Below are 115953 nucleotides of genomic sequence, written 5' to 3'. Positions count from 1 at the left end.
GTGGAGAAGTATCTAGAGAAGGGAGAGAAAGTGTATGCTGCCTTCATGGACTTGGAGAAAGCTTGTGACAGAATAGATAGGCAAGGTATGTGGAAGGTATTAAGAATATATGGAGTGGAGGGGAAATTGTTGAGTGCTGTGAAGAGTATGTACGAAGGAGCTAGGGCTATGGTGCGAGTGGATGGTGAGCTGAGTGAGTTCTTTGATCTCAATGTGGGACTGAAACAGGGTTGTGTGATGTCTCCATGGCTGTTTAATATATACATGGATGGGGTTGTGAAGGAGGTGCAAGGTAGGGCAGTGGATGTGGGGGTGGCTCTGATGAATGAGGGTGAGATTTGGAAGATTCCGGTGTTGCTGTTTGCTGATGATACAGTATTGTTGAGTGAAGACAAATGGGAGTTGCAAGGTTTGGTGAATGAATTTGGGACAGTGTGTAGGAGGAGGAAGCTGAAAGTTAATGTAAACAAAAGTAAAGTTATGGTGTTTGAGAGGAATGAAGTCACAGAATGTACAGTGAGGTTGGATGGTGAGGATATGGAGAATGTGAGTGCATTCAAGTACTTGGGTAGTGTGATGAGTAAGGATGGAACTTTGGGGGATGAAGTGCGTGAAAGGGTACAGCAGGGAAGGAAGGTTGTTGGTTCACTGAAAGCAGTGATGAGGAATAGGGAGGTGAGTATGGAAGTTAAGAAGTCACTGCATGATAGTATTGTGATCCCTACCCTGACGTAAGGAAGCGAGGCGTGGACCCTGCAAGAGGAGAACAAGTCAAGAGTGAGAGCAGTTGAAATGAGTTACTTGAGAGGAGCATGTGGAATGACATGGAGGGACAGGTTGACAAATGAAGAAGTGAAGGAATGTTGTGGGGTGGATGTGGATGTGGTTGAGAAGATTAGAAGAAATACACTGAAGTGGTTCGGACATGTGGAGAGAATGGAAAATGAAAGACTGACTAAGAGGGTGTATGTAGGTGAGGTGGAGGGAGGGAGAGGGAGGGGTAGACCGAGGATGAGGTGGAGGGATGGAGTTGAGAGGTATATGAGGGAGGTGGGGTGAGTTGGGAGGAGGGTAGTCAAATGGTGGGTGACAGAGCGACTTGGAGGCGTTTTGTCTGTGGCCACCCTTTGCGGGATTAGGGCGTCGGGCTATAGATAGATAGATAGTATATGGAGAAATGAGCAAATTAAGATTGCTTGCATAAATATTTGGAGACAGGGCAGAGAATGGCTTTGAAAAGAATGAAGCAGATTTATAGGGTGGACATTGGAAATGAAGAATGTAGAGCCTATCAGAATTTTGGCCAATAATGTTTTGAAGCTGTGAGAGGGAAAGGACTGAGAGGACCATCAGTGGTGTATTGAAGAGAACAAATAATTGTTGGGATGAAGAAGTGAGGAAAGTAGAAATGACCCAAAATTGTGACTGGGAGAACTTGGTTAAGAGTTAATTTTCTCCAACTTTACAGCTTACATTGGGTGTTTGAGGCATGCCCTTTTTTTTTTTTTTTTTTTTTTTACCAGATAATGAAGGTGATGGAGAAAGTACTAGATGGTATGATAAGGGAAAGAGTGAATATTGATAAGATGCATTTTGGGTTTATGCCAGACAAAGGGACCACTATGCAATATTCATTGTCTGACAGCTTAAGGAAAAATATATCGGAAAAGGGAGCTGTACTTTTTTGTCGATTTGGAGAAGGGCTTTGACAGAGTCCCCACAGAGATAGTGAAATGGGTAGTGAGAAAGCTTGGGATCAAGGAGTGGCTGGTTAGAGTGGTTATGGCCATGTATGTGTGTGCTCACACCCAGGTGAGAGTGAGTGGAGATTTGGGTGATATGTTTTCCATGAATGTAGGCATGCATCAAGGGTCAGTCTTGAGCCCCTTATTGTCATGGTGCTTGGAGCTGTCTCACATGACTTCAGTAATGGACTTCCATGGGAAATGTTGAATGGTGATGACTTTGTGTTGATTGCAGAAAACGAAAAGGGAGGTAAGGGAAAGAATTAAGAAATGGAGGAATGGATATGGGGCACAATGGTTTGAGAGTAAATGGGGATAAAAGAAAAGTGGTGATATCTAGGGCTGGTGGTAGTACTGTCAAAGCAGAGAGAGTGTGGTCATGTGCAGTTTCCTACAAGGGTGTTGAAAGTAACTCCATCTTGTGCAGTGTTTGTGATAATTGAGTGCATGAGAGATGCAGTGGTATTGTATGTAGACTGCAAGATAATGTTGATTTTCCATGTGCAGTGTGTCGGAGAGAGCATGTAGAGATTGTCAGACATGAAAAGATTGATCTTGCTGGAGTCTCTTGATTGTGTAGAGGAATTTTGTTATTTTTTGTTCTTTAGGGAATGTGATATGTGCTGGGGCTAGCTCTGTGGCTAGGGTAGGGAGCGATTGGAGGAAGTTCAGGGAGCTGTGGCCTGTCCTAACATTGAGAGGAATCTACCCTCTGTACTGAGGGATCTTTGTATGCGGCATGTGTTTAAGTATAATGCAGTATGGTAATAAGACCTGGGTAGTAGTAGTAGTAGTAGTTGTTCCCTAGGCAGTCTGGCCGAACAGCCCCGAGTCCCTTAGGAAGGCCATGGCCAAGACCAGGCTTTCCCACAGCGCTCTCAATGAGTGTATGTTGTGTTGTTGACGCAGGTGATTGTGTGCAATGCAGTCTTCCATAATGTGCTTAATAGTATGGGGTGCTGTGTTGCATCCTGGACAGGCATCAGCAATGGAGTCATTCAGCCTCTTCTGGTAGCTTAAGAGGGCTGGATGGTGCCCACATCTCAGCCTGGCCAGGTGGACCCTGTCCTCATGAGAAAGATAGGATTCAGAAGGGTGGATGTCAGGAGGCCGTGCATGCAACTGTGTGGTGTCGTTAAGTGACTGAATGGACCGGCGAGTGATCTGAGTGTGGATATGCTTCTGGAAGCTGGTCTGAGGTGGGTGAGGGGGTAGAGATGACAGTATTTGTGTATTGTATCATGTGCTGGGTGTTGTTTTGATGTTCCTTGGTGTGGGTGGATGTGCTGCCATGTAGTGTAGTGGATGTTGTGGGTTTGTGGAGGCTGCAGCAAGAAACTGGGTGCCTCTCATGTCTAGGTGATCCTTGACTCTGAGGACTTTGGTTTCTTGATGTAGATGGTCTGCGGGTGTAGTAGCTGTGCAGCCTGTGATTATTTTTAGGCCCTTGTTCTGTATGGTCTGTAGAGTGTTGTAGTGTGGCTTGCATAATTCATCACTGAACGTATGTATTGTTTGTATACTGTGGTGGTGGTTTCTTTGTTGTGTCCGAATGTTGTATGGGCAAGTGACCTCAAAGCATTGAGTCTTGGTGTTATTTTTTTTTTAATGTTGTGATATGTTGTTTAAATGACATTGATGTATGTTACACCAAGGATTTTGTGTGTGTGTGTGTGTGGTAGGGGAGTGTTGTTTATGGTGAGGTGTGGGATGTGACTGTTTTGCTGTCCAGTTTGTGAGGAGTCACTGTAGATTTGGCTGGGGCTATTTTGAGCCTGTTTGTGGTGAACCATTCGTGTAGTGTGTTGAGGTAAGGTTGAATGATGTGTGCATCTGTGTTTGTGTTTTGGTGCGTACATGTAAGTGTTATATCATCTGCATAGGAAGCTATGTGTATCTGTGGTGTGTGGGGTGTGGGTATGTCTTGCATGTATAGGTTAAAGAGTGTAGGGGACAAAACAGATCCTTGGGGGACGCCGTTTGTGAAGTTTCTGATGTTCGAAGACTGACCGGCAAATGTTACGTGTGCACATCTGCCTGCTAAGTAGTTTGCCAGCCATCTTTTTGTGTTATTGTGCATGTTTGTGTTGAGTATTTTGTTTGTGAGGTTGTGGCAGGGGATGGCATCAAAAGCTTTGCTAATGTCTAGTGTGATTAGGAGTGTTCTGTGTGGTGGCCTAGCTGAATTCATGCCATCGAAAACTCTCTGTGTAAGGTCTGTAAGAAGGGTGTTTGTGGAGTGTAGTGGACTAAAACCATGTTGTGACTGGGCTAGGGGAATGTGAGGTGAGACTAGTCGTAGTTTTAGTCGTTCAGTGACTTTAGAGGGGGTGCAGAGGAGTGTGATGGGGCGATGAGAGGAGGGTAACGTGGGGTCTTTGTTGGGTTTAGGGATAGTGACGATATTGCCATGCTTCCAGATATTGGGTATTATGTTGTGTGAGTAGCTGTAGTTTAATAAGTTGGTGAGTGCTTGTATGCCTTGTGGTCCTAGGTGTTTAAGGTGAATGTTGCTTTGGTCCACAGGCAGATGAGTGCTTGAGGTTGTTAATGATGTGCTTCGTCTGGTTGTAGGTGAAAGGTGCGTAGACTGGGTCTGTGGGGAACTGTCTCTTATGTCAGATGATACGTCAGTCTTCAGGATGGGGGTTTAGATGGCTGACTTGTGAAAAGTGATTGATGAGAGTGTTTGTTTGAGGGTATGGTGTCTGTTGTTGTGATGGTGTGATTGTGTGGTGTTGCTGATGGAAAGTGTGATGCTGTTTAGTGTTTTATAGAGTTTGCTGATGTTTGTTTTGTGGTCAAGTGTTTGGAGGTAATTTTTCCAGTTTAGTGTTTGCTGTTCTGATATTTTATTGTTTATCTCGGTGTTGAGTTTTTGTATTTGTTGTATGGTGTCTTGTGAATGGGGTGTTGGGGAGTGTCGCAGTGTGTCCCGTTGTCTGATGAGATCTTGAATTTCTGGTGTGAAGTTGGGGTTGTGTCTCTTTCTGTTGTCTCTAGGGAAGTGTCTTTTGTCTGCGTTTTGTATAGTTGTATTGAAAATGTGCACAGTGGTTGACCTGGGTAGTAAAGGAAGAAGAAATTCGTAGGCTCAAATGTACAGAATTGACAGTGTTTAGATGGATGTGTAGTGTGTCCTTGAATGCAAGGCATAGAGGGCCTAGGACTGCAACTGAAGAGTTGAGAGGAAGGTTGGGACTGGAATGTATTGGTGTTGTAATGGGGAGGGGTAGAATGAGATTGGACATGTTGAGAGGATGGAGGATGACAGTTGAGTGTGGAAGGTGAGAAGTGTGAATGTCAGTGGTAGGGTATAAGAGGCAGACCAAAAAAGACATAGGAAGAGGTCATCGAGTGTGACATCAGGGATAAAGGACTGAATAGGTAGGCTGCCAGAGATTGAGCAGCATGGAGTGCCGCGATTAGGTAACCAAGGCCAATGCATGCAAGTATGTTGGAGCCTTTATAAATGTTACAAAATTATGATACCCAAGGAGGAGGAGGTTCAAACTGAAAGCCTTAACTGGCAACCTTTTTCAGAAACTTATGGCTAACTATGACGTTACTAGAGGTAACACTGGCACCCCTTTAGGGCCAACTATAATATTACAGTAGTGTACTTGCATTTTTTTTTTTTTTTTTTTTTTTTATGCGAGGAAGAAGGAACCAAAGGCCATGAGCCCGCAGTAACAGTTCCCTCCAAGAGAAAAACAAAATACAACAGAGAGCCAAATTCAAGATCCGATCATTTTGAGATGCCTGGACACACCGCGTTTGAAAGACTGGAGATCATAGGCAGGAGGAAATACAGACAGAGGGAGACAGTTCCAGAGCTGACCTGTTGCATGAATGAAAGACTGGGAGTAACGGTTAACTCTTGCATTAGAGAGTTGGACAGAAAAGGGATGAGAGTTTGCTGCCAGACGGGTGCTACGCGCCCGTCGTAGAGGTGGAGGAATGCAAGCAGACAGTTCAGAGGAGCAGTGACCATTAAAGTAGCGATAGAAAAGAGATAAAGATGCAACAGTGCGGCGAAGAGACAGAGGTTGAAGGGAGTCAGTAAGAGGAGGAGAGTTAATGAGACGAAAAGCCTTTGACTCCACCCTATTGAGAAGAGCTGTATGTGGGGAGCCTCCCCACACATGAGAGTTGTACTCACACAGGGGCGGATAAAACCCCTGTATAGAGTCAACAATTGTGCAGGGGTAAAGAAAGAGCGGAGTCGGCTTAGCACACCCAATCTCTTGGAAGCAGATTTTACAAGAGATGTAATAAGATCTTTCCAAGATAAGTCCCGAGTAAATGAAACCCCAAGCATGTTCAAGGATGATGCAGGATTAATCTGAATATTATTAAACATTAGTGGGTATACCTGTGGAAGATTTTGTCGGGTTGATAGGTGTAAGAACTGAGTCTTAGAAGTATTAAAGACAACCATATTATTTTTACCCCAGTCAGAGATATGAGCCAAGTCAGACATTAGGTGTGCCATAGCCTCATCCCTTGTTTCTTGAAGTAACTGTTGAGATGGGCGTTGCGGGAACCGAATGGAAAGGTGAAGGGTGGAGTCATCAGCGTATGAGTGGATAGGGTTAGATGTACAGCTTAGAAGATCATTGATGAATGAAAGGAAGAGAGTTGGTGATAGGACAGAGCCCTGAGGAACACCACTGTTGATAGATCTAGGAGAAGAACGATGGCCGTCTACGACAGCAGCTATAGAACGACCAGAAAGGAAGCTAGCGATGAAGGTACAGATAGAAGGATAGAAACCGTAGGAGGGCAGTTTGGAAATTAAAGATTTATGCCAGACTCGATCGAAAGCCTTTGAGATGTCAAGTGCAATGGCAAAGCTTTCGCCAAAGTCCCGAAAGGAGGATGACCAGGAGTCTGAAAGGTAGGTGAGAAGATCGCCAGTGGAGCCTCCCTGACGGAACCCATACTGACGATCGGAAAGAAGGTTGTGATAGGAAAGATGCCTTAAAAATTTTTTATTAAGAATTGACTCGAAAACTTTTGAAATACAGGACGTTAAAGCAATTGGACGATAGTTGGAGGGTTGGGAGTGGTCACCCTTCTTGGGACTGGCTGAATGAGAGCAAACTTCCAGCAAGAAGGAAAGGTACAAGTTGACAGACAAAGGCGAAAGAGTTTGCCTAGGCAGGGTGTAAGCACAGAAGCACAGTTTTTGAGAACAACAGGAGGGACCCCATCAGGCCCATATGCCTTGTTAGTACTGAGGCCAGTAATGGCAGAAAATACATCAACTGAAGAAATTTTAATGTCAGCCATGAGGAAGTCAGAGGGGGGAAGTGATGGAGGAACAGCACCGGAATCGTCTAAGGTGGAATTGGAAGAGAAAGTCTGTGCGAAGAGATCTGCTTTATCAGTAGAAGAAATAGCTACAGAACCATCAGAGTAGAAAAGAGGAGGGAAGGATGATGAGGTAAAGTTGTTAGAAAGATTTTTGGCAAGGTGCCAGAAGGAGCGGGAAGAATTCGAGTTGAGAGCATTTAGTATGGATGAAATTATTTTTAGTAGAGCGAAGAACAGACTTAGCACGATTCCGGGCAGAAACATAAAGATTATGTGATTCAGGGGTGGGTTGGCTCCGGTACCTTTTGTAGGCCTTCTCCTTGTTGCGGACAGCATTAGAACAAGCGTGATTAAACCAAGGCTTTCTTGCGTTAGTCAAAGGATATGAGAAAGGAATGTATGCTTCCATGCCCGAGAGAATAACCTCCGTAATGCGCAAGGCACACTCAGATGGCTCACGGCCATGGAAGCAATAATCATTCCAGGGAAAATCAAAGAAGTACTGCCTGAGGGCCTCCCAGTCCGCAGCTCCAAAATGCCAGAGACGACGTTTCCCTGGAGGGTCCGCAGGCCGTACTGGAGCGATAGGACAGGTTAAGGTAATAAGGTTGTGATCGGAGGAGCCCAACGGAGAGAAAAGATTAACAGAGTAAGCAGAAGGATTAGTTGTGAGGAAGAGGTCAAGTATGTTGGAGCTCTCTCCAAGGCGGTCAGGGATACGGGTAGGGTGCTGTACAAGCTGCTCTAGGTCATTTAGGATAGAAAAGATGTAGGCTTGTTCACCAGGTGGATCCGTGAAAGGAGAGGAGAGCCAAAGGTGGTGGTGAACATTGAAATCTCCAAGAATGGAGATTTCAGAGAAAGGAGAAATGGACAGAATGTGTTCCATCGTAGAAGTAAGATAGTCGAAGAATTTTTGATAGTCAGTAGAATTAGGGGATAAGTAAACAGCACAGATATATTTAGTCAGAGAATGACAGGAAAGCCGAAGCCATAGAGTTTTGTGCTGTAAAGTAGGGCTTTACAATTTTGCCTTAGTGCTTGTTACCATGAGGTCTCTGGTAAGCTACACAAATATTGCATATAGTTAAAAAGTTTTATTGGTATTGTAAAGATGGTTTACAAATTCCTCCGATCTACAGTACTAACAACATGGAAGAAGTTGTGATATTTTCGAACACATCTCCTATTCAAAATTAAGTGTCTTAATACAGTACTTAATAATAATGAGATGACAAAAAACGAAGTAAAACAAGTGAGGTTGGAAGGAAAGAGTGACAAACTGTGGGTGACGAATATGAATATTGTGGCTCCAGGTTCATCCGAATGAATGAATAATTCGCACCAATCCATAATATGGCTATATGGCACTGTAGGAGTAGAGGGAAATAAAGGCCGGAAGAAACACGGAAATACCAAGAAGAGAGGTAGGACGGAAGAGGACAGTAAGGAGTGAAAGACTGAAGAAAAAAGGCCCCTTTTACTGGCTTTTAATGACAAGCAGGGATATTGGAAAGTACCGGTATTTTTTCTCTCCCTCCCCATGGGAGAAGGTTCCTCTGAAATGTGAACCCTATGGACTGCAGGCAGAAGTTGCCCTGTAGTCCACTGGTGATAACAGTATTTATGGTATCTGTTATGCTGGATGTTTTTAGGTCGACCTCGTCCTAAAGACACAAGCGACTGAGCAGGGTCCTCTTTATAAATTGGAAATAGAACAATTACAAAGGAACAGGGCATAAAAACTCGGCAAGACACCTTAACACATATATTGCCATAATCCAACTTCCTTACAATATACATACAATGATACACTGAATGTGGAATGGGTATAGTGACAGGTTAGTGAACAATAATACATCACATCACATAGACACTGTGATTATACCTGTGTTATTGTACAAGAGAATATCACATAGTTATGGTGACACTGTTCATATGATCTGTCCCTTGGACACTGCGTAGTACACTGGTCTATTGCACTTAGGTATCGCCACACACTTGTATATTGCCCTAGTCCTGGGAACTTAGGCACTAACACAGTACACTGAATACGTGGGATTAGAGACACTTTACTGGTGGTGTTCCTGTCTCACTGTTTCTAGAATACACAGGACTGTCACTGTTAAGTCTCTAACACGACACTGGATTCTCACTGTGCCGTCACTGGGCTGCCAAGGTCTGGATTTAGTCAAGATGGCGCCTGGGAGTCGGAGGGAGCCCTACTGGTGAGCCCTCCTGCAGTAGGCACGGGACAGCTCTTGGGGGCATCACAGACCAGGCGTGTTTCTGGTCTGGGGTGCAGGGAGGCCCTTTCCTGTCAGGGCCTCGACCTGATGAGGGGCTCTTGGGGCTGGGGCCAAACAGCGTCAGGAGTCGGGCCTGCCGCTTCTTACTCCGGGTGGAGGGCCGACGGTGAGTGGGGCCAGGGCAGTCCCGCCCTGGGGTCCAAGGACTGGCCCTGGGAAGCCTAGGACTGTGGTCACCTGTAGGTTGGGGCGCCATCAGGGGTTGGCTGCAGCACCTCGCCGGCGGGGTGTTTGTCAGGACCCGGCGTCGTCCAGGGACAGGCTGAAGGGTGTGGATCCCACCTTCAGCGACCGGGCCTCGCCATCACTCCTGGAACGGCAGCATCTCTGGGGGATCACACCTGGAGGGAGAGACAGAGGGGCGTCCCGCACGGCTGCAGGGTGGAGAGTGCCGCGCAAGGGACCTTCTCCTCTGGGAGAACCCTCAGGACTACGGACGAACGGCATACAGTGGCCGTCCCATCCCCGACGCATACAGTAGCCATCGTCGCAGTTTCATAGGCCCTTGGGTTAGCAGCAGAAGGACGTACAGTGGCCGTTCCTTCCCTGGCACGTACAGTGGCCATTGCCGCGGTGCTGCTCCCAAAGGAGAAAGAGGCAGATGAGAGACGTACAGTGGCGATTCCCTCCCCAGCGCTTACAGTGGCTGTCGCCGCGGGTCTGCCTACCCGACAGGAAGTAGCTGAGGGACGTAAAGTGGCCGTTCCCTGCCCGGTACGTCCTGTGGCCGTTACTGGGTGCTACTCTCATAGGAGGAGGAGAAGGTGGATGAGGGACGTACAGTGGCCATTCCCTCCCCGACGCGTCCAGTGGCCGTCGTCGCGGTTCCAGTCCTCCTGCCTTTGCCTGTCAGTGTGTGTACAGTGGCCGTCACACCGAGGTGGGCTCCAGATATGGCTGCAGTAGAAGGATGTACAGTGGCCGTTTCTTCCCCGATGCATACAGTGACCATCGTCACGGGGCTGCAGGGGGATACAGCTGAGGGACGTACAGTGGCCGTTCCCTCCCTGGTATGTCCTGTGGCCGTTACCGCGGTGCTGCCTAGGACTGAATCTGGAGCAGTTCCACCCAGATCCTGACGAAGGCTGGTCCGGCCGAGAAGTAGTCTCGCATCCCTGCGACGTCATAGTTGGGCAGGTTGAAGGGAAGAGGGACACAAGGTCGGGGCGCACCTGAGCCCGTCTCGCTCTGGGCCAGCATCGCGCTCACCTGGGCCACTGTGGTGTCGTCCTTGGGTGGGGGTAGGGCTGCGGCTCCGTAGCGGGGTGGGGGGTCTGGTGGCGGGAGCGCGCATTTCAGTATCTCTACAGTCTATTATCCTCCTTTCGTGGAGTAAGCAGGATGCTGCCGCCCAGTTATATATGGTGCCACCACCGGAAGGCACCTCTTCAGCAGAATACGTAGTCTTTGCTCTTCAGCATGTCTACCAGAGCGTTTTCTATGACTGCAAGACAGAAAACGCTTTTATTGTGTGTCCTAAAAATAATCATAAGAATAATAATAGTGAGATGCATCAATAGTTTCCAAGGCCACGAGAATGACCCTTTCATAATTGAAGATATAAATACTTCGAAGAATGAAATTGCCCGAGTTTACTGAAGCGACTTTCACCTCATTGCTTTCACTCAATCCTCGCCAAGTAATACCATTTCGCCACTCATTTTTAACAATATCGTATTGCTCTCGTCCACCAAATTATCACCAAATCACATAAATGCGACTGACATATGTGCAATTCATTGCAGTGTATAATGGCTGAAGTGAACGGTAATCTGCCGAATTTTGCTTTAGGACGAAAAGTCGAAGTCCGACCGTTGTCATGCGGAGCCTGCGGAGGACGACTGGACGAGCATCCGGACTGCTTCATAACAGAGGTGAATTTATGTAAATCTCTTATTTCATCGTGTAATTGAGCTTTATTTACAATATATATTCTGCTTTTGTCAATGCAGTGCATAGAAATGTAGCGTTAATTGTGTACAAGGTGTAATGGCCAGATAGTAATGTTTTCAGTCAGTAGTTCGACTCTTATTAAAATATTGAATAATAACTTGAATTTATATAACAGCTTCTCAGGTTCACATGAAAGTGCAGCACATAAGAGTTCAGAGCCTGGCAGATGTCATGAACCTCGAGACACCAATATTGTGAGGGCAGTGAAGCCGGTGGAGTGAGAGGACAGGATGCTGGTGCCTGGTGGTGGGGTGGTAGGACGGGGGCTGAGGGGGTTGTGGCATGGTGGGGGGTGCAGGGGAGTCACCATCAGGCACCACCCTCACACATTTACAAGAGGACATGCCCATTCACATCAGCCCACCCCAGTTACTCCACCAGTAGCAAAAGGTATGAAGTTGAATGCCCTGAAAATAGTAAAAAAATGTGGTGCCAAATGTCCATTTTAGGTGGCACCCAACAGTCACATTACCAGTAGCAGGTTGCAGAAGTCTTGGTTTGTTATTCATTATATAACCTTCAGTTTTACCTACATACCAAGCCAACCTGGACCTAACCTAACCCTAAAAGCAACCTTCTTCTAACTGATCCTTTAGTTACCTCAACAGAACAAGGTTGTCATAAAGGAATTGCACCACCAGAAAACTTAACCCTTATCGGCTTTTCATCATCTGTGAGAGGTAGCTCAGGGACATAATTTCTCCAGTTTTGTGAAGAGGGTTTTTAACAATTATTGCTTCATAGTGGCACTTGTTACTAGCCTACCAAGTTATAGGTGATTTGTATCTCAGTCTAATCATTATAAGTGGTGTACATATTTTCATATTTAGTGAATATCATTGCTTTTTGAGCCAGTGTGATGTTAGAAAGTATTTTTCAGTTTTTTAGCAACATCCTAACTAGCCTGTTGAAACCAAGTGTGAAGATAAGCATAAATATTTCACACTGGTACTCACAGTTAGTCATGACCATATTACTAACACATGAAAGTTTGGGTTTATGCCAGGTAGGGGGACCACTGATGCCATATTCATTGTTCGACAGCTTCAGGAAAAATATATTGGTAGGAGAAGGGATCTTTATTTTGTTTTTGTTGATTTGGAAAAGGCCTTTGACAGAGTCCCTAGAGAGGTGGTGAAGTGGGCAATGAGAAAGCTTGGCTTGGAGGAGTGGCAGGTTAGGGTGGTTATGCCCATGTATGTGGGTGCTCACATCCAGGTGGGAGTGAATGGAGATTTGAGTGATGAGTTTTCCGTGAATGTTGGTGTGCATCAGGGGTCAGTCTTGAGTCCCTTGTTGTTTATCATGGTACTTGAAGCCCTTTCACGTGACTTTAGAAACGGACTCCCGTGGGAGTTGTTGTATGCTGATGATTTGGTGTTGATTGCAGAGAATGAAAGGGAGGCAGAGGAAGGGTTTAGGAAGTGGAGAGATGGTATGGGGCAAAAGGGTTTAAGGGTAAATGCAGATAAAACAAAAGTGATGATATCTAGGATTGGTGGCGGTACTGTCAAAGACGAGGGAGAGTGGCCAAGTGCAGTTTGCCACAAGGGCGTGGGAAGCAATTCCATCTTGTGTGCTGTGTGTGATAAATGGGTGCATAAGAGATGTAGTGGTATCAGAGGTAGACTGCGAGATAATGCTGATTTTATGTGTACGGCGTGCCGGGGTGAGCAGGTGGAGATCATCAGACGTGAAAGGATTGAACTTTCTGGTGAATCTCTTGAGTGTGTGGAAGAGTTTTGTTATTTGGGAGACATGTTGTGTGCTGGAGGTGGGGCTGGAGCTAGCTCTGTGGCTAGGGTGAGAAGTGGTTGGAAGAAGTTCAGGGAGCTCTTGCCTCTTCTGATATTGAGAGGGCTCTCCCTACGTGCTAAGGGGTCTTTGTATGCAGCATGTGTTAGGAGTGTAATGCTGTATGACAGTGAGACCTGGGCAGTGAAGGAGGAAGACATTCGCCGGCTCAGACGTACAGAAATGACAATGATTAGGTGGATGTGCAGTGCGTCCCTGCGTCCAAGGCCTGGAGGGGCTGGGTTTACAATGGAAGAGTTGAGAGGTAGCATGGGACTGGAGTGTATTGGTGTTGTGATGAGGAGAGGTAGATTGAGGTGGTTTGGACATGTGGAGAGGATGGGGGATGATAATTGGGTGAGGAAGGTGAGAAGTGTTAATATTGGGGGTGGGGTTATGAGGGGTAGACCAAGAAAGACATGGGACGAGGTCATTAAGTGTGACCTTAGGGTTAAGGGACTGAACAGGGAGGCTGCAATGGATCGTGCAGCGTGGAGAGCCGCCATTAGGTGACCGAGGCCGACACATGCAAGCGTGTTGGAGCCTTTAAAAACGAAAACGAAAACGTTGTCCTTCATGGTAGGGCAGCCCCCTATCTGCTATGCATGGCAGTACAAGCAGTAACAACAGGCCCAAAGACTAGTAGGCTGTTTAAATAGGCCTGCTTTAACCAGTTGTTATTAATGTGTGTGGAAGCTTGTAGTGGGCTGGGCGTGTGTATTGTATAGAGAATTTATAGGAAAGAATGTACTTTGTGTCACTGTACTAGTTTGTAGTAGTGTGGGATGTTTAGTGGGTTTTAGGTGAGGGAAGTGTAAGAAGGTAGAAGGTGGATTTGTTGTGATTTGAGGTTACCGGTACTCAGGTACAGTCATATAGAATGTTGGGTATGGTATTGATGAGGAGTCTCCTGAAGGCATTACAGTTGGGAGCAAGGACAACCTCTTTTGGGAGGGAGTTCCACAGATCTGCAACTCTGCAAGAAAAGAAGTGCCATCCCTTCCTGTTTCAAAAAATGTGTGTTGTATTTGTATCTTGTAATAGTGGCCCCTAGTACCTATTCTAGGTGCCTTGTGAAGAGGTTAGTTGGCTTGATTGGAGAGTTTCCATGAAAGATGTTGTAGGATGGCAGGAGGTGGTTTCTTGTTAGCCTTCCCTTGACGGAGAAGAGATTGAGCCTTTTTAGTCATTCTTCATAAGGGAGGTCCCAGGTTTCAAAACCTTGCTTTGTCCATCTTCATTGGACTGATTCTAACCTCTTCAGGTCCATAGAGCAACCAAGGTTCCAGACTGGGGATGCAAATTCAGTTATGGGGAGTATGTAGGTGTTCAGGAGACCCAGCATAAAGTCAGGAGAATGGCAACTCAACCTGCTTTATCAGGTATGTGTTGATGGTATTTTAGGTTTGTGGTGTCTCTGGCTCCCAGGTCTTTGTGGGATTTTGAAGGCATTATTGGGTCATTGTGGAGAAAGTACTGTAGATGGGACTTTCTTTGTGATGTGTAGTGGAGCATGAGACATGCAGAGAGTGCATTTTTCCCATGAAAACTCAAGCCCCCAGGAGGAGGCCATATCAGCAAGAATATTTGTTAAGTTGTAACTGTTCTTGGTCCTGTTGAAGTTTGGAGGTTTCTGGAGGGAGTTGTAAGAACAATTTGAGATCATCAGCTGTGGATTCTGAAGCCAATGTAATTGATATACAGCAGAAAAAGGAGTGAGGCCAAGACTTACCCATGTGGTACTCCACTCAGACCAGCTCTTGAGGTGCTTGTAGTCCTGTCCACATGGACTTTCATGGTTCAGCCACAAAGAAAGCTGGTAATCCAATTAAGCAAATTTCCAGAGATGCCGATGCATTTCAGATTGTCGAGTAGTACTTTGTGATGGACTCTTTCAGTAACAGTTTTATTAGGCTGACACATGAGTGTCATCCCTCTGGTATCATCCCTCCAAAAGTAAATGTATCCAAGAGTATAATGCAGTATATATATTATTTGCTGCACTGACATGGAATTATTGTCCTGGTAACCTTTTTATTTTATGGTATTATATCATCATCAGCATCCACAGTTCTGTTTTCAGATTTCTTGAGGCAAGCACATTGTTATGCAACTGTTACACAGAAGTTTTGCAAGCCAAACCTGGATGGAGTCCTCAGAAAATACAATGACTTGCATATTAGATCTTTGCGCAGGTGATAACACCTTAACAAATGTACAGCCATCCATTCTTCATCTTTTTTTTTTTTTTTTTTTTTTTTCCATGAGGAACATAGGAGCCCAGGGTTAGGCAGCTCATTTCCAACATTTAAAGTGCCCTAGATTGGCATTGTGTGAGCAGTAAACTCCTGCCATCTCTGGGATATAAACCCTTACAGGGTCAGTATGGTTGGCGTGGCTTAACCCACAATGCACAAGCTGTTCAAATGTATACCCAACCAAAAAAGTATCTTTACATTTTCCCATCTTTATGTTCTGATGGACAGACCGTTGGATCATGGTGGGATGGATAAAGAAGACTGGCCATACTTGCAAATTTCAGGTAATGCCGTGACAAGATGGAGCGTGTTGGTGATCCTGGTGGGGCGAAGTCGGCAGATGCAGGTGTTGGAGCATATGAGGGAGGTTACCCGGTGTGTGCTGAGGGTCATGTCTCGGCAGTGTAAGGTGCACACATCACAGAGGCTGCGACGCGCTATGCAGCTCTACTCAGTCTATTCTCGTATGTGGGGCGAGGAGGTTGGTATACATAATATGCACGTGTTTTTGTATAGCTAGTATTCTATAATGTATACAGGGTGAGGATGTCTCAGTCTGTGAGTATAGGTGTGAAAGTGGCTAAAGGATTAGGAAACGAATTAATGATATAGGATAGATGTTGATAATGCTAAGCTGACCCCACAACATATGAGAAATCACCCAGCAGAGCAGAAGTGGAGCATTATGGATATGCCACCCTGTACAGTAGCTATATCCAGTGTGTTAAAGTACAGGAGTTGCAAAGATAACCGTTCCTTACAAACAGTTGTTCTTTTTATCACAAATGTTGCCAGGGCCAAAAATTTGTTTGTTACCGCACCTACAGTAGAAAGCAGGATTCAGTCTTTTCCTGTCTGCTATGAGCCAGTGATGTAACAGTGGCAAAGAGTTGACAGATGTGCTTTAAATGATATATATAACTACAAGTTAATGACTGTTACAAAATACATTTCTTGCCTATCACAAACTAGCAGACTGGTACCATAAAGGGATGTTTGTAGTGAATTTCAGCTGTTGACTATACATCAGGTTACGGTAGCCTATCTTTGCACCTCTGCTGCGAAGTAATATCAGATTGACTGGTTATCATTACCAGTATTTTCAGTGTCATTGGTAGTTGTATCCAGTGTTGTAGCCTTAAGATATTTGTTGTATGGTATATTTGGCCTGTGAGGTGGAGTCTGGATTCTAGGGACTTGAATGATGAGTGAATGAGTGTGCGATCCATTTATGGAAATTGGGCAGACTCGTATCATATCTTATCATTTATAAAGGCTCCAGCACGCTTGCATGTTTTGGCCTTGGTCACCTGATGGTGGCTCTCCATGCTGCCCAATCTTTGGCATCCTCCCCATTCAGTCCCTTATCCCTAAGGTAACATTGAGTGACCTTGTCCCAAGTCTTCTTCAATCTGCCTCTCGCTACCCAACCCCTGATGTTCACATTTCGCACCTTCTGCACCTAGTTGTCATCCTCCATCCTCAGCATGCCCAGACCATCTCAATCAACCCCACCTTGTCATAACATCAATACACTCCAGTCCTATCCTTCCTCTCAACGCTCCAATATTAATCCTAGCTCCCCTTCCCCCCCCCCCCAGGCCTTGTACACAAGGACATGGTACATGTCCATCTAATCATTGTCATTTCCGTACATTTGAGCCCATTAATACCTTGTTCCTTTACTGCCCAGGTCTCACTACCATACAGCATTACACTCTTTAACACATGCCACAAAGATCCATTAGCATGGAGAGATAGCCATCTCAGTGTCAGAAGAGGCAACAGCTCCCTGAACATCCTCCAACCACTTCTTACCTTAGTCACAGAGCTAGTTCCAGCCCCACCTCCAGCACATAACTCTATCAATTTATTGCCAGATGTCTTAATCCTGTAAGGGGTGGCCACAAACAAATCGCCTCCATGTTGCCCTGTCCCTGCCATTTCACTGTCGTGCTCGTTGCTCACACCTCCCTCTCTCATATACCTCTCCACTCCATCCCTCCATCTCATCCTTGGCCTCCCCCTCCCTTCCCCCCTCCACCTCACTCACATACACTCTTCTCATCAGTCTCTCACTCTCCATCCTCTCCACATGGCCAAACCACAAAACAAGTCCCCCAAATATTAAAACTCTGGCACACACTTAACAGAAACACCAGCAAGATCAGTCGTTTCACGCCTGATAATCTCTACATGCTCTGCCCGAAACACAGGACTCTTCTTGCTTTCTGGACTCTGCCTCACTCCATCGTTAAGTGGGAAAAGAAGTTTGGATGTTGACAGTGATGATTTATGATACGGTAGTACACAGTAGGTCCTTTAATGTTGATACACCTTGGAATTCTGCTTAAGCTAAAACCAGAGTATTTTATTCAGTCATAGATATCATAGCAGCCTAAACTTATTTTGTCACTATGGGCAATTTTAATCTAGTATTAAAGGAGTTTCCCCCTTGTATCCTTTGACATATTTTGTAAACTTTATTATTTCATTCTGTTTCTGTGTGATCTTATCCAGCTTCAAGGACAACTTTTAGAAGATGAGAGGTTAGATATTGCCCATGTTTATCCCTTTGCATCAAAAGATCTCTCAAAAGGTGATTAAAATCATCCAGAAATGGAAAGAATAAATCCATAAAGCACCTCAGTGGTTTGAAGAGATTAACCCTTTCACCACAGCTTAGGTGGTGAAAGTGAGGCCCCTGTTGAGGCAATCCACCCAAAAGTTTCCCATTTTCTATTCAATAATTTTCATATCAATACACAAGATAAAATATATATACAGTCGACCCTCTGTCTTCGCGGGGGTTAGGGGCCTGAGACCCCTGCGAAGATCGAAAATCCTTGTAAAATTGGTGCCCCCCTAAAAACACCCCTAGCTCCATATTTCCTTCTTTAATGAAAGAAAACCCTTGTGTACATGTCAATAAACACTTTGTTTATAATTAAAGTATGAAAAAAATAGTTTCATTGCGTAGGTGGATGGCTGATCACACCGCTTGTCACAGCTACACTCTCACCCTTCACCACCGTTACCAGGATTTTCCCTCCTGTAACTTGTCCAGCAATTGTACCTTCTCCAGCAGGGTCTTTACCTTCTTCTGGCACTTTGGGGTGCCTTCAGGAGATGTCTTGGCTGCTCTCTTAGGGCCCATGGTAGATAAAATGATGGTGTCACGGAGAGATCAGCGAGTACAAGCACACACAAGCGTGGTCACAGTGAGAATGGGTGTCGGGACAATTCGCCATCAAGTCAGTTCGCAGTCACAACAATAACAAGTCAATTCGCCGTCAGGACTTTTCGCCGTCGGGACGATTCCCCGTCATTTATTTGCATACTATAATAGTCTTTTAAATACAGTATATGAGTTTTAAAAGTGGTGGTGGAGTCAATTCGCAGTCACAGCAATAACAAGACAATTCACCGTCAGGACGATTCCCCGTCATTTATTTACATACTACTGTATAATAGTCTTTTAAATATACGAATTTTAAAAGTGGTGGTGGTTTATTGTTTTTATAATAAATGTAGTGACATCTGTCGAGGCTCAGCCATATCTTTCCCCACGGTTTGCGTCCACTATGGCCGATCAGAATAACACGTTGGATATTGTCATTTGGGATGAATATATACTTGTACTTCTTCAGAGTCGTTTTAAAATATACCCAGGATGTTGTAGTACCAATGAAAATTAATGAAGACAGCTACGGGTGACGCCAGAATATAATTCAAAGTCGACTACAGCGAAGTAGAAACACATTAATTATTGGCTAAAAATGCAACTTATAAATGATATCCAAAGCCTACGCTATTGAATGAACATGGACTTTGATAGACCCCCCTGAAAATTAGTTATTAAAGTATTAATTATTCAAAAATAAGTATATTTATAGAATGACAGGGAATCGTCCAGGGTGCGAATTGTCCTGACGGGGAATCATCCATGTTTTGACGGCGATTTGACTTGACTGCGAATTATCTCGGAACCTGAGAATGAGAGAGCCTGCCGTGAGAGATTCAAAACAATGCGTGGGTGGCGCGGGTGGCGTTGTGGGCGGTATGCAGTGCTTGGCGAGTGATTTGAATGTGTTTCAGTTTTTCTCTGGACTTCAAAGAAGGTGATTTGGTTTCCCTGGTGACAAACTGTGAACAATCGAAACCGCAAACAGAGGAACCGCGAGGACAGAGGGTTGACTGTATATACATACTGTACTTGCATATGCACAAGAAAGCTAAACCCTTCTATTTACCAATGAGCACGTCAGTGAATGTCTGGATGCTCCTACACTGTCATAGACACAGTGGAAGCAACATCATTTTTGGTGTTTTTGTGCATTGCTGTAGCTATCTGTTGTCCTTAATGACCTCCACCATCGCCCACCACCCTTCACTTCGCCACCATGCACCACTATGGGCGTCACCTAGGTTTGCACTGTGGTGTATGTGTCACTTTGCACTTCAGTATCATTATTTTACAGACATTATAAAATAAAATAGTGTTATATTGAACAGTGGAAAACTAGTTAGTAATAGCAGATAATCCTAAACTCAGTGAAATACATTTATACAGCTTACACCAGACACTTTCATTTTCCAAATATTTTATTGACTTACACTTACAATTAGTTTCTTTCACTTTTTTACATTTTATGAGTCACTTTTCTAGAATTTGACAAGTGTGTGAAAGTCATGGTAGCAGTCTTCCAGACATAACCCAACCTGACACTCTGGACACCATGTTGTCACTTTCCATCGTACTTGCTCACACCTGCTGGTGTTCGTGCAGACATAGGAGAAAGCTAAAATGATTAACTAGCAACCCGCAAGCGTGAGGTGGATGAATACATGAAGTTCTTGGAACAGAATACAGGGTGCAACTTTTGAAATAGAATAATTGATTTTAAAAGGAACGCTGCAGTCTATTGACAGGTCCATTCAGAAGGAATTTAGCAGTTAAGGGGTTAATGAAGACTATCTGACATCCCCAGTTCTAAAGACTTTACAAATCTTGCAAGAACAAAATAAAGTCCCCAGAGTTGAGTGGTTAAGTATAAGTTCACAGGTGTCTTATGCCTCCTTTTGTTGACTGACAGGCAGCACGGTCAATGCTGGGTAGCCTCCGCCGCACGTTGGTGAGTCGTGGCCGCAGCGTGCTACTGTCTGCTCTCTGTCTTAATTGTGTTGACTGGGAGAAAGAGAAGATACCTGATGAGAGGCTGCAGAGGTATGTGGACATCAGTGTTACAGTGTTGTTCACTGAATAATTTTTATTCATTTAACCCATGCCGAGCTGCATACCTTATACTAGGCATAATGAAGGTCTGTACTGGCCAAGCTGCATGCCTCATATGGAGTACAGTTTACATTTGATATAAAACAGCAACTCAGGGGAGGTGCCTAATATGAGGCACACTTTCTAGGTCCCTCATAAGAGGCACAGTACACTTTACATTGATTATAAAACAGTGCCTCAGGGGAGGTAAACTACCTTACAAAGAATCAACCCAGCAGGGGTTAAGAGGTCTCTAAGGTATCACTCATGATGAGTTTAGATTTTTATATTGTCATCATTATGGGTAGGCAACTGAGAAGCAAGAGCCTTCAATTTCCATGCTTGTATATGTAAGGCTTGATTTATGATAGCAGCTCCTAACTTGGTACAGTTGCGAGCAGATGACTCGAGGCCACCTAGTCCACCAACATGTTTGATGTTTTGTCTGGTAACAGTGGTGGGTACGAACTTGACCGAGATTCAGTTGGCTGTTCTGGCGAAACAAACCCAGTGATAATTTGTCAGTGTGCAGTTCTAACTGGTCTCCAATCGATATCATGCAAGTAAACGTATTATATTGATAATGATTAACTTGTCGTGCACATGGAAGATATATTTATAACCATAATATTACAACATAGATGTCCAAATAGTGGTGCGTTCATTCATGCGAGACACATGGGTATCGGTAGTGATTTATTTTGTTCGTCTGTCGTCGTGAACCAAACAGCCTTTACCAGTTTTCAAGAGACATGCCGTAGGGTTATCAGCCTCCCTGCAACCTAGCATGATCACAAATATTTCGTGCTGCCCCTCTCCCCGTCTCGTCAACCTGAGACACATAAACCTGTTACCTGCGAATCTGATGCAACTGGGAGAGTTAAAGGTGCATACCACAGTTATTGTTCTAGGAGGGGAAGCAGGAGGTGGGACTGAGGAGGGTGGTGGGTTAGGAAGGTTGGGAGAAGGAGAAGGATGTGGGCGTGAAGAGAACGATGGGTGAGGAAGGGTGGGGAGGAGGAGGTGGAAGGTCTGGGAGTGAGGAGGAGAATGGGTGAGGAAGGGTAAGGTGGAGGTGGGAGATCTATTGTCAGGGCAGTAAGGTTGGCTATGCTGTATCAATTATTGGAAATACAGTTATATATATGTACTATATATATTGGCAAAGAGGAAACCAATGGCACCCCGCCACCCCTTCCATCAGACATCCCACCACGTCCCTCCCTTCCTCACCCACCATCCTCCTTATAACTCCCACATCCCCTTCCCCCTGTTCTGCCTACTGTGATGTGAACCTTTAACTCTCCCACCTGCTTCGGATTCAGAGATCGACGGAAGTGAGGTTCGCATTGAGGGATGACTGGCATGATGATATTTTTGTGATAATAATGTGAGGTTGGAGGGAAGCTGATAACCCTACGGCTTATCTCTTGAAAACTGGTAAGGGTCATTTGGTTCACGACGATAGACGAACAAAATAAATCACTACCAATACCCGTGTGTTTCACATGAATGAACTCACCACTACTTGGAAGCCTATGTTGTAATACTATGGTTATAAATATATCTACCATGTGTATGACACACAGTTGGCTCGAGGATTGTTGTGGGTAAGATTGAAAGTTGGAATACAAATGTGGCTGATCGTGTGCATGTATGCACCAACGCAAGATCGTGCAAGCAGAGTAAGAGAAGAGTTCTGGACAAATGTGGAAGTGTGCATGGAAAAGTTTGGAAGGAATGAGAGAGTTTGTGATTGGTGATATGAATGGTAAAGTAGGGAATGTGAAGGTGGATGGAATGGTTGATGAGAGGGGTGTGCCTGCTGAGATAGATGAGAATGGCAGTGCGTTAGTGGACATTTGTGTCGGGTGGGGGTTGGTGATAGCCAATACCCTTGTCAGGCACAAAATGATCCACAGGTATACATGGCGAGTGATGAGAAGGGTGGATGGTGAACTGAATGAAAGGAAGGCAATGATTGATTATGTGTGTGTGGATGAAAGGATGCGAAGATGTGTAATGGATGCAAGAGCTTATAGAGGTTGGGGGAGTGGACTTTCTGACCACTACTTGGTGGTGGCCAGAATCAAAACCCAAGTAAGATGGAGAAATAGAAGAAGGGAAGGACGGGAGGGAGTAGTTGCAAGGAGAGTGGAAAGGTTACAAGAGGATGACAAAATGGCAGAATATAATAGAGAAGTGGAGGAACAATTGGGTAAATATGAATTGGAGAAGATGGGGGACGTGGAAGGTGTGTGCAAGATACTCACAGAAGAAATATGTGCAGCATCTGATGTGGGTAGTGTGATGAGTAAGGATGGAGGTTTGGAAGGTGAAGTGCTTGAAAGGGTACAGCAGGGAAGAAAGGTTGCTGGTTCTTTGAAAGCAATGATAAGAAACAGGGAAGTGAGCATGGAAGTGAAAAAGTTACTACATGACAGTATGTGATACCAACTCAAACGTATGGAAGTGAAGCTTGGACGTTGTTGGAAGGACACAAGTCAAGAGTGAGAGCAGTGGAAATGAGTTATTTAAGAGGAGCCTGTGGAGTCACATGGAGAGACAGGCTGACGAAGGAAGATATAAAGGAGTGTTGTGGTGTGGATGTGGATGTGATAGGAAGCGTTATGAGGAACACACTGAGGTGGTTGGGCCATGTGGAGAGGATGGAGGGTGAAAGACTGAAGAAGAGAGTGTATGTGAGTGAGGTGGAGGGGGAAAGAGGGAGGGGGAGGCCGAGGATGAGATGGAGGGATGGGGTGGAGAGGTATATGAGAGAGGGGGGTGTGAGTTGGGAGCAGGGCAGTGAAATGGCGAGGGACAGGGCGACGTGGAGGCGATTTGTTTGTGGCCACCCCAAACGGGATTGAGGCGTCTGGCAATAGATAGATAGATAGATAGATCTGATGTGATGTGTGGGGTGAAGAGAAGACGGAAGGGGGTGCAAGGAACAGCATAGTGGAATGAAGAGGTGAGACAGGCTGTGGCACAAAAGAAGAAAGCATACAATGAATGGATGAGAAATAGGGGCATGGAAGAAGTTGAGAGGCGGAAGAGAGAGTTATATGTAGAAAGGAGGAGAGAGGTGAAAAGATTAGTAAGAGAGAGTAAGAAGAGAGTGGATGAGGAATTTGGAAGGAATTTGAGTTTAAAGTGGAGTGACTGTAAGAAAATGTTCTGGAAAGAGGTGAAGAGAGTAAGACAGGGTGGCAGTGAAGTTAGTAGGGGAGTGAAAGATAAAAATGGTAGATTACTAGTGGAGAAGGGAGAAAAAGTGAGCAGATGGAGAAAACACTTTAAGGAATTGTTGAACAATGAAAATGGAAGTAATACAAGTATAAGTGGCTGGGGAATGTCTGGGAGAAGGAGGGAGGTGAGAAGACAGGAAGATATTAGTAGGATAGAAGTTGTGGAAGCAATGAAGAAAGTCAAATTGGGGAAAGCCCCAGGAATTAATGGAATGTGTGGTGAAATGCTGAAGCATGGGGGAGAGATAGTAGTACAGTAGAGTGGATGTGGCAGATATGCAGATTGGCCTGGGAGGAAGGTAGAGTCCCGGAGGATTGGAAGTCAGGTATAATTATTCCCTTGTACAAAGGAAAAGGGGAAAAAGAAGTGTGTGGTAATCATAGGGGCATTTGTCATCTTAGTGTAATAGGAAAAGTGTATGGTAGGATACTTATTGACAGAGTTAGGGAAATAATAGAGGAATTAGTTGGAGAAGAACCGGGAGGCTTTAGGAAGGGAAGAGGTTGTGTAGATCAGATATTCATTCTTCGATCTTTCGTGGAAAAGTTTCTAGAGAAGGGAAAGAAGTTGTATGCGGCCTTCATGGATATGGAGAAAGCATATGACAGGGTGGATAGACAAGGACTCTGGAAAGTATTAAGAATATCTGGAGTAGATGGGAAGTTGTTGAATTCTGTGAAGAGTGTGTATTGTGGTGCTAAGGCTGCAGTGCATGTGGATGGTGAACTGAGTGAATTTTTCTCTTTGAAGGTTGGGTTGAAACAGGGATGTGTCATGTCTCCATGGTTGTTCAATCTGTACATGGATGGGGTAATAAAAGAGATGCAAGGTAGGGCAGTGGATGTTGGAGTGGCCCTAGTGAGAGAGGGTAGTGTTTGGAAACTCCCTGTACTGTTGTTTGCAGATGATACTGTGTTGTTAAGTGAAGACGAAGGGGAAGGCTTGGTGGATGAGTTTGGGAGAGTGCGTATGAAACGGAATCTAAAAGTGAATGTAGGGAAGAGTAAAGTGATGGTCTTTGAGAGAGGTGAAGTCAGTGAATGTACAGTGGGGTTGGATGGTGAGGAAATGGAAAATGTGAGTACGCTTAAGTTCTTGGGGAGTGTGGTGAGTAAGGATGTAAGTTTGGAGGGTGAAGTGGTTGAAAGGTGCAATAAGGAAGAAAGGTTGCTGGTTCCTTGAAGCAGTGATAAGAAACAGGGAAGTGAGTATGGAAGTGAAAAAGTTACTACATGATAGTATTGTGATACCAACTCTAACTTATGGAAGTGAAGCTTGGACGTTGTTGGAAGGACAGAGGTCAAGAGTGAGAGCAATGGAATGAGTTATTTAAGAGGAGCCTGTGGAGTCACATGGAGAGACAGGCTGACAAATGAGTATATAAAAGAGCATTGTGGTGTGGATGTGGATGTGATAGGAAGCGTTATGAGGAACACACTGAGGTGGTTTGGCCATGTGGAGAGGATGGAGGGTGAGAGACTGATGAGAAGAATGTGTGAGAGTGAGGTGGAGGTGGGGAGAGGGAGGAGGAGGCCGAGGATGAGGTGCAGGGATGGAGTGGAGAGGTATATGAGAGAGGGGTGTGTGAGTTGGGAGCAGGGCAGTGAAATGGCGGGGGACAGGGTGACGTGGAGGCGATTTGTTTGTGGCCACCCCATAAGGAATTAAGGCGTCTGGCAATAGATAGATAGTGTATGACATGTTAATAATTATCAGTATAATACGTTTACTTGCATTATACTGATTGGAGACCAGTTAGAACTGTACATTGACAAATTATTATTCTTTCTTTCTTTCTTTTTTTTTTTCTTTCACCCGGACAGCTGACTGAATCTCGGTCAAGTTGATACCCATCACTGTTACCAGATAAAACACCAACATGTTGGTGGACTAGGTGGCCTTGAGTCATCTGCTCGCAACTATATCTCCGTAGTTCAGCATCAAGTTTCAAGTTTGTTTCTTAGAGATCTTGGCCTTTGTCTTTTTATACTCTAATTCTTCCTCATTCCGTGTTCAGGCTGCAACACAAACAGATCTCTACACAGGTATTTTCCCTCAGTCTCTACATGTGTCTGTATAACTTAAGCATACCTTTACACAGGACCTTACTATATGATAAAATATGACGTAGTCTACCTCTCAACTCTGTACCAGTAGCAGTTAATACTGTATTATCTTCCGAAATGCAAGCTCATCATCACACTTAACTAATACAACCTTCTGTTCTGTCCTCTTTACTGTGGACAGTGAGTTGCAAAAACTAACTTCATGTATAATGAAAAAGCTTTGTACTGTACTGTATCTCTCGTGTACCCATTGGTTACAGTGTATACACAGTTTTGAATTAGTACCTAAACTTTTACAGAAATCTCCTTACCCACGGCCACTGACTAGCACCTTTGTTTTCTGAACATTCATTCAAAAGCCTCTTGCTTCCAATCTGTCCTTCCATGTAAGGTCTGTTCAGAAAGTATCTGACCTTAGGCTAAAAATAAATAAATAAATAAATGGCTAACCTGTTAAGCTTGGACACTAATCACCCTGAAAGTATTCCTCTTCTGGCTTGACACATGTAGGCCAGCATTCTTTCCACTGCCTGAAATATTGTACAAGTCGGTTTTCGGTATCCGGCAAGTACTTCATAGCATTTGTCATAATCTCGTATGAACGTTGTTTAAGATATGTTAGTGTGTGCAGATGGTGATCCAGACATTCTGAAGACTGTTATCACTGGAGATAAGACTTGGGTGTACGGATACGACCTAGAAACCAAAGCACATTCGTCCCAGTGGAAATATGCAGAGTCGCGCGGGTCGAAAAAACCATGACAGGTCCACAGCAAGATGAAATACACTCGCTGGTTGACAGTTTTTTTGGCTACCGTGGTGTTGTGCAACACGAATATGCACCAGAATCAGACTGTCAGCAGATATTACTACCACAACGTTATCCGTCATCTTCATGACACAGTTCGGTGGAAGAGACCAGACCTTTGGAAAGCAGCAGGTAGGAAGCTGCATCATGACGATGCCCCTGCTTATTCGTCTCAGCTGATTCAGGAATTTTTGGCCAAGCTTAGCATCCTACAGGTCTGGTAGGATCTCTGCTCACCAGATGTGGCTCTTTTTGACTTTTCGTTATTCCCCAAGCACAAAACTTCACTGAAGGGTTCCTGATTTGTGATGAGAGAAGAGATCACGACGAATGCAACAAAGTACCTGCAGAGATATTGAAAACCAACTTTGAAAAATGTTTCTGGCAGTGGAAGGAATGCTGGGCTATGTGTGTATCAAGTCAGAAAGGGCCTGCTTTGAGGAGGGACTAATGTCCTAGCTCATCAGGTTAGCTATTTACTGTATTTTTTAAGAGCCTAAGGTCGGATCCTTTCTGAACAGACCTCATACTTTGTATTTGCCTGCTAAAAGCATTAGGTCATTGGCATACTAGAGGGGTAAGTCATCTCTGAATGTTCATTAATGCTCAGCAGTTTTGCATTTTTTTTTCCTTTTAATTAAATTTCCATCAACCCATCTGTAAGACAGTAGGATTGTTATGATAATTTTCACCAGTTTGGTGATACAGTATTATGCAAAGAATTGATGTACTGGTACTGGTACTCATACTTCTGTTTAACCCTTTTTAATGAAATAGCTGTTGTAATAATTATTTCCTGTTGTTTAAAAGCTAATGTTTGTTTTATTTTGTGTGCATATGTAGGGGCAGCAATGACCTGGACAGTGTGGGTGAGCTGTGCCATGCCACCATCCAGTGTAACAACTGTGGCAAAAGACAGGTCATCGACCAACAGGTATGCTAGTGCATCAATCATTCCAAACAAATTTATGTTTTTTGTGCCTTTACCCTGTCACCGGTAACGTGGCCTGGAATTGGCAGCCCTTCTCAATGCTTATCTGTAACTAAGGATTAAAATTAGATTATGTTGCTATCAGATAGGTGTATGTGAAACTAATGAACATGGTGAAATTTTTTTGGCCTGTTTGATGAAGGCAGGATTTCAAGGGCTTGAATGATGAGTGAATGGAAGCATGGCCCATTGAACTGGGCAAACTTTGGCTGTCTGGACGTTGCTACTCCTCACCATGTCCTAGGGTGGGAAAGGAGGTGCAGATGATGATGATGATGATGATAATGATGCTACATACACACACACACACACACACACACACACACACATGTAATGGAAAGGATGTTGTCATAGTATTGTCTCATTCTCCTGTTAATCTGCTGTGTGAGAAATAAGATGCAAGATTATATAAATCTCTGCATAGGTAAGGTGAATGAGATATAATGGCACTGTTAAGCTGTAGTTTACTGATACTTTCTGATCAGGTAATTTCCTTTACGCATAATACATGTCGGCTAAGTACATACATACATACTGGATATCTTTGGTACTTTAGTATTGTAGGTGGTTGGCTACTGTTCATCTAGAGAGGTGCTGTAAGAGGAAAATGTGGGTACAAGCTCTGTAACCAATTGTGTGAATCATCACTCAGGCTGAGAACTTGACTGGATATCAGTTAGTGAGAACATGTTCTATCCTAGTGGATTATTTGGCCAGATTGTTTGTTCTTTATGCTGCTATCAGATGTCCACTACAATGCTCAGTCAAATGGTGCACCTTATTTATAATCAAATAACACTTGGCTTGCAATCCATTCATAACACTGCAATCAGTACTGCTAGCAGCAGGCTTTGACTATTTCCCACAGCTATATTATTAAAGCCGAAAAAATGAAAGTATAAGTAAGACCCTATTTTTTATGGTCATTTTTGGAGAGCCTGTAATTGTCAGATGTGATGAGCCTGCACATTGGTTGAGTACAGAGGTTAAGAGAACCCTGCATGTGAGTGTCTTACTGTCTGCACATTTGTGTGAAAGTGAAATCAGGACATTAAATGAGAGAGAGCTGTGTAGGTTTCAATGTTTTGAAATTGCATTTCATAGAACAGCTACAGGCATAGGGAGGATGGAGGGTATAAGAAATACTATAGTGAAGTTTATGGGCATTATGGAATGGAGGAAGTAGGTATAGGTTTGAGGTGTGCAGTTGTTGAGTTGATCTATCTATCTATTGCCAGACACCATAATCCCGTAAGGGGTGGTCGAAGAGGAATAAACTGAGATGGTATGGATGTATGTGGAATAACTGAAACAAAATGGAGAGGAGAAAGTGTGAGAGAATGGGAGTATGGATGGGGTATATGTGCAGGAGTAGGTGAGAATGAGAGGGCAAAGGAAGGGGTTTGTATAGTTGTGAGTAAAAGATGGAAGAGGAGCATAAGACAGTATGGATCAGTTGGATCAAGGATTGTGTGGGTAAAGTTGAAAGTTGGAATACAAATGTGGGCGATTGTGTGTGTGTATGCACCAACGCAAGATCGTGCTAGAAGAGTGAGAGAAGAGTTCTGGACAAATGTAGAAGTGTGCATGGAAAAGTTTGGAAGGAATGAGAGAGTGTTTTTGATTGGTGATATGAATGGTAAAGTTGGGAATGTGAAGGTGGATGGAATAGTTGGTGAGTGGGGTGTGCCTGCTGAGATAGATGAGAATGGCAGTGCGTTAGTGGACATTTGTGCTGGGAGGGGTTGGTGATAGCCAATACCCTCTTCAGGCATAAAATGATCCACAGGTATACATGGCGAGTGATGAGAAGGGTGGGTGGTGAACTGAATGAAAGGAAGGCAATGATTGATTATGTGTGTGTGGATGAAAGGATGCGAAGATGTATATTGGATGCAAGAGTTTATAGAGGTTGGGGGAGTGGACTTTCTGACCACTACTTGGTGGTGGCCAGAATTAAAGTTCAAGTAAGATGGAGGAACAGAAGAAGGGAAAGACGAGAGGAAGGAGTAGTTGCAAGGAGAGTGGAAAGGTTACAAGAGGATGAGAAAAAGGCAGAGTATAAGAGAGAAGTGGAGGAACGATTGGGCAAATATGAATTGGAGCAGATGGGAGACGTGGAAGGTGTGTGTAGAATATTTACAGAAGAAATATGTGCAGCATGTGATGTGGTGTGTGGAAGGAAGAGAAGACGGAGGGGGGTGCAAGGAACAGCGTGGTGGACTGAAGAGGTGAAACAGGCTGTGGCACAAAAGAAGAAAGCATACAATGAATGGATGAGGAATAGGGGTGTGGAAGAGGTTGAGAGGCGGAAGAGAGTGTTATATGTAGAAAGAAAGAGAGAGGTGAAAAGATTAGTAAGAGAGAGTAAGAAGAGAGTGGATGAGGAATTTGGAAGGAATTTGAGTGTAAAGTGGAGGGACTGTAAGAAAATGTTCTGGAGAGAGGTGAAAAGAGTAAGACAGGGTGGCAGTGAAGTTAGCAGGGGAGTGAAAGATAAAAATGGTAGATTACTAGTGGAGAAGGGAGAAAAAGTGAGCAGATGGAGAGAACACTTTAAGGAATTGTTGAACGTGGAGGATGGAAGTAACGTAGTATAAGTGGCTGGGGAATGGCTGGGAGAAGGAGGGAGGTGAGAAGACAGGAAGAAATCAGTAGGATAGAAGTTGTGGAAGCAATGAAGAAAGTTAAATCAGGGAAAGCCCCAGGAATTGATGGAGTGGGTGGTGAAATGCTGAAGCATGGGGGAGAGATAGTAGTAGAATGGATGTGGAAGATGTGCAGATTGGCCTGGGAGGAAGGTAGAGTCCCGGAGGATTGGAAGTCAGGTATAATTATTCCCTTGTACAAAGGAAAAGGGGAAAAAGAAGTGTGTGGTAATCATAGGGGCATTTGTCTTCTTAGTATAATAGGAAAAGTGTATGGTAGGATTCTTATTGACAGAGTTAGAGAAAGAACAGAGGAATTAGTTGGAGAAGAACAGGGAGGCTTTAGGAAGGGAAGAGGTTGTGTAGATCAGATATTCATTCTCAGATCTTTAGTGGAAAAGTTTCTAGAGAAGGGAAAGAAGTTGTATGCGGCTTTCATGGATTTGGAGAAAGCATATGACAGGGTGGATAGACTAGGATTGTGGAAAGTGTTAAGAATATATGGAATAGATGGGAAGTTGTTGAATGCTGTGAAGAGTATGTACGATGGTGCGAAGGCTGCAGTGTGTGTGGATGGTGAACTAAGTGAATTTTTCTCTTTGAAAGTTGGGTTGAAACAGGGATGTGTCATGTCTCCATGGTTGTTCAATCTGTACATGGATGGGGTAATAAAAGAGGTACAAGGTAGGGTAGTGGATGTTGGAGTGGCCCTGGTGAGAGAGGGTAGTGTTTGGAAACTCCCTGTGCTGTTGTTTGCAGATGATACTGTGTTGTTGAGTGAAGATGAAGGGGAGCTGCAAGGCTTGGTGGATGAGTTTGGGAGAGTGTGTAAGAAACGGAATCTAAAGGTGAATGTAGGGAAGAGTAAAGTGATGGTCTTTGAGAGAGGTGAAGTCAGTGAATGTACAGCGAGGTTGGATGGTGAGGAATTGGAAAATGTGAGTACGTTTAAGTACTTGGGTAGTGTGATGAGTAAGGATGGAGGTTTGGAGGGTGAAGTGTGTGAAAGGGTACAGCAGGGAAGAAAGGTTGCTGGTTCTTTGAAAGCAGTGATAAGAAACAGGGAAGTGAGCATGGAAGTGAAAAAGTTACTACATGACAGTATTGTGATACCAACTCTAACGTATGGAAGTGAACCGTGCACGTTGTTGGAAGGACACAAGTCAAGAGTGAGAGCAGTGGAAATGAGTTATTTAAGAGGAGCCTGTGGAGTCACGTGGAGAGACAGGCTGACGAATGAGGATATAAAGGAGCGTTGTGGTGTGGATGTTGATGTGATAGGAAGCGTTATGAGGAACACACTGAGGTGGTTTGGCCATGTGGAGAGGATGGAGGGTGAAAGACTGACGAAGAGAGTGTATGTGAGTGAGGTGGAGGGGGAAAGAGGGAGGGGGAGGCCGAGGATGAGATGGAGAGATGGGGTGGAGAGGTCTATGAGAGAGGGGGGTGTGAGTTGGGAGCAGGGGAGTGAAATGGCGGGGGACAGGGCGACTTGGAGGCGATTTGTTTGTGGCCACCCCAAACGGGATTGAGGCGTCTGGCAATAGATAGATAGATAGATAGTATGGATGTGTACAAAGAATGCACATAGATTGGATGCCAAAGAAAGTGTGGGAAGGTGATGCATTGGGCATTGTTGGTAGTGGCAGACCTTATGTGGTGTGGAAAAAGAGTGGAATAGTACATTAGAGAAAGAGTAGGAAGAAGAAGAGTGTTTGAATGAGTGAGAAAATTGTGTGAGGTTAAGGTAGCTTGGAGGTGCTTTTGTCACAGCCATGCCCTGTCTGGGGGTTCCCAGGAAGGACCAGAGCATCATCATCATCATCATCATCCCACATTACATAGTGTAGTTAATGATACAGAAAGATCAGTGGATCACCCTGGTTACATAAACATCACTCAGTCTCCTCTGTATCTCCTAAATGGAGAATGGTAGATTGCAGAAGGGCAGCTTATGCCTACAATCAACCGTTTTCACATTTGGACGAGCCACGTGGTATTGCACCTACTACTATTGTCCTACATGTTACCTGCACTCCAGATTAATTCCACACTGCTGGCTGAATTTTAAATGATGTCTCCCCAAATCATACATAATATTAACTACTTATTCCAGTGATGTGTTTCATTGATTTATTTTTGCTGTTTCAAGACAGTTTTATTTAGCCTTGGGGAGGTGTCGTGTAGTGAAGGGGTGAGTAAAGACCATAACCTCTTCAATTTGAAAAGATATCCAAGTGTACATTTGTCTGGAGCTAACAAGAATAAAATTTAAAAAAAAAAAAAAAAAAAAAATCATCAGGGTCTGTAGCCAAATTCCTTAATCCACTGACATCAATATGTCCTCTCATCAACATCCTCTCATCAACATTCTCTCTCTCTCTCTCTCTCTCTCTCTCTTTCATGTAGTTCTCTGCCCCATCTCTCCATTTCATCCTTGATATCCCTCTCCTCCCTCCACCTTGCTGATATCAGTCTCCCATTTTCCATGCTTTCCACATATGATAAACATCAATAGGACTTGTTAAATGATTTTACAGAACAACCAGAAGTTTTTTTTTTTTTCTTTATGTGTCCGACTCTGGGCATAGGCTTCACAGCCTGCTCTCAAGGCCTAGTAGTCCTCCATACCATACACCTCTCTACATGTCACCACTTCGGCACTAATACCCACCATCCATATTGAATACATGCTAGGGCTGTCTCATATAGGACTGGTGTAATAGTATTAGTGGGGATATTTTTATGACATGTCGGCGGGTCTTCTGGTAGATCAGTAAGATCTGATTTCATGAAATCCAAATCCTTAAACTGTTCCCAGCCCCAGCATGGATTTGAACCTGGGTCTGTTAGGACTGCAGGCCACCTGTCTACCGATTGGTATTGACTGAATAGTGACTAGTCTATAGAACTATTGCAATATGATTATGATTAAAAAAAAAGAAAAAGTGTATCATGGTAATATACTGTATGCATATAATTCCCCACTTTTTATAAGGACTGAATTAAAGTGTGATGTGTTTTGAAGATCTGGAGGACTTTTTGGCTCTTGGGTAGCAGCTTTACATACCCTTATTAATGTTTTTTTGCAGTGAGTGCATCCTTTAACGTGTTGAGCCAAATGATGTCCATTTTAACAAATTCTTTCTGTTGCCAGATAATTTTCTTAAATTTAGGAATGATCTCTAGTAATGTAGAGGTTACTTAAGATTGCACCTAACCCTGCTAATTTAGCAGATAATGTACAAGGTAAATAAAATTTTTGTAAATTATTTTCATCCCTAAGTATTCTCATTTTTTTTATATCAGATGAGTAATGTGGAGTACTGTGTGTGTGGTGGCAGCGTGGGTTACACCAGTGAGGATAGGGAGTATGAGTCCTGGCGACCCTTCATTGAGCGGGAGCATCACATAGTGTGGCGAAGGAGGCATCCCGTCCACCCTCACCTCTATGCCTACAAAGGTATATTTGCCCTTGTTAGTGGTAGGTGAGGGCCCTCACCATCCAATCACTCATTGTAGTGCTGCTCTCGTGTGACTGCCCTTGCCACTCTTCCTTCCGTTTTACCGTCCTTCCTCTTCTGTCCTTCTTTCCTTCATTCTTTCCTCTTCCTTCTGTCTACGGGTTACTCTACACTGAGTGACAAGCCAAATGGTTTCCTCCCCTACCAGGAAACCATTAACTATGCTGGGTGGTGACCATTTAACCAAATTGTGGCTCCTAGTGGTTTAGTGGGTATTAATAAGGCACTCCAATCAGATTGGGCCAGTGCAGGTTTATGTCCAAGAGGTGGTTTGGGTATATTGCTCATGTAATGCCATTCAGGGATGAGTGAGGCTGGTCACTTTCATCTTAACTGTCAGGACCAACTTGCCTAGCCCCGGGCACCTACGCTCCTCATGGAGCAACATAGGATTAGATGATGAATGAATGAATGAATGACACCAATTAATTGTTACTTATAGAATTTGAAACATCTCACTGGTGGTGGCTTAGAGGTGAAAAGCTTTGCCTTGAGCTGATAACTTGCCAAAAATAAAAACAGGAGAACACTGCAGTAAAGTATTTAACAATTTAAGAAGTTTAAGCAGAGACTCTGAGCAGTGTGACAATTCTTATTACATACCAGTGATTTTTTTTTTTTTTTTTCCCGGCTCTTTCTAGGAACTGTAGGGAAGAAACTAGCTGGTTTTGGCACTTGGTTAAGGTTCCAGTCCATAAATGCATCAGCTGCACCTTGGCCAACCTCAATATGGGGATTCCTTTAAGTGGAAGCTGGGTTCATTTATTTGGTTATGAATATGTAATGTTGCTGTCGGGTGTCTGCCCTTTCCTCTCCTCCATCCTTCTTTCCTTCCATCCTCTTCTGTCTTCCTTTCCTTCATTCTTTCCCTGTCCTTCTGCCTATGGCTAACTTTACACTCCCTCTTCTGTCTTTCATTCTTTCCTCTTCCTTCTGCCTGTGGGCGACTCTACACTGAGTGACAAGCCAAATGGTTTCCTGTACACAAGGAAGCCATTAACTACCCTGCGTGGTAACCATATAACCAAATTTTGGCACCGGGTGGTTTAGTGGGTAATTATTGTGCTCCAATGGGATTGAGTCAGTGAAGGTTTATATCCAAGGGGTGGTTGGGGTTGATTGCTTATGTAATGCCACTCAGGGATGAGTGAGGCTGGTCACTCTCATCTTAAATGTCAGGACCAGCTGCCTAGCCCAGGGCTCCTACGCTCCCCATGGGGCAATGTAGGATTGAATGATGGATGGATGGAATATATGTACAGCATATAAAGACGAACAGCTGTAATTGTAAGCAATAAAGCAGTTGAAATGGCAAGTAATACTGTAACATGATTGTTATGATATATAACCCTTTAAATCTGATATGTTTTATATTTTAGTCTTCATAATTCCAAATGATTAGTTTTCACTAATGATAGACATGTGATAGTAGGAGTAGTAGTTTGCAACTGCATGCTCATTTGCACTGGAACCTGGTGGACAGCAGGCAAAAGATGCAGTCCACCATCCTCCTCCTGGGTAACAGGGAGGAGATTGAGACTCATATGTGTAACCAGACATCTCCACTGCCCAGTCATATTGGTGCCACCACATGAAGGTGTCCCTCTCCAGCACCACATGTGATTATGAGTGGGCTAATAAACACTGTTATATTCCCCTGCAAAATCTCCCTTTAAAGCTGAATATAATCATCAGGAAACTGGGAGAATGTAAGGTATATGTTGATGACAATGTGAAGCTTTAATATATATGATGCGCTTGGAGGGAAAACCAGGTAAGCGCCACCCCGGCCAGAAATGGAGTTACATACAGTATACCACTTTATTCCCCAAATCCTCTTCTACCACTACGACAAGGGTTTAAGTGAAAAAGTTGTCCCTAAGATGGTTGAAAATTATGATTTTTAAAGGGCTGTGAACGACCGTACTGCTATTGATAGCCAACCACTCCATGACATTACCATTAGGTCCATTTTGGCTTAGTATTTTCTTCTCCCAAGTACTGCATCCTTGGTAACCAACATCATGTCCTGTTTTCCTACTTGAGTTAAGGCGATTTTATCATAATATTCATGTCAAAACACGCACTTATTGTAACCCGCATGTATGTGAGGCTAAGAGTGAGAGGGAAAACCAGGCAAGCGCCACACAGCAGGAGGTGGCTGCAAGACGCGCCAATCGAGTGGCTCGACGCATACCACCAAGCTTTTTTTTATGACACCACCATAAAGGCACATGTCCTTACTTACCTACTGACATATTTTCAGTCTCAATATCTTATAACTGACCTACAATAACACATATTATGGGTAAAAGTACTGCTACTTTGTCATCGATTGTTGTCTAACAAGAGGAGAAAGAAGATGTTATTGAATTTTTTCATTTAAAATACTGTACCACTAATTATCAGTGTCTGGGTATCATTACGGAAAAGTAGATGAATTAGGCTACATGGAAAAAAAAACAAGAGCAGAATATCTTCATTGGTTGAAAAGTTATGTCATTTAAAGTACACAAACTTTAACAGTGTTTTTTTCTGTTTTCTTTTTTTGGTGCTTACTTGGTTTTCCCTCTAATGGCCTCATATGTAGATGGCAGTGTCAAGCACAGCTGTAGAGATAAATATTTGTCATCATCATCATCATCATCATCATCATCCAGACCTCCTTTCCCACCCTAGGGCAGGGTGAGGAGTAGCAACATCCAGACTGCCCAAGTTTGCCCATTCCAATGGGCCACGCTTCCATTCACTCGTCATTCAAAACCCCGGAATCCTGGCTGTTTCTGATACACCAAAAACTTTCACCACAGTCTGTAGCTTCACATAAACATATCTGATAGAGTCAGTCCGAATGCTGGCATGGTATAAAGGGGTGCCAAATCCCTGATCATGCACTTCTTCTCACAACTTTCGTCCATCCAGCTCTATCTCTTGTCAGTCCCCTAGCCTCACTGACATCCTTCCTCACACACTCATCCACCTTCTCCTTTGCCTACCTCACCTCCTCCCTCCTTCAGATTCATTCAGATGTACCTTTTTCACCACTCTTTTGTTATCCAATCATTCCACATGACCATACCATCTCAGTACTTTGTCTTTGATTCTTATGTCCACAGACTTCCTCACTCCGCATCTTTAACGAATCACATTATTTCGTATCCTATCCACTCTCAGTACTCCACATACATTCCTCAGCAGTACCATCTCCACTGCTCTCACTCTTGACTTTTCATTTTCATGCCACACCGTAGTCTCACATCCATATGTTAAAGTTAGCACTATCACACCTTCATGAAAGCCTGGTGCTGCTGCAGCACTCATGCTTCTGTTTGTTATCAAGGTCATCACAGCACCAGCCACCTTCCTTCCTTGTGTCACTCTACTTTCCATTTGTTTTGCACATTTTCCTCTCTTTTCTGTCACTGTACCCAGGTATGCGAACTCTTACCAATTTGTCTCCCCATTCATTGTAACATCACACTGGGAGTCACCTTGTCTCTTGATTACCATCACTTTACTCTTTTCTACATTTACTTTCAAGGCATGACACTCACAGACTTCAGCAGAACTCAGCACTATAGCCTTCCTATTTTATGAAGGCAGTTTGGGTGGGGCCTCCTAAGACCTCACACCGCTAGCTCTGTTGCCACATCGCCGCCACACACGTGCTCCTCTCTCTCTCTCTCTCTCTCTCTCTCTCTCTCTCTCTCTTTCATATTAATATTAACTACTTGTAATTTTATTTTTATTTTTTTCTCTTGTTTTGACTTTTGAAGGGCAAGCTTCCGTGGCGGGAGACTGACCAAGTATGACCCGCACATGCATGGCTATCTCTCGTGTCACTGTACTTGACAACGTCGCAAAAGCAACGCTGACAAGTCTAATGGGATTTATAGTATACTATAGCTTTTTTTTTAATTACATCTATACAGAGTATTTAAAGTTCATTTATAAGTAGTTACTAACTTAAAATAGGAGAGAGAGAGAGAGAGAGAGAGAGGTGAGCAGGAGTAATTACATGTGTGTGGTGGTGGTGATGTGGCAACTGAGCTAGTGGTGTGAGGTCTTAGGCAGCCCCCCAAACTTCCTTCATAAAATAGAAAGCCTATAGTGTACCAAGTTCTTGTCCGGTATTTGCAAGGAGCACTGCATCATCAGCATACAGCGAATTTGGGATATTCCTTCCATCACCATTCATTACCATTGCCATCCCTCTCTCCATTACTTGTATTTTTACTTCTTTCATCACCCCATCCATATAGGTATTGAACAACCATGGGGACATCACACGACCTTGTCGCACGCCCACATTGATCTTGAACCATTCACTTAGATGCATATTTACCCATATGCATGCCTCACTACCATCATAAAAGCTCTTGATGGCACCTAGCAGCTTTCCATTTACACCGCACATGTGCAAAACCTTCCACAATCCTTCTCTGTCTAGTTTGTTGTATGCTTTTTCCAGATCCATAAGCGCCATAAACACCTTATAGTTCTCACAAGCCGTCTCCATTATATGTCTCACTGCAAATATTTGATCCACACATCCTCTGCCACTCCTAATGCCATCCTGTTCATCACACACTAGGACTTCTAATATCTCTCTCTTACTTTCTTTATAATAATTCTTCCATATACCTTCCCTACAACACTCAATAAACTTATGGCATGATGATTCTTGCACTCACTTCACTCACTTTTATTTTTGTACACGGGTACAGTCACAGCCTTTTTTTACTCTGCTGGCACAGTTTCACTCATCCATGGCTTCTTACATATCTCCAACAAGCACTTCATTCTGCTTTCTCCACAACACTTAATCATCTCTACATACACCTCATCAACCCCAGCTGCATTCCCATTTTTCAGCCGCTTCATGGCGTTCTTCACCAGTGCTTGTGTCACGTTTCCTGGTACTTCATTTCTTCTCTGCACACCCCCAAAGCCAATCATGTTTACAACTGCTCTGCTTTTCTATTCCCATTCATCAGGCTTTCAAAATAATATCTCCATCTGGTCCTTCATCCCCATGGCTTAATAATCTACCACTTACATCCTTCACACTTTCATATTTCTTTCTGCTGTCACTTGTACATTTCTGCACCTCTTTCCAGAATAACTTCCTATTTTCAGAGTAGTTTGCATTCATTTTTCCTCCTGGATCATCATTTACTTCATTCTTTTTCTTCTTCACTAGTCTCTTTACATGCTTCTTGCTCTCAGTATATTCAGTTCTTATTTCAGTTGAATCTCTGTTCTATAACCACTCTAGCCACTTCTTCCTCTCGTCCTCCACTGCTCTCTTAACCTCTACGTCCCACCATGCTGTACTTTTCTTCCTTGTTGTTACTCTTGCCACGCCACACACTGTTTTAACATTCCTAACGAAGCAATCCCTATATTCATTCCACTGGCTGTCCAGATCCATCTCATTCCAATTCACTGATTCCAACTCCTCCTCTACGTTGGTCCTGTATTCATCTGCCATTTCTTTGATCCTCAACTTCTCGACTTTCAGTCTTTCTCCCTGACTGCTCCTCTCCTGGTTCACCATACTCCTCACAGCTTGATCTTGCATACCACGATCTGACAGACCTCCACATTGTCCTCTCACGGCCTTCATATCAGCAACCATTCTCAGCATCGACCTCTCTGCGAGCACATAGTCAATCAGCCTCCTTTCAACCCGATCCCTGTTCCCTTTATACCATGTATATTTATGTGCATCTTTGTTTTTGAAATATGAGTTACAAATGCACTACCTCCTTTCCAGACACACATTCTTCGGTCACTTCCCATTATCATTTTCACTTGGTACTCCATTACAGCCCATTATGTCCATCCTCAGAACTAGTGCCTGCTCTTCCATTCATATCGCCCAATACGATCACTTTATAGCTCCTGGGCATTTCTCCCACTGCTTCATCCAGGTCATTCCAAAACCTCTCTCTCTCTCCTGTCATCACATGATGCATACACTACAATCACTTCCACTTTCACCATCTCAGACTTGAACTTGACATACATACATCTCGAGCTGACACATTTATAATCTCTCATTCTACTCTGCCACACCTCTTTCATCAACAGAGCAACTTCTTCCTTGCATCTTCGTCACCCATTCATGCCTGATCTTACACATTTCACACCCTCCCTCTTGTCCACTTCACGCCCTTTCATCTTTGTTTCACACAATGCCATCATGACATATCTCACACTCTTGAATGCATTCACCTCTTCCACCCTATTGGTCTCCTCATTCACACCTCTCACATTCCACATGGCCCTGTGAATCTGCCCATTTGGGGGGCCCTGGATAGGTATTGGGCCCTCCGAGGCTCTCCTGAACGTCTGCCATGATTAAGTGATTTTGGATAGGGGAATCTGGGAGACACTTAACCCTGCCAAAAACCCTGGTTATATGGTTACCACCCAGCATAGTAAATGGTTTCCTGGGTACAGGAAACCATTTGGGTTGTCACTCAGTGTAAATACCATAAAGCATCCCTACATTTAGAGACCATAAGGCATCCCTACATTGAGTGAGTGGATGATGGGTGCCCCCTATCTACCACTACGTAAATATTTGTACCCTACAAAAAAGAGATTTATGAGGGAGAGCCAAGATTCCAGGGGCTTGAATAATGTGTAAATAAGTGTATGGCCCATTTTACTGAACATACTGTTTACAGTTCTATCATGCTTTCACTTTCCTTGTTTCTGGACACTTCCTCACCACATCCATTGGTATGGGGGGGGGGGGAAGTAAAAATGACAATGATAACATACTGACAATGATGATGATGATGATGATAACATACAGGTACTCAAGATAAAAGGATTAAGATAAATGGTTTGTTTTCACCTTACAAATGTATCTAATCCTTGTGTAGTCAGTTAGTGGTCAATTGTAGTTTGATTTGTGGGTTGATTTGACTATACTCTTTTTATTTTAACTTGGCCCTAAAGCCTCATCATTCCATCATGAAAGCTGCATTGTAACAATTGCATAGCACAAAAATGTGACTGTAGTCATGAAGAGGTGCTGTGGAACAATTGTAGAGCCATATCATTGTCTTAGAATTAAGCTACAAAAGGATAGGAAAAGGTTGTGGTAACTTTGAAGACTCATGCTCACCTCATAACTGTGGCTTGTCAAATTTTATGTGATGTAGTATTCAAGTTGTAAGAGTAGCCTTGTTCCAGTAGATGAAAACAAACCAACTGTAGGGTGACATTCTCTTTGGTTGCAGTGTATGGTAGCTATGATGATGTAAGCTTGAGTGCCTTCATGGAGGTCCAGCTTAACTGCCACTATCGGACGGAATGGGATGACACTGCACTCCAGCTCAGAGTTCTTGGATCACATCCAGAATCAAATTCAGAACTAGTGTATTGGCTCGTCAAGTTTCCTGTGAGTACAGTGTAGACACAAATACATTTTTAACCTCTTGAATATGGTGCTGTCTTTTTATAATATACTTCTGCTGTTTCCACATGATTTTATTCAACTGAGGAAAGATCTTTGATGAAGTGGTTAATGAAGCAGTATCTAACCCTGCTAGTTAGGAAAGAGTCTCCTAAGCTGCATAAAATTATCTGAAGGTTGCTGAAGCATATGAGTAGGTCATCAGACTAAACAGATTAAAGCAAGTCAAGAAACTGTATCTGCATTCAGTTCCCAAGTGAACTGTAATTTTGATCTAAGTATTTCCATTAAGCTTTGTATTTTAGATTTTTTTTCTTTTCCCCCTATAAGGGAAAGCCTTAATTATTTAGTTTGTAGTGAGCAGTGACCTTACAATTGGTGGAACTATCTTTGAGCATAGAAAAATACATAAAACTACTGTACTTGGATTTCACCATGTGGTAAATATTGTAACCAGATTGACCACATTATAATTAGCAGAAGGCATAGGAGTTATTTGCAAGATGTTTGCGTAAGAAGGGGGGCAGATATAGGTAGTGATCATCAGCTTTTTGTGTCAAAGATTAAAATAAAACTTAAGAGAAACGTTAATGGTAATTGCACAGGAGGTAATCAACATGATTTTGATGAGCTGAGAATTGATGAGAACACGAAGGAAAAGTTTCAGCGGGAATGTAGGAACAGGTTTCTGGTCCTGCAGACTTTGATGGAATCTAAAGACAATGATATTAATCAGTTGTAGAGAGAGGTAAAAGAGGTTTAGCATGAGAGTGCTAAGGTTACTGTTAAGGAAAAGGGAAAAGCAAGAAGGAAGAAGTGGATGTCAGATGAAACATGGAATGCAGTTCAGAAAAGGAAAGAGGCGAAGTTAAGAAGTGAAGAACAACATGTTGATGGCCAGGTAGTTGAAGTACTTAGAGCAAAGTACTAGAGTTTACATTCTGAAGTAAAAAGACTCATTAGACATGATAAGAGGAGGCTATATGATGAAAAAGCAACAGAGATAGATAGAAATTAAGTAAAAATGACGGTCAGAGCACAAGAGCAGCGTATCAGGCAATAAAGGAGTTAACTGGGACTGAAAAGAGAAGGAAGGAAATACCTGTACGAGATAGAAATGGTAACTTGCTGACTAAAGATTTGGATATAAAAGGAAGGTGGAAAGCGCATTTTGAATCTGTTCTAAACAGACCAATCCCAGCTGAAGAGGTCATATTGCCAGCCAAGAGAGATTTGCAGGTACAAGCAGGGGCTATAACCTTGGAAGAGGTAGCAAAATCTATAAAGGAGTTAAAGAACTTTAAGGCCCTAGGGGAGGATGGAATAATTCCTAAAATGCTTAAGGTGGAAAATGATGAGTTGATGAATGTGCTTTTGAAACTTATTAATGTGGCTTGGGATAATGAGGGAGTTCCTGAAGAGCGGAAAAATGGAATGATTATAAAAATACCAAAAAAAGGAGATTTAAGTGTATGTGGAAGTTGGAGGGGGATAACTTTGACACCTGTAGTTGCAAAAGTATTTTCCAGAACCTTGTTAAACAGAAAAGAGCCAGTAATTGATAAAATTTTAAGAGAAGAACAAGCGGGATTTAGAAAGGGTTGAGGTTGTAATGATCAGATTTTTATTGTAAGCATCTAATGCAACAAGCTAATGAGAAGAAAATGCCACTTAGTATGTGTTTTGTGGATTTTGAAAAGGCATTTCATAGTGTTTCACATGGAGCTATATTGAAAATAATCAGATTTTATGGTATACCACAAAAGTTTGTAAGTATTATTAGAAACCTGCATGAAGGTACTTTTTGTAAGGCAATGGTGGATGATTCTTTGAGTGATCCATTTCAAGTTAGGTCAGGAGTGATTCAAGGAGGAGTTCTTTCACCTTTGCTGTTTTTTATCTATCTATCTATCTCTCTATCTATCTATCTATATATATATGTATGCTAGGAAGAAGGAACCAAAGGCCGCGAGCTCACAATAACTGTTCCTTCCAAGGGAAAAACATAATACAAGAGAGAGCCAAATTCAAGATCCAATCATTTCGAGATGCCAGGACACACTGCGTTTGAAAGACTGGAGATCATACTTAGTAGGAAATACAGACAGAGGGAGACAGTTCCAGAGTTGACCTGTTGCATAAATGAAGGACTGGGAGTAATGGTTAACGCTTGCATTAGAGAGTTGGACAGAAAAGGGATGAGAGTTTGCTGCTAGACGGGTGCTGCATGCCTGTCATAGAGGTGGAGGAATGCAAGCAGATGGTTCAGAGGAGCAGTGACCATTGAAGTAGCAATAGATAAGAGATAAAGATGCAACAGTGCAGCAAAGAGACAGAGGTTGAAGGGAACCAGCAAGAGGAGGAGAGTTAATGAGACGAAAAGCCTTTGACTCCACCCTATTGAGAAGAGCTGTATGTGGGGAGCCTCCCACACATGAGAGTTGTACTCCACACGGGCGGAAAAAAAAACGTGTATAGAGTCAACAATTGTGCAGGGGTAAAGAAGGAACGGAGTCAGCTTAGCACACCTAATCTCTTGGAAGCAGATTTTACAAGAGATGTAATATGATCATTCCAAGATAAGTCCCGAATAAATGAAACCCCAAGCATATTCAAGGATGATGCAGGATTAAGCTGAATATTATTAAACATTAGTGGGTACACCTGTGGAAGATTTTATCAGATTGATAGGTATAAAAATTGAGTTTTTGATATATTAAAAACAAGATTATTTTTACCCCAGTCAGAGATACAAACCAAGTCAGACATTAGGTGTGTCATAGCCTCATCTCTTGTTTGTTGACATAACTGCTGAGATGGATGTTGCGGGAACTGAATGGAAAGGTGAAGGGTGGAGTCATCAGCGTATGAGTGGATGGGGTTAGATGTACAGCTTGGAAGGTCATTGATGAATAAAAGGAAGAGAGTTGGTGGTAGGACAGAGCCCCGAGGAACACCACTGTTGATAGAGCTAGGAGAAGAGTGATGGCCATCTACAACAGCAGCTATAGAATGACCAGAAGGGACGCTATAGATGAAGGCTCAGATAGAACGATAGAAACCGTAAGAGGGCAGTTTGGAAAGTAAAGATTTATGCCAGACTTGATCGAAAACCTTTGAGATGTCAAGTGCAATGGCAGAGCTTTCACCAAAGTCCCGAAAGGAGGATGACCAGGAGTCTGAAAGGTAGGTGAGAAGATCGCCGGTGGAGTGTCCCTGACGGAACCCGTACTGACGATCAGATAGAAGGTTGTGATAGGAAAGATGCTTTAAAATTTTTCTATTAAGAATTGACTCAAAAACTTTTGAGATACAGGATGTTAAAGCGATTGGACGGTAGTTAGAGGGTTGGGAATGGACACCCTTCTTTGGGATTGGCTGAATGAGAGCAAACTTTGTGCAAGAAGGAAAGTACAAATTGAAAGGCGGAAGAGTTTGCCTAGGCAGGGTGTAAGCACAGAAACACAGTTCTTGAGGACAATAGGAGGGACTCCATCAGGGCCATATGCCTTGTTAGTATTGAGGCCTGTGATGGCAGAAAATACATCTGCTGAAGAAATTTTAATATCAGCCATGAGGAAGTCAGAGGGGGGGAAGTGATGGAGGAACAGCACCAGAATCGTCTAAGGTGGAATTGGAGGAGAAAGTTTGAACGAAGAGATCTGCTTTATCAGTAGAAGAGATAGCTACAGAACCATCTGAGTAGAAAAGAGGAGGTCACAGATTATATTATGAAAGAGGTTGTAAGGAGAACAGGTGCAGGAATTAACTGGAAAGAAAATAAGAGGCTGATGGAGTTGGACTATGCTGATAATATTGTACTGATTTGCAAAAGTATTTACAAGATGGAGAGGGTGCTTGATTGTCTGGTGGAGGAAGGAGAAATAGTGGGATTGGTAATAAATTGTGAAAATACTGAAATTATTAATATGAACATGGAGTACCAAATCGATTGTGTAGTTGGGAATAATGTGGTGAAAAATGTAGGAAATTTTAAATATCTAGGAATGATTGTATCATCTAATGGATCATTAAACAGTGAAAATGAGAAGATTAGACAGGCTTGGCAAGCTGTTGGAATGTTGAAATCTGTTTAGAATAATAATGTGCTTTCAGTACATACTAAACTGAAAATTTACAAGTCCATGGGTAGACCAGTTTTAATTTATGGGCATGAGTCATGGTACAGTACAATTGCAACAGATCAGAAAGTATTAGGATTTGAGATTAAAATACTGAGAAGGATTCTTGGGGAAAAGTGGCAAGACAGAGTTACAAATGAAAGAGTAAAGGATATTACGAGAGTGGCCAGTTGATGAATATGTGAGACTGTCTTGCTGGAAATGGCTGGGACACATATATAGAAAAGAAGATGGTTTAATACAGGATGTGCCAGAGTGGACTGCTAGAGGAAGAAGAGACAGAGGTTGGCTGAGGGAAACTTGGTTGAGGACAATGAAAAGAGAAACAGGAGAGGAGTGTTGGTGGGACCTGAAGGAGATGGCAAGAGACAAATATTGGTGGAGAGAGTTCATCAAAGCCTTTTGCTTCCTGTGGTGTGCCACAGGAAATAATTGATTGAGTGAGTGAGCAGTGTGGGCTTGGATCTGAAGTTCCAAGATTGATGTGGATACAATACTCAACTTTTTTGTCATTTACAGTACAGTGTGTTTATTTCATTTTTCTGTGTTTATGATTGAGAGTGGTGGTGCACAAAGGAGGAATGGAGTCTGTGAGATTATATCAGTTAGAGACTGAAAATGAAGCTATAAAAAAGCAAGAAATAATTGGAAGGCAGCAGGTGTTCATTAAGTATATGAAAAACTTATAAATTGAAGAATAGGGAGGAAAGAGATTTTGAGATGTATAGAAACAGTGGTAGGTGGGGGCACTCACCATCCACTCACTCGATGTAGTGCTGCTTTGGGTGTCTGCCCTCTCCTCATTTCTTTCCTTCCTCTTCTGTCTTTCTTTCCTCTTTCTTCTGACTTTACATTCCCTCTTCTGTCTTTCTTTCCTTCTTTCTTTTCTCTTCCTTCTCCCTATGATTGGCTTTACACTGAATGACAAGGTAAATGGTTTCCTGTACACCAGGAAACCATTTACTACACTGGGTGGTAACCATATAACCAAATTATGGTGCCTGGTGGTTTAGTGGGTAATTAAGGCTCTTCAGTCAGATTGAGCCGGTGCAGGTTTAAATCGAAGAAATGGTTGGGGTTTATTGCTCACATAATGCCACTCAGGGATGAGTGAGGCTGGTCACTCTCATCTTAAAAGTCAGGACCAACTTGCTTAGCCCCGGGCTCCTATGCTTCTCATGGGGCAACATAGGGTTGGATGATGGATGGATGTAGTAGAGAGAGCAGTGAGATACAGGATATGCCAGAAATCCTGCTTGAGCAGAGATTTACCACTGGAAGGAAACAGTGCTATGATGGCACCTTTTTACAAAAGTAAGGGTGACCAGAATTAGTGCAGAAATCTATGTGGAGTAAAGTCCTTTAATGTCTGGCTCAAATTTTTGTGGATGAATAATGGTGGAAATAGTAACAGTGACTGCTGTATGTTGAGTAGAGTGGTTTGGAGAGTGGTAAAGAATGTGTAAGTCAGATTTTTATGGTTATTGTTGTTGTTCAGCCACAGTCTGTTTGATCGAGCAGGCCCTTCAACTGCAATTAAGCAGCTGTACTTAAGGGTTTATCCCTTAGGTTCCCTACATCACTAATGTTGTGTCTGTGTGGCTTGAGCTTTGCAGTGCTCCATATGTGTTGCATTGTGTGGGCATATTCCATCTATCCCAAATCTAAGCTGTTAGCTGAGGAGGGATGAGTGATGCTGTGCTCCAAGCCTAGCTAGGTGAACCCAGTCCACTCTGTTTATGGACACTTATGATGGGTGGATATCAGGAGAGGGGCATTGGAGTATGGTGTTGTGTTCTAGGTGTTGTACTGCCCTGCATGTGAAATGAGTGTGTAGGTGTTTCTTCCTTGGTGGTGTTGGAATGTCTGGAGGTGACTGGTGTTGTAGAGGGTTTGATAATGTGTGTGTGGTGATTGTGTCGTGTGCCAAGGTGTGCTGTGTCTCATTCATTTAATGATAGATGTTGTTCTTTGTCACAGGCTGCTTCATAGAACTGTGTGCCCCTCATATCAAGGTAGTGTATGACAGGGAGGACTTTAGTTTCAGTGTGTAAGTAAGCTATGGGAGTGGTTTTGGTGCTGCCAGTGATGATTCATAAGGTGTTGTTTTGTGTGATTTGTGAGATGCTGCAGTGGATATTATATAGGATGGGAGTCCAAGCTGAGCCATAGGACATTGCTGATCTAAATGCATTCCTTGTAGAGTAAGGAGAACGTTTCCTTTTGTTGCCCACAATCTGACTCTGTAGTTGCCCTGAGTGCATTGAGTCTGGGGGTGCTTAACCTCTTGATGTCTTGTACATGGTCCTAGTAGGTGAGTCCAGTGTCATATGTCATTCCAAGGATCTTAGTGGAGGGTGTGTGTGGCACACATACATTGTTAAGTGCAGTGTGGGGTAGTTCCTGTCGTCATGTTTACTGCTGGTGATGAGTATAGTGGTGAATTTGGCTGGGGAAACTGTCAGCCTGTTGTCTTTGACCCAGTTGATATAGTCTTGCTACAGTATGCGGGCTGTTCGCAGTATGGTGTGTGGTTGTTGTGGTGATGTCATCTGAATATGAGGCAGTGCTTTTGAGTGATTGGGGTGTGAGAATATCATGCATGTACAGGTCGAAGATGGTGGGTGTGAGAACAGAGCCGTAAGGTACTCTGTTATGGTAATTTCGTGTTCATGATGACTTGCTCTGGATTGTAATGTGTACTTGTCTACCGGACAAATAGTTTGCAAGTAAGCCAGGGTTTTTTGGTGTCCTCCATGTTTGTATTGTATATCTTGGTGATAAGTTTGTGTTGGGGGATAGCACCAAAGGCTTTACTAATATCTATTCCTGTGAGAAGTGTGTATTGTGTGGGTGTCTCAGAGTTGATGCCATTCGATTCTTGTTGTTTGAGATTAGGCGTTAAGGTGTTTGTACAGTGCAATGCTTTGATTCTTTGTAGTGAAGAAGCAAGGGAGACATGGGGAGTGACTTTGTTGAGAATGAGGCACAGCTATTTTGGGTGGGGTACCAAGTAGTGTTATTGGTCAGTTTGAAGAAGGATGTGTTGAGTCTGTTTGGTTTATGTTTAGTAATGATTGTAGATATGTATGAGTGAAGCAGATACAGTATTGTGAAGTATGTGAGAAGGACTGCAAGATGTTTATGGCATATATGGATCTGGAAAAAACATGACTATAGTAGGACTCGCATAAATTTGCGGCTGTGGTGTGGCCCGCACCTGTGTACAGTGTTGCCACGTTTTCTATACCGTTATCTCTCTCTCTCTCCTGGCGGGAGATGTGAGCCACCCTGAGTACTTTTGATTCTTTTATAAGTTATTTATGATTGTGCTTTCATTTGTTAATTTGGTTTTGTTATATTTAGTGATATCATTTTTTGTATACGGCGACAGATGACCCGTTATTGCAGTACCATGATTGATTTTCATTCATTCATTCTCTTTCCCCTTCCTCCATCTCTCTCTCAGCCTGACAATGCCTCCACCACCACCACCCCCCGTCATGCCGACAATTCATTTAACCTTGCCCCTCTCCTGCCTCTCTCTCTCTTTTCTCTCTCTCTCTCTCTCTCTCATTGCAAGAGACATTTTGGATATTTTCTTTTACATCATATTATATATATTGTAAATCTGACATCATTTCCACACCACCCTTGAGGTCAAGGCCACCGACTGGGTGTGGAAGTGTTGCCGCTCGCGAGTGAATATTTTTTTTTTTTACTTCGGTATTGGCTTATGCCTACTATTTTGTCCTACATATTAGCTTATGATTATAAATGTGATTATTCCTCGCCCTTAAAATTACGGTAAAAACCAGTAAATGTGAGCATTTTTACCTAGCAACACCTGTACAAGCTATGCATGGGTCTATGGAGGGTACATACTTTACCTTAGGCCAGACTGGGTGTGTCAGTGTTGCCACTCACAAGAATTATATATATTGGGCAAATATGAGTTGGAGCAGATGGGGGACGTGGAAGATGTGTGTAGAATATTTACAGAAGAAATATGTGCAGCATGTGATGTGGTGTGTGGAAGGAAGAGAAGACGGAGGGGGGTGCAAGGAACAGCGTGGTGGACTGAAGAGGTGAAACGGGCTGTGGCACAAAAGAAGAAAGCATACAATGAATGGATGAGTAATAGGGGCGTGGAAGAAGTTGAGAGGCGGAAGAGAGAGTTATATGTAGAAAGAAAGAGAGAGGTGAAAAGATTAGTAAGAGAGAGTAAGAAGAGAGTGGATGAGGAATTTGGAAGGAATTTGAGTGTAAAGTGGAGGGACTGTAAGAAAATGTTCTGGAAAGAGGTGAAAAGAGTAAGACAGGGTGGAAGTGAAGTTAGCAGGGGAGTGAAAGATAAAAATGGTAGATTACTAGTGGAGAAGGGAGAAAAAGTGAGCAGATGGAGAGAACACTTTAAGGAATTGTTGAACGTGGAGGATGGAAGTAATGCGAGTATAAGTGGCTGGGGAATGGCTGGGAGAAGGAGGGAGGTGAGAAGACAGGAAGAAATCAGTAGGATAGAAGTTGTGGAAGCAATGAAGAAAGTTAAATCAGGGAAAGCCCCAGGAATTGATGGAGTGTGTGGTGAAATGCTGAAGCATGGGGGAGAGATAGTAGTAGAATGGATGTGGAAGATGTGCAGATTGGCCTGGGAGGAAGGTAGAGTCCCGGAGGATTGGAAGTCAGGTATAATTATTCCCTTGTACAAAGGAAAAGGGGAAAAAGAAGTGTGTGGTAATCATAGGGGCATTTGTCTTCTTAGTATAATAGGAAAAGTGTTTGGTAGGATACTTATTGACAGAGTTAGAGAAAGAACAGAGGAATTAGTTGGAGAAGAACAGGGAGGCTTTAGGAAGGGAAGAGGTTGTGTAGATCAGATATTCATTCTCAGATCTTTAGTGGAAAAGTTTCTAGAGAAGGGAAAGAAGTTGTATGTGGCTTTCATGGATTTGGAGAAAGCATATGACAGGGTGGATAGACTAGGATTGTGGAAAGTGTTAAGAATATATGGAGTAGATGGGAAGTTGTTGAATGCTGTGAAGAGTATGTACGATGGTGCGAAGGCTGCAGTGCGTGTGGATGGTGAACTAAGTGAATTTTTCTCTTTGAAAGTTGGGTTGAAACAGGGATGTGTCATGGCTCCATGGTTGTTCAATCTGAACATAGATGGGGTAATAAAAGAGGTACAAGGTAGGGTAGTGGATGTTGGAGTGGCCCTGGTGAGAGAGGATAGTGTTTGGAAACTCCCTGTACTGTTGTTTGCAGATGATACTGTGTTGTTGAGTGAAGACGAAGGGGAGCTGCAAGGCTTGGTGGACGAGTTTGAGAGAGTGTGTAAGAAACGGAATCTAAAGGTGAATGTAGGGAAGAGTAAAGTGATGGTCTTTGAGAGAGGTGAAGTCAGTGAATGTACAGCGAGGTTGGATGGTGAGGAATTGGAAAATGTGAGTATGTTTAAGTACTTGGGTAGTGTGATGAGTAAGGATTGAGATTTGGAGGGTGAAGTGCTTGAAAGGGTACAGCAGGGAAGAAAGGTTGCTGGTTCTTTGAAAGCAGTGATAAGAAACAGGGAAGTGAGCATGGAAGTGAAAAAGTTACTACATGACAGTATTATGATACCAACTCTAACGTACGGAAGTGAAGCTTGGACGTTGTTGGAAGGACACAAGTCAAGAGTGAGAGCCGTGGAAATGAGTTATTTAAGAGGAGCCTGTGGAGTCACATGGAGAGACAGGCTGACGAATGAGGATATAAAGGAGCGTTGTGGTGTTGATGTGGATGTGATAGGAAGCTTTATGAGGAACACACTGAGGTGGTTTGGCCATGTGGAGAGGATGGAGGGTGAAAGACTGACGAAGAGAGTGTATGTGAGTGAGGTGGAGGGGGAAAGAGGGAGAGGTATATGAGAGAGGTGGGTGTGAGTTGGGAGCAGGGCAGTGAAATGGTGGGGGACAGGGCGACTTGGAGGCGATTTGTTTGTGGCCACCCCAAACGGGATTGAGGCGTCTGGCAATAGATAGATAGATAGATTTCTTTTACTGTGGATATTGGCATATTTCTTCTTTTTTCAGGCTCATAATCGTTTATCCATAACTGTGATATTATTACCCACCCTAAAACTATGCTAAAAACCATTAAAAGTGACTACAATTTCCATTAGCAACATTGTACAATATGTATGCCATGTTTCTGTGTTACTGTATAAATATTTTATGCATAATAAGATTACTGTTGATTCATCCATCAAAATACACAATTGTAAGTTTTATTCATCTGAATTTATCGTATTTGTGATGCCTTGTACATAAATAGCTTCCGTTTCACATCGCAAGTTGGGGAAACGTGGCACCATTGTACATAGGTGCGGGCCACACCACAGCTGCAAATTTACGCGAGTTCTACTATAGGTGAACAGGGTGGCTCAAGGAAAATTAAATGTGACAGTGAGGGCCTTGATATGAAATGGAGTACTAAATACAGAGGCTGCAAAGGTGCTGCTTAAAGGAGCTTTGGTCCCCATATTTACATAATGTAATAGTTGCAGAGTGGCAAGGTGGGGGCGCACACCATCCACTAACTAGTGCTGCTCTTGGGTGACTGCCCTTTCCTCTCTTCCTTCCTTGTTTCCTTCGTTCCTCTTGTGTCGTTTTTTCCTTCATTCTTTTCTCTTCCTTCTGTCTGCGAGTGACTCTACCCTGAGTGACAAGCCAAATGGTTTCCTGTACACCAGGAAACCATTTACTATGCGAGGTGGTAACCATATAACCAAATTATGGGGCCTGGTGGATTAGTGGGTAATTAAGGCACTCCAGTTAGATTGGTTCCGTGCAGTTTTATATTTGAAGGGATGGTTGGGGTTTATTGCTCACGTAATGCCACTCAGGAATGAGTGAGGCTGGTCACTCTCATCTTAAATGTCAGGACCAACTTGCCCAGCCCCAGGCTCCTACCTTCCAGATGGTACAACACAGGATTAGGTGATGATGATGATGATGATGATGATGATGGTGATGAATAGCTCCAAACTCTCTTGTCAGATAAGTTTAGAATGAAAAATGGGAGAAGTGCAAATGGGACTTCAAGAATGCAGTATGTCCATTGTGTGTGTGTGTGTGTGCACATGCATAGATGCACATGTGCATATGTGCATCTACAGTGTGTGTGTGTGTGTGTGTGTGTGTGTGTGTGTGTGTGTGTGTGTGTGTGTGTGTGTGTGTGTGTTTTCAGGTTGGATAGGGTAAGAACTACATTACTGTGATCTGTGAAAAATGCAAGGAAACTTGTTGGTCAGCAGGTTGAAGGAGAATATTTAGATGGTACAGTATAAATACTATACTGAGAAATATAGTAAGGTGGTTTAAAAATTGCCATAGCTATATTGACTCTGAGGATGGGAGGAGACTTAGAAAGCCAAAAAGGTAGCTGGATATATGAAAGCTGAAGATGCAAATGAACTGATGAAAAAGTCACTCATAGAGGTGCTGGCTGAATGGTTAGAGAGGTCATTTGTTGTCTGAAATTATGCAAATTTGATCCCAGGTTGAAACAGGGAACATTTTTAATGGATTTCTTTAAAACAGATTATTCTTACCTTCCGTAAGATAAAAATATTCCCACTAATACCAGTACACTAGTCCTGAATAAGACAGCCTAAGTACGGTATGAATTCAGTACAAACTGTAGGTATTATTGTCAAATTGATGACATAATTTAATAAAGGTGTATGCTAGTGAGGGAGTGATCGCCCTCTACCTACACAGATCAAAAGCCCTCGGGAGCAGGGGGGTGGTTGCTTTCTCAGGCAGAGGAACTCCTTGAGAGTGAAATGGCTGGGAAGCATGCCGGCACGTGACTGGCTACAGCATAGCTGGGTCTTTCGGGTGTGGGCAATCAGGCAAGTTAGCTGCCTACTGTGACTGCAACACAATGGCGAGGTGTTCAGGAAGTTAGCCAAAGAAACCTTGATGGACTCTGAAAGAACAATAATGGCCCCCAGTCCCGTGCAGCCCTTAAATGGGCAGGGGGTGCTAAGAATCTCACGGTTGCCTCAGTTACAATCTAATTCCTTTGTCAATGCAAAAAATACAATTAAAATTGGTAACTGGAATGTGAGAACGCTAAATCATGACGGTAAAATCGATGAGTTAGTGAAGGTTTTTCAAAATTACGGACTTGATATTTGTGCTCTGACAGAAACTAGATTAACTGGAGTCGATAAGTTGGATTTGGAGGATGGTATACGTTTATTGATATCTGGCCGACAGGACGGAATGCATTATCAGGGAGTAGGATTGTTGCTGGGTTGTAAAGCAAATAAGGCTTTATGTGAGTGGGATCCTATAGATGAAGGCGATTGCTATACGCACGGTTTAAATCAAATCATGGCAACATCAGTCTGTTTGTGTGTTATGCACCTACTAATGATGCACTCGATGAAAGGAAAGACACATTTTATGAAAAGTTGCAAGAAGGAGTAGGAAGAGTACCTAGACATGATGTTTTGATCTGCGTTGGAGACTTTAATGCAGTAATGGGCTGTTCAAATGAGGGATTTGAGGCATGTATGGGTAAGATGGGAGTTGGTAGTAGGATGAGTGAAAACGGAGTGAGGTTTGGAAGCTTCTGTCTAGCAAATGACTTAGTCATCGGGGGCACACTCTTTCAGCATTGCAATATACACAAGACAACTTGGGTGTCGCCCTGTGGAAAATATAAAAATCAGATTGATCATATCGCTATCAGTAGGAGGCATAGAAGTTCTCTGCTAGATGTTCATGTTAAACGGGGAGCGGATATTGGTAGTGACCATCAACTCAGCATTGCAAAAATAAGGTTTAAACTTAAAAATCAGAAGAAGGAAAAATCTGGTGTTGGTAGATACGATATTGTTAAGCTTAGAAGAAGGAGAAGAAAAGGAGGAATTCAGATTAGAATGCAGAAATAGGTTTTTGGTGTTGGAAACGTTGGAAGAGGGGAGAGAAGTGTAGATGAGATGTGGGAGGATGTGAACAAAGTTTTGCATGAGACTGCTGAATGTACGATTGGAAGGAGACATAGATTCAGGAGAAAGAAATGGATATCAGAGGAAACGTGGGATATGATAAAAAAGAGAGATGCAATGCCTTGATGAACGAGAGATTGAATTAGCAAGAGCTGCGTACTGGAGTTTGAATTCAGAAGTAAGAAGGTTAGCTAGGAGAGATAAAAGAAGATGTGTGGATGAAAAGGTTGCAGAGACTGAAATCCTAATAAACAAAAATGATGGACAGAGTCAAAGAATAGCATATGAATCGATTAGAGAACTGAGTGGTAATGCAGGTAAACGCAAGGAAATACCAATTAGAGACAGGGAAGGAAATTTATTGACCAAAGATGGAGATATTAAAAATAGATGGAAAGAGCATTTTGAGACAGTTCTTAATAGACCAATACCACCAGAAGAGGATATACCGTCTGCTCAGGAAGATTTAAATATAGAAACAGGAGAGTTGAGGCTTGCAGAAGTGGAGAAAGCAGTAAAACAGTTAAAGAATAATAAGGCACCAGGGGAGGGGATAGATTAATAATGATCTTGATCAAGCTATTCAATAAGATATGGGTGACGGGGTTACTACCATCAGTTTGGAAGAATGGTGTAATTGTTAAAGTTCCGAAGAAAGGAGACCTGAGTGAATGTGGTAATTGGAGGGGAATCTCTTTGTCACCGATAGCTTTGAAAGTTTTCAGTAGAGTGTTGTTAAATAGGTTGGAGCCGGTGGTTGAGGGTATTCTGAGGGATGAACAGGCTGGTTTTAGAAAGGGACGTGGTTGCAATGATCAGATCTTTATAGTTAGGCATTTGATGCAGCAAGTTAATGAAATGAGAGTACCGTTAAGTCTTTGTTTTGTTGATTTTGAAAAAGGCTTTTGATAGTGTTTCGAGGAGTCTATGGGGAAGATCATGAGACATTATGGAATACCAGAGGAGTTTGTGAGGGTCATTATGAACATGCATGAGGACACATTTTGTAAAGTGATGGTTGATGGTTGTCTGAGTGATTCGTTTGAAGTCAAGTCCGGAGTAATTCAAGGTGGTGTTCTATCGCCTTTACTATTTATATTGGTCATTGATTACATTATGAAACGTGTTGGAACAGAAACCGGTGCAGGTATACTTTGGGGAGAGAACAGGAAACTTTTGGATTTAGATTATGCAGATGATATAGTTTTGATTTGTGATGGGCCAGAAGAGATGCAGAGAGTGTTGGACTGTTTGGTGAGTGAAGGTCGCAAAGGTGGGTTTGGTTATTAATTGTGGAAAAACTGAAATAATCAATATGAATATGGAAAATGCGCAGAATGTGTAATTGGAGGTATGGTTGTAAAGCAAGTTGATAGGTTTAAATATTTAGGTACTTATTTAGCCAAGGATGGTTCTTTGAACTTTGAATTCGAGGAAAGGTTAAAGAAGGCTAATCAGGCAATGGGAATGCTTAAAAATATTTGGAATAATAACAATTTCTCTGTGCATACAAAATCAAACTTTATAAGGTAATGGTTAGGAGTATCTTAATTTATGGACACGAGTCTTGGTACAGCACAGTGACTATGGAAAATAAATTCTTGGTGTTTGAAAATAAAGCACTTAGAAGAATATTAGGAGTTAAGTGGTGGGAAAGGATGCCAAATAGTAGAATTAGAGAAATAACGGGAGTGCAGCCGATCGATGAATATGTTAGATTCTCACGATGGAAGTGGCTAGGACATGTGTATAGGAGACAGGGAATAGTACGAGGTACACCAGGGTGGGTGTCACCTGGTAGGAGAGGTAGAGGAAGGCCAAAAGAGACGTGGGTGAGGACAATGAGACGGGAAGCTGGAGATGAGTGTTGGGGAGATCTTGAGGAGTTAGCACAAGATAGGATGTGGTGGTGTGAGTTCATCGAGGCCCTATGCATCCCCGAGGGTGCCACAGGAAATGATTGATTGATTGATTGTATGCATAGAGGAGGACTACTGGGTCTCAGGAAAGAGCTAAACCTATGCTGAGAGGATGCATAAAGGAATAAATGATGACTCAGTTAGTAAGCTGCTGCACTCACGCAGTTACAAGCGCTGGTTCGAATCCTCTTAGTGGTATGTGGTGGCGACCATCATCCACTCACTTGATGTAGTGCTGCCTACTTCTTCCTTAGCCTTTATCATTCTTTTTCTATGCCTGCCCTCCTGTCTTCCTATTTCTCCTATCTTTCCTGTCACTTCTTATTGCTTTTCTTTCCTTTACAGGTGGCTTTACATTGAGTGACAAGCCTAATGGTTTCCTGTAAGTCAAGAAACCATTTACAATGCTGGGTGGTAACCATATAACCAAACTATACGTGTTCCCTACATGTCTGCAAGTGGGTTGGTGGAGGGTTAGTGCCCCTCCTCTTAAAACAAGTGACTCAAAGTCAAATGGCCACCCCTTACGGGATATAGGCGTCTGGCAATAGATAGATAGATAGATAGATAGAATACATTTTGGCCTCCATCCTGGTAACAACAAAGCAAGATGTCTTTGTCTATTGTCTGACTAACTTTCCATCAGTTCATACATTATTTGTGACCTTTTTTCCAACTTCCCTTATGAACACTACCTTGCTCACAGTAAACCTTACTTGCGTTTCGTAATGAAAACCAGGCTGGCTCAGAACACTGACAGCAGTCCCTGTTTTTCTTTTTCATAGGCAGAGGTTGTAAGTATGTTTATATACCTGTATGCAACAGTTTAATTTGACCATGTTTTTTAACTTGAATTTTCTGAAGTCTTTATACTTTGGCTACAACTCTATAATAAATGAATGACTAAATACTGTTTATCCATGCCCTTTACTTCTCCCCTAACTGCTGACTATCCAGCATTGTTAATTGTTTTATTTTTGTGATAGAAAACAACCTTACCATCTCCCCTTTCTCTGAAATTTCAGTTTTAGAAGATTTTAGTTTTCACCACCAAACTGCCTTCGGCTGTCCTTTCCCTTTACTGATCCACCTGGTGAACAAGCCTACATCTTTCAGTCTGTAATCCTTAAATCTCAAGAAATGACTTATCTATTTAACTCTGGCAAACTCCAGATGATTTTGCTTACCACTGGAAAACCTCCTTGAGTCTGAGGGTTAGAAATTTATTTTAGTATAACCTAAGAAGACAGCTTGTTTGTTTATCTTAATCTAATATCCTTAATGTAGGGCTCCTCATTCCATGTAAAAGTGAGTAAATTGGGTTTGGATGGTGATCTTTGGTCTTAAACATTATGGTAGTTCTGTTTTTTGTGTGTTTTGCAGGCATTCTTTTCCAATCGGGATTATATCTTCAAGCGTCGGTTTGCAGTGAATGAAGCTAAGCGAGAGGTGGTAATCATGAGTGAAGCAGTTTCCCCGGACATGGTGGCAGAAGAGAAGGGTGTACATCGTGTTAATGAGTACTGGTCCACCATGGTTATCAGGGCACGACATGATGACATCAGCAAAGTGAGACTCAGTAGTGCTGTGTTTTGCATTAAGGTGGATGCTAGGTGCTATACTCTTTTTACCATAACTTGTCCCTGATTTTAGTCTTGCAGGTATTTCATGTGGCTCTGTGGCTGAAAAAGACTGGCTCTACATCCTTTCTATAGCAATTTTTCATCACCAGTATATTATTTTTTTTGCCAATGTTGGAAGAAGTTCAGGGAGCTCTTGCCTCTCCTGACATTGAGAGGACTTTCCTTACATGCTAAGGGGTCTTTGTATGCAGCATGTGTTAGGGGTGTAATGCTGAATGGTTGTGACACCTGGGCAGTGAAGGAGGAGGATATTCACCGGCTCAGACTTACAGAAATGACAATGATTAGGTGGATGTGTAGTGCGTCCCTGAGTCCAAGGTCTGGGGGGATTGGGTTCACGATAAAAGAGTTGAGAGGTAGGATGGGACTGGAGTGTATTGGTGGTGTGATGAGGAGAGGTAGATTGGGATGGTTTGGACATCTGGAGAGGATGGGGGATGATAATTGGGTGAGGAAGGTGAGAAGTGTTAATATTGGGGGTGGGGTTAAGAGGGGTAGACCGAGAAAGACATGGGACGAAGTCATTAAGTGTGACCCTAGGGTTAAGGGACTGAACAGGGAGGCTGCAATGAATCGTGCAGCATGGAGAGCCGCCATTAGGTGACCAAGGCCGACCCATGCAAGCATGTTGGAGCCTTTAAAAACGAAAACGAATGTACTGTTACGGTTCAGCATCCAAGAGGAGGAGGTGGTAATTTTAGGCCAAGTTGAACTAAAAAGAGTGTAGCAATGGAACTGTGCCTGGCCAGAGAAACAAATAACTCATGAAGTCATTTTTGTGTGTGTGTGTGTGTGTGCACGTGCGCACATGCATGTGTGCGTGCGTGCATGCCTGCGTGTGTTCATGTGTATGTCCAAGACAGACATTACTCATTGGACAACTTTGGCACACCATTATAACACAAGTATGTAGGGAGTAGACTGTAGCAGGGTGGTACTGTCAAGGTGGATGGCAAGCTGGTGACAGGGAATGCTGGAGCTCCCTTTTCACCAGCTCTCAGGACCATTCCTGACCGTCTCCCTTTGCTGAATCTTTTCAGTGTTTTCATTAATAGAGAGTAGGCCAGCGTATTCTCATAAACCTCTACCACTAACTGTTTATACCACACTACATGGACGTTAGATATCACACCTGGTATTTCCATCTCCCCTTATGTTTATGAATGGAGGACGCCTGTAACATGTTGGATGGATTGTTTTTGTAGTTAATTTGTTTTTCCTTCCTCTCTTCATCTTGTTGAAAAAAAAAAAAAATGTTGATGTACATGTATACTATTTCAGTACTCAACATAACTTAACCCCTCCATGGCCGAAGGCCCGGAATTTTCAGTGCACGCCGGGCTGATGCCGGGGCCATTTTTTGAAGTTTCGAAAATTGATTTTTTTTTTTCTTGCCATATTGAAGAGAAAGTTCAGATGCACCTAACAGTGCAAATCCCAGCTTCCTAGACGGATTTTGTGGCTTGCATTGGAGCGCTGAAGTTGCAGAAATATCGGCAACCGATATCCGCCGCCCAGGGGTGCTGCCACAACGTAACTGGGCAGGTGTTGTTGTTTTTTTTTTTTACCTCCCAAAACAATGCGAATGGTGCTGATTTGTGCATATATGAGGTATTATGATATCGAATGATTTCAGTACATAATCTGTTAGGAATGGCTGAAAAAAAAAAATGTTATGAATACATTTTCACCTTTTTGATATAAAATATGTTTATGGTAGTTTCGAGTTATTTTTAACGTTATTGTTGTGCTCATGTTTGGAAAAGGGAGCGAAAGAGTTGAATTTTCAGTCCTAAATGAAAAAATTGCACATCTTCCAAGGCTAGACTGCTGTGGAAGAATAAAGTGGAGGGTCAGATCTGATTAGCAATACGGAAGTTGAGTCGTAACTTTGAGCTCCCACACCACGAGCATGGCTAAAAATAGAATCGTAATGCAGTTTCAGACCTAAGAATAAGTCTAATTATTATGAATACAGATACAAAGCAGAAATAAATATGTTTACAGACGGGAGATAACGTCTTTTTTCCTTAATAACATGTCCATCTTTCTCTATCATTTTACGTTCATCTTTCTCATTTTACCTTCTTATTTTCGCAACATATATTGCTGTCTCGTAAACAGGGTGGTTGTGTGTGTTTTGCAAGGGAGGAAAAAGATTGTATTTTCTGTCTGGGTCGAGATAATGGGTGTAACTATATGTTTTTAGGCATGGCCACGAGCGAAAAAATCGTATATCCACTCGTCACAACAGCAGGTGGTGAACTGACAGATGATATGTGAAAGGGTGAAGTCAAGGTCAGTATCATGTCCCAGATTTTCATTCACTTCCCGAAGGTTTTCACAGTTTTCTACAAGTTGCATAGCATCTAATGATCCAAACCATTACAGCAAACCTGAGCAAGTAGGTAAAGATACCAAGACAAAAATGTACTTTTCACTTACCATGTCTTTTTTGTATGTGCCTGTATTAGTTCATAATTGTAAATAGGTGGTAGTGTGTGTTTTGCAAGAGAGGACAAAGATGATATGTTCTGCCTGGGTCGAGATAATGGGTGTAGTTGTGCATGTTTAGGCATGGCCAGGAGTGAAAAAATCGAAAATCCGCTCATCACAGCAGCAGGCTCTGAACTGTTTGATGAGGTGTATGGGAGTGTACCGTAGGTCAGTGTGAAGACGTTCAGAATGTTCGTTCATTTCCCAAAAATTTTTGCAGTTTTTTATAGGCCGCATTCAAACGACGCCGGCAGCCATTAATCGGCTAAACGTCATTCGACGCCGGCGGCCACTGAGGGGTTAAACTGATGTATACTTGTTGCTGACCTAAGAAATTTGTGCATGACTTATTCCATAATTGACATTTAAAGTTCCACTGGCATAAGGCTTCCAGTCTATGTGCTTTATTAACCCCTTAACCGCGGGGCGTCACTTTCGTGACGCTTGGGAGCAAGGGATCATACCGCGAGGCGTCGCTTTTGTGATTCTGTGTTATTTTGAATTCACCCGGGCTTCCAAGTGGGGGCTTGCATCATCTATCAGTACTGCCAATGTCCAACACTAGTCAGCACTCCTAATCTCATCTGTACTCCCATCCATTGTTGACAATTTAGCCATTTCTCCCCGTTCTTGACTCCCCTCCCTACCTCCCCTCCATTACCCTATCCTCTTGCCTGCCCGGCCGTGCTACGCTAAGTAAATCTTCCCTGGAATTTTTCACTGATTTCATCCATTGAAATAAGCCCTATGCCCTATTCTTATACCAAATAATATATACAAGAAAGAAATAAGGTAAGTGAGAGTGCCATACACCTGGAATTGGCTAATTATCACCTGACAACACCTCACGTGCACTCGTTCGCTAATTTTCGCTGTTTTTTTCCCCTTGAAATATGCCATATAATCTATTTTCGTAATAAATATACATATAAGGAGGGAAGGGAGAAGCCTAAGTGATATTTACATTCACCTGGAACTACCTAATTTATAATGTATTGTCTAGATTTCCTGCCAATCATTTCAGTGAAATACATAGCTGTTTCAAGAGCTACGTTGGTAGTACTGAATATCCCCTAAGTAGGCCTCTACCCGGGCCGGCCCTCCCTTATCAGTTCTCTCTCATCTTCCGAAGAGGAGGTACGGCTGTTCCTCTTGCTGACTTCAGGGCCTTTTTTCACCCCCATGCAAAGGGCCCTGTGACCTTTACCCCCTACTAAACCTCGTGTGGAAAGAGGTAAAAGGCTGACAATTGATAAAAGAGTGACTACGATCTTTCTATTGAGTAAAACAGTGCAAGTGGAATTGTAAATAATGTGTAAATAATGTGTAAACAGCAAGTGAAAGTAATGAATGTAAATATACGTGAACAGTGGAAAATAGTTTTATAAGTTACTTCAAGTGACAGTGCATAACACAGTGTAAATAAAATAGAAATGTAAATAACGTAAATAAAATAGAGAACGTAAATAGAAATGTAAATGAGTAGTATTATAAGAATACAAGTATATACCCTAGGAGTAATGAAAGTGAAAGTTTCACTCTAGCATGTCTGAATACTATGAGTTATGAGAGTGAAGATGAAAGTGACATTCATCTCAATGCTATGGTCCTTTCACTGCAAGAAGTCCATTCAAGGTGGGGCCCACCTGGTGAATCACCTCTAGCGATGCTGCCAAATCAACCGTAGTACATGCCTCTCTCTCTCTTATTTCCCATCTATGTGCTATTTGAAATTGTTTTTTATATTCTGTATATAGTAAAGGAAGCTATATAGTACATTGAGTATCACTTTTTAGAATTATAACAACGATTTGAATGAATTCTATGACACGTGGCAGGGCTTTTTTCCCATGTTGCCACGCTGTAGAGTTGCCAATTTGACCACCAATTATCGGATTATCACTCTCTCCCTACCTACCCCCATCCCACCTGTTTCTCTCTCCCTCTCTCTCTCTCTCTCTCTCTCTCTCTCTCGTCAATATAACAAAGTTCTGATGACGAAGAAGATTATGATTAAAGATCAGAGAGAGGATTAGGCCTACAGGGGAAACCTCTTAAAAATAAAATGTGCCTAGACTTTTACCTCATAAGTGGTGTGGAAAAAAAATTGAAAATAAATAATAAATATATACAATATATATATATATATATATATATATATATATAGAGAGAGAGAGAGAGAGAGAGAGAGAGAGAGAGAAACAGGTGTGATGGGGGTAGGTAGGGAGACAGAGTGATAATCCGATAATTGGTGGTCAAATTGGCAACGTCGCACTCGGGGGAATTCCAACTTCTGCCACACCCTGAACGGACTTCTTGCTGCGAAAGGACCATAGTATACAGGACGAGAAAGTGAATGCTACGTATTTTACTGAAAGAAATTGAATCCCTACAGTGACAATAAACTAATACTACTGAAGGAAACTTATGGATAAAGACTGTAGATATATACAAGTGTTATATAGTAATAGAAATATAAAGTGTGAGGGGTTTTATGAATAATAAATGACAGAGTACCAAGAGCGAACTAGCGCAAGTGCCGCGGTCAGACGCGCTCATAATTTTCATTGTTTTTACAGTGGGTTTTTTTTTGGAGTATGGATCCCAAACTACTTGAAAATCATAGAGTAGTGTTTATAGTGTTAATATCTGGCTGTGGTAATCATATTATGGGTTGTCAGGAAGTGTAAAGTGGAGACTTCGTTACCCAACTTCAGAGGTCTCCACAAGTCCTACGGTAACTGACGAAGGCTCAACAAACATTCCAGGAGAAACCTGAAGGTATGTGCCATAAGCATATATAATTTTAATATTCAAGGACTAATAACTGATTTTTGGCAAATATTTTTTGAGAGTCTGTCGGAGCCCGAATAACCCCGCGGCACACGCAAAACATCGGTAAAGATGCCCGCGGTGTAGGGGTTAAATATACAGTATTGCATTTTCAACTCCTATTGGGTAGATTTCATTATTTTACCCACCAGTTTAAAAAGGTACAACCCTTGTCATTTGCACCAATATATGTATATTTTGTCCATCTGTTTTTGTCCTTTGTCAGTTTCTTTGCTTCCTCAGTTCCATATCCAGCCAAAGTCTTGCTCATCCATATGGTACTTCCTCTTAACTCACAGACTGTCTCACATAAAGTATATTCACCATCTTTTTCGTATTTGTTTGTCTTTTATTACTTTAACATAAGCAGACTGTCTCCTGCCATTTGACTGATAAATTTCCATACTCCACATCTTTGATGGATGTATTTGTTCTTGCACTACTCAACCTACAAGTGTATTGTACAGTCAGAAGATTGAACATCAGGATAGAGATCATACAGTGCAGAAAATAGTGTGAAACTATGTGAAGCTTTTTCTTATCTTTTCTTTTCAGCTTTCCATTTAGAATTTTGTGTTGGTCATTTTTAATCCTAATGCAGCATTTTTTTTTTTTTTTAATGAAATTTGTTTGAGGCAGTTTTAGTGTAAAGAACCTTGGATGGAATTTTTGTTGCCTCAGTTTTCATTACTGGACTGGGGTAATGAGTTGAAGGTGAATGCTGCTATGTTTTTCCTGTGTTTATGGTGATCTTTAATAGATATTTATTGTTTTGCCTGCACAGCCTGGTTTGGAGTACACCCTCACCTACTTTGACAACCCTGGCACCAGCCTCCCACAGAGTATCACAAATTTCATTGCAGTAACTGGTAAGTCAAGCCAATAGGTACGGTAAATATACGAGTGAAATCACAACTGCAGATCAAGTAGTGGAATGATTTTACTTATATCTCACCATTTGGTTACACTCTTCTTATATGACACATCTGACACAACTAACTCCTTCTTTCCCATGAAATGTTTAATCCTCCCTCTCCCCCCCAGTCATTTGTGATGGAAGTGTCATTGAAGAAAAATGTTTGCACATGGTGATATATACAGTAAATAGAAAAGACTTCAAAGTATCTAATTAGTGTCCTCATCGTTTTCTGAGAGAAGGTTTGAATAATAAGTGCTCATAATTACTTTGCTGTAATCGATCAGTACTTCTGGCTTATTTTGGGTTGAAAGGGGAACTGTAGTTTGAACATTTACTGATCTGCATCCTCACGTCTTCAAGCAATATATAAAAAAAGTAAGACTTATCATCATCATCATCATCATCATCATCATCATCATCCAGACCTCCTTTCCCACCCAAGGGCAGGGTGAGGAGTAGCAATGTCCAGACAGCCCAAAATTGCTCAATCCAATGGGCCACGCTTCCATTCACTCATCATTCAAGCCCCCGGAATCCTGGCTCTATCGGATATGCCAAAAACATTCACCACGTTCTGTAGCTTCACATATCGTACCCGACAGAGTCAATCCAGACGCTGCCACATTAAAAAGGGGTGCCAAATATCCCTGATCATGCACATCTCCTCACAAAATTCATCCAGCCAGCTCGATCTCCTGTCAGTTCCCTAGCCTCACCGACTTCCAAACCTCTCACATTCATCCACCATATCGCTCCACCTTCTCCTTGGCCTACCTCGCCTCCTCCCTCCTTCGAATCCGCTCAGATATACCTTCTTCACCACTCTATTGTTATCCATTCTCTTCACATGACCATACCATCTCAGTACACTCTCTTCAATTCTGGTGTCCACCGACTTCCTCACTCCGCATCTTTCATGAATCACATTATTTCATATCCTATCCACGCTCTGTACACCACATACATTCCTCAGCAGTCCCATCTCCACTGCTCTTACTCTTGACTTTTCATTTTTACGCCACACCATAGTCTCACATCCATATGTTAAAGTTGGCACTAACACTCCTTCATGTAAGCCTCGTGCACCTGCAACACTCAAGCCTCTGTTTCTTATCAAGGCCTTCATTGCACCAGCTACTTTTCTTTCCTGTGTCGCTCTGCTTTCAACTTCTTTTGCACATTTTCCTGTCTTTTCTATCACTGTACCCAGGTATTTGAACTCTCTCACCATTTCCAGTCTCTCTCCATTCACTGTTACATTGCACTGGGAGTCACCTTCTCTCTCAGTAACCATCACTTTACTCATTTCTACATTTACTCTCAAGGAACGATGCTTACAGACATCAGCAAAACTCTGCACTAGCCTACCAAGTTCTTGTCCGGTACTTGCAAGCAGTACTGCATCATCAGCATACAACAAATTTGAGATATTCCATCCATCACCATTCATTACCAATGCAATCCCTCTCTCCATTACTCGTGTTTTCACTTCTCTCATCACCCCATCCATATATACATTAAACAACCATGGGGACATCACACAACCTTGTCGCACGCCCACACTGATTGTGAACCATTCACTTAGATGCCCATTAACCCTGACACATGCTTCACTACCATCATAGAAACTCTTGACGGCACCTAACAGCTTACCCTCTTCACCGTACATGCGCAAAACTTTCCACAATCCTTCTCTGTCCACTTTGTCATATGCTTTTTCCAGGTCCATGAATCCCATAAACACCTTATGGTCCTTCTCACAAGCCTTCTCTACTATCTGTCTCACTACAAATATTTGGTCTACACATCCTGTGCCACTCCTAAAGCCACCCTGTTCATCACTCGTTAGGACTTCTGATATCCCTCTTACTTTCTCTGTAATAATTCTTCCATATACCTTCCCTACCACACTCAGTAAGCTTATGCCACGATAATTCTTGCACTCACTTCGTTCACTTTTATTTTTGTACAGAGGTACAATCACAGCCTTTTTCTACTCTGGAGGCACAGTTTCACTCATCCATGCCTTCTTACATATCTCCAACAAGCACTTCATTCCATTCTCTCCACTACATTTTAGCATCTCTGCATACACCTCATCAACCCCAGCTGCTTTCCCATTTTTCAGCCGCTTCACAGCACTCTTCACCTGTGCAAGTGTCACGTCTCCTGGCACTGCATTCCTTCTCTGCACACCCCCAAAACCAATCATGTTTATAGCTGCTCTGCTTTCTCTATCCCCATTCATCAGGCTTTCAAAATATTCTTTCCATCTGGTCCTTACTTCATCTCCATGGGTTAATAATCTACCACCTGCATCCTTCACACCATCCCATTTCTTACCGCTTTCACTTCTACATTTCCGCACCTCTTTCCAGAATAACTTTCTATTTTCAGAGTAGTTCGCATTCATTTTTCTACCTAGATCCTCATTTACCTCCTTCTTTTTCCTCTTTACTAGTCTCTTTACATGCTTCTTGCTCTCAACATATTCAGTTCTTATTTCAACTGAACCCCTATCCTGTAACCACTTTAGCCACTTCTTCCTCTTTTCCTCCACTGCTCTCTTTACCTCCTCATCCCACCATCCCGTACCTTTCTTCTTTGTTGTTACTCTTGCCACACCACATGCCGTTTTAGCATTCCTAACTAAGCAGTCCCTATATGCATTCCACAGTCTGTCCAGATCCATTTCATTCCAATTCAGTAATTCTAACTCGTCCTCTACTTTGGTCCTGTATTCATCTGCCATTTCTTTGATCCTCAGCTTCTCAACTTTCAGTCTTTCTCCCTGACTGCTTCTCTCTCTCCTGATCCACCTCACTCCTTTCATCTTGATCTTCCATACCACAATCATATGATCTGACAGACCTCCACATCATCCTCTCACAGCCCTCGTATCAGCAGCCATTACCATCATCGACCTCTCTACGAGCACGTAATCAATCAGGCTTCTTTCAACACGATCCCCGTTCCCTCTATACCATGTATATTTATGTGCATCTCTGTGCTTGAAATACGAGTTACAAATGCACATCCTCCTCTCCTGACACATATCCCTTAGTCTCTTCCCACATCTATTTATTATCTATTTATTATTGTATTTACGGCAGTCCCTTTACAATATTGGCCAAATGTTGGTAGCTCAATTTGCTGTACTGTTAATTTATGGATAATAACATGTAGGATTAGTGGTAGGTGGTGGCAACCATCATCCACTCACTTGATGTAATGCTGTCTACTTCTTCCTTAGTTTATATCATTCTTTTTCTGTGCCTGCCCTCCTCTCTTCCTATTTCTCCCATCTTTCCTTTCACTTCTCATTGCTTTTCTTTTCTTTACGGGTGGTTTTACATTGAGTGACAAGTCAAATGTTTCCTGTAAGCCAAGAAACATTTACAGCACGGGATAGTAACCACATAACCAAACCATACGTGCTCCCTACGTGTCAGCAGGTGGGTTGGTGGAGGGTTAGTGCCCCTCCCCGTAAAACAATTAACTCAAAGTCAGATGGCCACCCCTTACGGGATTATGGTGTCAGGCAATAGATAGAACATGCTGGATAACATAGCCTTGAGGGCACAGTGAGTCTTCGAAATACGAAAACCCAAACTACAAATTTTCGATGGTATGAAAGTGATGAATATAGAACAAATTCCACAGTATGAAAATATCTGTCTCGATGATACGAAAATCGATACGAAAGGAAATATAGTAATCACTCTAATATCCGGACGCCCAATATCCGAACATCCCCACTATCCGGACATAAGAATGTTTCATACTGTACTTTTTTCCATACTATCCTTACCTCATTTCACTTTTTAATGTCCTTTATTGGTGTGAATAGGGTGTTAGGAGCTATGCATGTGCAGTAGGAAGGTGTTTTTCTGAGTTAGGCTTGGTTAGGGTCCATAAGTACCAGTCCAGGAGCCAGTCACCAGAATGTTTATTATTGTATGAACCTACTTCTAAACCCTCATTTTATGTTTCTTTTGCATTTATTTCAGTCATTTATGTGCCTTATTGGTGTGATTTGGGTCTTAAATAGGTGCTATGCATGTCCAGAGGGAGTTGTATAGGTGTTTCTCTGAGTTAGGGTCCATAAGTACAAGTCCATAAGCTGGGGCCCAATATCCGGACAGAACCAATATCCGGACCTACCTATGGCTCTATTACGTTGGATATTGGAGTGATTACTGTACAGATAGTCTGATTATCCAGACTATATGGTGTGAAGGGATGCCTGAATAGTCCGAAGTCACGTTTAATCTGGCGGAAACAAAACACAAGTACTGTTAGATTAATTTATTTACTGGTAAATGTACACTTGAAGCAGCAAAAAGACTTTATCAATTCAATTCATAATCCTCCAGCTTGTTTCTGTAATTTTCTGAAAACTTTGAGTTTGGCAAATTACTTTTTCTTGCTGAAAAATTTCCTCCGTGTTATTATCATCACTTTCCTCTACGATTGTTCCGAACGCAGTGGAAGAAACTCAACGCGCTCAAAGGTGGACATCTTTTCCCAGTTTCCCAACTGGAGGTTAGGTTGGGTTAAATTATTAGGTACAGATAAGCTTGGTTAGGCCAGGTTTAGTCAAACACTTAGGGACGAACAATCCTTTCCGCCATTATGTTAACGAAATAAACAAGAGTTGTCACACCAGAACAGCTAAAAACGACGGGGAAACAGATTTAACAAAAAACATTTATTTACCAACCCAGAAATAACCTGAAAAATATAACAGACTATCAGGAAGAACTGGTTTGGTAAGGTGCTTTTATTGCTTAAAGTAAAGCATATGTTTAGCTCCCTCAGTGTCTGTGGGTTGAAAAATTTATGTGCTCCCGTGGTCGGCCTCAGGACCATTTTTTCAAATTTCTAAAATCAGTTTCTTTTTCTTACATACGTGAAAAGACTCGTCTGGCACACCTGGCTTTTTCCTTTATTTTTTCCCCAAAACCCATCCTGTGATTTGCTATGGTTCATGAAAGAATTAATAAAACTAGGATGCATGCTACATTAGCATGTAAACATTTGCGAAAACATCTGGGATGAAGTAAACTGTGAATGCCTGACTGCTTGAGATGGTAGAGTAGGGTCGTGTTAACACACCAGTGACTTTCGTTCCCTTGCCATAATTGCTTGCCGTTTTTTACAGCTTGCCCTAACTCAATGTCGCTGACACCAATACAGTAAAGCATTGTTCAAGGCCGGCAGCTGTGAAAGCGATAATGGAATACATTACTGTTTGTATCAGTCCTCTCTCTTTCACACACACTGTACACATAAGAACGAACAAAAGAAGGAGCAGTAAATGTACACTAACTTTAAGGAGCAGAAATAACTGTGCTCAGTCGGTCCGAGATGTATTGGGAAGAACGATACCGAGCAAAGAATGTGGAACTGAATTCTAACCTACGAGAACATGTGGGACGAAAGAGTAATTTTTTTTTTTTTCTGATTAGCAAACTTTTTTGTTCCATATTGTCTCCTGAAATTGTGAAACCCATAATCTTTCGCATAATCATACAGCCTAAAGACCATACCACTTCAGTTCATATTCCTCTAGTTTGTCTTCTATATTTTTCTGACTATTTTGAGGGTGGTAAATTATGTTCTCTTGCTGAAAGGAACTTACTCAAAATTAGAGTGCATGTAACATAAGCATGTAAACATAGGCGAATACATCTGGACTGAAGTGAACACCTGACTGCTTGGGATGGTAGAGTACGGATGTGTAAACACACCAGTGACCTTCGTTTCCTTCCCATAATTGTTCGCAGTTTTTTATAGGACGCCCTAACTCAACATCACTGACACCGAAACAGTAAAGTGTTGTTCAAGGCCGGCAGCTATGAAGGGGTTAATGGAATACTGTACGAAAAATTCAAAATGGGCGTGGTGCACAGCGCCGCGCTCACTGCCTGAGAGAAAACAAACTAACCCTTCTCTGGTAAACAAATTTTCGCGCACTTTTCATTTGAGTCCACGTCCCTCCTCTCCTCACAGCTTCGCTGTACGTGAGGATATTTTTGGAGCTCTTCACCTTTTCTTATTGTTTTGCCATGCCTCCCAAGCACCCTTCATCATCTCCAGCATCGGGGGAGCCCGCTGCAAAGAAGCAGCAGCACCATACCCTAACTCTGGAAAGGAAATTGGAAATTATAAGACGCCACAAGGAGGGGCAGGAAGTCTCGGAGATTGGGTGTGCTTTAGGCCGTGCAGCTTCCACTGTTGGGACTGTGACGAAGAGAAAGTAAATGTACAAGAAAATGACCACCTCCTTCTCTACAATTGTACACAGGTATTGCTTACTTCAAAATGGTGGGGGGGGTAAAGTTTAGGTGGGGGATTCGAGGGGGTCCTGGGATGCATCCCCCCATTTCTATGTATATTTCAGTGGGGAAAATCGTTCTGATATACGAAATTTCGAATTACAAGAGTTTTTTTTGGTCCCTATCCCTTTCGTATATCGAAGACTGACTGTACCCAGTAGATTTCCATATGTCTGAGAATGTTTTCAGTTGTTGCAAAATTATTGGTGCTTGTAGTAACATAGTTGTGATATACAGGTTTTGAATTACACTTACGTTTTCCTGTCTCTATATCTGCTGTACAGTTGCCTAATCTGTTTTTAAACACGTGGATGTTATTTTTCTCACACTACCTCCACTCCAGATTTTTGGAAAAATCTATTCTTGTTTGGGAAACTAAACTTTTTTTCATCATTCAGACATCTGTTCTGCATCATCTACATCCTAAGATGAAATAAGAAGTTCTTTATTCTCAGTCAAACTGTTACTTATGGTAGTTTATCAGCTTTGGTGCATTAGTTTTCTCTAGAACATAATACTGTACTGTAAGATTGTCTTATGTTAACTAAAATGAAGTGCAGAGTGTGTAGTTCACAGTCAGAGGATTGAAATTATTAGCATGTTTTTGCTGATTATAGTGCAGTACTTAGCAGAAGAGTTTAAAAAAACTCTGTCTCAGGAAGGTTAGTGGCAAAAGTTGTGACGGTGGTTGTGGCAGCAGAGGAACCCAGATTACCTTCCCCAGCCCAGTACTGTAGTGTTAGAAAAAAAAAAAAAATAGGCAATAGGAATACAGTGCTCGGTTAGGTTAGGTTAGCAAACAGGTAAGCGAGGTTTAGTAGTTGAGCAGTTTGGTAATAGTGAGTAGTAGAGGTTAGGTTTTTAGTTCGTTTAGTTTCAGTGTCAGATACAAATTGTATTTTGCACATCAGCTCCTGAATTTAAGAATATGTAGAATTAAATACAGTTTTCCAAATAAAAAATGTTCATTGTGCCAAAATGTCCTTCGCTAAATGGGCTGGCACCAAACTGGGTTTGGCACCCAAACAGCTGCCTGAAAACCATGGTTGCTCAACAACAGCAGCAGCAGCTGGTGCTTGCCTGTACATGGTGTCACTGATATTACCATGTAGGTGCCGCCCAGTTCTATAAACCTCTTTCATCTCCCTCCCTGCCCTCTGAAGGGATGATTGTGGGCTGCAGAAGGGCATCTGCAGCCTCCAGTCCATTGGGTTCATGCCCAGATAAACCTGGGACCACAGCAACAACACCCTCTTCACGTTACCAGAGGTCTGTCTTAAGTTGAATAAAATTACTTCTTGGTAGCCGAGATATAAAGATAAATCATTGGATTGAGTGATTTAGCTGATAATGAAACTTCATCATTGAAGTTTGTATTTGGCCTAACAGGTTGTATCTACTGTATTTCAGGTTTTCCCAACTTTCTGAAAAAGCTGCATCAAGCTGCCCTGAGCCTACAGTCAGTTTATGAACAGGGGCAGGATGTGTATGTCAGTCTTCCTCCAGATCTAAGACACCCCAGGCTGAAGAGGAGAATTACAGTGTTAGAGGAGTTAGAAGAACCAACTGACGATAGATTTGGTGAGGTGGCAATCTCATCACTTGGTAATGGAGAATTTGAAGCAAAAGCTGGGAGTCATGATAATGGCAAGTCTTCAAGAAGTGGTGATGTAAAATTGTCAGAAGCTGTATCTGAAATAAAACTGGAAACAAAAACTGAGAGTGAAGACAGATTTTTGCATGACAGTGAAGTGACCTCAGCTGTAAGCAAAGAACTCGCTGATGACATTTCTGAAAATAGAATCTCTGGGAAGCACAAGAAAGTAGTGCAGAAACTGCCAGATGGCAGAATGGTTGACCGAGAGGAGGAAAAAGATAAAATCTCTGAAGATCAGCTGGTTCATGACAGAGAAGCACCTTGTGAGTTCGTAAAACACAAGGCTTCATCTTCAGTTGACATGGCTGTTAATGTTGGCAGCAAAAAAGTTGCTGTTGACCTGTTGGAAGCTATGGAAGTTGTTGCCCCAGAATTTGAAGGTAGGGCACTGCTTCTAAGTAAGATTGAAAAATTGACAGGGATTAAGCTTGATGATCCAGATAAACAGAGTGTAATTGTTGAGAAGCTGGAAAAGTTGAAGAATAAATTGAAGTCATTCCAGGAAAGAGCAGCTTTGAAAAAAGAAAGATCTCTGAAGAAAATGGAAGAACTGGCAAACAGAGACCATTATGATCACCTAATTGCTGATGAAAAGACTCTTGTGCAACTTGAGCTGCTCTTCCAGGCAATGAGAGATGTTCTGCAGGCTGACAGGGACATGAGAACTGGTAAAGGTTTGATGGACCCTGTTGACAAGGCAAGCACAGGGGTCCATGGTAACGCAGGAAGCAGTAAATATTCAGCCGTCTCACAGTCAGATTCTTCCACAGGTTTTGAAGGCGAGAAAACAAAGGTGGATTCAAATTTGCCAGAGGAGGAGAACCTAAAGAACAGCCTCAGGAAAAGAAAAGGTGACACAAGGAAAAACTCAAACCCTCCAGAAGACCCCCCTCCACCTAGCTCAAACACAGACCCCTCATACTTGCAATCCCCATCAGTTGGAAAGAAGAGTTCAAGTGATGCTGGGACTGGAGATGGTCAGAGCACAGACAGGAGTGACATTCTAGGGGAAAGTGACTCCGGTGCTGACCAAAGCTCGTCCTGGCTCCATCTTCCTTACATTTCCGCCTGGTGGGATTCTGATAACAAGAAGCATGAAAGTAATCAGTCCGGTTCTGCCTTTAATAACCTGAATGGTACTGTCACAGATGAAAAAAGAGATACAGAATTGAAGGAGGAAGTTTCCAGATCATTTGCTGCACAAATTTGGCATATTGTTACCCTGGGATGGATTTTTACTAGTGAGAACAAAAATGATGGGAGCTGCATTCAAGAAAAACTTAATTTACAAGACAAAGATGAACACTCTGTAAATAAAAGCAACCATGGTGAAGAAAGCTCAAAATGGTATTGGTATCCTATCAGCGGAGTTTATCGGGCTTATGCTTGGGTGTTCAGTGCCTCCGGTGAAAGTGCTTAGTAAGTTAATTTTTTAATGTATAGAATATCTTATTCATACATGTTTTTGTATGTGGGTTTTCACTGGAAATCAATTGTGGAATATGGAAATACTGTATTGCACAGAATAGGCTTGGAATTTGAAAATTTTATATTACTGTTGAAGCATCGGGAACCCCTTGAATTCAGATGTGTTCGTTGTTGTTTATTCATGCTGCCACCAGACTTTTTAAGTTTGGGAAATGTCTCATGAAATGAAGGGGTTTACAAAGGCAGTGGCTAACCCTGCCAGTTCTAAGAGTCTTAACTAAGCTGAATAAAATAATCCGGAGATGGCAAGAATTAAGCAAATGTCCTGGGCTTATTAGGTTAAAGAATTTTACATTGGTGACAACTACCATTTGGTTATGATCATCATCGTACTGCCCCATTTTCAAAAGGGAAAGGTAAGATTCAGAGACAAGGAAGGAGAAAGCATATGAAGCTGGGAAGGTTACCAAGAACATTCACAGTGAAATTGGCCATAATCGTCCACATATTATTAAGGCCTCAGGAATCTTGGCCACATTTACACTTGTGTAGAGATTTAATTAAATTTTTTTCTTTATGTAGCACAAAATTACCTTTCATCATTTATGCAGAGCGTGATGTGTAGCAGAGAATGTAGTTATACTTAGTACTAATTAATAATGAGGATGACTTTTACATCCATTAAAATTTGGCTTGCCATGCAGTAAGTAAAAACATTTTCCCAATTGATATATCTTGTCTTGCCATTTTTTAAGAACTGTACTTCTGTACTGGTACATTGTGGCTTTATTGTAAATAAACACTTTGTAGGTAAATGTGTTTTACATTCATTAAAGATACACTCAGTCAAAAAACTATATGGGTGGTAAGTGATTTCACAATGAGCACAGTTTCTGATTGTGTTTGTTGTATAGCCAAATACTTTATTCCAGAATGGAATGTTTATTTCATATGTTATAAGTTCTTGCTTTATGCACTATTGGTAAAACAGAAGCAATACACAACCATGAGTACATGTATTTACTGGAGAGTATTTTTAAGTGATTTGTTCACTTTCAAAATATAGCAAAAAAATTGTAAAGACATTTTTTGATTGAGTGTACATAAGCCAGGGAGATTTTATGCATTTTTGCTGTTTAAAGTAAAGTGATGGCTTGGTGAATTGTTTGCAAATTGTGCTGTGCTTCAGTACCAACACAAATGACAACTCATGAACAACCAGCTATGCTCACTGTAATGTAATCCCCACACCACAAAACATACTCACCCCATGCACTTCACTCTCTCACAACACAGACAATCTTCAGCATAACCTCAGCAAAAGATCTGTAGGAGTGTCCAAACGAAGTGGCCACTTTGCGGCAGTCTAAGTGAGTCTGGGACCATAGCAAGAAAGACAAGTAAGGGGCCGCTTTAATCCTAGATGTTGTTGTTGTTCAACTATGGTCCATCTGATCAAGCAGATATATTGACTGCAGGTAAGCAACTGCCCTGCTGGGTTGTCCCATAGGTTCCTTACATCACTGATGCTGTGTCTGTATCTTAGTGTGACATGTCTGTGCTATACTCCACTGTATGTGTTATGTTGCATGGGCTCATTCTGTAGGCAGGGTATGTTTCATCTGTGATTCTATCTAACCCGTATCTATTGTAAGCTGGTAGCCGAGGACTGTTTGATGTCATGATCTAAACCTAGCAAGGTAAACTTCATCATCTCCATTTAACCCCTTAAACGCGGCCGTGCACAGTCGTTCCTCCCCGAGTGGCGGGGTTGTATCGCGGTCTGAGTACCTGTAGGAAAATATTCGCCAAAAATCAGAGATTAACCCTAGAACATTATACAGTGCTCGTCAGAAGTATGGGGCGCCCTGCGTCCCTCCTGAGAAACAAACCTTTCAACATTGAAAAAACATATAAATAATGAATTTTATTTACCTTTAGTGCTTCGTAGGGTAGCCTTTACGTTTCTTCACGGACCTGAGACGTCTTGGAAGTGAAAGGGCGAGGCTCCTGAGGTGCTGGAGGGGTATTTTGTCCCAGGAGTCACGAATGGCGGCTTCCAGCTTAGGCAGAGAGCTCACGTCCTTCCCTTGGAGACTCTTCTTTACGAGGTACCAGAGGTTTTCAATCGGGTTGAGGTCTGGGCTATTTCCTGGCCAGTCTGTCATGAATGATACCTCGCAGTCACGAAGCCAATTGGTGACCGATTTGGCCTTGTGAACAGGTGCACCGTCCTGCTGAAACACTCGTGCATCTGTTAGCTCGAAGGAGTCTGGTAAATGATCACACAGAAGCTCCAGGTAAACATCCTGATTCACTCTGAGGTTCTTGGGAAGTACAACAAGCTTCCCCAAACCCTTCCCTGAAAAACAACCCCATACCATGAGTGAATCAGGATGTTTAACTGTGCTTTCTACATACCGTGGGTCAAGTGGGTCACTACCTTTGCATGCTTCTCTCTTACAGGTAACACTAAACATTGCCTCATCAGACCACAACACTGACAACCATTGCTCCTCACCCCAATTTAGATATTTATTAGCAAAGGCAAGCCTACGAATTCTCTGGCTGCTAGAGAGAAGAGGCCTTTTCACAGGCCTGTGACTTGTGTAACCAAGCTCATGCACCCTACGAGACACTGTTCTCACTGACACCTCACCAAACACTTCCGGGTTGCTCTCCTTAATTTTCCTTGCACTCACACAAGGATTAAACTCCACTGCACGTTTTAAAACATTAACAGACCTTGGGGAAGTTTTCCTAGGCCTACCAGACCTTGGTTTCTTTGTGGGAACTTCACCACTGTTTTCCTCCCGAAACCGCGCACACCAACGACGCACTGTCGATCGTGCCACACCAACCAATTCACTAATTTCCTTTGTCTGGTGGCCTGCCTCCTTTAGAGCAATGATCTGGGATATGATTTCACTCGATAGTTCACGGGTAGGTGCTATAACAAAGTTTTGAAGGCCAAAACACTGCGGGACACTCGGTAAAAAATGGCGCAATTTGAGAGGGACACTCGGCGGAGTTCCTCTCTCTCAGGCAGCCCGTGGGCGACTGAGGCGGGAACCAACCAGCGCATCAGAAGGCCTCAGGCTACCGTGACGTCATGCTCGGAGCTCAAACTTGTGGCTCAATTCTTACCCCCAAAAATGGGTGATTCTTTTTGGGCCATAAGTATTGCGCGCCCGGCGGACAACGCTGAATACTTCTGACGAGCACTGTACTTGGTATGGCAGATAGTACTTACATTCAGCTTTCTCCAGAGACAGGCGTTGAGCCTTCGTGGACTACCCAAGGACTTGTGGAGACTTGCAAAGTTGGGTAACCAAATCTTCACTTTCACACCTCCAGCAACCCGGTTTCTCCTCTACCACAGCCTCATTCTGTCACAGTAAACTTTATACTACAACGTAAAGGTAGTTAGGATTCTGTATTTGTACAATAAGCACTGAAACTGAAAATAAGGCTAAAATCAACGGAGCGTACGGCCGACATGCACTGTGGCGGCGGTCTTCCCGTCACTCAACAAACATTTCCATTTTCACAGCTAAAAACATGTATACTACATTATTTTCAATCATATTACTTCCCAAAAGATCACCACGGCGCGCTTTTTATTCTGCCTTACGCCCGCCACTTTATTCTCGTTCCTGTCGGCTGCTTGCACTGACTGGGAAGAGCTAGAACTCGCCATAATGTCACTTTGAAAGCCTGCAGTAAACTGACGCGAAACAGGGGCAAACCGTGCGAAAAAAAGCTAGTGTTACAACTGGGGAAACAAGCGTTTCCTAGTAGCATAAACTGCTTGTGAGAGGAGAGCGCAGATTTACAGTTCTGAGTGCTCAGAGCGCTGCCATGTATCACAGCCAGGCTGGCCGGGCCGTGGTGGGGGGGGGACGGGGGGAAAACGCGATACTTGGCAACAACTGAGGTCAGTAGTACAAAGGTAAAGTATGCTAGTTGTAGCTTGAGGGTGGTGGTACTGATAGACAATACCAGCTGGAGCCTGCTTGCCCGCGGTTATTCAAAATTTACTAGAATCGCAAACGCGACGACCCGCCATTATGTCCTTTTCGCCGAGCGTCGCAAACGCGACGATCCGCGTTTAAGGGGTTAATGACACTTCCAGTGGGTGGATGTCAGTAGGGAGGCTTGTAATATTTTGTTTTGATTGAGGTGTTGTATTGCCTTGCATGTGAAGTGATTAAGTAGATGCTTCTTCATTGCTAATGCAGTAATGTCTGGTGGTGGAATGTTGTAGAGAGTTTGATAATGTTTGTGTGGTAATCTTTTTATGTGCTTAGATGTGGTGTGTGTCTCTTTCATGTAATGATGGATGTTATGTATTAACTTAGACAGCTGAATAGAAATGTGTGCCTCTTGTATCAAGACTAGACTTAACTTTCAGAGTGTAAGTGAGCTGTAGGAGTGGTTTCAGTGCAGCCAGTGGTGATGTGTAGGGTGTTGATCTATGTAGTTTGCATGATGTTGTAGTGAATACAGTATTAGGCAGGATGGAAGTCTGCGCTAGGGGGGCAGAGGACATCATTGATCTATTGTTTGTAGAGTAAGGAGGGTGTTTGTTTTGTTGCATGAAGCTTGCCCCTAGAATTGCCATGAATGCATTTAGTCTTGGGGTGCGCTGCCTCTTGCTGTTCTGTACATGGTCCTTGAAGGTGAGTCCGCCGTCATATATCTCTCAAGGGATCTTAATGGAGGTTGTGTGGCACAGGTACATTGTTAAGTGTGGAGGTCGCTTGTAGTGGTAGTAGTTGTACTATTAATACCTGTAACCCCAGGTTTATCTTCATCATGAATATGGTGGACTGAAGTTGCACCCCTGCTACAGTCTACCATTCTCCCTTTATTTGGAGGACAGGAAGGAAGTTGGATGTTTGTACAATCAGGCAGTAGAACAGTTCTGTCATATTCGTGCCTCCATATGAAAGTATCCCTCTCCAGCACCAACTTGAACCTCAGTACTTCATTATATATGCAACTAATGTGTTACAGTTGGTTGCCTTATTGAAAATAATATGTTCCGTATGTGCTCATTAGATGATGAAGTTGTTGTAAGGATATTTGACTCTTGCTAAGTATGACTGAAGATCTCTTTTAATACTTTTGCTCTTAATTGTACACCATAGATTATAACTTGTCATTACTAACATTCTAACTCTATGCAGTATTTCACATCACTGTATGATAAGTGAGGATAGGTAGAAAGATTAGGAAACAGATGAATGGAAGTGAAGCTTGGACGTTGTTGGAAGGACATAAGTCAAGAGTGAGAGCAGTGGAAATGAGTTAATTAAGAGGAGCCTGTGGAGTCACATGGAGAGACAGGCTAACAAATGAGGATATAAAGGGGCATTGTGATGTGGATGTGGATGTGGATGTGATAGGAAGCATTAGGAGGAACACATTGAGGTGGTTTGGCCGTGTGGAGAGGATGGAGGGTGAGAGACTGATGAGGAGAGTGTATGTGAGTGAGGTTGAGGAGGGGGAGAGGGAGGGGGAGGCCGAGGATGGAGAGGTATATGAGAGAGGGGGGTGTGAGTTGGGAGCAGGGCAGTGAAATGGCGGGGGACAGAGCGACGTGGAGGCAGTTTGTTTGTGGTCACCTCGTACAGGATTAAGGCATCTGGCAATAGATAGATAGATAGATAGACAATGATTGTTAACATGATTGGGTTTTATCTTGCACAAAAAATAAAAGAGTGTGCATGAGAATGTGGTAGTGACAGAAGTGAAGAATACTTTGAAGAGACTAAAGAATGAGAAGGTAATGACTGTTGAGATATGCAATGAAATGGTAATATATGGTGGAAGGAGTGCAATGAACTTGTATGGAATATACCATATGCCAGAAAACCTGAATGTGTGAAGTGTCACAGGAGTGGGAAAGGGATGCAATAAAACTTTTGTACAAAGATAAAGGCTCCCAAAGTTAATGTCAGTTTTAATCATGGAATAAGCCTGCTATATGTTGTAAGGGTACTAGAAAGAGACACCTTCATATGGTTAGTATTTATCACGAGATGTGAATCCCATAAGGGGTGGGCACAAACTAATCGCCTCCATGTCTTCCTCTTTGCCTGCAGTTCTGCATGGATATACAAACATCCCTTATCTCTCCCTGTCCCCATGAAAGATGGTAGACTACAGGAGAAGGGCAACTTCAACCTGCAGTTCCAATGGGTCTACAATGTGTAGGAAAAGTGTACATGAATATAAATAAAAGGTCATCATCAACATTATCAGTCATCATCATCATCAGTTATCCTCCTCCTCATCATCATCATCATCATCAGTCATCATGAAATCATCATCAATCATCGTCAGTCATTATCATCATCAGTCATCATCATCAGTCATCATCATCATCATCATCATCATGACCATCAATCATCACCATCATCATCAGTCATCATCATCATCATCATCAGTCATCATCATCAACAGTCATGTTCATTATCAATCATATTGGTCATCATTATCATCATCATCCAAGCCTCCTTTCCTACCCTAGGATGGTATGAAAATTAGAAAAGGTAAGGCATATAATAGAATATCTGGTGAGTAAATAGGATGGTTTTCAGAGTGTTAGATGTGTGGATCAAATGTTTGCACTACTACAATAAGGCAGAGAGTGGAGACAGCATAATTATGAAAAGAACTTCCAGGTACAGTGTTTATGTACATCTCAAGAACCTTTATTGCAGAGTGAACTGGGAAGGATTATGGAGTGTGTTAGTATGTACGTTATGTGGATGTATAAAGTTTTTCTCCTCATGGGACGATGTAGGATTGGATGATGGATGAATGAGTCATGTGTAGGAACAGACTGATACTTGTGTGAATGGCTTATGATCTGTAGCTGTTAGAGTGAGGCAGATACGGTATGTGGTTTGGAGAGATAATAAAGTTAAGAACATTCAAGGGTCACAGCCTTATAGGGGTCTGTCTGGTTAACCAGGTACTCTGTCCAACCCACTGATTTAAATCAGCAGCCAGAAGATTTATACTGCACTTGTTTGGCGCTAGTGTCATGTTAGTACCACACTGTCTGTGCTTGCTTCCATTCTTTTCTTTGGAAACCATGCTAGTATGTACAATACTTGTGTGGTCATAAGTTTTATCTTGTTTTTAATTACCATTATCCTGTTTTTTCAGTGTTTTGAGAATTTTCATATTTTGCTTTTTGCTGCTCTGCACAGTTTGACTGTGCTGGTGATTTTATTGAGATTCCACTACTCTTTCCTTGGGAATCTTTTAGAGCCCTTACATTGCATAGATCATGTTTATTACTGGCTGTAACATGGGTTTTATGTTGGGCATATTGGCACTTGCCAGGCATGAGCATTCTTTTTTTCAGCTAACTTCAAGTTGGTAGTGGTACACCATGCATGCCATCCCCTCTCACGGAGAAGCTAAACTGGATATTTTCCTGAGCTTAGGGCCTTTATTTGGCTATTTTCCTCTTATTGTTGTGATGTATCTGTCATATTATTATTATTATTGTTATTATTATTATCATTATTATTATTTATTATTATTATTATTATATCATTTATAAGGACTCCAATATGTTTGCATGCATTGGTCCTTGGTCACTTAATGATGTTTCTTCTTGCTGATCGATCTCTGGTAACCTACCTATTCGTCCCTTATCCCTGATGTCACACTGTATGACCTCATCCCTATTGCAGGGCAATAGGCAGGCTGCAGGAAGGGAAGGCAGCAGGTGTGTCTGGGTTGACTGCTGAAATGTTGAAAACCTCAGGAGATATAGGAGTGAGGTTGGTCACTGACCTGATAAATATGATTTTATGTGTTGTTCCGGATGATTGGCTGAAGAGTGTAATTTGAAATGTGTATAAGGGGAATGGTGATGCCTTGGAAAGAGGAAGTTATAGTGGCATTGAACTTTCAGACCAGATAATGAAGGTAATGGAGAGAGTTCTAGAAGGTATGATTAGAGAAAGAGTGAGTATTGATGAGGTGCAGTTTGGGTTTATTCCAGGCAAATGGACCATTGATGCCAAATTCATTGTTCAACAGCCTCAGGAAAAATACATAGGAAAGAAAAGGGAGCTGTACTTTTTGTTTGTTGATTTGGAGAAGGCCTTTGACAGAATCCGTAGAGAGGTGATGAAGTGGGCAATAAGAAAGTTTGGGATCAAAGAGTAGCTGGTTAGGGTGGTTATGGCCATGTATGTGGGTGCTCGCAGCCAAGCAAGGGTGAATGGCAGTTGGTGAGTTTTCCGTGAATGTTGGTGTGCACCAGGGGTCAGTTTTGAGCCCCATGTAGTAGTAGTAGTTGTTCCCTAGGCGGTCTGGTTGAACAGCCCCTAGTCCCTAAGGAAGGCCATGGTCGAACCTGGGCTATCCCACAGAGCTCTCAAGGATTGCATGTTATGTTGTTGGTGTAGGTGATGGTGTGCAATGCAGTTTTCCATAATATGCTTAATAGTATGGGGTGCTGTGTTACATCCTGGACAGGCATCTGCAATGGAGTCATCCAGCCTCTTCTGGTAACTTAAGAGGGCTGGATGCTGCCCACATCTCAGCCTGGCCAGGTGGACCCTGTCCTCACGAGGGAGATAGGATTCATGAGGGTGGATATCAGGAGGCCGTGCGTGTAGCTGTGTGTTGTCTTTAAGTGACTGAATGGAGTGGCAACTGATTTGAGTATGGATATGCTTCTGGAAGCCCGTCTGAGGGGGGAGAGATGGCGGTATTTGTGTATGATATCGTGTGCTGGGTGTTGTTTTGATGTTCCTTGGTGTGTGTGGATGTGCTGCCATGTAGTGTAGTGGATGTTGTGGGTTTGTGGAGGCTGCAGCAAGAATTTGGGTGCCTCTCATATCTAGGTAATCCTTGACTTTGAGGACTTTGGTTTCTTGATGTAGATGGTCTGTGGGTGTAGTAGCTGTGCAGCCTGTGATTATTTTTAGGGCCTTGTTCTGTATGGTCTGTAGAGTGTTGTAGTGTGTTTTAGTTAGGTTAGGAGCCCAAACAGGGCTTGCATAATTCATCACTGAACATATATATTGTTTGTATACTGTGGTGGTGGTTTATTTGTTGTGTCAGATGTTGTATGGGCAAGTGACCTCAAGGCATTGAGTCTTGGTGTTATTTTATTTTAGATTTTTTTTTTTTTTTTTTTTTTTTATGCGAGGAAGAAGGAACCAAAGGCCATGAGCCCGCAGTAACAGTTCCCTCCAAGAGAAAAACAAAATACAATATAGAGCCAAATTCAAGATCCGATCATTTTGAGATGCCTGGACACACTGCGTTTGAAAGACTGGAGATCATAGGCAGCAGGAAATACAGACAGAGGGAGACAGTTCCAGAGTTGACCTGTTGCATAAATGAAAGACTGGGAGTAACGGTTAACTCTTGCATTAGAGTTGGACAGAAAAAGGATGAGAGTTTGCTGCCAGATGGGTGCTACACGCCCGACGTAGAGGTGGAGGAATGCAAGCAGAGAGTTCAGAGGAGCAGTGACCATTAAAGTAGCAATAGAAAAGAGATAAAGATGCAACAGTGCGGCGAAGAGACAGAGGTTGAAGGGAGTCAGTAAGAGGAGGAGAGTTAATGAGACGAAAAGCCTTTGCCTCCACCCTATTGAGAAGATCTGTATGTGGGGAACCTCCCCACACATGAGAGTTGTACTCCACACAGGGGCGGATAAAACCCCTGTATAGAGTCAACAATTGTGCAGGGGTGAAGAAAGTGCGGAGTCGGCTTAGCACACCCAATCTCTTGGAAGTAGATTTTACAAGAGATGTAATATGATATTTCCAAGATAAGTCCCGAGTAAATGAAACCCCAAGCATGTTCAAGGATGATGCAGGATTAAGCTGAATATTATTAAACATTAGTGGGTATACCTGTGGAAGATTTTGTCGGGTTGATAGGTGTAAGAACTGAGTCTTAGATGCATTAAAGACAACCATATTATTTTTACCCCAGTCAGAGATACGAGCCAAATCAGACATTAGGTGTGCCACAGCCTCATCCCTTGCTTGTTGAAGTAACTGTTGAGATGGGCGTTGCAGGAACCGAATGGAAAGGTGAAGGGTGGAGTCGTCAGCGTATGAGTGGATAGGGTTAGATGTACAGCTTAGAAGATCATTGATGAATAAAAGGAAGAGAGTTGGTGATAGGACAGAGCCCTGAGGAACACCACTGTTGATAGATCTAGGAGAAGAACGATGGCCGTCTACAACAGCGGCTATAGAACGACCAGAAAGGAAGCTAGCGATGAAGGCACAGATAGAAGGATAGAAACCGTAGGAGGGCAGTTTGGAAATTAAAGATTTATGCCAGACTCGATTGAAAGCCTTTGAGATGTCAAGTGCAGTGGCAAAGCTTTCGCCAAAGTCCCGAAAGGAGGATGACCAGGAGTCTGAAAGGTAGGTGAGAAGATCGCCAGTGGAGCGTCCCTGACGGAACCCATACTGACGATCGGAAAGAAGGTTGTGATAGGAAAGATGCCTTAAAATTTTTCTATTAAGAATTGACTCGAAAACTTTTGAAATACAGGACGTTAAAGCAATTGGACGATAGTTGGAGGGTTGGGAGTGGTCACCCTTCTTTGGGACTGGCTGAATGAGAGCAAACTTCCAGCAAGAAGGAAAGGTACAAGTTGACAGACAAAGGCGAAAGAGTTTGCCTAGGCAGGGTGTAAGCACAGAAGCACAGTTCTTGAGAACAACAGGAGGGACCCCATCAGGCCCATATGCCTTGTTAGTACTGAGGCCAGTGATGGCAGAAAGTACATCAACTGAAGAAATTTTAATGTCAGCCATGAGGAAGTCAGAGGGGGGAAGTGATGGAGGAACAGCACCGGAATCGTCTAAGGTAGAATTGGAGGAGAAAGTCTGTGTGAAGAGATCTGCTTTATCAGTAGAAGAAATAGCTACAGAACCATCAGAGTAGAAAAGAGGAGGGAAGGATGATGAGGTAAAGTTGTTAGAAAGATTTTTGGCAAGATGCCAGAAGGAGCGGGAAGAATTCGAGTCGGAGAGTTGAGAGCATTTAGTATGGATGAAATTATTTTTAGTAGAGCGAAGAACAGACTTAGCACGATTCCGGGCAGAAACGTAAAGATGGTGTGATTCAGGGGTGGGTTGGCTCCGGTACCTTTTGTAGGCCCTCTCCTTGTTGTGGACAGCATTAGAACAAGCGTGATTAAACCAAGGCTTTCTTGCATTAGTCAAAGGATATGAGAAAGGAATGTATGCTTCCATACCCGAGAGAATAACCTCCGTAATGCGCAAGGCACACTCAGATGGCTCACGGCCATGGAAGCAATAATCATTCCAGGGAAAATCAAAGAAGTACTGCCTGAGGGCCTCCCAGTCCGCGGCTCCAAAATGCCACAGACGACGTTTCACTGGAGGGTCCACAGGCCGTACCGGAGTGATAGGACAGGTTAAGGTAATAAGGTTGTGATCGGAGGAGCCCAACGGAGAGAAAAGATTAACAGAGTAAGCAGAAGGATTAGTTGTGAGGAAGAGGTCAAGTATGTTGGAGCTCTCTCCAAGGCGGTCAGGGATACGGGTAGGGTGCTGTACAAGCTGCTCTAGGTCATTAAGGATAGAAAAGATGTAGGCTTGTTCACCAGGTGGATCCGTGAAAGGAGAGGAGAGCCAAAGGTGGTGGTGAACATTGAAATCTCCAAGAATGGAGATTTCAGAGAAAGGAGAAATGGATAGAATGTGTTCCATCGTAGAAGTAAGATAGTCAAAGAATTTTGATAGTCAGTAGAATTAGGGGATAAGTAAACAGCACAGATATATTTAGTCAGAGAATGACAGGAAAGCCGAAGCCAGAGTGTGGAGAATTCAGAAGAATCAAGTTCAGGAACACGAGAGCAAGATAAGTCGTTGCGTATATATACACAACAGCCACCTTTGGCTTTGAAATGAGTATAGAGAAAGTAGGAGGATACAGAAAAGGGTTTGCTGTCAGTTGCCTCAGACAGCTGAGTCTCCGTTAGAAAAAGAAGGTGAGGTTTAGAGGAGGAGAGGTGGTGCTCAACAGAGCGAAAGTTAGAGGAAAGGCTGCGAATGTTGCAGAAATGAAGAAGAAGAGAGTCAGACCGTGGTTCCAGGCACCTTGAGTCGTCACCGGGAGATGGGCAGATGGTGGGGGCATTTATGGTCCCCCCCCCCCCTGGGGACTCCGAAGCTTGATAAGACGACGCCATTTTGGTAAATTTTGAATAGGAAGCGTAGTGTGTACACTGCATGTAGTTTGGTGTAGATAGAGAAATTTGTACTGGAGAGCATGCTGGCCTACTCTTTGTGTAACTGAGACACTGAAAAAGTTCAGCAAAGGGGGATGGTCAGGAACTAGTCCTGAGTGCTGATGAAACGGGAGCTCCAGCACTCCCTGTCATCAGCTTTCCATCCACCTCGGGAGTACTGCCTTGCTCGACTGGTGCTACAGTCTACTCCCATGTGTTGTTTACATGACACTGATGTATTGCATGTTACACCAAGGATTGTGTGTGTGTGTGTGTGTGGTAGGGGAGTGTTGTTTATGGTGAGGTGTGGAATGTGACTATGTTCTGCTGTCCAGTTTGTGAGAAGGGTCACTGTAGATTTGGCTGGGGCTATTTTGAGCCTGTTCGTGGTGAACCATTCGTGTGGTGTGTTGAGGTAAGGTTGGAGCATGTGTGCAGCTGTGTTTGCATTTTGGTGGGTACATGTAAGCGTTAATATCATCTGCATAGGAAGCTATGTGTATCTGTGGTGTGTGGGGTGTGGGTATGTCATGCATGTATAGGTTAAAGAGTGTAGGGGACAAAACAGATCCTTGGAGGACGCCATTTGTGAAGTTTCTGATGTTCGAAGACTGACCAGCAAATGTTACATGTGCACATCTGCCTGCTAAGCAGTTTGCCAACCATCATTTTCTGTTATTGTGCATGTTTGTGGTGAGTATTTTGTTTATGAGGTTGTGGCAAGAGATGGCATCAAAAGCTTTGCTAATGTCTAGTGTGACTAGGAGTGTTCTGTGTGGTGGCCTAGCTGAATTCATGCCATCAAAAACTCTCTGTGTAAAGTCTGTAAGAAGAGTGGTTGTGGAGTGTAGTTGTCTAAAGCCATGCTGTGATTGGGCCAGGGGGGTGTGAGGTGTACCTAGTTGTAGTACCAGTCATTCAGTGACTTTAGAGGGGGTGCAGAGGAGTGTGATGGGGCAGTGTGAGGAAGGTAACGTGGGGTCTTTCTTAGGTTTAGGGATAGTGATGATAATGCCATGCTTCCAGATGTTGGGCAATATGTTGTGTGAGTTGCTGTAGTTAGATATGTTGGTGAGTGCTTGTATGCCTTGTGGTCCTAGGTGTTTAAGGTGAATGTTGCTTATGTTGTCTGGTCCATAGACAGATGAGTGCTTAAGGTTGCTAATGATGTCCTTCGTGAAAGGTGTGTAGTCTGGGTCTGTGGGGAACTGTCTCTTACGTCAGTTGATACATCGGTCATCGCGATGGGGGTTTAGATGGCTGACATGTGAAAAGTGATTGATGAGAGTGTTTGCTTGTTTGTTTGAAGGTATGGTGTCTGTTGTTGTGATGGCAGCATGTGATTGTGTAGTGTTGCTGTTGGAGAGTGTGATGCTGTTTAGTGTTTTGTAGAGTTTACTGGTGTTTGTTTTGTGGTCAAGTGTTTGGAGATAATTATTCCAAAGTAGTGTTTGCTGTTCTGATATTTTATTGCTTATTTGAGTATTAAGTTCTTGTATATATTGTACGGTGTCTTGTGTATGGGGTGTTGGGGAGTGTTGCAGTGTGTCCCGTTGATTGCTGAGGCCTTGAATTTCTTGTGTGAAGTTGGGATTGTGTCTCTTTCTGTTGCCTCTAGGGATGTGTCTGTTGTTTGCATTTTGTATAATTGTATTGAAAGTGTGCACAGCGGGTGTTGATGTTTGTGATGGGTGTACTGTTTAGTGTTTCGAAATGGTGTTCTGTTTCAGTTGTGAAGGCCTCCTAGTTGGCTGTCTTATAATTAGTGTATGTGTGTCTGTGACCAGCTGGGGTGATTCTGGTTTTGGTAGTGGTGATGATTGGGAGGTGATCAGATCCAAGGGTTTTGACCACTCTCCAGGATGTAGCGGGGGTGCTGGGAAGCCGAAGGTGATGTCTGGGGATGATGGGAGGAAGAGGGCTTGGTGTGGGATGTGAGTATGTTGATGGAGATTGTTCAGTATGGAAAGATGATCTGTCTGGGATTGTAGTACCAGCCCTTTGTCTGTGTCAGGGTTGTTGACATGCTAGGCCGACACCTTGGCATTGAAATCACCACCCAGGATGATGTTGGGTTTATCATGGTACTTGAAGCCCTTTCATGTGACATCAGAAATGGACTCCTGTGTAAGATGTCATATGCTGATGATTTTGTGTTGATGCAGAGAATGAATGGGAGGCAGAGGAAGGATTTAGGAAGTAGAGAGATGATATGGGGCACAAGGGCAGAGTAAATGCAGATAACACAAAAATGATGGTATCTAAGGGTGGTGGCAGTACTGTTAAAGAAGAGGGGAAGTGGCCATGTGTGTTTTGTCTCAAGGGCGTGGGAAGTAATTCCATCTTATGTAGTGTCTGTGATAAGAGGGTGCATAAGAGATGCAGTGGTATTAGAGGTAGACTGTGAGATAATGCTGATTTCATGTGTGCAACATGTCAGCGAAAGCAGATGGAGATTGTCAGGCATGAAAGGTTTGAACCTAGTCTCTTAGTCTCTTGAGTGTGTGGAAGAGTTTTTTTCTATTTGAGAGACATGTTATGTGCTGGAGGTGGGGCCAGATCTAGCTCTGTGACTAGAGTGAGGAATAATTGGAAGAAGTACAGGGAGCTGTTGCCTCTCCTGACATTGAGAGGGCTCTCCCTCCGTGCAAAGGGATCTTTGTGTGCAGCATGAGTTAGGAGTGTAATGCTGTATGGTGGTAAGACCTGGGCAGTAAAGGAAGAGGATATTCACAGGCTCAGACATACAAAAATGATAATGATTAGGTAGATGTGCAGTGCATCCCTGAGTGTGAGACCTAGGGGTGCTAGGTTTATGATGAAAGAGTTGAGGGGTAGGATGGGACTGGAGTGCATTGGTTTTGTGATGAGAGGTAGATTGAGGTGGTTTGGGCATGTGGAGAGGATGGGGGATGATAATTGGGTGCAGCAAGTGAGAAGTGTTAATGCTGGGGCTAGAGTTGCGAGAGGTAGGCTGAAAAAGACCTGGGATGAGGTCATTGAGTGTAACCTCAGGGATAAGGGGACTGAATAGGGAAGCTGCCAAGATCAAGCTGCATGGAGAGCCGCCATTAGGTGACCAAGGCCAATACATGCAGACATGTTGGAGCCTTCAAAAACGAAACGTTTTTCATCACCATCGCCATCATCTAAACCTGTGTTGCCCCATAAGGAGCATTGGAGCCAGGGGCTAGGCAAGTTGGTCCTCACATTTAAGATGAGAATGACCAGCCTCATTCATCCCAGAGTGGCATTACGTGGGCAATAAACCCCAACCATCCCGTGGATATAAACCTGCCCAGGCTTAATCCGGCTGAAGCTCCTCAATTACCCACCAAACCACCAGGTGCCATAATCTGGTTATATGGTTACCACCCAGCATAGTATAGGTAAATGGTTTCCTGGTGTGCAGGAAACCATTTGGCTTGTCACTTAGTGTAGAGTTACCCATAGACAGAAGGAAGAGGAAAAAAATGAAGGAAAGACTGAAGAAGAAGAACGGAAAAGGAAGGAAGAGAGGAATGGGTAGCCACCTGAGCACCGCACTACATTGAATGAGTGAATGGTGAGCATCCCCACCTACCACTATTATTATTATTATTATTATTATGAGATGGAGGGGTATATGAGTGAGAAGGTGTAAGTTTGAGTAAGGGCAACCTGATGGCAGAAGACAGGGAGACATGAAGGCAATTTATCTGTTTCCACCCCTTCTGGAAGTAAGGCATCTGGCTCTAGACATGTTTGTTATTATTACTGTATTATTAGTCTCCTACCGGTCAAACCTGCTGGGGACTATAGGTTTAGGCCGTTCTGTCAGTACATCAGTGCGTCCTCAGTTTTGTATCTGCTCAGTAACTTCCACATGCATGGACAGATTCTGATATAACTTTACATAATTCTTCTCCATACCATGATACACAATTGTTCCCCGTACTACGATGGTGTGTCACGCGCAACAACCGGCCATCTACTCCCAAGGTCAAGGTCACATTTAGGGCTCAGACAAGGTCGGATGCTGTCGTACCCACATTGTATTCACAGTATGTATGGTTATCGTCCAGTAGGGGACTTTGTATTGCATGGTGATACTTAATTGACTTGTTATTCATTCATCTATCATTAATTTCAGTACAGTACTTCTCTCAGGTCCATAGGCGGTCTAGGGCTAGATCATGCTATCCAGCAGTTTAAGGGGACTGTAACTAGTTGGCCTTCCCAGAGCAGCATTAAATGAACAATAAACCCCAATCACCCCACAGAATTAGACCCTTGTGGGTCACATCCAGGTGGAGCACCTTAACTCTTTCAGCCATGTTCAGCCAACTTCTGTGTATTCCCATAGGGACACAAATTCCACGACGAGCTATACGAGGGAAGTGAAGGGATTTGAGTCTTATACTGACAGCAAACATTTCAGGTTTCAAACTTGCCTAATTTACAGTGTTACCATCACAGACAACCCAAAACAGCTTACAAGTCAGAGTTGCAGTATTGCAAGCGCTGCACATTTTACTCTTGAATGCAGACAGCGATTCTACACACACACACACACACAGGGATTCAATCGAGGTGGACGTGCGACATCGGCACTCCATACCGAACCAACACGGCCAGTGGCATTACCTAAATTAGTATCTTTGTATGAGTCACGCTCTGTACCAGGTTAGACTAAATGATTTTTCATTATTAAAAGGAAAAAAATAATAAGTTTAAACAAGACTTGTTCAAACAGGAAAGAGAACCAAGACCAAAGAATACGCTGAGTCATCTGAGGTTTGTTTAGACTACAAGTACATACTGGGCACTTTTAGTATTGCAAAATGGATACATACTTTAGTAAAGCAAATTTGGAAAAGAAAAGGGATAAAGGTAAAAGGCAAAATGATGATTTCTACCAAGAACTGGTTGAAGTGGAGACTCACAATAGACTGGTTGAACGTGTAAACAAACTAGAAATGGCTTTCAAAAATGAAATTGATGAAATAAAGAAGCAGATGCACTTGCAAAAGGAAGAAATAGAAAAACTTGGAAGGGAGGCCAATAAGAAAGACACAACCATCAGTGAACTAACAGTGGAATTGAGTACACTTAGGAAGAAAATGAGTGAAATGGCAAGTACAGTAGTCAGTCACGAGAGTGTTATGGAAGAGTTCAAAAATGACACAGAGACAATTAGGCAAGTAAGCAGTCTTATTGGCCAGAGCAGTGATATTGAGGAGAAAATAACACAGGTGAATGAAGCTGTGCAAAGCTACAAAAATGATGTGGAAACCACGTATGCTGAAATCGTGAAAGTAAAGAAAGACTTAGGAACAAGGATGGAGGAAAAAAGCTTTAAAAAGGAAGTGAAAAGAATAATCCAACACAATCCGAAGTTAGTCAGAGGTTCAGTAGATATAAATAAATCTATAGTAATCACTGGTATAGAAGAGGAAGAAGTAAAAAACAAGATCACAAGAGACAAAAAGGAGATGGCAAATGTAATGAGCATACTGAAGAAGTATCGGAGGAAATCTGTAGTAAAGACATAGAGGAACACAAAAGGTTAGGGAAATATGAGAAAAACAAGACAAGACATCTAAAGGTGACTTTCCAGAGTGTAAACACTGTGGAAGAGATACTAAAAAATGCAAAGAATCTTATGGAAAAAGAGGAGTTCAAAAATGTATGGATAAAAAGATGCCTAACACAAGAGGAACTGGAATTACTGAAAGAAAAAAGGGAGGAAGCAGAAACAAAAAATGAGGGAAGATCAGAAGAGGAGAAGAAATTTTTTTACAAAGTAATAAAATTACAGGTACGAAAGTGGTACACAAACAGGATGGAATAAAAAGGAGGAAGGTAGTAGAACCATGTCATGACAAGTATATAAACAAGATGATAAAGTTGATGTACTCAAATGTGGATGGAATGGTATCTAAATTACTAGAGATAAATGATTATGTCAGAGAAAATGAACCTCAACTAATATGCCTAACTGAAACAAAATTAACACCAAGGATATCCATTGACATACTAAACTTAGAGGAATACAATATATGGAGAAGAGACAGAAATTTATAAAAAGGAGGAGGAATTATAATATTAACTAAGAAAAATCTAAAAGTCAATGAAATAAAACTAGATATACCATCACAAGTAGAACTGATTGCAGTAGAGATCAACACATCTGAAGGTAAAGTAATTGTAGCCAATTTGTACATGCCACCCAGATCAAACACATGGGAAAGAGATGAATATGAGGACCTGGCAGAGAGTACAATTCAGAGTTTAAGATTATTACTACATAAAATGGAAGAGAAATCAGAAAGAATTATACTAACTGGGGATTTCAATACAAATATAAATTGGAATACTCTAGATATAAATAGCCAAGAAAGCTGTTGGGACCAAAAGCTCCTGGATCTCGTACAAGAGTTCTTCCTAACGCAACCTGTGAGGGAAACCACCAGAAAAAGAGGACTTGATGTACCTTCAGTGCTAGATCTAATACTTACTAGGCAAGAAAATGATATTGACAGTTTAATATATCACCCTCCACTCGGCAAAAGCGATCATGCAGTACTAAATTATAACTTCATGACAGCATATGACATAGTAAACAGCAATGACAGTTACAAAAAGAGCCTAAACTATAAAAAGGAAAATTATCAAGACCTAAAGAAGTATTTCTTAGAAGTTGATTGGGAAAATGAGCTTAGAGGACAAGATTTAAATGCTGTATATAAAAAATTTTGTGAATTTTATGAAATAGGAGTCCAGAAGTACATCCCACAGCACAAAGAAGCAGATAAGAAAATACAGAAATGGTTCAATACAGAATGTAAAAAATCAAAAGAAAGAAGAGATTTGTTATGGAATAGATACAGAAGACATAATAGTGAAAGGGCGTATAATAATTACAGACAGGCAAGAAACGATTATACAAGAATAAGGAGGGAAGCCCAAAAACAGTTTGAGGAGGATATAATAAATAAAAGTAGTGATCAACCAAAGCTGTTGTACAGCTATATCAGAAGCAAAACCAAAGTCAAAGATATAATACAATCCATTACGGACGAGGGAATCACTTATACACAAGAGAAAGATATTTGTGAAGTACTAAATAAGAATTTCCAATTAGTTTTTACAGAAGAAAAAAATTTTGAGAGGGACTATGTGGAACATGCATGTCCACACATACTACCAGATATACAAATAGCAGAAAAAGCAATACAGGAGGAGTTAAGTAGATTAGACAGAGGAAAAGCAAGTGGTCCTGATGAAATTTCATGTTGGGTACTACGAGAATGTGCAAAGGAGTTAAGTAAACCATTATTTTTAATTTTCAAGAAATCCTTGAGTCAAGGTAAACTACCTGATATTTGGAAAAAACAAATATTGTCCCCTTATTCAAGAAAGGAAATAGACAAAATCCACTCAACTACCGACCAGTATCACTGACCAGTGTTGTAAGCAAGGTATTAGAAAAGCTTATAAGAAAAGCTTGAGTAAATCATCTAGAAGAACACAGTATGATAACAGAAAGACAGTTTGGTTTCAGAAAAGGAAAATCATGTGTTACTAATCTGTTGAGCTACTATGACAGAGTAACAAACACAATACAGGAAAGGGAAGGATGGGTGGACAGTATCTATTTAGATTTCAAGAAAGCTTTTGACACAGTACCACACCAAAGACTTTTATGGAAACTATACCATCAAGGAGGAATTCGAGGCAAACTGTTTTGTTGGATGCAAGACTTTCTCATAAAAAGAGAAATGAGAACAGTACTAAGAGGAAACTACTCATCATGGAAAGAAGTGACTAGTAGAGTACCACAGGGTTCAGTGCTGGCACCAATCATGTTTTTAGTGTATATAAATGATATAAACAGTAACACTGGAAATGAGAGCTATCTGAATATGTTTCCAGATGATGCAAAAATACAAAGGAGAATTACTAACACAGACTTTTGTAAAGAGCTACAAGAAGAATTAAATAAACTTCATGAATGGAGTAGTATATGGCAAATGGAATTCAATGTGGACAAGTGTCATGTAATCAAGTTTGGTAAAAGTGGAAAAAGACCTGATTGGGATTATAAGTTAGGAAATAAAACCCTATACACATCAGAAAGAGAGAAAGACCTAGGTGTGATTATCAATAACAGACTATCTCTGGCTGACCACATCAGCGAGAAGGTACGGAACATGTATACACTGCTTGCAAATATGAGAATAGCATTCACATACATAAATGAAGACATGCTAAGAAGGATAATAACATCATTCATTAGACCAACCCTGGAATATGCATCAGTAGTCTGGAGTCCTCATCTCAAAAAGCACATAGACAAGATTGAAAAAATTCAAAGGGCGGCTACAAGATGGATACCAAGCTTAAGGGACCTAAGCTACGAAGAAAGACTAAATAAACTGAATCTACCAACACTACAGGAGAGAAGAAAAGAGGTGACATGATAATGCTATATAAGTGCATATCAGGGAAGGAGAAAATAGATATAAATGATTACTTAACATATGGAGAAGCATCAGCAAGAGGACACTGCAAAAAACTGCATAAGAAGAGAGGTGATAAAGACGTAAGGAAATTCAGTTTCCCAAACAGAGCAATTGATCAATGGAATGCACTACCGCATGAAATAGTGTGTGCCAAAACAATTCACAAATTTAAGGATATGTGCAATAAATATGGTTTAAGACACGGGACAGTACGAGCTTGACTCATTCCTGTAAAGATACAATTAGGTACAATTAGGTAAGAACACACACACACACACACATGTATGTAAGTTCGTAAAATGCAGTATAATGCCACAGAGGGCGACCTAACACCCTCAGAAAGAGCCCACAGAGGAGCACCGACAGCACGCCGGGACTCAGGGCGACAACGACATAAGTCCTCCTGGGCCGCACGCCCCTATGACCCGGAGCTCACCTGCCACCATCATAGCAGGAATACAGTACTACCTTCCGGGCGAGCCATCCCCAACCAACATCAGGGTGGAGCTGTTACTTCAGCTCCAATCAGCACCCCTGAGGCGGCCGGTAGCCGCTCAACCCTCCTACAGGAGACGGTCTGCAGCCGCTCTGGAGGAAAACAGGAGACGGCCTGTAGCCGCTCCCGCCTTCATCAGGAGATGGTCTGTAGCCGCTCCCGCCTTCGTCAGGAGATGGTCTGTAGCCGCTCTGAAGGTGTCCCTAACGAGACGACCTGTAGCCGCTCTACCCTCCTGCAGGAGACGGCCTGTAGCCGCTCTGAAGGTGTCCCTAACAAGATGGCCTGTAGCCACTCTAGCCTCCTGCAGGAGACGGCCTGTAGCCGCTCCCACCTTCGTCAGGAGATGGCCTGTAGCCGCTCTGAAGGTGCCCCTGAGTTGGCCTGTAGCCACTCCTCTCCCCAGGCCACAGCCAGTAGCCGGGCCTTAGCGACGCCTACAGCCACGCCCCCAGAAGGCCACGGCCAGTAGCCGGGCCCTACGGCAGGAGACGGCCGGTAGCCGCTCCTCCATCAGGTGCTGACTCCTGCTCATCAACCTACGACCCAGAGGGAGCTCCCAGCCTAGAGGAGTGCTGGAGAGGCCCCGTGACTTCCACCGGGCTCTTCTCCCTGCAGCTGGATCCAGAGAGGACCCACCTGATGGACCCCGAAGTAGGCCGACGCCGCAGCCCCCTCCTGACGACATCTCCAAACACCGGGGACTACATCTCTTGGGACCTCCAGACCGCCCCCAGGACCCCCAGGCAGGACCTCCCTACACCCAGACGCCGGAGATCTTCGTCCTCTGTCAGGCGCCTGAGCAAGAAGTTTAGGCAGTTATTTGGCCTCAGCCTCAAGGGCTGTACTCCTGCCGCAAGCCCCGAAAGCACGGGGCCCTTCACCACTCGCAGCACCGGACAAGAGAGGACGCCCCTACGTGTGATCCCGTGGCCCCTGAACACAGAGGCCCCCGGCGGTACCCAACCCCATCAGTAGGGAGACTGGGCCACTTCCGCTACCCTTGTACCTGACCGCCACGACGCCCAGACCCGAAAGGAGTGACAGTGAAAGCACAGTGTCCGTGACTTTGTGACATGAAGGCAGAGCAGTGAATTAACCATATAAAGGTAGTCAGTGCGAGAAAACACCAGTGATAATATTAAAGTGATGGAGTAAATACAAACAACAGTGAAACCGTAAACACGGCCAAACAGTGAAATACAGGTCGATTACAGTGAATACGCTACCATCTAGTAATGCTGTTTCATGCTGATACCCAGACCCTAGTGTTAAAGTAATAGTTACCAACAGTGAGATAGTGCCACCCACTCCACAAATATCTAACCTGGACTTCCTGCAATAATAATATACAAACCTCTGCCCTAAGTTCTATTCACCCTACCCAACCTTGACCTAAGAAGTATCCTGCACGATACTAATAACCCATATCTAGGCCTAAGAATTATAATTGTCTAGTGTATCTGTATTCATGACGTCTACTCGTTCCATGTAGAATTTAGGTTGTTGCCTTGAGTTTTTGTGTCCTGCCTCTTTCCTGTTTGTCTAAGCTCCGGTCTAGAAAGAGAACCAAGCTACACACTAGGCGTTACAGGTACGGGAAGCCGACCCTAAAACACCTAGCATTACAGTACGTATGTGTGTTAATGATGCTGAAAGTGTCAGCTTGCCATATCATCTGGCTTCGTATATACTGACAATGGAGCCAATGCACTGCATCAATACACAGTACAAAGGTTCACTCTTGATCTCCCTGCATGCATCAGAGAACTGTCCCACAAAGGGGAAAGTACCTAAATGCTATCCCATTAATATTATTGGAGAAGGAAAACTTGAAATTCAAGCCCAGGACTGTAGGTTTGCAATAGCAAGGGCATATAGCCATTAAGTAAGCTCACTTAAACAACTTTTTGGTAGCATTCTGGTTGTGCTGGAGCTACATGGCATACAATATCTTTGTTAGGTGCCATCAGCAGGTGACAAAAGGCTTGCATGTATAAATATAGTATACCCTTAATATAACGAACTAATTGGAATCAGACCCTTGACATTAAAGCTGATAGTTCGTTAAAGCTGAACACAATGCTTTTCGGTAATTTCCCAGGCGTCGTGGCTTTTACTAAACAAAGATAATTAAATTTAGAGCATCGTTCGGCTGTATTGCCATACACAATAACATACAGCTAGGTTTATGTTATGCAGCATGTTTTGAGTCCCGACTTCTTGGGTCTAGACACGGTGCGGCTCTGGGTTCTTTGTTCCTGATCAGGTCAGTATCAACAAGGAAGGGAAAACACAAACACCACGGGTCAAAAGATACACTGCTATATTATCAGAGAACAATTACACACACAATGCTATATCCAAAGTTCGGCTGGGGCCAAAGAGGGCCAGCAGCCGGATGGCATGTCTTCGCCCCCTGGTTGTCGTCATGGTCCGGGGGAAGGACCGAGGGAAGCCCGGGCCTAGGGTCGGCCTGGAGGAGGACGGTGTCCGGGCGGGGCGGCTGAAAGGGAAGGGCTGTGCCCACCGACTTCGGGGGACATCCTACTGCTGCGGCGAACACCTGGAGAGACCCGATGACTCCAGGGACTGCTGCCTTGACTGCAGGGAGAGGCCATCAGGGTTGGGCTGCGGCCTCTGGTCCTGGCGGAGCCTGTCAGCATCTGGGGAGGGCGGGGCTGGAGGAACTGGACACCAGGCCTCGGGACACCTCGCCTGATCTGGACTCGGGTGGGGAGCCTGTAGGGGAATGGATTCTCGCCTCTCAAGGAGAGCAGTGAGGGGAGGGGAGCCTCGCTCCGCCACAGGGGAGGCAGGGCGAGCCAGAGGTGACTCCCTCCATCAGGCAGCCCCGTTGGGCACTGCCTGTGATCTTACGAGGGTCATTGGCATGGGGGAGGTCGGGGAGCCTCTCCTGGACACCACCGGTCCTGGCGACTGGGAGCGGGCACCCATGGGGCTGTCCCGGTGGTAGTCGCGGCTCTGGCGGAGTCTGCGCTCCTGCCGTAGGGCTAGTCTCCTGCCCCTGAGATGTTGGGATGAAGAGGTCAGGCGTACTCTCTCGGCTTTTGCCACAGCTCCGGTGGAGCATGCCCTCCTTTTGTCGGGAAGGAGACACCTGTCCCTGGGACGTTGGGAAGACGAGGTTAGATATACTCTTGCGGCTCACGCCACAGCTCCGGTGGAGCGTGCCCTCCTTCCGTCGGGGAAGGTTCTGCACCTGCAACGTCAGGAGGACGAGGTCGGACATACTCTCGCGGCTTTTCGCCACAGCTTTGGTGGAGCGTGCCCTCCTTCCGCCAGGGAAGGTGCTGTACCTGCAACTTCAGGAGGAAGAGGTCGGACGTACTCTTGCGGTTTACTCCACAGCGCCGGTGGAGCGTGCCCTCCATTGGTCGAGGTAGGGGGATAGCAACCCTAGAGGCTCCTCCTGAGTCCTCATACAAATAGGAGGGCGATTGAAGGGACTCGGCATCCGAGGGTGCGCTTGGGAGCTTGTCAATGCAAGTCCCACTCCGATTCTGGCGAGCATTCCTTCTGCTGGAAAGTAGTGTACTTTCCCTGTACACTGCCGGGTGGTCTGGCTGCGCGGAAGAGGGGTGCCGAGTCACGAGGGAGATATGTTGTTGTTGCTGGGACGTTGAGCCAGGTAAATCAGCCCCTCTGTCGTCTCCTAGTGGGGTGGGTATCACCCCCTCATTCTCTCCTCCTGTGGTGGTGGTGTTGGGTTCACCCCGCCGCATGTGTATTTCGCCACCGTCATGGGTGGAAAAGTCAATTCCCCGTGACTGGAGTTAGAACGTCTCAGAGGTGGCGGTGCGATGTGAGGGCGTGAGGTGATGGAGGAGGTTGGTCCACTGGTTGTGTTGGAGATATGGGGAGTATATGACGGAGAGATGAGGGCGTAGGTGTTTGTTGCTGGAGGCAGAGGAATTGGTTAGTTGGTTAGTGCCATGGATGCAGCGCTTGCACCCCTGGGGTGGGGTCCAGATGACGAGAGTGATTTTCATTTCTGGTGGTAGTGGTGGGGCGTGCTGGAGGAAGTCTGGCTGGAGACTGGAGAGGGTGGACGTTGCTGTGCTTTTATGAGGGCGTCTCGAGGTAATCAGCTTAGTGGGGGGGGCTATGGGGATGTCCCATGGGGCATCGTGGATTTTGAGGGTGTGGGGAGTTGTGTTAGGAGGTGGGGTGGAGGGTGGAGAGGGTGTGTGGGTGTATCTGGGTGGGGCACGGGGTGGGCAGCTTGAGCTAGCCCTGGTGGCAGTTAGTACTGGCGTGGAAGGTAAAGGGTGCGTAGTGGGGGTGCTGGCGGGGGGTGTTGTGAATCGTGGGGGTGGTGATGGCGATGGGCATGAGCGGGTGGGTCGGGCAGGTTGTGGGGGAACGGCAGCTTTGGTTGCGGGAGGTGGCGAGGTTGGGGGCTGCATGTGGGTGGAACAAGTGGCTGCTGGGTGGTGGTGAGTGGGTGGAGGTGGGGGACGGGGAGTTGGGGTGAATAATGAGAGCCTGGGATGAGGTGGAGTAGGGAGTGGGTGGCGGTGATGGGCGTGCTGGCGGGGGATGTTGTGATTTGTGGGGGTGGTGAGGTGATGAGCATAAAGCCGGGTACATACACGTGAACAGAACATCGTAACGTAACCTCGTCGTGTAACAAAGACACCTGTGTGGACGGGACCTCGTAACGTCACTGCGTAACACCCGAGTGAACATATATGTTACGCGTTGGGGTTCACTCCCGATCCACCAATTGTTGGTTTTTGCGCGTCGCATCAAAGGATGTTACAGGGTGAGGTTATGCAATGCGTGGACAGGACGTGTGTCCGACACCTATCAACTGGGTACAGCCGCTACACCGAGTCTGCTCAGTAATCAGTATGAGGCTGATCCCTAAACATAAAAACACATATATAACACAGGTTTTTAGAGTAATGTACCACAGGGATCGGTCATGTTCGAGTACACGGAGGAACCACTCAAAGCCATGAAACATGTTTCAAACCATTGGAACTTTAAAGCGAAACAGTATATGAGCCATAACGAGGTGACTTTGTGGTTTATCTGTAGTCTGCTGTCAGTCCAAGTATACCCACAGTACGGTACATACGAGGGAACATTGTGTGCCTTACCACCATGGCTGAGTGGAGTGAAAATACTGTCCTTCAATTTATAAGTTATTACGAGGAGAAGACCACTGTATGCCATTCTTCTTGTGTATAACTGTGACTGCCACCATTTTCTTTCCTTTCTCCTCTTCACTGTATGATAATGTATATAAATATATGTGGCAGCTGCGACAAGTAAACTTGCCATTGTCAGTACAACCTCCAAACACGGACTGACTCCAACTGATAGAGGTGGGATGCATGAAAGTTCGCGACGCGACGAGGTTCGGTTACGGACTCATCATTTCCGCACCTTGTTACGCGTATCTTCGTTGTGCAACACGGCCTTGTTACGATATGGTGTTCTGTTCGCGTGTGTGTACCTGGCTTAAGGGGGTGGGTCAGGCAGGTGGTGGGGGAGCGGCAGCGTTGGTTGAGGGAGATGGCGTGGCTGGGGGCTGCGTGTGGGTGGAATGGGCAGCTGCTGGGTGGGCTGGTGGAGTAGTGGCTGTGGGTGGTGGTGAGTGGGTGGAGGTGGGGGACTGGGAGTTGGGGTGAATAATGAGAGTGTGGGATGAGGTGGAATGTGGAGTGGTTGGCAGTGATTGGCGTGAGAGCGTGCTGGTGGGGTGGGCAGTTGGTGGGTGGGTGGTTGAGGTTGTTATTCGGGATGATGGTGGCGGTGTGGAGGGGAGGATGGGGAAATGGGGTGGCTGCGGGAGCTAGGTGATGGGGTGGAGTGAGGAGTGTGTGAAGGTGTGGGTAAAAAGTGGCCTGTCAGGGTGGCGGGGGTGAGGGTGGGCGTAGGTGGCGTGGAGCACTGATTCGGGGGTGAGTGGGGGGTCTGTGGTGAGGGTGTGGAATTGGTTAAGGGTGTGGTGGTGGGGGTGGGTGTGGAGGTGGAAGCAAGCGAGGGTGATGAGTGTATTGGTTTGGGGTAGCAGGTGTATGGGTCGGTTATGTGGCTGGTGGAGGTGGGTGGTGGTGCAGCATGCTTGATGGGGAAACGAGTGTGGCACAGTTGAGAGGTAGCGAGTGGGGGGTGATAGTGATTGTGGAATGTGTTGGTGGCATTGAGGTAATGAATGGAGGAGATTGTGTGGTGGCGTGGGGTGGTTGTTTTTCTTCGGGCAGCTATCAGTTGCTCCCGTATGTCGTGAATGGGGCACCAGTGATTACATGCCGAGAATTCCCATGGGTCCACGGAGATCAGACTTGTATGTTCCTTGAGAGGGGGGCGCCCTTTGGTGGGGGGTGGCCTGGGTGTACTTGGTGGTGTTGGTGAGACATTGCTGGTGGGTGGCGTCCGTGGCTTTGAGGGTTGTGCCCCATTCTTTGGGATTGTTTTTGCTGCACCGATACGTTGTGGGATGGTGTGAACAGTTAGGAGGCGCCTGAAAACTTGAATATTGCTGTCGTGGTCTCCCACTGGTTCGAAGATCGTGAAATGATCTCTGATGGTTATGGGGAGGATCCTGAGCAGGGTATGGAAGGTGATTTGGTCCCGGGTATTTGGATCCCCCCCCGGGTAGACAGTGGCGACAAGACGTCGTGTTTGAATGAGGATGTTGTCTAAGTTCCCATCATAAGTGTGTGTCTAGCTGGGAGAAGGCGACGACCTTCCCTAATGAGGGTGTGACAGCTTGGGTCACGATTTGCTGACATTGGTCTCATTTCAGCTCCGGGACTATTTTAGTGGCTATATTTAAGACAACCTTTCCGAGGTGGGGGAGCTTGACTGCTATCTTTTCTCAGTCATTCTCAGAACTTATGTCTAGTATAGCTTTGATCATAGCCATGTATGTGTGTATATCATGAAGTTCGGAGTTGAACTTAGGAAGTTGAACGTGTGGTTTGGCCACCATGTTTGCGGATTTTCCGTTCCTTGCCGTTGCACCGCTGGGTCAAGAACCACCGCTAGCTACCAGTGTTATGCAGCGTGTTCTGAGGCCCGACTTGGGTCTAGACATGGTGCAGCCCTGGGTGCTTTGTTCCTGACTGGGTCAGTATCAACAAGGAAGGGAAAACACAAACACCACGGGTCTGTCTGTCTGTTGCCAGACACCTCAATCCCGTAGTGGGTGGCCACAAACAAACCGCCTCCACGTCGCCCTGTCCCCCGCCATTTCACTGCCCTGCTCCCAACTCACACACCCCTCTCTCATATACCTCTCCACCCCATCCCTCCATCTCATTCTCGGCCTCCCCCTCCCTCCCTCCACCTCACTCACATACACTCTCCTCGTCAGTCACTCACCCTCCATTCTCTCCACATGGCCAAACCACCTCAGTGTGTTCCTCCTAATGCTTCCTATCGCATCCACATCCACACCACAACTCTCCTTTATATCCTCATTTGTCAGCCTGTCTCTCCATGTGACTCCGCAGGCTCCTCTTAAATAACTCATTTCCACTACTCTCACTCTTGACTTGTCCTTCCAACAACGTCCAGGCTTCACCTCCATACGTTAGAGTTGGTATCACAATACTGTCATGTAGTAACTTTTTCACTTCCATGCTCACTTCCCTGTTTCTTATCACTGCCTTCAAGGAACCAGCAACTTTTCTTCCAGGCGTCGTGGATTTTACTAAACAAAGATAATTAAATTTAGAGCATTGTTCGGCTGCATAGCCATACACAATAACATACAGCTAAGGTTATGTTATGCAGCTTGAGTCCCTACTTCTCAGGTCTAGACACGGTGCAGCCCTGGGTTCTTTGTTCCTGATCGGGTCAGTATCAACAAGGAAGGGAAAACACAAACACCACGGGTCAAAAGATACACTGCTATATTATCAGAGAACAATTACACACACAATGCTATATCCAAAGTTGAGAATATATAATAACTTGGACTGATGCTTATAACAGTCACTGTCCACCTAGTTCAGCTTACATGTCTCGTATGTGGGTTTACACTTTCTTGGAGTATAATCTACATGCACACAGTGTCACAGGTAATATCTCACAAATACATCAAGTATATCACCATCGGCATATTCACAGACAACACTACCCGGTATTTCCACGGAGACTGCTCGTATAGTCAAGTCCTTTAGCCTAGGTGTTTGCGTTAAATAGACGAGGTCCTAGCTAATATAATATATCCGCGTGACATGGATGGAAGCCCTAGCTAGACTTAGACTATGTCGTGTGACACAGGACGAGAGTATACAGTATATCACATCTGAGAGGGGGAGGGGGATATTAGTGAGGATAGGGAGGGACTATTTTCCGTAGGGATGGGGCCAGGGGTAGAGGGAGGGGGGACAACACTGAGCTGGGATGCACTGGGGTGTTGTTGTTTTCTGCGAGTAACACCAAGGGGATTTTGCACTGTCTGGGGGAAGCTAACCCGTGGGTGGGTTTAGACACTCTGCTCGTAAGTCACAGGCACTCGTTTCACCAGAGAGGGGGGGAAAGAACACCAGGAAGGGTGGAGGGACACATGGGGGGGGAAGAGACACTGGGGAGACACTATGCAGGGGGGGGGAACGATATCACACTGGTTGGCTCGCTAGGGGTTGGGATCACCACACTGGGAGGGAAGCGGAAAGTCACGAGACCTGTTACTCACAGTTTAGTCGAGGGGAAGAACGCGGCCCACGGGTGAAGGTGGCCTACACTGGGAGCTCCAGGTGGCGGCCAGGCATGGGAGGTGGGCCGTCCGGGGAGCTGCTCAGGAAAGTGTGGCTCTTCGAGTGGCCACTAGTCCGAGAGGGATGGGGCGGTGTATGGGGTGGCTCCTTGACGACGTTAGCCCTACCGGAGGCAGGGCTCTCTGGGCTGGGGCCAAAGAGGGCCAGGAGTCGGGAGGCACGTCATTGGCCCTTGGTCGTCGTCGGGGTCCGGGGAAGGGACCGAGGGAGGCCCGGGCCTAGGGTCGGCCTGGAGGAAGATGGTGTCTGGGCGGGGTGGCTTTCATGCCCGCCAGGGGCGGCCAACAGGGAAAGGCTGTGGCCACTGACTCTGGGGGACGTCCTACTGCTGCGGCAAACACCTGGAAAGACCCGATGACTCCGGGGACTGCGGCCTCTGGTCCTGGTGGAGCCCGTCAGAATCTGGGGAGGGCAGGGCTGCAGGGACTGGATACCAGGCCTCGGGGATGCCTCGCCTGGTCTGGATTCAGGTGGGGAGCCTGTAGGGGAATAGATTTTCGCCTCTTGAGGAGAGCAGCGAGGGGAGGGGCACCTCGCTCCACCACGGGAGGCGGGGTGAGCCAGAGGTGACTCCCTGTCAGGCAGCCCCGTTGGGCACTGCCCATGCTCCTACAAGGGTCAGGGGCGCGGGGGAGGTCGGGGGAGCCTCTCCCGGACACCGCCAGTCCTGGCGACTGGGAGCAGGCACCCATGGGGCCGTCCCAGTGGTAGTCGCGGCTCCAGTGGAGTCTGCGCTCCTGCTGTAGGGCTAGAGTCTCCTACCCCTGAGACGTCGGGATGAAGAGGTCAGGCGTACTCTCTTGGCTTTCGCCACAGCTCTGGTGGAGCATGCCCTCCTTTTGTTGGGAAGGAGACACCTGTCCCCGGGACGCTGGAAGGACGAGGTCGGACGTACTCTCGTGGCTCATGCCACAGCTCTGGTGGAGCGTGCCCTCCTTCCGTTGGGGAAGATTCTGCATCTGCAATATCGGGAGGACGAGTTCAGACCTACTCTCACGGCTTTTCGCCACAGCTCTGGTGGAGCGTGTCCTCCTTCCGCCGGGGAAGTTGCTGTACCTGCAACATCGGGAGGACGAGGTCGGACGTACTCATGCGGCTTACGCCACAGCTCTGGTGGAGTGTGTCCTCCGTCAGTCGAGGTAGGGGGATAGCAACTCTAGAGGCTCCTTCTGAGTCCTCATACAAATAGGAGGCCTATCCAAGGGACTCGGCATCCGAGGGTGTGCTTGGGAGCTTGTCAATGCAAGTCCCACTCTGATTCTGGCGAGCATTCCCTCTGCTGGAGAGTAGTGTACTTTCCCTGTACACTGCTGGGTAGTCTGGCTGTGTGGAAGAGGGGTGCCGAGTCACAAGGGAGATATGTTGTTGTTGTTGCGACGTTGAATCAGGTAAATCAGCCCCTCTGTCGTCTCCTAGTGGGGTATCACCCCCTCACTCTCTTCTCCTGGGGTGGTGGTGTCAGATTCACCCCACCATGCGTATATTTCAGTTTAAATGGCTCTTTTTCTCAATAATTGCTCTATTCATGGCACCTCTCATGATGCTTGTCACTCAATGACTGATGGGGTGCTCTGTGGGATGCAGAGGAGCACGTGTGTAATTCACCGGGTCAGTCAGGATCACTTGATGGTCGTGATCGTCAGCTTTTTACCCTCCCGGAAGGGAGCTGAGAGCTCATATAGTCCGATCTAAGGGCAAGGCTGTGACCTTCACACACGCACACACCCGTCCCCTTGCTCAAGGGGGACAGTAACCACCCACTTCGTCAGTGAAACTTTTCGCAACCTGAGCGAGGCGCGAACTCCCGTCCACCAGTTGGCAAGCGAGAGCGTTACCACTGCACCAGCGAGCGGTGTGTGTGTGTGTGTGTGTGTATGTGTGTGTGTGTGTGTGTGTGTGTGTGTGTGTGTGTGTGTGGAAGCCATGCTAGTCGGTGTTTCCCACACATCCATTCTTTTACCGAACAAAATTCGTTGAATGAACATAATGTTTGGCCAGCTCATGGTGATTGTTAAAACCGAAGTTCGTTAAAGAGGTTTCAGTATATTGAGGGTTTACTGTATCTGCAGTATGAAGGAGAAAGGCTTTTATAAATGCAGACAGACATGCATAAGTTTAAGCCCGCTTTTGCCAGTTTTACCAAACATGCCTTGTTCTTTACACTACACGTAATTTCTTGCAGTATTTCTTTGAATGAAGCCACAGAAAGCACAGTGACATTGGATGGTGAGGATATGGAGAATGTGAGTGCATTCATGTACTGTAATTCGGTAGTGTGATGAGAAAGGATGGAAGTTTGGGGGATGAAGTGCTTGAAAGGGTACAGCAAGGAAGGAAGGTTGTTGGTTCACTGAAAGCAGGGATGAGAAATAGGAAGGTGAGTATGGAAGTTAAGAAGTCACTGCATGATAGTATTGTGATCCCTACCCTGACGTATGAATGCGAGGCATGGACCTTGGTAGAGGGGAACAAGTCAAGAGTGAGAGCAGTGGAAATGAGTTGCCTGAGAGGAGCATGTGGAGTGACATGGAGGGACTGGTTGACGAACGAAGTGAAAGAACGTTGTTGGGTGGATGTGGATGTGATTGAGAAAATTAGGGGAAATACAGAGGTGGTTTGGACATGTGGAGAGAATAGGGAATGAAAGACTGACTAAAAGGGTGTATGTAGGTGAAGTGGAGGGAGGGAGAGGGAGGGGGAGACCGAGGATGAGGTGGAGGGATGGAGTTGAGAAGTATGTGAGAGAGGAGGGGGGGGGAGGGGAGTCAAATGGTGGGTGACAGAGCGACTTGGAGGCGTTCAATCTGCTGCCACCCTTTGCGGATTAGGGCGTCGGGCTATTGATGGATAAACAGATAGATTTCTATGATCACATTGCCTGCTGTGGGTCAGTTTAAATGCTGGTATGTATGACCAGTTCCTCTGTCTAGACCAGGCTCCAGGCATGTCACGGTTGTCACCCATGTTCTGGAAACAAACAAAATCTCTCCTGCAGGCCATACAGAGGTCAATGGGATGTTGATGTCATGTGAGTTTTGGGAGGCAGTGGCTCAATCGGTAGAGAGGTGGCCTGCAGTCCTAACAGACCCAAGTTCAAATCCCAGCTGGGGCAGGGAACAGTTTAAGGATTTGAATTTCATTAAATCAGGCTTTACTGATCAACCAGAAGACCCGCCGACATGTCGTAAAAATACCCCTGCTAATACCAATACACCAGTCCTGTATGAGACAGCCCTAGCATGTATTCAATATGGACGGTGGGTGTTAGCGCCGAAGTGGTGACATGTAGAGGTGTATGGTATGTAGGAGGACTGCTGGGCCTTGACAGCAGGCTGTGAAGCCTATGCCCAGAGTCGGACATAAGAAAAAAAAAAATACCCCGATTTCCGACGCATCGATAACTGGCAGTTCGCTAGACCAAACAGAAGAAATGAAGGAACATTCCCACAATCTGAACAGCCATCCATTCACTAGTCCGAACACTCTGCCACTCCCTAGGTTTGAAACGAGCGTGTCTGAACAGGATGTGGTGGTGCTCATGATTCTCCCTGTCCGCCCTCCATCCCCTCTCTTCTCTCCCCATCCCTCCTCCATCCCCCACCATATTCAGCACTGCCGGGCGTATCTCCCTCGCCATCCCCCCACCCTCCCCCACCGCCGGTTGTCTCCCTTCCCGTCCCTCAACCCTCCCCCACCCCAGCTTGTCTCCCAAATGTGTGTGTGTGTGTGTGTGTGTGTTCTTACCTAATTGTTCTTACCTAATTGTATCTTTACAGGAATGAGTCAAGCTCGTATTGTCCCGTGTCTTAGACCATATTTATCGTACATATCCTTAAATTTGTGAATTGTTTTGGCACACACTATTTCATTCGGTAGTGCATTCCATTGATCAATTGCTCTGTTTGGGAAACTGAATTTCCTTACGTCTTTATCACCTCTCTTCTTATGCAGTTTTTTGCAGTGTCCTCTTGCTGATGCTTCTCCATATGTTAAGTAATCATTTATGTCTATTTTCTCCTTTCCTGATATGCACTTATATAGCATTATCATGTCACCTCTTTTCCTTCTCTCCTGTAGTGTTGGTAGTTTCAGTTTATTTAGTCTTTCTTCATAGCTTAGGTCCCTTAAGCTTGGTATCCATCTTGTAGCGGCCCTTTGAACTTTTTCAATCTTGTCTATATGCTTTTTGAGATGAGGACTCCAGACTACTGATGCATATTCCAGGGTTGGTCTAATGAATGATGTTATTATCCTTTTTAGCATGTCTTCATTTATGTATGTGAATGCTATTCTCATATTTGCAAGCAGTGTATACATGTTCCGTACCTTCTCGCTGATGTGGTCAGCCGGAGATAGTCTGTTATTGATAATCACACCTAGGTCTTTCTCTCTTTCTGATGTGTATAGGGTTTTATTTCCTAACTTATAATCCCAATCAGGTCTTTTTTCCACTTTTACCAAACTTGATTACATGACACTTGTCCACATTGAATTCCATTTGCCATGTACTACTCCATTCATGAAGTTTATTTAATTCTTCTTGTAGCTCCCTACAAGAGTCTGTGCTAGTAATTCTCCTTTGTATTTTTGCATCATCTGCAAACATATTCAGATAGCTCTCATTTCCAGTGTTACTGTTTATATCATTTATGTACACTAAAAACATGATTGGTGCCAGCACCGAACCCTGTGGTACTCCACTAGTCACTTCTTTCCATGATGAGTAGTTTCCTCTTAGTACTGTCCTCATTTCTCTTTTTATGAGAAAGTCTTGCATCCAACAAAACAGTTTGCCTCGAATTCCTCCTTGATGGTACAGTTTCCATAAAAGTCTTTGGTGTGGTACTGTGTCAAAAGCTTTCTTGAAATCTAAATAGATACTGTCCACCCATCCTTCCCTTTCCTGTATTGTGTTTGTTACTCTGTCATAGTAGCTCAACAGATTAGTAACACATGATTTTCCTTTTCTGAAACCAAACTGTCTTTCTGTTATCATACTGTGTTTTTCTAGATGATTTACCCAAGCTTTTCTTATAAGTTTTTCTAATACCTTGCTTACAACACTAGTCAGTGATACTGGTCGGTAGTTGAGAGGATTTTGTCTATTTCCTTTCTTGAATAAGGGGACTATATTTGCTTTTTTCCAAATATCAGGTAGTTTCCCTTGACTCAAAGATTTCTTGAAAATTAAAAATAATGGTTTACTTAACTCATTTGCACATTCTCGTAACACCCAACATGAAATTTCATCAGGACCACTTGCTTTTCCTCTGTCTAATCCACTTAACTCCTCTTGTATTACTTTTTCTGCTATTTGTATATCTGGTAGTACGTGTGGACATAGGTGTTCCACATAGTCTCTCTCAAAATTTTTTTCTTCTGTAAAAACTAATTGGAAATTCTTATTTAGTGCTTCACAAATATCTTTCTCTTGTGTATAAGTGATTCCCTCGTCCGTGATGGATTGTATTATATCTTTGACTTTGGTTTTGCTTCTGATATAGCTGTAAAACAGCTTTGGTTGATCACTACTTTTATTTATTATATCCTCCTCAAACTGTTTTTGGGCTTCCCTCCTTATTCTTGTATAGTCGTTTCTTGCCTGTTTGTAATTATTATATGCCCTTTCACTATTGTGTCTTCTGTATCTATTCCACAACAAATCTCTTCTTTCTTTAGATTTTTTACATTCTGTATTGAACCATTTCTGTATTTTCTTATCTGCTTCTTTGTGCTGTGGGATGTAATTCTGGACTCCTATTTCATAAAATTCACAAAAATTTTTATATACAGCATTTAAATCTTGTCCTCTAAGCTCATTTTCCCAATCAACTTCTAAGAAATACTTCTTTAGGTCTTGATAATTTCCCTTTTTATAGTTTAGTCTCTTTTTGTAACTGTCAGTGCTGTTTACTATGTCATATGCTATCCTGAAGTTATAATTTAGTACCGCATGATCGCTTTTGCCGAGTGGAGGGTGATATATTAAACTGTCAATGTCATTTTCTTGCCTAGTAAATATTAGATCTAGCACTGAAGGTACATCAAGTCCTCTTTTTCTAGTGGTTTCCCTCACATGTTGCGTTAAGAAAAACTCTTGTACGAGATCCAGGAGCTTTTGGTCCCAGCAGCTTTCTTGGCTATTTATATCTAGAGTATTCCAATTTATATTTGTATTGAAATCCCCAGTTAGTATAATTCTTTCCGATTTCTCTTCCATTTTATGTAGCAAGGATCTTATACTATGAATTGTACTCTCTGCTAGGTCCTCATATTCGTCTCTTTCCCATGTGTTTGATTTGGGTGGCATATACAAATTGGCTACAATTACTTTACCTTCAGATGTGTCGATCTCTACTGCAATCAGTTCTACTTGTGATGGTACATCTAGGTTTATTTCCTTGACTTTTAGATTTTTCTTAGTTAATATTATAATTCCTCCTCCTTTTTTTAAATTTCTGTCTCTTCTCCATATATTGTATTCCTCTAAGTTTAGTATGTCATTGGATATCCTTGGTGTTAATTTTGTCTCAGTTAGGCATATTATTTGTGGTTCATTTTCTCTGACATAATCATTCATCTCTAGTAATTTAGATACCATTCCATCCACATTTGAGTATATCAACTTTATCATTTTGTTTATATACTTGTCATGACATGGTTCTACTAACTTCCTCCTTTTTCTTCCATCCTGTTTGTGTACCACTTTCGTACCTGCAATCCTATTACTTTGTAAAAAAAATTTCTTCTTGTCCTCTTCTGATCTTCCCTCATTTTTTGTTTTTGCTTCCTCCCTTTTCTCTTTCAGTAATTCCAGTTCCTCTTGTGTTAGGCATCTTTTTATCCATACATTTTTGAACTCCTCTTTTTCCATAAGATTCTTTGCATTTTTTAGTATCTCTTCCACAGTGTTTACACTCTGGAAAGTCACCTTTAGAGGTCTTGTCTTGCTTTTCTCGTATTTCCCTAACCTTTTGTGTTCCTCTATGTCTTTACTACAGATTTCCTCTGATACTTCTTTCAGTAAGTTCATTACATTTGCCATCTCCTTTTTGTCTCTAGTGATTTTGTTTTTAATTTCTTCCTCTTCTATACCAGTGATTACTATTGATTTATTTATTTCTACTGAATCTCTGACTAACTTTGGATTGTTTTGGATTATTCTTTTCACTTCCTTTTTAATGCTTTTTTCCTCCACCCTTGTTTCCAAGTCTTTCTTTACTTTCACCATTTCAGCATACGTGATTTCTACATCATTTTTGTAGCTTTGCACAGCTTCATTCACCTGTGTTATCTTCTCCTCAATATCACTGCTCTGGTCCATAAGACTGCTTGCTTGTCTAATTGTCTCTGTGTCATTTTTTAACTCTTCCATAACACTCTCGTGATTAAATACTGTACTTCCCATTTCACTCACTTTCTTCCTAAGGGTATTCAATTCCACTGTTAGTTCACTGATGGTTGTGTCTTTCTTATTGGCCTCCTTTCCCAGTTTATCTATCTCTTCCTTTTGCAAGTGCATTTGCTTCTTTATTTCATCAATTTCATTTTTGAAAGCCATTTCTAGTTTGTGTACACGTTCAACCAGTCTATTGTGAGTCTCCACTTCAACTAGTTCTTGGTAGAAATCGTCATTTTGCTTTTTACTTTTATCCCTTTTCTTTTCCAAATTTGTTTTACTGAAGTATGTATCCATTTTGTAATACTAAATGAACAGAGTAAGTACTTACAGTGTGCACGCTTTCCCGGTCTTTCTGTAGTATAAACAAACCCAGCTGACTCAACGCATCGTGGTTGTTTGTTGTTTCAACCAGTCTTATTTAAACTTATTTCTTTTCCTTTTAATAATGAAAAATCATTTAGTCTAACCTGGTACAGAGCTTGACTCATTCAAAGATACTTATTTAGGTAATGCCTCTGGCCGTGTTGAGCTTGTATGGAGCGCCGGTACAGACGTCCACATCCGACGATGCCGTGTGTGTGTGTGTGTGTGCGTGTATGAGAGAGAGAGAGAGAGAGAGAGAGTGGGTGAGAGTGAGACTGAGTTAGTAAGAGTGAGTCAGTGAGCCAGTGTATGTGAGTGAGAGTGAGTCAGTGAACCAGTGGAAGTGAGTGAGAGAGTGAGTCAGTGAGAGTGAGAGTTAGCCAGTGAGAGTGAGTCAGTGAGATTGAGTAAGGGAGACTGGGTGGGGGGGGGGAGTAATAGGGAAGTTTGGCTTTCTTGTCTCCCTCCCTGTTCTCCCACCCTCCTCCACCCCTGCTTGTCTCCCTACCAGTTCCACCACTTGTCTCCCTCCCCCACTCCAGCTTGTCTCCCTCCAGTCCCCCAACCCCTGCTTGTCTCCCTCCCAGTCCCCTCGCCCACCCTCCATCCCCGCTATGCGCGTTGCCAGCTGCCTGCCTCAGTGTTGCCGTTTTGTGAAATTTCGTCACCTAATGTGGAAAAACAAGTGAAAGACGAACATGGACGTGGACAGGTGGACATCATTCCACACTAGTGTAGATTTTTTTCCCCTTCCATTGCACGTTCGTTATTTTTTAGGAATAAGGGGGATTTTATCATGGTTGGGAGGCATTAACATGTATTGTTATTCAGACTTTTCACAGATAAACAAATGAATATGTAGTATTTGTCTATAATACTGTCATTTAAAACAAGGATGAATATGTTGAGGAACACAGTCTACCTGCAACCATCCGGCGATATTACTACTTGCTGAGAAAATAACCTAACAGTTATTTACAATTAGATACATGGCAAACATTAGCATTCCACACTTACTTTGTAATAGTTAAGAATGTTGTGAGTTGTGTAGGCTACAGTTCATCCACTAGAAAACCTGGGTGTGGATGAACTTTCATGTCTCTTGATTGCTTATTAATCAGCGTTTGCTGAATTATTAACTGTCTTAATCTTTTAACGTTCTTACACTTGCAACATAGTAGGTCTGACATCATTATTTATACTCCCTCTTTCAGTATTCGCAGTTTACCAAATTTTATGGTAGATGTACCAACAACACATCCTCTGTTATCCTGGTCACTAAACGAGAACGTTCGAATAATGACGTGACAACCAGTGTGGAATTCACGGCAGCCGCAACTCTGGCCGCCTGTCAGTTGCCCAGAAGCATCTCGCACAGCACGTCCCACCCACCTTACATTCCTCTGCATTTTTTTTTTTATGCAAGAAAGAAGGAACCAAAGGCCGGAGCCCGCAAACCGTTCCCTCCAAGAAGAAAACAAAAACCATACAAAAGAGAGCCAAAATCAAGATCCGTTCATTTCGAGATGCCTGGAAACACTGCGTTTGAAAAACAGATCATAGGAAGTAGGAAATACAGGCAGAGGGAGACAGTTCCAGAGTTAACCCGTTGCATAAATGATGGACTGGGAGTAACGGTTAACTCTTCCATTAGAGAGTTGGACAGAAAAGGGATGAGAGTTTGTTGCTAGACGGGTGCTACGAACCCGTCGTAAAGGTGGAGGGATGCAAGCAGACAGTTCAGAGGAGCAGTGACCATGGAAGTAACGATAGAAAAGAGATAAAGATCCAACAGTGTGGCAAAGAGACAGAGGTTGAAGGGAGCCAGCAAGAGTATGATAGTTGATGAGACGAAAAGCCTTTGACTCCACCTTATTGAGAAGAGCTGTATGTGGGGAGCCTCCCCACACATGAGAGTAGTACTCTAAACAGAGGCGAATAAAACTCGTGTATAAAGTCAACATCTGTGCAGGGGTAAAGAAGGTACGGAGTTGGCTTAGCACACCTAATCTCTTGGAAGCAGATTTTATAAGGGATGCAATATGATCTTTCCAAGATAAGTCCCGAGTGAATGAAACCCCAAGCATGTTCAAGGATGATGCAGGATTAAGCTGAATATTATTAAACATTAGTGGGTATTCCTGTGGAAGATTGTATCGGGTTGATAGGTGTAAAAACTGAGTTTCTGATGCATTAAAAACAACAAGATTATTTTTACCCCAGTCAGAGATACGAGCCAAGTCAGACATTAGGTGTGCCATAGCCTCATCCCCTGTTTGTTGAAGTAACTGCTGAGATGGACGTTGCGAGAACCGAATGGAAAAGTGAAGGGTGGAATCATCAGCGTACGAGTGGATAAGGTTAGAGGTACGGCTTCGAAGGTCATTGTTGATAGGACAGAGCCCTGAGGAACACCACTGTTAATAGATCTAGGAGAAGGACGATGGCCGTCTACAACAGCAGCTATAGAACGACCAGAAAGGAAGCTATAGATGAAGGCACAGATAGGAGAGAAACCGTAAGAGGGTAGTTTGGAAATTAAAGATTTATGCCAGACTCGATCAAAAGCCTTTAAGATGTCAAGTGCAATGGCAAAGTCCCGAGAAAGGAGGATGACCAGGAATCTGAAAGGTAGGCGAGAAGATCGCCAGTGGAGCACCCCTGACAGAACCCATACTGACGATCAGAAAGAAGGTTATGATAGGAAGGATGCGTGATGTTTCCTTTTTTATCAATAACATTGTTTTTGAGGATTATAACATTACCTATGGTGTTTCTGTGTCAGTCTGTATTGATTCAGTAAAATATATGAAAGTTTGGGTTTCAGCCTGGAACGCATCTCTTGCTTATGGGGAGAATTGCTTCGATATCCGACATACTGGCAGACCAAACACTCCCACTGGTACACAACATTGCTGGAAATCGGGATACGGGTGAATGTGTAACCATTGTGTAATATGCCCGTTCATTTCGTAAAGTAAGGTTCCAGATCTTGCTAAACAGGACAGACAAACAAGGGATAGTGAGTGGGTGGTTGACAGATGATCAGCTAGGTCAGGCTTGAAGAGGCAAAGGTTGATGATATGATGAAGTAATGGCTGTAAGAGGAGAATGACAAGAGGCAGAGACCAAAGAGGAGAGGCAGAAGGAACTTTGAGTTGTGAAGTACAAATGAAGGAATGGATCTAGGCATAGTGAATTGTAATCATTGGACCATGGGGTGTCTGATGGCTCAAAGGAAGGAGAGGGGAAGAGTTGTCAAGGTAAATCCAGATCCAAAGTCCACAGAAAGAGTGGGAATCTGGCATAAACTGTATTTTTGCATGTGGACTTGACGAGGAGCCTACACATGGTTGCGCAGTGCTCTTTGGGTGGGGGTAAACAACTGCAGCTGTTCATATTTTCCTGCACCTCATTGTGGAGAAAGACTGTGGTCCATCACTGGCAAAGTGCCATTCACTATAAGGGGGCACTGGTTCCCTGCACGGTGCACATACAATACTGTACCTAAAGGATGGTCCCATAGGAGCAGTTGCTTACCTGTGGTCAATAGGTCTGCTTGGCCAGACAGACTGGAGTTCAGCAACAACAACAGCAACTACTATGAGTGTGGGGATATGGAAGCAGGTGTTCACCCACACTGTCTTGCTGTATGTGACCTTGTGGTAGAGTAGATGAGGGGATGAGTGCCAAGAACCATAGTAGTGTTTGCCATCTGATGACTGCCAAAGTCACATAGCTAGTGACAGCCAGCACAAAAGTGTCCAGGCCCCCCACATGTGGCAGCACCAGTGGATGTCCCCTGGGATCCAGCTTCAGCTTGGTAGGTCTCAGAAGAACCAGGGCAAGGTATTAGAAATTTTTGTTGCTCATACCTACATGATTTTTTTTCCCTTGTGCACAACTAAAACAATTATTATTAACGTCGTCATCGTTACCGCCACCGCCACATCTTGGGCGGGGTAAGGTAGAAAATTTGACAGCGAGATACTAAAAGTTTGCTCAGTTGAATGGGCCACACTCCCATTCACTCACTCTTCAAGCCCTTGGAATCCTGGCTGTCCGTGATAGGCTCAAACTTCTTCCACACATGGGTTCACATCACCTATCCAGCAGAGTCAGTCTAATGACTGTTAACTTGTTAAGTTAAAAATGGGTGCCGAATCCTGATCATACACTGCACACAAAATTTAGTCCAACCAGCTTGATCCCTCATCAGTTCTCTATCCTCATCAGCTTCTTTACCTGTTTTTATCACACACTCACGTACAATACCTATCCACGTTCTTAACCTACCACACCTCCCACCTTCAAGACCACTCAGATATACCCCTTTCAGCATTTTATCCACATCCATTCTCTACACATTACCATTCCATTGAAGCTTATTCACCTTG

The 115953-nt window shown here is 43.6% G+C and overlaps 1 protein-coding gene across 1 annotated transcript; it reads left to right on the top strand.

Moving 5' to 3' along the window:
• The first annotated feature begins 11634 nt into the window (after positions 1-11634).
• LOC145402551 (uncharacterized) lies at positions 11635-74558 on the top strand. Its single transcript, XM_080274557.1, has 9 exons — positions 11635-11716; positions 15663-15859; positions 20475-20605; positions 27623-27713; positions 33728-33881; positions 41202-41362; positions 57823-58008; positions 64195-64279; positions 72081-74558. Exons 2-9 carry the CDS (start codon positions 15719-15721, stop codon positions 73745-73747), a joined length of 2616 nt encoding a protein of 871 aa, XP_080130683.1. The 5' UTR covers positions 11635-11716; positions 15663-15718; the 3' UTR covers positions 73748-74558.
• The last annotated feature ends 41395 nt before the right edge of the window (positions 74559-115953 follow it).

Source organism: Coenobita brevimanus, chromosome 58 (assembly GCF_032717465.1).
Source record: "Coenobita brevimanus isolate Jiangsu-jjx chromosome 58, ASM3271746v2, whole genome shotgun sequence".
Classification (NCBI taxonomy): Eukaryota; Metazoa; Arthropoda; class Malacostraca; order Decapoda; family Coenobitidae; genus Coenobita; species Coenobita brevimanus.
Note: the sequence above shows the minus strand (reverse complement) of the source record. Positions and strands in the feature narration are given on the sequence as shown.

What these genes read in the sequence shown, in the direction of transcription:
- LOC145402551 (XM_080274557.1), top strand. Translation starts at nt 15,719, where the DNA reads ATGCAGGTGTTGGAGCATATGAGGGAGGTTACCCGGTGTGTGCTGAGG. An exon ending in GACAGGTCATCGACCAACAG is followed by an intron (nt 27,714 to 33,727) that starts GTATGCTAGTGC and finishes TTTTTATATCAG; the next exon opens with ATGAGTAATGTGGAGTACTG. An exon ending in TCACCTCTATGCCTACAAAG is followed by an intron (nt 33,882 to 41,201) that starts GTATATTTGCCC and finishes CTTTGGTTGCAG; the next exon opens with TGTATGGTAGCTATGATGAT.